Genomic DNA, 144179 nt, shown 5'->3' with positions numbered 1-144179 from the left:
ATGTTGCATGTAGTATGTATGTAGTATGCATGTTGCATGTAGTATATATGTATGTTGCATGCATGTAGTGTATATGTAGTATGCATGTTGCATGCATGTGGTATATATGTTGTATATATATATATAGTATGTATGTTGCATGCATGTAGTATATATGTAGTATGCATGTTGCATGTAGTATATATGTAGTATATATGTATGTTGCATGCATGTAGTATATACTGTATGTGCTATATATGTAGTATGCATGTTGCATGCATGTGGTATATATGTTGTATATATATAGTATGTATGTTGCATGCATGTAGTATATATGTAGTATGCATGTTGCATGTAGTATATATGTAGTATATATGTATGTTGCATGCATGTAGTATATATGTGCTATATATGTAGTATGCATGTTGCATGCATGTGGTATATATGTAGTATGTATGTATGTTGCATGTAGTATATATGTAATATGCATGTTGCATGTAGTATATATGTATGTTGCATGCATGTGGTATATATGTAGTATGCATGTTGCATGCATGTGCTATATATGTAGTATGTATGTTGCATGCATGTAGTATATATGTAGTATGCATGTAGTATATATGTAGTATATATGTATGTTGCATGCATGTAGTATATATGTAGTATGTATGTAGCATGCATGTGGTATATATGTAGTATGTATGTTACATGTAGTATATATGTAGTATGCATGTTGCATGTAGTATACTGTATATGTATGTTGCATGCATGTAGTATATATGTGGTATATATGTAGTATGTATGTAGCATGTATGTAGTATGTATGTAGTATGTATTTTTTTTTTTTTACATTCAACACATTAGCCGGATGATGGGACTACTACTGTCCCATCATTGGCTAATGTGTCAATCAACGTCGTGGTAGCAGGCATCGCCCGATGGGACTTGTAGTCCCATGGGACGATGCCTGCACAGACCCCCGCAGCCTGCACAGACCCCCGGACAGTCGGCACAGACCACCAGCAGGCCGGTACAGACCCCCACAGCCTGCACAGACCCCCGGACAGTCGGCACAGCACCCCGGCAGTCCGCACAGACCCCCGGACAGTCGGCACAGACCACCGGCAGGCCGGCACAGCCCCCCGGCAGGCCAGTACAGACCCCCGGTAGTCCGCACAGACCCCCGGGCAGTCGGTACAGACCCCCTGGAAGGCCCGAACTGACGGCGCATCATGATGCGCACAGACCGCGCATCATGATGACGTCATTTCGGTAGCCAATCAGAGCCACATCAGTGGCTCATTGCATTATGGGAACTTCTGATTCCGATATCCGATATTGAAAAAATATCGATACTCGGTATGGGAATTCCGATACAGCGAATATCGGCCGATACCCGATATTTGCAGTATCGGAGTGCTCAACACTAGTTATAAGCCAGACACTGTTAGCAACATGTATCTGCATGACTGTCGCCTTATACAAACTTTATCTGTGCATTTACAGCGGCATGTAAAAGTTTGGGCACCCCTAAAGAAAATTACTGCTATTGTGGACAGTTATGCAAGTTGAAGATAAAATGATCTCTTAGGCTAAGTGCCCACGGTGCAGATATGCTGCGGAATAGTTCACAGCATTTCCGCAACTCCCTGCCACGGGTAAAATGCATGCGGAATTCGCATGCGTTTTCCTGCAAAACACAAGTATTCTGCAAGCGTTTTTAGCTTACAGAACGCTAGAGCTTTTCCAAGCGATTTGAAGCATCGCTTGGAAAAGTGATTGACAGGTTGGTCACACTTGTCAAGCATAGTGTTTGACAAGTGTGATCAACTTTTTTTCTACTGATGCTGCCTATGCAGCCTCAATAGTAAAAGATAGAATGTTAAAAATAATAATAAAAAAAAAACCATGGATATACTTACCCTCTGTCGGCCCCCAGAGTCCTCAGCGACGCTCCCAGTACGTTCCATTCCCAGGGATGCATTGCGCGAAGGACCTTTGATGACGCAGCGGTCATCTGGGGTGATTCTCACAAAGCACGCCTGGGAATGGAACTTGCCGGCAGTGCCACTGAGGACTCTGGGGGCCGACAGAGGGTAAGTATATCCCTATTTTTTATTATAATTCTATTTTTTACAGGGATGTGGAACCCAGGGCATGGAGGATAATCTTCTCTCCTCCAGACCCTGGGCACCATCCACACATGAAGCGCTCATTGTGTGCATGGTGTGCATAGCCACATGCGTAAAGTGAATGCTTCAATGCAATCCTACAAAATTATTGAACATGCTGCGGATTTTACGGCGATGCAATTCCGCAGTGGAAAAATCCGTAGCATGGGCACAGCAATTGCAGAATCCCATAGGATTGCATGGGGATGTGTTTAAGCATTTTTTAAGCATTTCTGCTGCAGCAAAAATGCGGCGGCAGCTATTAAAAATCGCAACGTGGGCACTCAACCGTAAAGGCCTAAAGTTAAAGATGTCGCATTTCCTTTGTATTTTGGCAAAATAAATATAGCATATGTATTTTTGCATCTCTACATTTTAAATATTACAAAACGGAGAATAGGTCTGTGCAAAAGTTTGTGCACCCTTGGAGATTTGTGTGCTTTGACCAAGATTTCAGACCTTAATTAGCCTGTTAGGATTATGGTTTGCTCACAGTCATCGTTAGGAAAGGCTAGATGATGAAAATTTTCCAGCTTTTTAAAAATATAGCCTCCCCTAATCTTGTGCCCAAAAATTGCAGCCATGGGTTCTTTTAAGCAGCTGCCTAGCACTATGAAAATGAAAATGGTGGAGGTCCACAAAACAGGAGAAAGCGATAAGAAGATAGCAAAGCGTTTTCAAGTTGTTCTTTCTTCAGTTTGAAATGTAAATAAGAAATGGCAGTTACCAGGAACAGTTGAGGTCAAGATAAGGACTGAAAGACCAAGCAAAATGTCAGTGAGAGCTGCTCATAGGGTTGTTAGAGAGGCAAAATTGAACCCCTGCTTGACTGCAAAAGATCTTCAGAAAGATTTAGCAGACTCTGAAGTTGTGGTGCATTGTTATACTGTTTAATGACTCCTGCACAAATATGGCCTCCATGGAAGAGTCATCAGAAGAAAACCTCTCCTGTGTCCTCACCAATGGCACGGGGAACACTTAATGGGTAAAGGGAATAATGGTTTCAATGAAATTTCAACAAATTCTTGATGCAAACATAACACCATCTGTAAAAAAATCTGAAAGTGAAAAGAGAGTGGCTTCTATAAATGGACAATGATCCTAAACATACTACAAAAGCCACAAAAAACAACCTCAAAAGGTGCAAGCATAAGGTTTTTCAATGGCTCTCACAGTTCACTGACCTGAACACCAGTGAAAATCTGTGGCAATGTAGGTAGGGTAACCGACAGGGGGGGGGGTGACCCGCTTCTTGCCGCAGACAGACACTGGATGGAGACAGACTTTGTGTTCAACAGGTCCGCTTTTATTGGCCGTTCTCCTGATGACCACAGCCATACACCACAGCAGCTTCACACTTCTTCGAACACAGGCACGGGTACCTTCACTCTCTTTTCCTGTAGTTGCGGTTTCCCCTGTGGTTCTTTTTCGCCGTGGCTGCCCAAGGCCTATCTACCACAGCGCTTCACCAATCTGAGTATGTCGTCCGTTTGGTACCCCAGGCCATCTCTGTCTATGGCTTCCTTCGTTTGGGCCACCCCCCGTGACCGTCTCAACTGTCAGTCCTCTACGGAGCCTCTTCTCCATCCTCTCTCCTCAGCAGAACCTCCTATCTCTTGCGCTCCCCTCACTGACTGACTTTTCCAGAACCTTCCCTCAGCCTTTTATCCGTCCCGTTCTGGTAACCCCGCCCACCATGACTTGACAGTTTCTTCAACCAATGGCAGTTAATTATTCCCATCCCTACACTCTCCACTGCCCTCTAATGGTCAAACTACAATACTACACCCTTTCTCTTTATCTCCAGCTGTTTCCCATGTTTCACTCTAACAGTCCACCCACAATACACTACACCTCTGCCTCTCCACTGCAAAAAGGTCTGTCCGTCAATCCACCATCCCTACAGCTAGACCTCAAAAGACCAGTGCATGCCCAAGAATCTCACAGAACTGGAAGAATTTTTCGAAGAAGAATGGATGAAAATCCTGCAAACAATAATTGAGAGATGCTTGGTGGGCTAAAAAAGTCTTTGCCAGCTGTGATACTTGCAAAAGGTGGCGCTACTAGGTACGAATATTGCAGGGTAACCAAACTTTTGCATTGACCCATATTCCTTTTTGTAATTTTTTAAATGTAAAATATGAATATATATATTTTTTCCTAAAATACAAAGGAAATGTGTCATCTTTAACTTTACCCCTTTGAGAGATCATTTCATCTTCAACTTGCTTAATTGTTCACAATAACAGTCATTTTGATCAGGGGTGCCCAAACTTTTACATGCCACTGTAAATGCACACAGATAAGGTTTATATAAGGCGAACAGTCATGCAGATGCGTGTAGTTAACAGTGTCTGGGCTTATAATTTATAAATATATACAATAGTGGAATATACCATTGTGGGGAGGTTGAGCTGACGGACAGGTCTGTCTGTAGTAAGAGACAGGGAGATAGCGCAGTGTAGGCTGAGATAAAGAGAAAAGGGTGTCATGTGGTAGTTTGACCATTAGAGGGCAGTGGGGAGTGTAGGAGAGAGTGGTTATGTAAATGACATGGGTCAAGGTAAGTGCCATTGGTCAAAGGTTACTGTCAGGTGATGGTGGGTGGAGCTACCAGGGCTGGTAGTATGAAGGCCGAGGGAAGGTTCTAGAAGTTCCAGTCAGCCTGGGGAGCTCACTAGATAGGAGGATCTGCTGTAGAGAGAAAGACGGCATAAGGCCCTCAGAGAGTAACTGACAGTTGAGACGGTCACAGAGGGGTGGCCCAAAGGACAGTAGCGGCAGACGGAGACGGTCTGAGAGTACCAAGTGACGGTGTACTTTGAATGTGAAGCACTGTGGTGGATGTGCCTAGGGCAGCCATAGTGGACAGAGTCACAAAGGATGCCACAACGTACAAAATAAGAAGTGAAGGTACCCGGGTCTGTGTATAAAGGAAATGCGAGATTCCTGTGGCGAAGTGCAGAAGTCGTCAGAAAGGCGGTGAATAAAAACGTACCTGTTGATCTCAATTTCTGTCTCAGTCTCAATTCTGTCGGCGTCGAGAAGTGGGTCACCTCCCATTCCTGTAGGATCACCTTCCCCGCACCTATCCTGCACCATCACTTTCATATTGATGGAAGCACAACTGCCTCTATGGTTGGGTTCACTGTCCTACTTCTGCTTATCTATGTTTTCCTGCATGTCATGTTATTATGGTAACCTGGTGTCCCTTTCTGAGGTTACGATCTAAGTCAGTTTTTGACGACTCATGTAGCAGTACTCCTCGTGAGTATTCAGGTAGATGGCATCCATGCCACTAATATCTCCTGCTTTTCTTTTCAGGCATGGTTCCACTTGATATATCCAGCTCTGCTATTTAATTCCACTTGGCAATACCAAGTTTTCTCCAGACATGTCCAGCTCACCTGCTCTGCTTCTGTGGTATTATGGTTTTTGTTGACACATGTAGCTTTGTTGCTCTTTACCATTCTGCTATAATAAAGTGCCTTCTGACATATCCAGTTCTGCTGCTATCTTCCACTCTGCTGTATCAAGGTGACTTCTGACATACTACTTTGCTATGCTGGGATTAAAAAACGGTCACAGGAGCGCTAGAAAAGACCAGGACAAGGATGTTTTTCTTTAACCACCGCAATTCAACCGTCCCCACGTCTTCATCAGGTGAAGACTTCCACCTGATGAAGACGTGGGGACCGTCGAAACGCGGTGGTTAAAGAAAAACATCCTTGTCCTGGTCTTTTCTATCGCTCCTGTGAACGCTTTTTTATCCCAGCATTGCAATTATCCTCTTTTGGAGGTGCGCTGGACCCGACCTTCCCCATTTAACTCTCAGGCTTCCTTCCTAGCGCTCCCGTGTGACCGCTATTTTTTTGGCTCTTATACTGCTTTGCTAGGCTTTACTAAACCAAGATTGAGTCATGTGTAGTGTTGAGCGATACCATCCGATACCCTAAAATATCGGATCGGATGGTATCAGCCCGATACGAAAAAAGTATCGGGTATCGCCGATACCGATACCGGAAGTCCCATTCAAGTCTATGGGACTTCCGGTATCGGAATAAGAAGAACCCTTTTCTGTCCTTGTACAGCCTCTCGGGGGGGTGTACGGACCTTCCGGGGGTCTGTGCCGACTGCCCGGGGGTCTGTGCGGACTGCGGGGGATCTGTTCCGGCCTGCCGGTGGTCTGTACTGACTGCCCGGGGGTCTGTGCCGACTGCCCGGGGGTCTGTGCGGACTGCCGGGGGTCTGTACCGGCCTGCCGGGGGACTGTGCCGGCCTGCCGGGGGGCTGTGCCGACTGTCCGGGGGTCTGTGCAGGCTGCGGGGGTCTGTGCAGGCATCGTCCGATGGGACTACAAGTCCCATCGGGCGATGCCTGCTACCATGATGGTGATTGACACATTAGCCAATGATGGGACAGTAGTAGACCCATCATCCGGCCTATGTGTTGAATGTAAAAAAAAAAAAATACATACTACATACATACTACATGCTACATGCATACTACATATATGCTGCATACATACTACATGCATGCAAGTGTAGGGAAGGTGACCTGATGGACGGACGGACTAGTCAGAGTGAAGAAAGATAGGTTTGCACAGTGTAGGTAGGAGTCAGTGATTACAGTGGGGAAACAACTAGGAAAGTGTAGTGGACGTGCAGTACCTTGGGATGACCATTAGATGGCAGGGTGGAGTGTGAGCAAAGGACTTTACAGCAGCTTAGGGCTTTAGAAACCGTTGGTCATGGGGGGCGTGGTGACAGTTAGAGTGACTGTTTCGAGGAACCGGGAGAGTTATAAAGACTGAGGGAGGGTTCCAGAAGGTTCCAGTCCCCAGGGGGAGCCCAGGTGACAGGAGGACCACGCCAGTCTGTGTTCCCTGAGGAGAATCCGACCAAGGGGACTGAGGAGAGGAAACGTCAGGGGGGTGGTCCTGACAGGAAAGGACCGCAGCAGAGACAAGGCTCTGGGTGGAAGACACCGTATGTGTAACGACGAAACTGACCAGTAAAGTGCTGATGGTGTACGGGCCTAAGGCGGCCACAGTAACCGAGCTGTCAGGATTGTCACAATGTGAGACGGGACGTACGTATAAATACGTCCCTAGTGTAACGTACGGTGTTGAAGCGGCCCTGGACACGGAGGGCAGAGAGAGAGATATCGCGGTGTACCGCGAAGACCGTCAGTCGGACGGTGAGCAATAAACTTGGACCTGTTGCACCCAGAATCTGCCTCATCGTGTCTCTGTTATCATCTCTGCACGGTAAGAAGTGGGACCACCCCCTATCATCCCCCAGCTCGGCACCCCACCACCGACACTACATTTGGCGTAGTCGGCAGGATCGCCGCCGCTAATACCCCATCTTCTGCGGCAGACCTGCCTCAAAGAATGGAAAAGGACTCAGTCTACTCAGTTTGGATTACAATTACCGGTGGACTGCAATTGGCTTACCAGTGGATTACAAATGAGGAGCGCAGTGATGAATCTGTGTGGCCAGTAGAGGATCCGGGGCGGTACCAGAGACAGTGCAGTATGGCAGCGCTCCTTCAACGCAGAGGCGAGGTCCGGGTGTTCGCAGTAGTTCAGAATGGACTGGGACCCCCTCCAACGTTCCCCCGTGGACAGCAGTATGTGCCCGGAGGCCGACGTTTCCAAAAATTGGACCCTGACAGGTGGGTGGAGAGGCCTGCCAACGCCCCACCCCACAGAGGGAGTGACACCGAAGAAAAGCCTGGGAGCGACTGTTTGGCGCCATTCGATTGCTGCCCACCGGACGGTATGAGACGCTGCGGAAGTCGGGGTATTGGCCGCCTAGAATGGCAGTGGCGGCAGGAGAACGAACTGAGACAGAAGACGTCATCTTCGGGTCCATGGGCAAGAAGAGAAATCTGTGCGGAGCCCCTGCGGAACCAGAAGGAGCGGCCGCCATTGATACCGGCGGAGAGTCTCCCCGCGGAGCCCCTGAGCCTGGAAGCTGGGCCCGCTGTGCAACGAGTTGGAGAGCGGAGGCTGCGGGATGAGCCGTGCGGTGGTGTGACGGAGGCCGTGGCGCCGGGGAAGGTGAGAGTTCCCCCGGCCCTGCCGGCGGCTTCACAAGCGGCCCCTATCATTTTGCCACAACACGCAGTCTCCAGTGTACCGGAAGGCCCGGCTGCGGAGGGCCCTATGCTATACGTAGAATTGAGCAAGGCCCTAGCTTCCGTTCCCGAATCTCCCCGCCCGGAGTCACCAGGGCAGAGCTTATTTACAGAAGGCGCGGTTGCGCTCCCTCGGCCGGTGTCAGCCTCATCACCCGAACCGGCCGTTACTCCGGCTTTGCTGGGAGTTGTGGATGCGGCCTACCCTGTGGCCGCGGTGAAGCCAGTAGTGGAACCGGCTGGGGTCTGTTTATCGGGCCCTGTGGACCAGCCCTCCGGAGTCACGGCTGCTCCCATCCGCTACCCGGCCCCAGTGACTGCTGGGCCACAGATATCATCGGCCGCCTCTACCCCACGCCCTTTCTCGGCAAGGTCCCGCCCACCGGACTCTGGGACTGGCGCGGTACCCTCCGTTTGGGTTGCGGAGGTGGTAAAACAAAAGAAGGTTCGAGAGCAGGAGGTATGGAGCCTGCTTCATTCAAAAGGGGAGGCTGGCATGGCGGTGGAAAGATCCCGGGGGCGGCTGGTGTACACCAATGTGGCCCGGGGGTATGGCTTCATACGTGATCAGACTGGTCAGAAGGTATACGTGAACGTAGCCTCCATACGCCACGGCCGTGCCCTGGAAATAGGGGACTTTGTCTCTTATTATAAAGAATACTGCCCCCGCGGGTATTATGCGGTGGCGGTACTGGCGGTACCTGAGGAACGCGAACCCCCGTAAAGAGGACTGTATTGGACACTCCCTTCACCCCAGGAGTTCCACGGCTGTGGGCCCCTTGCTACGGCCATTAGGAGATGGCCTGGACTGTCAGAGTTTGAAAGAACAGTTCTAGTTTTTTTTTTTTTTTTAAATGTTTTATGTGATTAAGCTGTTTTTTTTTAGAATGTTCCTCTTACAGGATGTTATTTTACTGATTTGGAAACTTGACAGAACGGGGATACGAAGACAAGAGGGAGTGTTCATGTCCAAGGAAGGGGGAGGGAAAAGGAGTACTGGCGATGTTTATTGTTGAATGTTGAGTTTTAAAGCAAAAGAAAATGAAAAAAAAAATTATAAAAATGGGGTACTTGTGCTATTATAAAGTTGTATGATGTATAATATGCAAAGTAAAATGCAACAGGTCCGGGTTAAGGGAAGGTCTGCGGGACCAAAGGAAAGTGTGAGATCCGGTAGGGATCTAAGAGCTGAGGTCTGGGAGACCGGGACGCCGACCATGACATGTAATTGAAAGAAGGAAAATGAGTGGGAAGACGTGAGAAAGACAGCCGTCCTAGGTCAGGTCCCCAACACCACGGACACCCCTGAAGAAGGAAAGGCGGGCGCCGGCAATGATCTGGTAGGTGAGTGGCCTCGATCATGGCGTACCGGATAGTGAAAGGTAACAGTAGGGGAGAGTAGGGGAAAGATACACGCCGTAGAGAGAATACGGGTGTACCTTGCCCAATTTGAAAGACGTTGTCATGTGGTGTGCGCGCTGGTGAGTAGCAGTAGGCTGCTCAGAGCATAGTGCTCCCAGTATGGTTCGGCCCCCGCAGATAGTGGGTTTGGCTCAACTTCTGGTCCGACAACAGAATGTAGGTGTAGATTCAGAATGACTAAGGCAGGGATGACAATTGTCGAGGACGACAATGGACAAAGGAAGGGGGAGTGTAGGGAAGGTGACCTGATGGACGGGCGGACTAGTCAGAGTGAAGAAAGATAGGTTTGCACAGTGTAGGTAGGAGTCAGTGATTACAGTGGGGAAACAACTAGGAAAGTGTAGTGGACGTGCAGTACCTTGGGATGACCATTAGATGGCAGGGTGGAGTGTGAGCAAAGGACTTTACAGCAGCTTAGGGCTTTAGAAACCGTTGGTCATGGGGGGCGTGGTGACAGTTAGAGTGACTGTTTCGAGGAACCGGGAGAGTTATAAAGACTGAGGGAGGGTTCCAGAAGGTTCCAGTCCCCAGGGGGAGCCCAGGTGACAGGAGGACCACGCCAGTCTGTGTTCCCTGAGGAGAATCCGACCAAGGGGACTGAGGAGAGGAAACGTCAGGGGGGTGGTCCTGACAGGAAAGGACCGCAGCAGAGACAAGGCTCTGGGTGGAAGACACCGTATGTGTAACGACGAAACTGACCAGTAAAGTGCTGATGGTGTACGGGCCTAAGGCGGCCACAGTAACCGAGCTGTCAGGATTGTCACAATGTGAGACGGGACGTACGTATAAATACGTCCCTAGTGTAACGTACGGTGTTGAAGCGGCCCTGGACACGGAGGGCAGAGAGAGAGATATCGCGGTGTACCGCGAGGACCGTCAGTCGGACGGTGAGCAATAAACTTGGACCTGTTGCACCCAGAATCTGCCTCATCGTGTCTCTGTTATCATCTCTGCGCGGTAAGAAGTGGGACCACCCCCTATCATCCCCCAGCTCGGCACCCCACCACCGACACTACACAACATACATACATACTACATATATACTACATGCATGCAACATGCATACTACATATATACCACATATATACTACATGCATGCAACATACATGCATACTACATATATACTACATGCATGCAACATACATACTACTAGTGTTGAGCATTTCTATACTGCAAATATCGGGTATCAGCCGATATTCGCTGTATCGGAATTCCGATACCAAGTACCGATATTTTTTCAATATCGGATATCGGAATCGGAAGTTCCCATAATGCAAAGAGCCACTGCTGTGGCTCTGATTGGCTGCCGAAATGACGTCATCATGATGTGCAGTCTGTGTGCATCATGATACGCCATCAGTTCGGGCCTTCCGGGGGGTCTATGCCGACTGCCCGGGGGTCTGTACCGGCCTGCCGGGGGTCTGTGCCGACTGCCCGGGGCTCTGCACCGGCCTGCCGGGGGTCTGTGCCGACTGCTCGGGGGTCTGTGCTGACTGCCCGGGGGTCTGTACCGGCCTGCAGGGGGGCTGTGCCGGCCTGCCGGTGGTCTGTACCGACTGTCCGGGGGTCTGTGCAGGCTGCCGGGGGCTGTGCCGGCCTGCCGGTGGTCTGTACCGACTGTCCGGGGGTCTGAGCGGACTGCCGGGGGTCTGTACCGGCCTGCTGGGGGCTGTGCCGGCCTGCCTGGGGGGGGCTGTGCCGACTGTCTGGGGGTCTGTGCAGGCTGCGGGGGTCTGTGCAGGCATCGTCTGAATGTAAAAAGAAAAAATACATACTACATACATACTACATACATACTACATACATGCTACATACATACTACATGCATGCAACATACATACATAAAACATATATACCACATGCATGCAACATGCAAACTACATATATACCACATATTTACTACATGCATTCTACATATGTACCACATGCATGCAACATACATATATACAACATATATACTACATGCAACATACATACTATATATATATATATATATATATATATATATATATACTACATGCATGCAACATACATACATACAACATATATACTACATGCATGCAACATATATACATACAACATATATACTACATGCATGCAACATGCATGCTACATATATACTACATGCATGCAACATACATATATACTACATGCAACATGCATACTACATACATACTACATGCATGCAACATGCATACTACATATATACCACATATACTACATGCATGCAAAATACATACAGTACATACAACATATATACTACATGCATACTACATATATACTACATGCATGTAACATACATACTACATATATACCACATGCATGCAACATGCAAACTACATATATACCACATATATACTACATATATACCACATGCATGCAACATACATATATACAACATATATAATACATGCAACATACATACTACATATATACTACATGCATGCAACATACATATATACAACATATATACTACATGCAACATACATACTACATATATACTACATGAAATTTCTCACACAGCAATGCCATAAAATGAGACTAGGGACTTTTTTTTTACAGTGGCGGAGGAATACAGGGCGGAAGGATACCTACCTCCCGACACTGGTTTCCTGCGGCCCGTAGAGAACGGTAGCATCAGCTGATGCTGCTGTTCTCCATGCAAGATCGTTGTGGGACACTCGTGGACTTCTGCGGATTAGGGGTAAGTATATTGGTGCTTTGTTATTTTAATATTTATTCCATAGATGACAATGGCTTCGGGGATCAAAGTGACAAGTGATGGTGAGTATGTACTCTATGTTATATGTACTGTATGTCTATATGTATGTATTGAATGAATGTATTGTATGTAGTATATATGTATGTTGCATGCATGTAGAATATATGTAGTATGCATGTTGCATGCATGTGGTATATATGTAGTATGTATGTAGTATGCATGTTGCATGTAGTATATATGTATTATATATGTATGTTGCATGCATGTAGTATATAGGTGGTATATATGTAGTATATATGTATGTTGCATGCATGTAGTATATATGTGGTATATATGTAGTATGCATGTTGCATGCATGTGGTATATATGTAGTATGTATGTTGCATGCATGTAGTATGCATGTTGAATGTAGTATATATTTATGTTACATGCATGTGGTATATACAGTATGTAGTATGCATGTTGCATGTAGTATATATGTTGTATGTATGTATGTTGCATGAATGTAGTATATATGTGGTATATATGTATTATGCATGTTGCATGCATGTAGTATATTTGTTGTATATATGTATGTTGCATGCATGTGGTATATATGTAGTATGCATGTAGTATATATGTAGTATGTGTGTTGCATGCATGTAGTATATATGCAGTATGTATGTTGCATGTAGTATATATGTTGTATATATGTATGTTGCATGCATGCGGTATATATGTAGTATGCATGTAGTATATACAGTGGGGAAAAAAAGTATTTAGTCAGTCAGCAATAGTGCAAGTTCCACCACTTAAAAAGATGAGAGGCGTCTGTAATTTACATCATAGGTAGACCTCAACTATGGGAGACAAACAGAAAAAAAAATCCAGAAAATCACATTGTCTGGTTTTTTTTCATTTTATTTTCATATTATGGTGGAAAATAAGTATTTGGTCAGAAACAAAATTTCATCTCAATACTTTGTGATATATCCTTTGTTGGCAATGACAGAGGTCAAACGTTTTCTGTAAGTCTTCACAAGGTTGCCACACACTGTTGTTGGTATGTTGGCCCATTCCTCCATGCAGATCTCCTCTAGAGCAGTGATGTTTTTGGCTTTTCGCTTGGCAACACGGACTTTCAACTCCCTCCAAAGGTTTTCTATAGGGTTGAGATCTGGAGACTGGCTAGGCCACTCCAGGACCTTGAAATGCTTCTTACGAAGCCACTCCTTCGTTGCCCTGGCGGTGTGCTTTGGATCATTTTCATGTTGAAAGACCCAGCCACGTTTCATCTTCAATGCCCTTGCTGATGGAAGGAGGTTTTCACTCAAAATCTCACGATACATGGCCCCATTCATTCTTTCATGTACCCGGATCAGTCGTCCTGGCCCCTTTGCAGAGAAACAGCCCCAAAGCATGATGTTTCCACCACCATGCTTTACAGTAGGTATGGTGTTTGATGGATGCAACTGAGTATTCTTTTTCCTCCAAACACGACAAGTTGTGTTTCTACCAAACAGTTCCTGTTTGGTTTCATCAGACCATAGGACATTCTCCCAAAACTCCTCTGGATCATCCAAATGCTCTCTAGCAAACTTCAGATGGGCCCGGACATGTACAGGCTTAAGCAATGGGACACGTCTGGCACTGCAGGATCTGAGTCCATGGTGGCGTAGTGTGTTACTTATGGTAGGCCTTGTTACATTGGTCCCAGCTCTCTGCAGTTCATTCACTAGGTCCCCCCGCGTGGTTCTGGGATTTTTGCTCACCGTTCTTGTGATCATTCTGACCCCACGGGGTGGGATTTTGCCTGGAGCACCAGATCGAGGGAGATTATCAGTGGTCTTGTATGTCTTCCATTTTCTAATTATTGCTCCCACAGTTGATTTCTTCACTCCAAGCTGGTTGGCTATTGCAGATTCAGTCTTCCCAGCCTGGTGCAGGGCTACAATTTTGTTTCTGGTGTCCTTTGACAGCTCTTTGGTCTTCACCATAGTGGAGTTTGGAGTCAGACTGTTTGAGGGTGTGCACAGGTGTCTTTTTATACTCATAACAAGTTTAAACAGGTGCCATTACTACAGGTAATGAGTGGAGGAAAGAGGAGACTCTTAAAGAAGAAGTTACAGGTCTGTGAGAGCCAGAAATCTTGATTGCTTGTTTCTGACCAAATACTTATTTTCCACCATAATATGCAAATAAAATGAAAAAAAAACAGACAATGTGATTTTCTGGATTTTTTTTCTCAGTTTGTCTCCCATAGTTGAGGTCTACCTATGATGTAAATTACAGACGCCTCTCATCTTTTTAAGTGGTGGAACTTGCACTATTGCTGACTGACTAAATACTTTTTTTCCCCACTGTATGTGGTATATATGTAGTTTGCATGTTGCATGCATGTAGTATATATGTAGTATGTATGTATGTTGCATGCATGTTGCATGTAGTATATATTTATGTTGCATGCATGTAGTATATATGTAGTATGCATGTTGCATGCATGTAGTATATATGTTGTATGTATGTTGCATGCATGTAGTATATATGTGGTATATATGTAGTATGCATGTTGCATGCATGTAGTATATATGTAGTATGTATGTATGTTGCATGCATGTAGTATATATGTAGTATGTATGTTGCATGTAGGATATATGTAGTATATATTTATGTTGCATGCATGTAGTATATATGTGGTATATATGTAGTATGCATGTTGCATGCATGTGGCATATATGTAGTATGTATGTATGTATGTTGCATGCATGTAGTATATATGTAGCATGCATGTTGCATGTAGTATATATGTTGTATGTATGTTGCATGCATGTAGTATATATGTGGTATATATGTAGTATGCATGTTGTATGCATGTAGTATATATGTAGTATGTATGTTGCATGTAGGATATATGTAGTATATATTTATGTTGCATGCATGTAGTATATATGTGGTATATATGTAGTATGCATGTTGCATGCATGTGGCATATATGTAGTATGTATGTATGTATGTTGCATGCATGTAGTATATATGTAGCATGCATGTTGCATGTAGTATATATGTTGTATGTATGTTGCATGCATGTAGTATATATGCAGTATATATGTAGTATGCATGTTGCATGCATGTAGTATATATGTTGTATGTATGTTGCATGCATGTAGTATATATGTAGTATGCATGTTGCATGCATGTGGTATATATGTAGTATGTATGTATGTTGCATGCATGTAGTATGTATGTAGCATGTATGTAGTATGTATGTAGCATGTAGTATGTATGTAGTATGTATTTTTTTTTTTTTTACATTCAACACATAGGCCGGATGATGGGACTACTACTGTCCCATCATTGGCTAATGTGTCAATCACCATCATGGTAGCAGGCATCGCCCGATGGGACTTGTAGTCCCATCGGACGATGCCTGCACAGACCCCCGCAGCCTGCACAAACCCCCGGACAGTCGGCACAGCCCCCGGCAGGCCGGTACAGCCCCCCGGCAGGCCGGTACAGCCCTCCGGCAGTCTGCTCAGACCCCCAGACAGTCGGTACAGACCACTGGCAGGCCGGCACAGCCCCCCGGCAGGCCGGTACAGACCCCCGCAGCCTGGACAGACCCCCGGACAGTCGGTACAGACCACCGGCAGACCGGCACAGCCCCCCGGCAGGCCGGTACAGACCCCCGCAGCCTGCACAGACCCCCATACAGTCGGCACAGCCCCCCGGCAGGCCGGCACAGCCCCCTGGCAGGCCGGTACAGACCCCCAGCAGTCCGCTCAGACCCCCGGACAGTCGGTACAGACAACCGGCAGGCCGGCACAGCCCCCCAGGAGGCCGGTACAGACCCCCGCAGCCTGCACAGACCCCCGGACAGTCGGTACAGACCACCGGCAGGCCGGCACAGCCCCCCGGTAGGCCGATACAGACCACCGGCAGGCCGGCACAGCCCCCCGGCAGGCCGGTACAGACCCCCGCAGCCTGCACAAACCCCCGGACAGTCGGTACAGACCACCGGCAGGCCGGCACAGTCCCCCGGCAGGCCGGTACAGACCCCCGGCAGTCCGCACAGACCCCCAGGCTGTCGGCACAGACCCCCGGCAGGCCGGTACAGAACCCCGGGCAGTCGGCATAGACCCCCCGGAAGGCCCGAACTGACGGCGCATCATGATGCGCACAGACCGTGCATCATGATGACGTCATTTCGGCAGCCAATCAGAGCCACAGCAGTGGCTCTTTGGATTATGGGAACTTCCGATTCCGATATCCGATATTGAAAAAATATCGGTACTCGGTATCGGAATTCCGATACAGCGAATATCGGCCGATACCCGATATTTGAAGTATCGGAATGCTCAACACTAGTCAAGTGACATATTGCACTCTTTTGCATCCTTGGGCTCTGCAACATTGCTACAGAGACTTTACCGATTCACTGGGCTATGTCATATCTGCAGGTTATCCCTCCTGTACCTTTTATTCAGACTCTGCTTCATTGGTCTCCCATTGCTGAGTCTTCAGATTTCCTGTGGTCTTTTACTCTACTCCTCCCATTGTCACCCAACCACCACAGCTTCCATTGCTCCTGCCCGTACATCTTGCTGCTCCAACATCACCCGATAAAGACGGTCAATAACTGCTCATTTGGTCCAAGGGCTCTTCCGGGATTCACTTCACCAGGTGAGACATCACACCTACTGTATTATATTTGCAATGCACCAAGGTATAACCCTAGTCTGATTGGAGATACACTGTATCTAGGGAACATGACACTAAATAAAATGTTGTAGGCTACATGTTTTCATAATATAGCCTAAATAGTAAGGTCTACCCAAAAATGGCACTTCAAAATAACCAACATATCATAACAGACAAGGAAGTAATGCCATAAAATATAATATTTTATTAAGGCACAAAGGCCAAACATTAAACACTATAAAAGGAGATTCCGGTTCAAATAAGCCAGACAAGGTAAGTATACAAATATATATGGAAGTATACAACAAAAAATAATAATAACAAAGGTGTTCTACCAGTAGGACAGATCAAGTAATATCTCATATAGCATCATAGTGACTGGTAAGAATATCTCCCTACGGCATACACTGTATTCTATTCCGCACAAAGTGATAATGTACTAGAGATAGGTAGAACATACCTAGCAACCACCTAAAATGTAGACCATCCTGTAATATAACCCAAGTGGTATGTAAGTACCGATGAAGGTCATGTGATAGTAAAAATACAGTGGGATGCCAGGCATGATTCCACCCCGTCTCCCCTACAAAGCAGTGAAAAATCAAGCACTAATGCACACATGGATTTCATCTACCATACCTAAATGGTGTCTGCATGATGTAAGCTATCATTTGTATACACCCAAAGTGTCCCTATATTAGTATACTAGCTAGTCTATAGCAAATGTGCCACATGCAGTCACATAAGTAGGTGTACACATGGCGCCTTGTTGTCTCACTATATACTCTCTAGAGACCTGGACACACATCTATAGCAGCAAAGGTGCACAATGTATGGTGTGAACTGTCACATAAAATGTCCACACCCAAAGTGTCCCTATAAATATGAAAGCTAGTCTAATGCACAAGTGCCAAACACGATTACATAAGTAAATGGACAGATAGCACCATGTTGCCCCAATATATGCTCTAAATAGAGGCCTAGACACACATCTATATCAGCAAAAGCGCACAGTGCATAAAAAAGTATACAACCTTATCAGGCCCTGTCCCCGACGCGCGTTTCGCTACAGCTTCATCCAAGGGGGTAAAGTATCTCCTTTTATAGTGGTTTTTAATGTTTGGCCTTTGTGCCTTAATAAAATATTATATTTTATGGCATTACTTCCTTGTCTGTTATGATATGTTACATATTTTCATATGTTTGTGGGGCCTGAGAAATCAGCAAAACTTTGTTTTGTAACCAAGCAAAATTAACATTATTCATAACTCAAGGTTCAATTTAAAAACTTTTTTTCAATGGGTCAATTTTCATTTTTACAGTATATATTCTTCCAGAAGAAATTGTCCTAGCCTTTCATGACCAGATAATTTTTACTCTCTACATTTCTTCCATATTATTTTCATTTATAAGCCTCCAATTAGTAATTCAGTGCTTAATAACATGACATCCTCATTAGTTCATGGAGTTATCGCGCCACTTTTCTCTTCTAATTTCCGAGAATATTTTCACAAGTTCCCATTTTATATTTAAACAACTGCTAATATTAGCAATCAGGAAGGCTCCTTACATCCTTTGTTGATGAATTGCACAGACAGAACTTCACGTTCATTTGCATGCCACTTACCGATGACACATGATACTTTAGTAGCCGGAAAACATAGTAAGATTTCGTGCTGCAGATGCTAAAATTGTCTCATTCTTCACGTTCATGAAGATTCTGTAGTTGGGATTAACTTGAAACTGTTACTGAGTTATAAAAGAAAAATAAGACCTTACATGTCCCCTCTGGTTTCTCGGCCAGTTATTTTATAACATACCGTAGGTACTAGAGATGAGTGAATAAATTCAATTAAAATTGAGTTGTATGCGAATTTTGCAAAAATTTGAATTGGCCAAAACCCAGATATTTTTTTTGTAATTCCCTTCTGTGTGAACTCAGTAAATGGCGGTAAGCCATTTTTTTCTGAACCATTAAAAGACGTCAAAATGTTAAAAAATATAAACAAAACCTTTTAGTCATCTCTCCAGTCCCTTCGCCATTCACTGCCACCAGTTTGGTCCTTCAGATTAACGTCAGCAGCTCTAAAATCCCAGGTGCCATGGTCACTTGGTCAAGACCAAGCCTTCCAGGTTTTCTAGGCATGGAAGGGTTGTACACATATGCCCGCGAAGGTCGATGCTCATGATGTCACTGTGTGACTGCGAATTTATGGGTGCATGTGAGGGAACCTCCAGGGTGTAACAAACCTGGGGGCCTTGAGCTAGCAATCAGGGCCCCATGGATTTCAGCACAGCCAATGCCAATTTGAAGATGCAACAAGGACTAAACGGGCGACAGTGAGGAGTGCAGTGTACGGAGAGGTGAGCGGTGATATGAGTTTAAGTATTTTTCTCATCTTTACATGGTAACATAGTTATTAAGGTTGAAGGGAGACTATAAGTCCATCTAGTTCAACCCATATCCTATCCTAACTTGCCCTAACATGTTGATCCAGAGGAAGGCAAAAAAAACCCCATGTGGCAAACAGTAAGCTTCACATTGGGGAAAAAAATTCCTTCCCGACTCCACATACGGCAATCAGACTAGCTCCCTGGATCAACGCAATATTAAGGAAACTAGTGTATATTACATTTATTATGCTCTGGAGAGACTCAGAATATGATATACTTTCACTATATGACTAGAATAACTGAGTTTGAGGTGACATAGTTTTCTATGCCTCCCCAGGATAAAAACATCAGCTCTCAGCCGCCTCAAAAAGCGCACATCTCCAAGATGTGCCAGTTCTGGCACTTAGCCTCTCTCTTCCCACTTGCCTTGTAGTGGTGGCAAGTGGGGTGATAGTTGGGGGGGTTGATGTTAGCTTTGTATTGTCAGGTGATTTCAAGCCCCAAGATTAGTAATGGAGAGACGTTAATATGATGCCCCCAATTCTAACCGCACAGTCACATTGTATGAAAAGACACACAGAGAAAAAAAGTCCTTTAATTGAAAGACTGACACAGACTCCTTTAATAATCTTAATTAAACCTTACTTACGACCTCGCCCATTCCCCCCAATGCCCTCGTCAACTGCAAAAGAGGTAAAAAATACAACAATATAACTCACCTTTCTGCAGAGATGCTTTTATTCCATTTGTACCATGACAGGTCTAGCTCTGTTACATCTAGATGGCAGGCTCCATGGTTGCTCAGTGTCTCTCTGTGAACTCCTATTACCTATCTGATGGCACAGTGAGCGTGAGAAAGTTCTCCTGCACGCGGTGCCATCAGACAGGTTCTTGTTCACAGCCAGTGAACACAATTCATCTTTCTGACGTCAGCGTGAACGCCGTGGGAGATTATCCCACAGCGATCACGCCGACGTCACAATTTTCTTTGGAGCGAGAAAAGCAGCGCTGAGGGGGATGCATCGGTATCATCGAAACAGGCGGGAAGAGGCAGTGGGGTGACCAGAATGAGAAAGCGGGCTACTGTTCCGCAGACCACTGACATGCCTGAATTTCTCTGTCAAAGAGTTAGGTATTTCCCAGTCTGGAACTGTTCTAAAGAGAGTTCTAAGACAAAAAAATGGTCATTTGCAACCTGTGCCAGGCCAAGATCAGTAGGGGCCTGACCACTAAGAGCCTAACCACCTCCAGAATGATCAAGCACATGTCATCTAAGCACCTGACTCGGAGAGCTGAAAACCGGGGTCCATTTTTGGTGCCAGCGGGTGGCACCACACCCTCTTTCCCTGTACAAGGTGCTTTTCAATCCCCTGTCCATACAATGGTCATGAAACACAAATCAGCTAAGGCAATAATTCGAAAGCGGCAAACAAAAACATCTTCACCTATGAATCCAATCCAAAGGTCCTTGTTGCTCAGTTTAGAAAATGATCTGCTATTAAGCTTCAATAGAGCATGCATTTCACTATGGGAAAGCAACAAAGCGACAAAGAAAAGGACCCAAGTAAACACTGGCAGGTGCCATTAAGTTCAGTTCCTTTTTCTCAGAAACATTAAATGATAATTTACATTTTGCATCCAATTTATAGAATTGTGAAGAAAATGTACAGCATCTCCTGAAGGAAAGCTTTCTTCGCAATGTGCAATGTACGATGACTTCTCCAACTACAAAGACTTCCATAGTCATTCAGAAGTCATGACACCTGCGCAGAAGGCGGAAGATACAGCTAGTTAGTCTAATGTAAATTCAATCTTTAATTAAGTCTTCCAGTTATAAAGTAATGTAGATCAATACTCCCATGCTTCAAGGCATTTTCCTCTCATGTCTTTGAGTTTTGTTGCCTTTTAATGTAGATGTATGTGTCACGAGATACCGCACACCATAATGGCCGATTCCTCCTGTTGTCAAGAAGATCTAGATTTTATTCTCTGATGACCGATCTGAAGACAGCATAAGAAAACATGATAAAATGATTACGGTGTTAGATCGCTTCAGAATGACACAAGGTCATGAATGTCCTATCAATAAGCGCATGAAAAAATAAAGAGGAAATTGAAATTTTCACAATGTGCATGGATCACAGCCGACACAGAGCACAATGTGACTATGTAGAGCTGCGCCTTATTTACTTAATTTTGTATGAATACCTATGAAAGATATAAAAAAGTATGAAAAAAACATAGATATCTAATATTTTTATCGTGAAATGAACCAATTTAGCTGAGTGACATTTACATCTATCTACAGTACCTATGTCCTCTATCTATTGTAATTGATATTGATATACAGGATTTAAACACCAATAAAATGTCATATTCACCTCTCATCTATGCCTGACGGTCCCGGCACCACGCTAGTCCCCACTCGCTTCCTACAGCCCCTGCTTCCCTCCTCTACCTTCCTTACCAGTGTCTTCAATCCATGAAGCATGTTCTGGTGTCATGACGTGTTCTGCCTCATGCAGGTGTGAGAATGTGCACAGAGACCCAGCCTGAGCCAGAAGAACCGGAGCAGAAGGAAGAGGATAATCAGGTGCCTGAACCATGTGAGTAAAGTAAAATGGTGGTCAGCTGGCTACCATTTTTCTTGGTGTGTGTGAAAATAGAACTCAAAAAATTGGATTCTGTGGTTATTTCTTAATTACAAAACAAAAAAAATTTGTTAAAATATACAGTATATATATATATAGTAATACTTCCTTAGGTGGCTGTTATAGCTGATAAAAGTGCACAACCACCAATGTTAGAGACTGGGATGCAAATCCCAGCTTTGCCTTGTTGGAAATAATATACCAGTAGTGGTCCTTGGGCAAGACTACTAACACTATAGTGCTTACCTCAATAAAAAACATGAGCGTGTCATGAACAAAGAGAGTCATGCCACTCGGATGTCGCCCGGATTAACAAGGTCCACATCAGATGTCGAGGAACTGGGACAATCTGATGAAAAAATGGGCTACTGGAGCAAACCATACATGGTCAAGGCAAGAGAACCTGGAACTGATGAAATGCAACTAAATTGACACGCCCCCAGTGGCCGTGGGGTACTCGGTGCCGGGCCCGTTGATTTCAATGGGAGATGTCACAGTGGCAGTTGCCCGGTCCCTGGCCTCAGGCAGTCAATGTAAAAGGGGTAGAGTGATGGGGATGAAGTTATTGAGAGGATTCGTGACGCCATCTGTGGTTTCTGGTCAGTTTGACCAGCGCCGCAGGGTTGCTTCTCTGGGACAGATGGTGTGGTGCAGCAATGATGTTGAAACTCCCCACAGGTGGAGCTGTAGTCCCAGGGCAGTAGTAATAGGTGTTGAGGAAGAGGGTGCAGTGTTAGGCACAGAGAAGTAGCAGTGCTGAGTGGGTAGGCGCAGGAAGAAAGCAATGAGACAGCTGAGTGCAGTTCCAGTTCTTTTACTCACGTTCTTGGCACAGACAGGTGCCCACTTCAATGCTGCGGTCTCTGAATCAGGGGCTCAGCCAACTCCCAAGCAGATGGAATTAACCTTTCCAGCACTCTCTTTCGTGTGCCTGTTCTGAACGTCTCCTTTCTAGCGCTTATCTGAGGTACTTGCAGTACTGAGTTCCTCCCGCTTGTTGTTACTCAAACTCCACTCGTATGACAAGTGACTGTAGCCTGCTTCAGGGACTCCATCCATCATGCCCCGGCTCACACTTAGGTTGCCAACGTGCCTTCGAGTCTATAGTGGAAATAGAGTTGTCACAACTCCTATTCCTCCGGTTTCTGCTGAGGAACATTAGTTTCACAAACAGCCTCGAATACTGGACTCCGGCCATGCGCTTCAAACTTGAGGAAGGGCTCTGCTCTGACCCTAGTCATTAGTTCTCTTCTCCTTACGTTCCATACTAATCTCTGTTCCTTCTGAAGAACTGACTTCTTTCTTCCCCTCTATGATTCTCTTTCTTGCCTTTCTGAATCTCCTTCTCCAACTGACTCTTACTTCCTGTCAGCTATCCCCTCTTAGTGTCTCTAAGCTCCACCCACCACCCAGCACCCTTCATGAACCAGAGGAACTGCCATAAATGGTGCCCTGCAGTTCTAAGGTGTCTGTGCTGGATGTGAGTGTTGGAGGCTGGTCAGGTGTTCCATCTTACCTGGGAAGTGGGATACTACACCTCGGGAGGAGGTGCAGTACCTCTATGGCGACTGAACCCTCAGGGGCGCCACATTCCACCTCAGTTAACCGCAGCATGTCCGCGGGCGGTAAGCAAATGAGCAGTAAGATGTTACCGGAACATACAAAAATGTTCTTTTTAAATTAACAATGTAAAACAGCTTCCCTTAAGGAGAGGACTAAAGCTTGAACATTGCATAACAAGTTTACGAATACCTATAATTTAACATTTCACCTATTTTGAAGTGCTATTGGCAGTAACCATTACCGAGAAGTTCACTGCCAATGGAGCGCCTGGGGGTACTCGGTACCGGGCCTGTCGACTTCAACGGGGAATGGGGGACGGTGTCACGGCAGCGGGGACCAAGTCCATGGTCCAGAGGCATCCAGTAATAAATTAGGGGAAAGTTGTGTGGTATTTATGTGGTAAAAATGAAAAAAAAGTTTATAGATGGTTAAATACATGACGCCACCTGTGGTATTCTGGTCACCTCAGTGCTGCGGTGTTGTTTCATTCTTATTACTTTATTTACATTATGTAATCTCTGTAATGGGCAGGGATCTGACCTCTAGTACTACGAGTGGATCTATGCAGTATAGGTATTTCTGATGACCTGACCTGTTCTCTGATGTCTACTGTTGGTGCATTAGTCACTACGCTATAAGTAGACTTGTGTAAGATAGGTATTATAGACTACCTTCTCTCTACTCTTAGACTCACCATGAGATTGACAGATTCGCTGTTAGCAGGGGACAGATTTCCGCATTCCTCTGCAGATGTGGTATCTTGGTATCTGTTACTGGAGCCATTTCATTTAGAGTCTCTTCATCTGGTGCAGTAGGCTGATGAAAGGTTAGTACTGGTACTACTATTGCCTCATTTACTTGTGTCCACGTCTGAGGGAATTCTCCAAGTATAGTTTGAATCTTTTCTTCCACCTCTACTATGGGTTGTGGAGCATCTTGGACTTCTTTCTTGTCCTTCAATTGATCAGGGCACATCTTTAGATGATCTCTCGAGACTGCTTCAAAGGTTTCTCCTCCATCTTTGCTGATGATACATAATTTGGTGTTATTAAAGTCTGAAGGTATCACGGTGTATGGCTCTGCTTCCCCCTGGTCATCTAGTTTGTGAACACGTCTTTCTTTTTAGTACTTGTTCTACTGGTGTCAAGGAAACTGCAGAGGCATGTTGGTTGTAATTTCTTTCCTGTCTCTGTCTTGCTTGGGACAAACTTTTCTCTACACATTCTTGCACTTTGCGGTATTGTTGCTGCTGCTCTGTATTCCAGTCTGCATCTGGTAATGTTGTCTCTGGTGTTAAGACTCCCATGTCTAAATCAATAGGTAACTTGCCAGGTCTTGCTCTCATCAGGTAGGCAGGAGTGAAATTCGTGGAGTTAAACGGTATATGATTATATAGATCTACCAGATCTGGCAACTTCTCTGGCCACTGGTTTCGTTCTTTATGGGGAACTAATGAAAATATCAGAAATTATCTTCAAAAACAAAGTATCATCTTGATGCAGGAGGCCAGGTCCAATTGGAAGAGGAAGAGGAAATGGAGATGGATATGGCAAAGGCGGAGGAGGAGGTAATTAACACCTTTTTTATTTATTTTTTGCTGATGGGGAATACCCCAAAATTAAACAAATGGCAGGAAGAGTCTAACCATGGCTGGCTGCCACAGGCATAGTTGTCTAGTCAGCCAAAGGTGCACACAAATCCCTTGTGATCCATTCCTGGCTCATTTTAATGAATGTGAGCTTACCCACATTGGCTGTGGACAGGCAGGTGTGCCTGACTGTGATGACACCCCTTGCCATGCTATCCATACGTTCCAACAGTACACTTGCCACAAGGCAGGCCAGCACCTCCATGTCCTAAAGGGCAAGCTCAGGCCATGTGTCCAATTTGGAGACCCAAAAGTTAAATGGGGCAGACCCCTCACTTATATATAATGTTGAGACATGTGGATACATACTCTTCAACCATGTTTTGGAAATGTTGCCTCATGAGGAACAGTTTCCACATTGCAGGCATGCTAACCCTGCCTTCTGAGGTGGTGGTTGTGTCCCAGCTGTGTTGGCAACTTCCTCCTCAGCCTCTTTTTGACTTCCTCCTTGTTCTTCCACTGAGCCTCCCCTGTCAATTGGGAAAGCTATCAGTATTGTCTCTACCAGCATGTGTTTGTATTCACTCATTTTGCAATCTCAGTCCAAGGACAGAAGTTAGCATGGTACATTGTCCTTGTAGTGGGGATCCAGCAGAGTGGCAACCCAATTTTATGAACTTGTAATAATACAGGCAACTCTATTGTCATTGTATAGGCACAGAAGCATGTATTGAATTATGTGTGCCAGGCTGCCCAGAGTCAATGACAAGCTGTCCTTGGTGAGAGGTTTATAGTCTGGGTGTTCTGCATTCCCCAAGCCACAATTGAATGGTGCACGGGCCAAGATTGGAATGCCACCCTACTGGAAACATGGTTCCTAAATGTATTCCTCCTCCTCATCCTCATTATTCAAAACTGTCTCTTGGCTAAACCATTGAGTACCAGGCTGCTGTGGGTACAGGAACTCACCCTCAAAGCCATGTGTGATTGACAGGCCTGAAAAAGGTGTGAATGCTGCCTGGTCCTGCTGTTCCTTTTCCTCCTGAGCCACAACCTCATCTATCATCACCTCAAGGGTTTTTTCAAGCAGACAAAGAAGTGGGATAATAACACTGATGGGTGGCTTCATCAGTGCTGGCCATGTTTGTGGAACATTCAAAGCAGCGCAGCACAGCACACATGTCCCTTATGGAGGCCCACTCATTCGTGGTGAAGTGGTGTTTGGACAAGCGTGCTGCAGCTGAAACTCCACTATATGCCTTCTGCTGCTTGCACAGTCTCTTCAGCATATGCAAGGTGGAGTTCCACCTTGTTGCTATGTCACATATGAGGCATGGGGAGGCTGTAGGGGCAACTTGCAGCACATGGGGAGGCTGTGTGGGTCTCATGCTGTTTATGGGGGAAGCTGTGTGGGGCTCATGCTGTTCATGGGGGAGGCTGTGTGGGGCTCTTGCAGTATAAGGAGAGGCTGTGTGGGGCTAACGGAGTTTATGGGGAGGCTGTGTGAGGCTCATGCAGTGTATGTAGTTAATTCTGCTCAATATTAAGTGATACAATCAATATTAATATAATTGTTAATAATAATAATAATAATAATAATAATAATAATAATAATATATTATAATAATAATATAATATTGAGCAGAATTAATTATTGGTTTGGCCCTCCACAACAGTCAGGGTCTCTCATGTGGCTCCTCAGGAAAATTAATTTCCCACTCCTGCCATAGAGCAATACAATTTTTTGCCACAGAGTAGAAGGTTAATATGGTGTAGAGCACAAGAATTTTTTTTTTACCACAGAGAACAAAATTTATATGGCATAGAGCAATAGGATTTCTTGCCTCAGAGTACAAGGTTTATATGGCACAGACCAACAAACTGTTCGGGCAGTCTACACAGCTCTGGTATGGCACACATGTACAGGCTTTTAGGGCAGCCTGCACAACACAGCTATGGAACACAGGAACAGTCTTTTCAGGCACAGAGCACGAGGCTTATATGGCACACAATGCAAGGCTGATATGTCACAGAGAACCACACTGAAAGCTTGCGAGGAACAGAAAGTTTGTGCAATCCATGACCAGGCCTTTATACAGGCAGGTTCATGTGATGGGCTGGCCAATTACAGCCATGCCAGTACTTGACATGGCTGTGATGGCTCCAAAAGTGCCCACAACCGAAAAGCTTGCTGATTGGCTGCACAGCAGACTTTCAACAAGCTTTATTCGGCTGGTGAACCTGAATACTGTGACGGACGTCAGTGAAAAACTGTGACTGCGGTCCCTGCGTGGACGCCAGGTGTGTATGACCACTCAGCATGACAGTGGGAACACACTGACTGTAGCGTGTGAATCTGGCTGCTGCAAAGAGAGCTGACATCAGTAAGCTTATTATAGTTCACAGCCGAAGAACTGCAGTAACCTTACTGACGTCACTGCTCACAGCGTGACAAATTTCCCAAGCTGCGAGTGCTTACATCAATAAGTTTACCACAGTTAATCGGTTGTGGACTGCGATGACCTTAATGACATCAGCACTGGTCGCAACAGTCAGATTTACACGCTACTGATGTCACCACTCAGCACTGCATCTGAGTGTAGCAGAGTTGGAGATTATTGTGGAATGGATTTATGGAGGACCCCTTTGGATTATCTATTTTTTTAAAGGTGATAATTAGGTAAAAGAGGGTCGGAGATTCCTGTATACAATGAAAGGACTTTTCTCTGTGTGTGTTTATTACTTTTGACTACGGGGTTAGAAATGGGAGTGTGTTATGATTGAGTCACCGTAGGAGGCAAAAACAGAAATGCTAGCTAAGTCCTGAAAACCAGAGAAGTTGGCAACTATCAGATTGCAGACCCCTGAACCTATCAACACAACTAGCAGTAGCCGTGGGGGGTTCCTACGATGACCTGGACCCTCGATCACAGCCGGAGAGATACATAGGCCTAAAGAAGGAAAGGGGAAATCTAACTGCCCCAGAGCAGACCCCAAAGCAATAGGCAGCCCCCCACATATAATGACGGTGAAGCAAGATGAAAACACTTACACAGACTGAAAGACAGGCTGAGCAAAGACGGGGCCCAAAAACTACCTAGATAGGAACGGATAGGAAGGCTGCTGTCTGCAATCTGCCAAAACCCTATCAGAGACAAAAGCCAACAAGCTGATATAAAAATGGCCCTGAAGCAACTAAGCTTCAAAAACTAAATCAGCACTCAGGTACTTTCAGAAGACAGAGCTCACAGAACACTGCACACTCCAGCAGGGAGTGGCAGAATCCAAAAAGCAAGAAAAACAAAAACAAATCTTAGATGCAAAAGGCAAAACAGAAAACTTAGCTTTAGGAGAGCAGGAATCAGACTGGTGTCCAAGAGTCCACAGAGAAATCACCCGCAGGGCAGAAAGGGCGTAGGCTGCCTTAAATCCAGTCAGTGACTCCACTCAGCCAATCGTCTTCATTAGTCCCAGGTGCCTGATAATCAGGCTCACTACCTTCCTTCACTAGAATAGGGAGTTCACCAGGCCTCAGTGACGGAGGGGAAAATGAACTCACAACAGGAGTGTCTGATAGACTCCTCTTCATTACTAACCCCTGGGCTTGATGTCAGTGGACGCACCAAGGCAAGTGGGAAAAGGCAAGGCTAAGAGTCAGAATTAGTGTATATAATGAATGCGACATTTATGGGGCGGGTGGGGGGCTGGTGTTAATAATCTGGGAGGTGGCCAATACCATCTCCCATCCCAGCCTAATAATATCAGCACACAGCTGTCTTCTTAGCTTTTGCAGGTTATTAAAATTAGTGGAGACCCCACATCGTGTTTTGGGGGGTCCCCCATTTTAGTAACCAGTAAAGGCTACATAGACAGCTGTGAAATGACATTAATTGCATGGGGAAACTCCATTTTAATTGCCCCCTTTCCAGAATAATAACACCAGCCCCCAACTGTCTGCTTTCCCTCAGCTAGTTATTAAAAATAAGATGGACCCAACCCCATTTTTTCCTTTTATTTCTTCATTTATTACATTAATACATGTACAGTAAGCTACACACACTGAACTAAATATTAATCTCACTGAAATCTTTCTTAGTATGCACAGGCGCCTGCTGGTGAATACTCTCATCAGTGTCACTTGCTCCCGCTGCTATCAGCAAGACCAGGTACACATTGGCAAGAGTAACCTTTTCACCACCGGTCATAGCTGCTGGCTCACATGCTGTCCTCTGTGTGACAATGTGGGAACCGCGATACCCAGCCTCTGAGAAAAAAGATGACCTCTGTAAGGTTACCGCTGGTCAAAGCAGGTGTTTCCCACGCTATCACACAGATGACAGAATGGGAATCACCAGATGTTCGGGCCCTCCATTCACTTGAATGGGGTCCAGGTTCGGGATCAAGAGTTCAAGTACTGTTCTGGTACCCGAACCAAACTTTTTTATACAGTTAGTCTGATACCGAAGGACTTGAACATCCATGTGTCTGCCCATTCCTACTCGAGTCCATGTCTTAGTTGAATGTGCAGGAAATAAGAGTGATTGTTAAAGCTAAACGATGCATCACAATTGTAAAAAATGATTTTTAGGCAAAAATATAGAAATGTATTTAAAAAAATATATATCAAAAGTTGGTCAAAACCTTTAATTTCCATTTGCAAGTTAATGTTTTCTTGCACTTTTTCTTCGTCTCTGACTTGTAGTAAATGCACGCCACCGATATTTTGTTTTAGAGCTGAATTTTCTTCAGGGCGCCTGCAATTTTTCTCATCCTGGTATAATAATGTTGTTCCCTTATTATGTGCACTAGTGCTGTCCCCTGGCTATTTTAAGATTCTTTTAGGGACCTGCTAATTGAAACATACAGCTGTTGTTGTGACCACAGATCAGGTGATGCGCCTGTCAGCATCTAAGTCATTTGCATAAAATGAAGGAATAATTGGCCCTTATTAAAAAACAGATAGGATTAAAAAAAAGTCTAAATTTCTTATTTTTATGCTGAATTGTTATTTTATTTTAAAGTAGTATTTTTTTTTTTTTTTTAAGTCCGGATATTTTAACCTTTAATTTTATATAATATGCCAGTGTAGAAATGCATATTTTTTATACTTTGTCATCTTTGTAATTTTTCTGTAGGTCTCGACTCCAATCTTTAAGGGCCCGTCACACTAAGTGAGATAGCTAGCGATATCGCTAAAGCGTCACCGATTTTGTGACGCAGCAGCGATATTGCTAGCGATATCGCTATGTCTGATACTTGCCTCCGACCGGCTCCCCCGCTGGTTATCGCTGATCGTGCGAGAACGTCCTGGGCCGTTTCTCGTCGATTGCTTCCTGTTGGGCTTCCTGCTTGCACCGACGAGCGACGCGCGGACGCGGGCTGGAGGACGTCATCATTGCCGCGTCTGACAGGTAAGTAACGACCGCCGACCGCTGCTATGTCGCTGGTGAGATCTGCCTGTGTGGCAGCTCACTAGCAACCATTTAGCGATGCACCAGCGATCTTGACCGGGTCGTATCATTGTCGGGATCGCTGGTGGATCTCTAAATGTGACGGTACCCTTACAGTCAGGTATTTATACTTTTAGGAATTAACTTTCACTAGTGCAGATATGCAATTTGTCTCCTCAGAGAGGAAGAGGACTTGAATTCTAGCACCACCTACTGGAAACAGCAATTCTAAAAGTCACTATCGTCCCTTTAACGAGCCTTTCAATATGACTTAGGATAAAAGACAAATGAGAATGTCAATTTTGTAGACACAGTGTTTCGGGGTTATTGCCCCTCATCTTTGGTGTGCTTATAGCAGTAGCCCCAAGGGCAGTAGCAGCTAATGTACTGACTAATGGCTGCTTGCTGTGTATTTGCACCCTGCTTCCTCTTTTGCTGCGCTGTTGTGGCAGAGGGCTGTCAGAAGATGAGCAAAGGCAGAGTCAACGGTGTCCGGTGCCCTTTAATGCCGGAACTATCGGGACTGTCACCACTGCTAGCGGGGGAGATTTCCTCTAGGAGGGAGAGCCCTTTCTGTTGGACAGCAAGGGGTGCGGGGTATCGTGAATGCGGGAACGGGTCAGACTTGGCGGGAATGCGCCAAGAGATGGTTGACTCTTTCTCCACGGCTCACATTGACAACTCCACATCACTCAATCCTCAGCATGGTGACCTTAAGACTTCCTCTGATGCTATTAATTTACTGTGTGAACCGGTACTTTCAGATACCCCTGTTTTGCCTGTGATAGTGGATAAACTGCCTAGAGACTACTCCGTAAGGCCACCAGCTGCCGCGGTCTGTAAGCGTGCCCCTGTCCCGTGTCCGATGCCATTTTTGAGTAATCCACATAAAGGACTGTTTCCACGTCCCAGCGCACTCAAGTCAAGCAGGACTGAATCCTTCAGCTCCATCGGGAGACAGTACTTCTCGTATATCCGCAGCAGAGCCAGAGACTTTGTCCACGATTTGCCACGCTGTTGGGAGATTTTCCAGCCCTTTCCCTGCAAGAACTGCAAGCGATAAGTACTCATGTTTAATCATTTCTCTTGTTCTGTGTTGTTCTTAATCTTTTAGTCCTTATATTAAATCTCAATAAAATTTAATTATTTGAATATTAGTTTTTGCCTGCTTCTTGAATAGAGATTTTTAGGTGATATGCTTTCAGTGTAAGGCTGAGATCACATTCTTGGGTTCTATGCTGAGCACTTATGCTGCAATTTCCGTGTAAATCCCACAAAAATGTGATTCAGACGACTCCCCCGATGGAATCACTCACTATAACGAGGCAGATGGAGACTTTTGGACTTTGTTTGGCACTTGTTCTGGTTGTTTCCATATTTTTAAATTTACTTTGTAAATTGTAAACTAATGGGTCTTGAAGAGAGTTAGAAAGCAACAAGAAATTATACTTATTTCACCCTTCACCTGTCCACGTGCAACAGCTTCCTGACGGTCTTCCTCTGGCTTCCAAAGGCACCTGCTCTACTCCAACATCGGTGTCTTCCTCACTTTTTACCAGGCCTCAATGCACTTCATGATGTCAAAACACGTGTTGCCCAACAAGTCCACTGGTGGCGGTGTACGTCATGAATTTGCATCTAGGCATATCTTAGCAGGATTTTAGTGTTCGTAAAGAGTGAAGAGGAGGCTGACATGCAAGAAGACACACTTTGTAAAATATACGTAGGGCGGACTAATAAAAATTTACAAATGTGCTAATCTCTAGTGGTTATGTAAGAGGAACTTCTCCAATTTGTGAAACAATTGGTGTTTACAGAGTTATTTCTTCTCTTGTTGGCTCTGATTGATAACAGAATTAGCTATAACTCCAGACATAAGTCCATTACTTCCAGACGTTGACACATACCAATGTCATGAGCACATACAATAAGTCTAGAGTTACTCAATGACGATTATTCACATGTTGTTATTTCTGCCTCCATTGTGGGAATGACATCTCGGCATCAGGAAATTCAGCCATCCGTTGTTAAGAGTATGAGTCAACTCAAAATGGGCATTCATGCACAGACGAAGTGCCAGGTACGGTGTTTAACAGGTCTCTAGAGCTGCCAAGCGTTAACCCTTTCACCCTTGTACAGAGAAATTGACCTATCCATATTTTGAGGTTGAAAAGTTGCTTGTCTCCTTTGTATTGGTAATGGAAGAATGAAGGAATTTTGGTACCGTGAATGCTGTTGCAATCTTTTACCTATAGTTCTGTAAAAAAAAGTATCTGCTTGCAAATAATGGTGTGAGTGGAGGGAAGTATGAGTATAAGGCTGGTTTCACACTTGCGTTTTTTGCGCTGTATTTTAGCGCTAAAAAACGCATGCGCTTTTTCCCCCTATATTTTGCATGGGATGCGCTTATGTGCGCATACACATGCGTTTGTATGCGTTTTTACGCGCATGCGTTTTTTTGTGGTGTGCGCTCGGGCGCACAAAATGCATCCTGTTGCATTTTTTGGGCGTCCGACTGGCCTCAAAAACGCATGCGAGCGCAATGCGTTTTTTTTTACAGCAAGACACCCATTATAAGTCTATGGGTGCGCATTGGCATGCTCATGTATGCTTTTTTTGCGCATGCGTTTTTTTGTTGACCATTGGTTAGACAATGGAAATTAGGGGTTTGGGTTAGAGTTAGGGTTAGTTAAGGGGGTTTAGGGGTAGGGTTTGGGTTAGGGTTAGCATGGTTTGTTTAAGGGTTAGTTAGGGTTTAGGGTTAGGGTTACGGTTTGGGTTAGGGTTAGTAGGGTTTGGTTAAGGGTTAGGGTTAGTATGGTTTGGTTAAGGGTTAGGGTTAGGGTCAGGTTTATGGTTAGGGTTAGGGTATGGTTTGGTTAAGGGTTAGGGTTAGGGTATGGTTTGGTTAAGGGTTAGGGTTAGGGTTAGTAAAGTCATGGTTTGGATTAGTGTGAGGGGCCAACTAATGTTGGAAAAAACCGCAAATGCGGTAAAAACGCACTAAAAACGCATACAAACGCATAAAAACGCTGCGGTTTTTTCATGCATGCTCATAAAAATGCTTGAAAAAAACGCAGCATTTGTATGCGTTTGTATGCGCTTTTTCCAATGCGTTTTTTTTGCGGGAAAAACGCGCTGCAAAGCAAAGCAAGTGTGAAAGTAGCCTGAGCCTGGCTAAAGACAGGGTGGACGGATTGACAAAATCAGAATGAAATATATTCAGGGAATAGAAAGGATCAAGAACCATTGTAATGCAGAGAAGATTGTCAGACAATCAAATGATCAATTCCAGACAGAATAATCAGAAGTGAGCCTAGTCGAATATCAGAAGCCTATCACCAAGAATGCACCAGTAGTATAGAAAATACAATAAGTGGCCATAACAGGAAAAAAAGATGACGGAAATATAGTGCCATTTACTATTCAACTCATTCTACTATTCTTCTGATGGTTGTCCAGCAAGACCATGGTTGACAAGTCAAGGATTGTTAACCGTATTGATGGGGCAGTGCACAAAATGTCCAATAAGAACAACGTACATAATTGTCAGCATGAGATGGAGGGCAACACCTAAGAGCAGTCGATACTGAAAAGAAATGAGAAAAAGTGAATTTACTACAAAACAAAACATTTTTTGCAAATATTTGCTCCCCATTAGGAGCCCTTATTGCTTTTGTTACAGACATGTGGTAGTCTTTAAAGGGAATCTGTTGTCAGAGTCATGCGGAAACCTGTCAATCAAACAATGGCTCTCAGTTACGCAACTTAGAATCTTTTGAGAGCCTATGTAAAATTTGGACCTCGGTCGACACCAGCATGTTGGTCAGATGGATGAGCACCTGTAATAATGTCCCGCATCCTGTAAAAATGTTCCCTTATTCTGTAATAATGTTCCTATCCTGTAATAATGTTGCCCTTCCTGGACCCTTCCAGAAATAATGTCCCCCATCATGGCGCCCTTCATGTCATAATATCCCTATCCTGGAATCCATCCTGTAATGTTCCCTGTCTTATAGTAATGTCTCATTCTTGTGTTAATGTCCCCCATCCTGTAATAATGTCCCCCTCTCATGATAATATCCTCTTTCTTTTAATAATGCCACCTATCCAGTTATAATGTCAACCATCCTGACCCCTTCCTAAAATAATAATGTCCCCTTTTGTGACTCCATCCTGTGGTACTGTCCCCAGGCCTGTAATAATGTTCCAATCCTGTAATAATGTCCCTCATCCTGGCCCCTTCCTGTAATAATGTCCTCCATCCTTTGATAATTTGCCTCTTCCTGGACGTTTTCTGAAATAATGTCCCCCGTCGTGGCCCCCATACTGTTTTAATATTTCTCTCCTTGAAACCATCCTGTAATAATGTTCCCCATCCTGTAATAATGTCCCCTTACGATAACAATGTTCCCTTTCTGTAATAATGTCCTCTTTATTTTAATAATGTCACCTGTCTAGTAATAATGTCCCCCCATCCTGGCCCCTTTCCAAAATACAGTCTCTTGTTCGAGCCTAGTCCTATAATAATGTTCCCCAATCTGTAATAACTGCTCCATCTTTTAATAATGTCATCCATCCCGGCCCTTTCCTTAAATAATGTCCCCCATCTTGGCCGCTTACTGTAAAAATCTCCTTTGTCCCGCTGCTCTTCTTCAAGATATTTAAAAAAAACAAATAAACAATTCTTTTATCCGTCCAATCCCAATATGGGTAGTGTCCTCTACCTGTATCAAAGCTGGCACAGGCTACTCATAGCAGTGATTGTCACTCTGCGGTGAGAGAGGATGCCCAGCGTATGGCGCAACACCCGGGAAAATGTACAAGGAGACCCTGGCATTAAGGAAAAGGGAGAGGGGTCATCCTCTAACATAAACCTTAGTATGATCCAAGCCCTCCCTATCGTCCCTAGACGGGTCTTGCCCCCGGTGTGTGATCATGTGCCTAAGCCTTCGCTAGCCCTTAACTTACTCTGTCTAGTGCGCTAGTCCCACTACGAAAATAAGACACTACAGAAAGGTACATGAAACAGTGGAAAAAGACACAACAAATAGCTCTCCTCCTTCAGCAACAGGAATCTTCACTGCTGCAACTGTAATGTACTCATCAGCCTATCCAGACACAGGCTCCATCAAAGAGATCAGTATAGATGAGCTATAACCGACAAGGGTTCTCCCCATCATGATCACTTTGACTGACAGATCTCTCCCTATGTACACATCCAAGGAGAGGTCTGTCAGTCAACTGACTGCAAAAACTCAGCCAGTTTTAAATGTAACCATCAATCGATTCATGCTGCCTAAACCAAAGGCAGCATGAAATAATGTAGCTTGACGATTCGAGTAATTACTATAGGCGGAGGTGAGACTATTCCAAGGCAGCCCTCGATCAGCTTTTCCGATGCTACACTAATTAATTGACAGGTCTTTCCCATGTGTACATGAGCAGAAACATTTCCATCACATGGAGTGATGCAGAAAGAAGACGGCATTGGGCGGCACCGGACTAGTCGTCTCTCACTATTGTCTCCGTCTGAATCTGCAAACTAACTTTTCTCTAAAAACACATGGCCAGGCATTAGTGACTTTCTTATTAATCCAGATTAAGTAAAAAAAAAAAATTGTAGAAAAAAGTTTATTTTACCATTTACAGTATTTATTTTCCGATTGGACTGCACATATGAACATGCAAAAGCCTTATCAAGATTGACAGTGATTGTGGATTTACCAACACACAATTTGGGACATTTAAAGCAACACTCCACTCTGATAGCTAAGATTGAAATTTTCAACCCTCTCCGGTGCCCTCTGTTTCCCTACGCTGCCGTCGCCACTTTGAACCCGCGTTGTAGTACTCGTGCATGAAAAATGGGGGCCACAATGGCATGGGGAGCACATTAGTAAGCTTTAACCACAACTCTCTTGGTCTTTATGTGCTCTGGAAGTTAGATTCAGACATTCCACTACTCTCTATGACACTGTAGTGGCTATCTTGTATGAAGGAGGACCAGAACGTTGGTCTTGGTGAGAAATCCATTAGAACAGTAACTATACATAACCACATTTTTCGGTGCCAGGGTGGAAAGTTGTTTTAAGCCATGCCCCCAAAATTCTCAAGACTACCAACAAAACATCTAATGTTAGGCTTTTGTTCGGTTAAGCCTTACGGAGATGACATGGGGAATGTTTGGAAATTTTGCATTGTAGATGGCCACTTAATCCACTGGTAAAGACAATTTCCCATTTTGACCTTCCTCTACGTTGACCCTTTAAGACCCTAGTATTTTGCATGTCAATATATAACTAATACTCTATATCTATGTTGCATATTTCATGTGGTGGATCAAGAAGGCTTACCATTTACTTTCCTATCATGTAGCTCTTCATTTGGTCTAGCTCTCAGTGTCACAGGGGGATTAAGCTTGTTAAACCTCTCACATGTCTATAATCCTTTTATGTATGAGCATTACATAAACAATAATGCACCTTGAGGCGGTGTAGTTGCTCCATCTTATCCTCTCCGTAGAGTTACCGGAGGATGCACTGAAACATGATGTAATGAAATGATTTCTATACACAGACTCTCATTGTCTACAAAGCCTCTCAGTGAGGATTAGGATGGTATTTATAGAATATGAAGCTCAGAAGGCATATCTGCTGGTTTCACATGCTCCATACCAATTAACAAAGGAAAAGTGAATGACCTGCTGAAACAATATGGCACTTATAGGTGTTTTGTCATAATATAACAAATGGGTAAAATTGCAAAGTGCTTGTAGAAAAAAAAATACTTTGCAATTAACCTCTTCTTAAAAAAAGAAACCTCTACATTCTCAAGTACGGAGATATTTGTATCGAAATTTGCAATTCATTTTAAAGTTGGTACCAACTACCTCTACAAGATAACGTTGTTGGCCAGTCCCTTGGTCTAGGAGGACAGTGCTTACAAGGTCTATGCTGTACAGCTTGCAAATGTAGCTCTGTATTGGCAGCGGATTATTCAGGATGCTCCCCCAGCGTGTGACAGCAGAGTTTCTTTATTCAGGAACAATATATGATAATCTTAATAGATCAGGAATAAATCATTTGTGTGTCTATATCTGTGCAGCATCAGCAGCAGGCTGCTTCTCTCATACGCAGACACAGGAAAACAGGAAATGCAGTCACATGCTCTCCCTGTGTGAGCCTCTGGGAGTTTTTTTTTTCGTTCTAACTTTATAAACAGCATACAAATCTAGCAACTAAACACTCATAGACAGGAATGGAGATGTTTCACCAAACATATTCCAACACTCTGAAACTGGCTTAATTGCTGTATGGCCACATTCATACCATCAGTATTTGGTCAGTATTTTACATCAGTGTTTGTAAGCCAAAATTAGGAGTGGAATAGTAAGAGGAAAAGTATAATAGAATCACATCATCGCTTCTGTATTTATCACCCACTCCTGGTTTTGGTTTAAAAATACTAATGTAAAATACTGATCAAATAATCAATATGTGAACCATCTGCGCACCTCTGATGCTGTAGACGAAAAGTTGCCTCTGGAAGCAGCATTCAAGAGCAGGCATTTCAGTAGTGCTGCCTTGCTGCCAGCCATAATTAATCTTCATAAGTGCACTGCTGCCAGAAAGCAAGGGATGATGAAGATACATAAAAAGTACTTGACACATTCCATAATTATAGAATTTAAATGAATAGATAACCAACTATTATTATTATTATTCATAATAATTTATTTTCTTCTTCCATGACTCATCAGTTCCTGCTGCCATGTTAAAATGTTTCCTCGCTGGTTGGAGTTTAATGATTTCACCTTTCAAAAAAGCACTCAAAGGTAATTGACATAATGGAAGATACCACCCGTCAGCTGGTACAATATTAATACTATATTGTTAAAAGGTTTTCCTGGACTTTGTTTTTTTTCCTACCTACTGGCATGTAGTTGCCTATTCTGACTCACAAAGATCTGATCAGGTTCAGGTGGTGACTCTCCTTACTTTGACCTTATCAGGATCCTGACAGCGCTGGCGTACAGCCTCCGCTGAGCAGGGACTCACCCGCACTGTAGGGACCCCTGGGGACAGGAACAGCCAGAAAGATGCACAGGACCTGAATGCTGAAGGTTAGCAAGCCGGCACAGGACCTACAGTCATTTGGCTTAGCGTCCTGCTTTCAGAGAAGATAGAAAACTCAGTTTCAGGCAAAACGGAGGTTATACACGGTACGGGCAAATGAGGTACAGGAGGGATAAACAGACGGGAGGTCAGAAAAAGTCAAAGGTCATACACAAGAGGGTGGTGCTGTACCAAAGGGACGAGCAGAGAGCAGTCGAGTCACAAGCAGAGAGTCATACACGAGAGAGCAGTGCGATACAAGAGGGACAGGCAGAACTCGTAACAGGGACAGAACCGGATCACAACCAAACAAGCAACAAGTTATCAGGCACAAGGCACACGTATACAAGAGGTCAACTAACTCAGCCGAGGGCAGGAGTATAACTGACACCGGACCTAGGTCCAGTGAGCATTAAATAGCCGCCCTCTGCCAGAGAGAGGCAGAACAATTAACCCCCAATCTGACCAGGACGGGCCAAAGCTAAACCCCGTCCTGGATCATGACAGACCTCATGTTGAAAAGGCAAGTATTCTCCTCTCGGTCAGCTCCTTATCTTATCAACTATAACATAATCTATGATTGAAGTTCTAAACTAAATTGAACATTACCTAGAATTCTTTATAACAAGATGGTAATGATTTTTTTAGGGTTTTTGTGGGACATTCGGCTTATTATGTGTTAACAGGTTAGTCCATTGGTTTTACTCCTTCATGACATCCGCCATACGTACAGTATACAGGGCAGGTCGGAAGCTTGTGTATGAAGTGGGATCACGGGGTGAGCCCGGTCCATACTCAGCAAGTAATGGTTGTATGTTAGAGCAAGGACCTGCCTCTAACAATCAGGGGTGATGTGGAGCTCAGTCTGAAATTTTTAGACTGTTAAATGCCACTGTAAAACTCTGACAGCAGCATTTAGCACACGCATTGGGGCATGGGGTCTTTGGGGAGCATCATTACGTGCGCTTATCAGTAACCCATCGCAATTCGCCGATGGGTTGCTATGACACCCGGGGTCAGTTAAAGACCTCTGTGCATGTCATTATGGAGCTCACTTGAAAACCTGCCAGTGACTGGGCTTCAAAGGAGACCATCATTTTTGCCATATGCAGCTTTGCTATGGCATTGCTATATATTCCACAAGTGATCAGATGATCACAGCTTCAAGTACAGTGAAAAGTTTAAAAAAATGTTCAAATCACTTCCCTTTTACCCCATTAAAAATAAAGTTAATAAAAAATAAATATACAGTTGGGAAGTTGCCCCTTCCTAATTTCCCATTCTTTTGCTTGTTTTTCACATATGAATGTTTCAGATAACCAAACAAATTTACCGTAAATATTAGGCAAAAATGACACAAGCGAACAAGAAATCCACGCCTACAGGCCCTGTGTGAAAAAGTGATTCCCACCTACTGCTTAAAACATAAATTAACTGTGGGAAGCAAAGTTCAAATTCCCTAGCCACACTCAGGCCTGATTACTGGCACACCTGTTCTCAATCAAGAAATCACTTAAATAGTACCTACCTGACAAAGTGAATAAGACCAAAATATCCTCAAAAGCTAGATATCATGCCATGATTCAAAGAAATTCTGGAACAAATGACAAAGTAATTGTGATCTATCAGCCTGGAACAGGTTATAAAACCATTTCTAAAGCTTTGGTACTCCAGTGAACCACATTGAGAGCCGTGTTCACAAATGTTGAAAACATGGAGCCGTGGGGAACCTTCCCAGGAGTGGCTAGCTGACCAAAAATACCACAAGAATGCAGCAATGACTCATTCAAATGCTCAAAAAAGACCCACAACAACATGCAAAGAACTGCAGGCTATACTTGCCTCAGTTAAGGTCAGTGTTCATAACTCCACCAAAAGAAAGATACAGGGCAACAATGGCCTGCATAACAAAGTTCTAAGGTGAAAATCACTGCTGAGCTATAAGAATATAAAGGCTCATTTCAGTTTTGGTAGAAAACACCTTGATGATCCCCAAAATTTGGGGAGATTACTCTGTGAACTGACAAGACCAAAAAGTTGAACTTTTAGGAAGGTAGATGCCCTATTACATCGGGTGTAGAAGTAGCACAGCATTTCAGTAAAGGAACATCATACCAGCAGTAAAATATGGTGGAGTGTGATGGTATGGGGCTGTTTTGCTACTTCAGGACATGGAAGACTTGCAGTGGTAAATGGAGAAATGAATTCTGCTGTCTACCAAAACATCCTGAAGAGAATATCGGGCCATCTGTTTGTGATCTCAAGCTGAATCGCACTTGGGTCATGCGGAAGGAAAATGATCCAAAACACACCAGCAAGTCCACCTCTGAATGGCTTAAGAAAAGCAAAATTTAGACATTTGAAAGACCTAGTAAAAGTGCTAACCTTAATCTGATTGAGATGCTGTGGCATGACCTTAAAAAAGCGATTCATGCTCAGAAATGCTCCAATTTGGCTGAATTACAGCAATTCTGCAAAGATGAGTGGGACAGAATTCCTCCAGAGCGTTGTAAAAGACTCATTGCCAGTTATGGAAGACCCTTGACTGCAGTTGTTTCTGCTAAGTGTGGCCCAACCAGTTATTAGGTTTAGAAAGAAATCACTTTTTCTCACAGGACACTGTGAGTTTGGATTTCTTTTTCCTTTAATAATAAAGACCGTCTTTCAAAGTATACAAATAATTACCCTGTTCGCAAGCAACGTAAAATTCAAGCCAAAAGTAGGTATTTTGGTTGTTGCAATACCACACAAATGCTGTAGCAAGTGATATAAATCTCACATATACCCCAAAATGGTATCAATAAAAACGATATCTCATCATGCAAAAAGTAAGCCGTCACACAGCTCGATAGAACAAAAAAAATTAAAATGTTTCGGGTCTCAGGATATCCCCACACAGCGCAAACAATTTTTTTTTTAAACTTCTGATTGTTTTTTCATCAGTAAAATAATAATAAAAAGAACTGGGCATGTTTGGTATCATCATAATCGTACCGACGAGGAGAATCATACTGCCCGGTCATTGCTTCCACGCAATATATACCGTAAAAACAATTCCCCAAAAACAATGTCAGAATTGTGTTTTTTTTCACAGATTATCCCCACTTGGAATTTTTTTCCTCTTTTCCAGTACATTACGTAGTAAAATGAGTAAAGACATTCCAAAGCACAACACACGCTCTCATATGTCTATGTGAACAGAAAAATAAAAAAATTATGTCTCTGAGATGAAGGTGAGGAAAAAACGGAAACCCAAAAACGGAAATTGGCCGTGTCTTAAATGAGTTAATAAGAAAAAAAAACTCAGCAGAGAATGTCTAATATATGTCAAATGTCAGGCAAAGCTCCGTGTACACAAATACATTTATTATTGTGTAGCACAAGGGACATTATAAACTAAACGTTGAGCTGAGTGATGTGTTGTTTTTTTGGGGGGAAATTCGACACATGAAGGTTTAATAACTTAATAACTTTTCTCGGTGTCTTTTAGCTGTTGTTCGCGCATTTAGGAGTTTTTGATGAATGGAGCCTTATGTGTCTTGAGCTAAGTAGATGTATTTCATTCAAATTAAATCCCCCCCCCGTGATTTGTTTTCTGTGTTAGATGTCTAATGATTTATGAAAAGCTTTAAAAATCCCTACAGTAGCTTTCACTTACTGCTCCTTTACCCCGGGAGATTTATAGCACTCGAGAGGAAGATTGCACAAGAGGCAGATGTAAAGTTCACATTGACTGTGACATCCATATCAATGAGCCAATGACAGCTGTCATCTCTATATAGAGAACATACCTGTTAAACTGCCAAGAGTGATGGGTTGATGAGATAACCAGCTATGAAAAAAAAAATCATTATTTTGTGATACTCTTTTGGGACATATTGGTGATATATGTGTTGAAACTTGTGCACCCATTTGTTGTGATATGAATTGCAGTACGTCGATAGATTTGCAAGTACGCCACGAAAATGTATTGAATTTGCATCAACAGTCCTTTAAGGGGTCATCTGGGACATTAACATTGATGGAGTATCCTTAGCATAGGTCATCAATATTTGACCGGTGGCGGTGTGACATTCAGTACTCCCGCTGATCAGCTGTTCCCGATGTCTGCAGAGGCCAGAATTGCTCAGTTTCGGATCTGCACAGTCCAGGTCATTCGACTGTGTAGTGACACGGTATATCCGCCCCTTTTGATCTTAAATTTGATTAAAGCGAACTGAATTAATTTTGAACTTTGAAAAAAAAATTTGCTTTCTTCGAGTAAATTCAGCAAAATGGTGACCAACTGTGAATAGCGTTAAGCAGAAATAACCACTTACCCAGCCTTCACCATGGCATGCCATCAGGCATTTTCTTTTTCTCCTTACACCATCACACAGCATCCTCTCTGGCTTCTTCTTTAAGTGCTGAACAAGCCTCAGACCTCATTGAGCTTGTTGTGAGATCAGTGGCACACGCCATGACATGTGTGTCACATGAGGTGCTAAATAGTCTTCAACAAACAGATATTGTAGCTTTGTGATGTACCGAGGTACGCCATGACCTCAGAGTTGCTCTATGTACTGGAAACGCAAAGTCGTATGGAGATGGTGGAAAGAATGGATTGGATGATGAGATGAGGCGGTGACAGCACACAGGTGAGCAAATTTTTTTTATAGTCTACATTTATTATTCTCTGATGACTCTAGGGTCCCCAGATCATGAAAAGGAACATTCGTTTGCATCGATTTGCCAAATTCGAATCTCATCAACTTCATCATCTCTAACACAGTAAGATTAAAATTGACAAATCACCAGGCCCTGATGGCATTCACCCTCGGGTATTTAAGGGAGTTAAGTCATGTGATAGACAGGCCTCTATTCCTTATATTTAAAGACTCTATAGAAACAGGGTCTGTTTCTTTTGATTGGCGGCAAGCAAATGTGGTACGAATATTCAAAAAGGGGTGTAAAAGGGAACCTGGAAACTATAAGCCGGTAAGCTTAACATCTGTTTTGGGTAAAATTTTTGAAGGGTTTCTAAGGGATACCATTATGGAATATCTCAATGTTAATAAAGGTTTAACTCCATATCAACATGGATTTATGAAGGATCGCTCCTGTCAGACTAACCTGATCAGCTTCTATGAGGATGTAAGCTCTCAAATGGACCCAGGAGAATCATTGGATGTCATTTATCTCGACTTCTCTAAAGCATTTGACACTGTCTCACATAAAAGATTGGTAAGTAAGATGAGAAGGCTTGGGCTAGGGGAAAATGTGTGTAGATGGGTAGGTAGCTGGCTTAGTGATAGAAAACAAAGAGTGGTTATTAATGGTGCACACTCAGATTGGGCCAGGGTTACTAGTGGGGGACCACAGGGGTCTGTATTGAGCCCCCTACTATTTAATATATTTATTAATGATCTAGTGGATGGCTTACACAGTAAAATATCAGTATTTGCAGATGATACAAAACTATGTAAGGTAGTTAACACAAAGGAGGACAGTTTGCAACTACAGACAGATTTGAGTAAATTGGAGAATTGGGCTGAAAAATGGCAAATGAGGTTTAACACAGATAAGTGTAAGGTTATGCACATGGGTAGGAGAAACAGACGCTACAATTACTTACTAAATGGGAAACTGCTGGGGAAATCAGACATGGAAGAAGACTTAGTCATCTTAGTCAATAAGAAGCTCAATTGGAGTGCCCAGTGTCAGGCAGCTGCCACCAAAGCAAATAGGGTCATGGGATGCATTAGAAGAGGTCTGGGGACACGAGATGAAAACATAATTCAAAACTATGTAACATTTAGCTTTGTCCCATACAGTAAAGTTTTCTCAAAGGACCATTGAGCACCACTGATTCTTCATTTTCGATAGATTCAAGAAGCTTTTTTCTATATATTGTTAAAGAAATAGTTAAATCCTGTTCTCTGAATTCAGAAAATCTAAGAAATAGTGTTCTGCAAGAATGGCCTATGGCCGAGTTATCATCTGTCTACCAGCGGATACTAATTATGGCCTGGTGGTTTTACTTCTATTCCCAGAAATTGTCAAGGACATGATGTTGTTCTCATTTTTAATATGTGAAATTATCTGTAAACACCCAAAATTTTATCTGGTCAGCCAAGAATCTCCTGAGAACATCAACTATTGAACAGGACCATATTGACATATGGGAAGTACCCCCGCATTTTCTCATGTAATCTATCTTGTATCCCTGGATGCTTTTGACAACCCATTGTAAAACCTATACTTTTCTTTGCTAAATCTATATTTTTCTGCCAATTTATTGTGGAATGCTGTATTTCCCTTTGATCTTGGGGTATAAAAGCACCACCCATCATCCATTAAAGCAGAGACTCTACTGGAAAGACAGCCACTCCGTGTCTCTGATTTATTTCTCCGTCTATATGATCCTGAGTAAATCCTATACCTGAGGTTGGATGGAGAGAAAAAAATCCCGGCTCTAACAATATATAAATACAGTTGTAGCAGACCTAAATCAATCATTCAATTATTTTATTATACAGATGTGTCCAGCTTTAGTATTCTCATATTATGGAAAAGACCTGTCAATTACCTCTAGCAGCAGTGAGATAAGGCAGATGTGGCAGCACCAGGCTATTCTCATCTATGGCTATGGTCCCTGGATCTGTAAAAGCCATGCCACGGCAACAAGGTGAACCCAAAAAAGATCAAACTTGGGTATCACGAGTGTGTCACATCCTCCTGGGAGATACGGTGTTACAAGATCATAACGTAGTGTGAATAGCAGATCTTCCATTTAACCTGTGTGTTTGTATCCCAGATTAAATGCATTTGGCTTCCTTTGGTGCTGAAGAGGTTAACAACCCTTTCTATGCTCCATTGCAGCTCCATTTCAGTTGCTTCTGATCTGGTAATTACCTCTCCCTAAAAAATCTGGCCAGACTTTCTCTGCCTTGACAGTGAAAGCTTTGCTTCCTAACTCCTTGGAGACACTGTGCTGAATTGGATAATGTTGTAGCTACAGGAGATTGTTGAGTGTTGTTTTTGGGTGTATACTTTCCTCATTGTCCTATTCCCAATTGGTTGCTACATTCCTATCCTTCCCTATACACCTCTTTACCTTTGGTGAGTGTTTGTATGTTTGTTGCTTTCGGTTATCCCTGTTTTGTTTTTGTGTCTTGTTTACCTTTTATTTTCATTCCATGCCTCATGGGTTGCAGAAGAGGATGGACCAAGGTTTAACAGGAGCATAGTAAGGTCGGAGACTCGGGCCTCTCTACCTTTAGGATGAATTTCCATGTGGTGTATTACACCCGGATTTGCTGCTGATTGAACGCTGTGTACAGCTGCAGCATTTAATCCGCAGAATCCAGATGTTACAGCATAGTGGAAGGGATTTTATGAAATCCCGTTTCCGCTATGCGTCCCAATACGCAGGTAACACACCGGCGAAACCACACATGCAGTGCGTCTTCTTAGAACGCAGCATGTCTGTTTACCTTGTGGAGACTTGTCCCATCTGAACATGTTCCTATTTGAGTACCCAGTGTCTCTGGATTGCTAAACTTGTCTCTAAACACTGAAGCCGCATCGGCGACACCAGTATCCCGCTGTACCTGAATCAGTACTGTCTCTCAGTGTCACTTACCATTCTAGAGAGGATCCCTAACTTAGTAGTCTGAATGGAGCCTGAATCCATATCCATGTCTGCATACCTGACCCTTGGGGTCAGTGTGGCACCCCAGGGTCCAGTTGCCATGGTGATGTTGCCTCCGTCACAGGGGGGTGATGTCATGCCTGGAAGCAGGAGGAGGTTCCCACGTCAGGTAATACACAGCATGCAACACAATTCCTACTCCAGACCAGAAGAGGGAGCTCTACAACTCGATTGTAGGGAGCTACTCTCTCTGGTCTGGAGGAGGTGGCAGTTAGGTTGGTTAGAGGAGTTGTTTGAAAGTGAGAGAGGAGAGAGGAGATGAGACAAGGGCTCTGGGGAATTTGAGGGGTGTCTGAACCGACCCCAGAGCGAAGCGCTGACCAAGAAGGACCCCAGAGTCTTGGGCTGTGCGAGTGCTGTACGCCCTGTCAGCCAAATCTGGAGGGCAGGGGGATGCAAACCCTCTGGCCACACCATACACCCTGAGGCATCACAGCAGATGAAGAGTCCGGGGCTGCCAGTGGTAAAGCAGTGCCCATGAGGGGTTCATGCTGTCTGCCATACAGGTCAGAATCAACATGCAGGAGAGGGCCACAGTGTAGCTACAGGCAGCAGGGTCTTGAAGAAAGAGCGCATCAGGAAGGCCTCCAATCCCACCCGACGAGGTGGACCCCTGAATGCTTCCAGTTTAGCCAGACTCCTTTTATCATCTGTAACTAGTGTCCTGAATCGCACTAGTTGCCACAAAGTAAAAAAAACTGCACTATTTTGTATCCCTTATTCACTGCACCCTCGGTCCTGCACCTCAATAGCCACCACCTGAAAAAGACTGTGCTGTTTGCCCTGGAGCACCCGCTCCACCTGTGGGGAGCCAAAATATTCTTGCTGTGTCACCAACTGCTCCAGCGGTCTTAGCCTGCAGCATCGGCCATTTATTTAATTTTTTTTTTTTGGCCGAACACCACATGTGGCGTCACACTATTCCTTGTAAATAATCCCCCTTAATTAATGGCACAACCAGGATCACAGAGTCCGGTCACAGCCACTGTAACGTAGCTGCAGAAACGACCGGCCCGATTCCGAGTACCCCACGGTCCTGGTGGGTGTGTCATCAGCAGCTGCAGTATAGGTGACTGTCTTGGTGTGGTATCTGGCAGCTACATGCAGCTGAGCCTGACTTCACCATCAGGAGCTCCAGTGAACACCTGGTAGCGCTTAGCTACACTGGACAGGATAAGATCATCCTGATTGGGTTCACCCAAATAAATTAGCATAAATGACTGCAATACACCTCAAAACCACTGCCAGCCATTAAAACACACAGCAGAAAAAGGTTAAATATACATTTAGCAGGTAATAAAATGAAAAAAAAAATGGATTTAGTCCCATTTGCCATAGCAGAAATGAAAGCTGCTGATCCTTTTATCTCTTCGAATATGTACATGCATTATTTAAATGATACATTGGAAGTAAAGGAAAAGTTGAAATATTAGAAGCTAATGTCTCCGTATTATATATTAATAATGAACCGGCTGAATACCGATGTCTGGAAATCGTAGTCTTGATTCTGATGTAAAACTGTAATGATATTCCTACTGCCAATGAAACTGAAACTCTGGGCAGAAATGAGATGAATGTCAGGGGCAATTCTCTCCATTCCTTACAGATGAGACACTATGAGCGTTAATGCTTTGGTTTAATAACAAGTTTCCTGAGAACTTCTGCAGCCTACGATGTAAATGCTGCTGATATTCAGAAATTCTGCATCGTGTGATCACGTTATTGGGCTGATGATTCATGTATTAGTCTACTGCATGGATCAAAAAAAGTTGGAAGTCATTTCTTATTTGTGGACAAGAAGAACATTTTTAAAGTTCTATAAATTATACTGCCAAACAGTGTCCACTGTGCAGGACTCCATACACTGGAACAGACAAAACCAGTATAGACTATTATCGAATATGAACACCTTTTAGAAGCATTTTTTTCTTAATTCCATCTATTTTGGGTGAAAAATAAGGTTTACACTTCTGTTTCATCAAGAATATTGCACCTTGCTGGCTGCAGAATAAGTTAACTCAGCATTGATTAGGTTACCTTCCTATGATGAAATGTTGGTGAGTTTTTGACGTAGTAAATTAGGTTACTCTGCATTTTTCCTGGTGCAGAGGAAATGCTCTAAAACACATATGCATCTTCATCTGGATTTTCTGCATCTACTGTAGTTGTGTAGGGCAAATCTGCACTTAAAACTTGGCATATCCACGAGAAAAATGTTGCGCTAATAAAACTAAGTGGGCATGAGTTTTCATTAATGCCAAGTACACGTTCATAGATGCATAATTTCAGGGACAGTTTGGGCCTGATGTTGGTTGCTTGGGGGGATAGCAATATCTCTGACTCCTTCCAAGGCTATTAATTTCAACCCACTGCTGTCTGCTTAGCCTTTGCTGGTTTGAATTTATAGGGGGTCTACATCATTTTTTTTCTGGAGTCCCTCATAAATTCACCAGGAAAGGCTAAGCAAACAGCTGTGAGCCATTATTCATAGCCTGTGAGCATTATAGAATATTGTCTTTTGTCGCAGATTATTAACATCAGCTTCCAGCTGTGGGCTTTCCCTCTGCTGGCTATGAAAATTGTTCTGGAGCTCATGCCGTTTTTATTATTTAATTCTTTATTTTACACAGGAAATACACAGCTTCTCCTGAGTACAACTCCGATCAGTGTCTCCTGGTCATTCTGATCTCAGCGCAACCAGGAGGCAATGATGAGAGCTACCTTCAGCAGCTGACCAGCACCAGGGAACAGCACAAATTTTACTGCTTGTTCTCAGGCACTGATATGTTACACACTGATGACATACATACTGTTTTATGAGTCCAATTTCACAATTGCACACAAGACACCGACACTGTGCATTGTTGCCACATTTTGCTTTCTATAGGTGAACCTACCTACCTAACATTTCTTGTTAAAAAGTAATTATTGTGTTAATTGTGTTATAGAAAATGTACTGTGAAGCAAAAAGTTAAAATGCGCAAAAGAGTGTAAAATAAAAAACTTCATACTACCCTTAACAATGGGAGAGCCACTAGAAGCAGAAGCCTCCACCACTGATACCAGCCATACATATTGCCAAACGTTGGACACAACTGCCCTCCTTTACCTATGGCAAGCATATTTGGAGGGAGCAGAGGACATTATGGAATATACTTCAAATCCTTCATCTCTGTCACTGCAGGACACTGCTACCTCTGACAGTGACACTGTCAGTTTGAGTCAGTGTTATGCAAAGAATGTGTTAGGCATCAGATTCCTACAGCTGCATAGCAGGAATGCAGAGCCTTACATCCGGCAGTCTCCCATTCCTCTGTGACCGCTCAGGGACCCGCACAGCAATCTCAGCAATCCAGGGGCCCTGCTCAGACCAGCTCTCTGGGTCTGGATGTTGCTGCCACCTCTGGACCAGCAATGGTAGTGCAGCCTGCTTTGCAGGAAACCACTCCAGAGGCTATGTCCTCTCGCCGTGCTAGTGAGCATGCCCACGAGAAGATCTCCAAGTGGAGATCAGGAGTCACGTGCTCAGGTCCTTGTCCAGATCTGATTGGCCCATCTCAGAGGTCTGGAAGGTCCCAGAAGCACATGGCTATAAAAGGCCTGCATGGCCACTTGGCCATGCGCTAGTATAGGCTATATGCGCTAGTATAGGCTATATTTGATAGATGTGTGAATGGTGACGGATGTATAATTCTGGTGACTGACTCATTTGAAACCCCTTCCCTCTGATATTACGCATGTGGATAGGGAATTAGAGTTATAGTCAGCACCAGTCAGTGGCAAGCCATACGCCACAGTGCATACCGCACCTCTACACTAGCGTCCGATAGTGTGATGCCTCTCGGCACTTTAGTACAGCAGCAGTAGTTACTGCCTCACTGCAGTTAGCAGCACTTACTGGCGTCCGCAGTAGCGATGCCGCACGCATGGTAGGTCAGGAAGGACACCGAACTTGGCCTTAGGCTGTGTCCTGTGACCGTATACCGTGTGTGCACGCCAGCTGTGACCTTTGAAGCTAACAGGCTTGGCATTTATGCTTTATTTGTACTAAAGTGCCTCTGTGAGTTTAAAAGAGTCCGCTCTGCGCACCTCGGGTGACGTTTAACCCGAGCGCAGTATACCGCCATATAGCTAGTCTGCCATTACTTAGTAGCGGTTGTTACACCTACTGCACAGTGGAAACCGGGCGGCAAACGCACTTCCTATTATTTATATTTAGTGCGTTCCGCCCGCTCCCCGACAAGTTTTCGGGTGACAGCGCCACCTGTAGGGGATTCGTGAGTCGGTGCTCTATCCAGCTTGAGTTACTGGCTGCACGGTTCCGTACAGAGTGGGCTAAGGTGGAGTTTATTGTTTCTCTTTTATCTGGCAGGACATTAGAGTGGGCTACGCCATTGTGGGAGCGTGATGATCCCGTGGTTCAGGGGGCTGCTCAGTTCCTCACGGCTCTGAAGCAGGTATTTTTGGGACCACGGATCACGCAAGACACCTCTCTCCAATTATTGGCTCTAACACGAGGTCCTCTCGGTCAGCCATTATGCCGTCCGATTCCGGACATTGACTTCCGAACTAGAGTGGCCCGATAAAGCACTTATCCCTGTGTTTTGGAGAGGGTTAGCAGATCATGTCAAAGATGCTCTAGCAATCAGAGAGGTCCCCACAAGTCTGGAGGAAGTGATTGCCATCTCCACCCACATTGATCTCCAGTTTACAGAGCATGGGCTGGAACGTGTGCAATCCAGACGAAGGGTTAACTTGGCTCCCACCTTCACCGAGCCGCTAAGATCTCCCACTCAGGATCTTACATCCTCCGAACCTATGGAGGTGTCTCGCGCCGGCCCCAAGCCACGACCGGTGTGAAGCTCCGCACGTTGTTACCAGCGCCGGCAGTTTGGTCACTCGGCTAGCATGTATCCTCTGCAATCGGAAAAACGATCACGTCCAGTGGTCATAGGTGGTGGTCAAACACATATGAAACTCCTTTTCTCCCAAACCAGTATTCCGAGGGACCTTAGATAGCGGGGCCTCCACCGGGGAGGAAGAGGTTACCGTGGATTCCGGGGCTGAGGGGAACTTTATGTCCTCGACCTTCACCCAGAAACACGCTATTCCACTGGCGTTACTGCCCCAACCTCTGACCATCAGGGTGGTTAATGGTGCACTTTTACCATCTCAGGTGACCCACCAGACAGCCCCACTCAGGCTCTCAATCTCACCCTCTCATCGTGAGATTCTGTCCTTGTTCATTTTGCCAGATGGCATCGACGAGGTGCTTCTCTGAGTTCCCTGGCTCTGTTGTCACTCCCCTCATATTGATTGGGCTTCGGGGTATATACTGGGTTGGAGCAAGGACTGTGATGGAAGGTGCCTGAGGGGCAGTGTTAAGGTAGCTTCCACTGAAGTGCCCGCGGATCTCTCCGCGCTTCCTAAACCATACCATCAGTAGGTGGACGTCTTCTCTAAAAAATCTGCGGAGATGCTCCCGCCGCACCGTCCTTACGATTGCCCGATAGATCTTCTGACAGGCACAGAACCTCCTAGAGGCTGTGTGTATCCGCTGTCACTCCCTGAGACAGAGGCTATGTCTCAATATATCCAGGAGAACATGGCTAGAGGTTTTATCAGAAAGTCGGTGTCGCTGGCTGGTGCAGGGTTCTTCTTCATGCAGAAGAAGAGCGGAGAGTTATGTCCCTGCATTGACTACAGAGGTCTCAATGCCATAACAGTTAAAAACAAATACCTTCTCCTGTTGATCTCTGAGCTATTTGACAGGTTGCAAGGGGCAAGGATCTTTACGAAATTAGATCTACGGGGGGCGTACAACCTGTTCCGCATTCGCAAAGGAGACGAGTGGCAGACAGCCTTTAATACCAGGGATGGCCACTACGAATATCTGGCCATGCCCTTCAGCCTTTGTAATGCGCCTGCTGTCTTCCAGGATTTCGTCAACGACGTCTTCCGCGATATGCTCTCCACCATGGTGGTGGTCTATCTGGATGACATCCTCATCTTCTTGCCAGATTTGACCTCCCACCGGAGAGACATCTGCAGGGTCTTCGAACGTCTGAGGGCGAACTCTCTTTTCGCCAAGCTGGAGAAGTGCCAGTTTGAGCAGGAGTCCTTGCCGTTCCTGGGCTACATCATCTCGGCCCAGGGGTTGGCTATGGATCCGGCCAGACTGCAAGCGATAATGGACTGGCAGGAGCCACACTCACTCAAAGCGGTGCAGCACTTCCTAAGGTTCGTTAACTATTACCGCCAGTTCATACCTCACTTCTCCACACTGGTAGCTCCTTTGGTTGCTCTCACAAAGAAAGGAGCTAATCCTAATGCTTGGTCTGAACAGGTCTCCAAGGCCATCTCGTCTCTAAAATCCCATTTTGCTGGTGCTCCCATCTTACAACGTCCCAATGTGGATAAACCGTTTATCCTGGAGGTGGATGCCTCTTTCGTCAGAGCAGGAGCAGTCCTTTTCCAGAAGGATGCTCAAGGTTGGAAGCACCCTGCATCTTCTTCTCTAAGACCTTCTCACTGGTGGAGAAGAATTACTCCATTGGGGACAGGGAGCTGCTAGCAATGAAGTTGGCCTTTTCCGAGTGGAGACATCTCCTGGAGGGAGCCCAGTTTCCCTTCCAGGTGTATACGGACCATAAAAATCTGGTCTATTTACAAGCGGGCCAACGCTTGAACTCTGGTCAAGCTAGGTGGTCGCTCTTCTTCTCCCGCTTCCGCTTCACCTTGCACTATCTCTCTGGAGAGAAGAATGTCCGTGCGGATGCTCTCTCGCGCTCGGTGGTCTCAGCAGAGGAAGGGGAGGCTGAGCCACGGATAATTCTCCCTTCGGAAAGCTTTACGACCATGGCTCCAGTTGCTCTCGAGTCAGTGCCACCGGGCAAGACCTTTCTGCCTCCTCAGCTACGGCCGGAGGTTCTCGCCTGGGCACATGCGTCCAGGGTGGGTGGTCACTTTGGCAATAAGTGGACCACAGAACTCCTGGCAAGGTCATATTGGTGGCTATACATGGCCCGAGACACTAAGAAATACATGCAAGCATGCGCCTCGTGTGCACGGAACAGGTCCTCTAGACAGAGGCCGGCTGGGTTATTGTATCATCTGTCGGTGGTGGATAGACCTTAGGAGATGGTTGGCATGGATTTTGTGGTTGGCCTGCCCAAGTCTGGTGGCAGTACGGTCCTCTGGGTGGTCACCGACCATTTTTCTAAAATGTTGCATCTGGTGCCACTCGCACGGTTGCCTTCCGCTCGTGGTCTTGCCACACTGTTCATAAACATGTATTCTGTCTGCATGGCATGCCGGACAAAATTGTTAGTGATCGAGGTTCGCATCCCGGTTTTGGAGGGAGCACTGCAGCCTAATCAGCATTGAGCTAAACCTGTCCTCCGCTTACCATCCCGAGACGAACGGCTTGGTTGAGAGAGCCAATCAAACCTTGGTCACATACCTGCGGCATTTCGTCTCTGCCAGGCAGGATGACTGGTAATCCTTGCTACCATGGGCTGAATTTGCCCTGAATAATGCAGTGGCTGATTCCACTGGTCAGACGCCGTTCCTTCTAAATTACGGCCAACATCCGCACGTCCCTGTCCCAATGCCAGTGTCCTCCTCTGACTCTAGCGTGGCAGACTGGGCAGTGGAGGCTCGCGACATTTGGGATTGCACTCAGGATGCTATTCGTGCCTCTAAAGAAAGAATGAGGGCATCCGTTGACACACATCGGCGACCCGCTCCAACCTTTTCCCCCGGCAACTTGGTATGGCTTTCTGCTCGAAACATCAAGCTGTGGGCCGAGTCCACCAAGTTCGCGCCGCGATACATCGGACCTATTAAGGTTCTCGAGCGAATCAGCTCGGTGGTCTACCGCCTGGTTCTTCCTCCACATTTAGCCATTTCTGACATTTTCCACATGTCCCTTCTCAAACCTGTTCACATGGCCCGGTTCTCTGAGTCATCTGCCGGGTCATCGGACTTGTCTTCGGACGAGTTTGAGGTTAACGCCATTGTGGGATGCAGGATTGTGTGTGGCAAAAAGTTTTATTTGGTGGACTGGAAGGGTCATAGAATCATAGAATCATAGAATCATAGAATCGTAGAGTTGGAAGGGACCTCCTGGGCCATCTGGTCCAACCCCCTGCTCAAAGCAGGATTCGCTAAATCATCCCAGTCAGATGTCTGTCCAGCCTCTGTTTGAAGACTTCCATTGAAGGAGAACTCACCACTTCTCGTGGCAGCCTGTTCCACTCATTGATCACTCTAACTGTCAAAAAGTTTTTTCTAATATCTAATCTGTGTCTCCTCCCATTCAGTTTCATCCCATTGCTTCTAGTCTTTCCTTGTGCAAATGAGAATAAAGTTGATCCTTCTACAATGTGACAGCCCTTTAGATATTTGTAGACAGCTATTAAGTCTCCTCTCAGTCTTCTCTTTTGCAAACTAAACATTCCCAAATCCTGCAACCTTTCCTCATAAGACAGGGTTTGCAGACCGGTCACCATTCTGGTCGCTCTTTTCTGAACTTGCTCCAGTTTGTTGATGTCTTTTTTAAAATGTGGTGCCCAAAACTGGACACAATATTCCAGATGAGGTCTGACCAAAGAGGAGTAGAGGGAAATAATGACTTCACGTGATCTAGACTGTATGCTTCTGTTAATACATCCTAGAATTGCATTTGCCTTTTTTGCTGCTGCATCACACTGTTGACTCATATTCAGTCTGTGATCTATTAGTATACCCAAGTCTTTTTCACATGTGCTGTCACTTAGCCCTATTCCTCCCATTCTATATATGCTTTTTCCATTTTTATTGCCCAGATGTAGTACTTTGCATTTCTCCCTGTTAAAAACCATTCTGTTAGTTGCTGCCCACTATTCCAGTTTATTTAAATCTTTTTGAATCCTCTCTCTCTCTTCTCTAGTATTAGCTATCCCTCCTAGCTTTGTGTCATCAGCAAATTTAATCAGTTTACCCTCAATTCCTTCATCTAAATCGTTGATAAAGATGTTGAACAATACAGGGCCCAGGACAGAGCCCTGTGGTACCCCACTTGAGACATTCTTCCAACTGGATGTGCAGCCATTTATGACCACTCTTTGGGTCCGATCACTAAGCCAGTTATGAATCCACCTAACAGTTGCCTTGTCCATTCCATACTTAATCATTTTTTCAATAAGGATTGTATGAGAGACTTTGTCAAATGCTTTGCTGAAGTCAAGATATACTATATCTACAGCATTTCCTTGATCCACCCAATCAGTGATACCGTCATAGAAGGAAATTAAGTTAGTCTGACATGACTTATTAGTTACAAACCCATGCTGACTCTGTTTAATCACTTCATTCTTATCCAGGTATTGACATACATGTTGTTTAATAATTTGTTCAAAGATCTTTCCTGGTATAGAAGTCAGACTCACCGGCCTATAGTTGCCTGGGTCCACCTTCTTCCCCTTTTTGAAGATAGGAACAACATTTGCTCTTCTCCAGTCTTCTGGCACTTCTCCTGTTCTCCAAGAATTTTCAAAGATTATAGAGAGGGGTTCAAAAATTTCTTCTGCTATCTCCTTCAGTACTCTGGGGTGTAATTCATCTGGACCTGGAGACTTGAATTCATTTAGGCTAGCTAAGTGTTTCCTCACTATCTTTCTGTTTATAGATATCCTGGATTCTTCTATTCCCTTAATAGGACAGTGAATAACAGTTGATGTTACATTTCGTTTCTGAGAGAAAACAGATGCAAAATAGGAATTTAAAAGTTCAGCCTTCTCAACATCCTGTCTTACCATTTCATCATTTTCATCCTGTAAAAATCCTATAGCATCTTTGACTTTTCTTTTACTTTTGACATATCCCCAAAATCCTTTATTATTGCTTTTGACATCTCTTGCAAGCCTCAATTCATTTTCAGCTTTAGCTAATCTGATTTGTGCCCTGCAGGTTCTGCAGACAGCATTATATTCTTCTTTAGATATGCCTCCCTCTTTCCATTTTATAAATATTTTTTTCTTCCTTTTTAGCATGTGCTTAAGTTCTGTGTTCATCCATCCTGGTTTCCTTAACTGCTTCCTATTCTTCCCTCTTTTCGGAATTGTTAACAACTGTGCTTTGAGAATTTCATTTTTCAAGATTTCCCATCCTTCCTGGACATTTTTGTCTTTAAGGATATCCAGCCATTGGATCCCTCCAATTCTCTTTCTGAATCCCTTAAAATCTGCCTTTCTGAAATCTAACCTTGACGTCTGAGTCTTCACAGGTCTTCCGCCTCTAGTTATCCAAAATTCTAAAATAGCATGGTCGCTACCTCCTAGGGTCCCAGCCACTTTTACCTCCTCAACCATTTCCTCCCTGTTTATAAGGATTAGATCCAAGGTAGCAGTTCCCCTTGTTTTCTCCCTTACCTTTTGGAAGATAAAGTTGTCAGCAAGAGAGGATAAGAATTTCCTTGACCTGTTAGTTTTGCCTGAGAGAGATTCCCAACAAATGTCTGGATAGTTGAAATCTCCCATGACAACTATGTCATATTTTTTGGAGAACTTGGCCATTTGATGCATAAAGAGTTCATCCATAGCTTCAGCTTGCACAGGCGGCCTGTAGTAAATGCCTACAATGGTGTCCTTTCCATTGTTCTGTCCTTGTATTCTTACCCAAACAGTTTCCACAGAACTCCCAGTCTCTGAAGCTTCAATCTCTGTGCAGATATACGCGTTTCTAACATACAATGCGACACCCCCTCCTCGTTTATCAAGTCTGTTTCTTGCAAATAAGTTGTATCCTTCTAGTCTTGTATTCCAAACATGTGTATTGTCCCACCAAGTTTCAGTGATTCCAATGACATCATATTTCTTTTCCTGTGTTAGTAGTTCCAATTCTCCTTGTTTGTTGCCCATGCTTTGTGCATTAGTATAGAAACATTTTAGTTTGTGATTGGTTTCTCTTTCTCCAATATTTTTATTAATTAGATTCTTTCGTCTTTGTTCTTCCTTTCCACTTCTAATAGCAGAGTTCTCAATAGCATTTGTCAGGTGTATGGCTTTTTCTGGTCTTTTGCTTCCCTTCCCATGTTGTTCTAGTTTAAAGCTCTCCTTACAAGTGTAGCAAGGCGACTTCCAAATACATGCTTACCAGTCTTCGTAAGGTGCACCCCATCTCTAGCAAGTAGTCCATCGTATAAGTAGTTCACTCCGTGATCCAGAAATCCAAATCGTTGCTGACGGCACCATCGACGTAGCCAGTTGTTCACCTGCAGAATCTTATTCCACCTCCTTGTTCCATGGCCATCCACTGGGAGGATGGAAGAGAAGACCACCTGCGCTCCCAGTTCTTTCACTTTCTTGCCTAAGTCTTCAAAGTCTCTGCAGATGGTTTCCAGGTCGTTTCTTGCAGTGTCATTTGTCCCCACATGTAGTAGCAGGAATGGGTAGTCATCTGTAGGTCTGAAGAGTCCTGATATCCTGTCAGACACATCTTTAATTTTTGCACCTGGAAGACAACACATTTCTCTTGAAGTTATATCCGGTCTGCAGATAGCGGCCTCAGTTCCTCTCAACAGGGAATCCCCCATGACCACCACTCTCCGTTTCTTCTTCACAACATTTTTCTTTCTCCATCCAGGAGGACTCTGAAGGCGTACAAGGTTGCTGCTTGTTGGCAAAGTCTTATCCTGATGTATTTCTTCATTGTTTTCCTGCGTGAGAGCCTGGTACTGGTTTCTGAGCAGTATGGGTGCTGACTGCCTCCTGATCCTCCTGCTTCTCTGGGTCACATGTCTCCATTCCTCTGTTTCTTCAGGTGCACTTCGAATTTCTTCTCTTTCTGTAACATGAAGAGATAATTCTGCTCTGTCCAAGAACTCTTCACCTTCCTTAATGATCTTCAACGTAGCTAACCTCTCTTCGAAATTTTGCAACTTTTCCTCCAACAGGGACACAAGCTTGCATTTGTGGCATGTGAAGTTTGGCTTCATGGTCCAGAGGCCCGGACCTGGGAGCCAGTGGAGAACATCCACGCTCCACATCACGGCCTTTGAGCGTAGCAAGGCTCAGAGGGGGGGCAATGTTAGGCGTTGGATTCCTGCAGCTGCACAGCAGGAATCCAGAACCATACATCCAGTGGTCTCCCATTCCTCTCCAGCCGCTCAGGGACCTGCACAGCAATCTTGGCGATCCAGGCGCCCTGCTCAGACCAGCTCTCTGGGTCTGGAAATTGCTGCCACCTCTGGACCAGCAATGGTAGCGCAGCCTGCTTTGCAGGAAACCACTCCAGAGGCTAAGTCCTCTCACCGTGCTACTGAGCATACAACCAAAGCAAAATTCCACATGGTCAAGTGGAAAAAAGCCTCTAGACCAATAACCATAAAACCCAAAACAGAGCTTCTAAGGAGCTCCTAAGCAAAATCAAGGAAAACTGATTTATTAGAATGAATGAAAAAGAGTTATCTTAATAATGACTGGTCACTTAGATGTCTATATCATTCATTGTGATATTACCAGAATTATGTACATATTCCAATTGGATTCTTTGATGTATAATAGAGGCTCAAAACACAAAAATTGAAAATATTCAATAGAAATTGTATTAAATAACAATAATTATAGTGACGGCATGCATAGCACTACAAAGAAAGCATGAAGTTGTTAAAAAAAGGTGAATATTACATGTCGTATTATGTCAGAAAGGATGAGTCTATGAAGTTATTCAGAGATAATATATACATGCTCAGTTATCCCTAGAATATAATATAGTAATAATCTTTTAAAACATGCAAGTGATAACTGGGTATGAAATTCAATTGTGAACCAATATATATACTCCGAAATAGCACATACGGACATTTGACAGGGAGATGGTAATCTCACAGTGCCTTAAATTCTACAGCTGCTCATAAGGGTGAAGGTTCCATATTAATCTCTAGCTAGTCTCAAATAGCATACAATGGCCAGAGTGAGAGTTTCCATAGTAAATTGTAGTGGCCGCTGAACCGCTGAGCCATCATAGAAAGACGGTGGACATATTAGCAAAGTAATTACCTTCAGTCATGATTCAGCGGGATCTGACAAGGAGGGCACATGTGAGACAAAGAGCCTCGACGCGCGTTTCGCCTATGGCTTCGTCGGTGCAATAGCCTGATGTCGGTTCTCGGGCAGGGCGCACAGCGCATGCCTGAGAACTGTTGTCACAGCGCAGGCGCTGGCATTCAAATCAGGAGGATGCAGCGACGCACAGGGCCATCATGATGGACAGATGGTGGGCGGCGCTGAGACACCGGACAGGCATGATGGATAGATGGTAGGCGGCTGATACAGGGGGACACACCATACCTATGGGACACATTACAGCTATGAGGACCTATTTATAAAGTTAATACTTCAGCGTTACTGGGGGTCAGAAAAAGAAGAGCCACCTTCACAGAATGCAGCCTTAGTGCTGCTGAAGGTGGCTCTTTTATTGAAAAATGCCCTGAGGGGGGGGGAACAGGTTTCCTTTAAACAATGCACCAGTACTAGAAATGGAAAATTTTAGGCAGGAAGCCCCGGTAATTTCTGGTTCCACCTCTTACGTTACTGTCCCCTTAAATTGTTGATGTGAATTAATAAATATACATTTACAGGCTTATAAAATCTGTAACTAAGTAACACATCTATACTATATATTCAACCCTATAAAATTGGGTTTCAAAGTGCTTACTGAAAATAGACTGTACATCACGAATGTCTCCGTTCCACTTTCTTTACGGTGTGACCCTGAGGGAATTTACATATCAGACATTCCTATAAAATATACATGCGATGCAAATTTATCGATGTCTCCTGTGGTCTTCTTCTCTAACGATCTCATCACATAGCAAATGAAAGAAAAGAAGAATGAGAGAAAGGTCAAGCTCTAAGGCTGTGATGTGGGCAGTTTAACACAGAGGACATGTTTTCATTGAAAGGGTTGCCAATTCATTAGATAATGTCAGGACTGAGCTGCCAAACATGATAAAATGTGCTGGGGATTTAAATGCATCTCATAAGACAAAAGCACAAGGAAATTCAGCCGCATCATTGTGTCACCAGCCGGACCTCAATAATCTTCATCAGCCCTGAGGCCTTTTTGTTGCCTCTTTCTTAACCTTTCCTACATTATCATTAAAACATGCTCTATAATTATTGAATATGGAAATACTATATTGTAGGTCACTAAATCATTAAAGAGACATCATGTACAAGAAGAAAGAAGTCACGGCATCCAATATTTCGCTTATTCAAAAACGAACATAAGATTCTTACAACAAAGCATCATTAAGGGTTATGGGTACAATTGTCATGCCCCCACTATCTCTTTAAAGCGAACCTGTGATCACAATTTTGCTAAATAAACTATAGGCATTGTCAGGTTGGCGTTGTTACACTGATTGAAATGATACCTTGGTTGATAAAATCTGTCTTGTGGTTCTGGTTTAATCTCATACTCTGGGGCACGACTGTGGGCCAGTATATTTTTTTTTTGGTGCTTTTCAACCTCTAATGCAGAGGAAATTGTGCATTTTGATGAGTTATTGGATAGCAGAGGACCTGTATTCTGTTCTTGCACAGGAGCCTCTTTCTGTTTGTTTCCACCATTAAAAATGGAAGTTCAAAGGTTGATCTTGTTGTCTTGTACCCTGCAGAGACAAATTGATACAGCCAATCTCTATCTCCATTTGTGGGTTCTTATTTTGTGTTTATTAAAATATTCACTTCTTAAATACATGGTAAAAATGTGAACTTGTTTTATGATAAAAAATAGTAAATACATCTGAATCTGTGAATCTAGATAGGTTCCAGTCGCTGGTTAATTTCTATGTTGCTTCTTTTGTTTTTAAAAACTTATTTTTCTGAGACTCCTGCTGGTGCAGCTGCAAGTACAGAGCTCAGTGGGCATTTCCTCTGAAGCTGCTCTCATACAGTCCTGCTCACCATTATTGGCACCAGTTCATTTTTTTCATAGACTGTACAATATCTTCAGAAATAATTGAAAATTTACCAAAGTTATATCCTCAGGATTTTGTAATTAGTGGTCCAAAGTAATACAACAATAAAACTTTGCTTTTCAACTTACATGTTGCAATTTCAAAGAAGAAACATAATAAACAGCACGTGCAGCAATAAAGGCACCCCTAAATAATACTTGGTTGCCCACCCTTTGGTATAGAGGACAACCTCCAAATATTTCTTGTAGCCATCAATAAGCTTTTTCCACTTTGCAACTGATATTTTCTCCCACTCTTCCTTTGCAGTTTGTTCAAGTTCTTGAACGTTTGCAGGGTTCTTTTCCCCAATGGCAGATTTCAGCATTTCGGCTCACCCCAAAGATATTCAATGGGATTGAGTTCAGGTCTCATTACTAGCCATTTTAAAACAGTCCATCTTTTCTTTTTCAACCATTCCTGTGTACTTTTGGATTTGTGCTTTAGGTCATTGTCTTGCTGGAAGACCCATGATCTTTAAGTTTTCTTACACTAGGTAGAACATTTTGCTCTAAAATCTCTTGATAATTCTCTGATTTCATGATTCCTATGATACGGTCAAGGCCTCAGGTCTTTGGATGTTTGAAGTGGTGTTTTTTCCGCCATTCACACCAAGCCTCGAAATCGTCTCTTGTAAATTTTGCTCCTTCCCCTGCATCCATGGAGGCTTTTGACTTTTATATGCTTGGAAAACTTCTTAATAACATTGGGCTCTGTTGAAACTAACTGGAGGATACCAAGGTCTTTGGAGATGGCCTTATGGAAGCCTTGTGTTTCCTAATAGTAGCAGTTCTTATGTCCTCAGACAGCTTCTTTGACTTCACCATTGTGACAAAGGAACAGGTCCGACAATGTGGCTTTTTTAAAACGCTAAAGTCATCATTCATTGGCTAATTCATGTCACATGAGCACCGACTATTAATCACAGGTGATTCTCATTTATGATTTACCGCAGACAAGTCAGATCAGAACTTTAGTACCTCTTCTTTCAATGATCTAGTTTATATCCTCGGCTCTCTCCCACACTGACATGACCATGTAAGATGGGATTTCCTTCAGAAAATGTAATTCTGAAGGCTCATAATGCATAAAAAAACTTGTGCTTATAAATAATACTAAACTGTTCTGACTACAAAGTATCCATAGTAGGAGGTTAGTAAGGAACACATGACTACAGTCCATACATGGAGTTTTCTTGTGGTTCACTCTATACAGTTTTGCATTGGAGCTGTACATGCAAAATGGTGATCGATCATACAGTTAGGTCATATATATTCGGACAGAGACAACATTTTTCTAATTTTGGTTCTAGACATTATCACAATGAATTTAAAACAAAACAGTTCAGACTTCAAAGCAGTTGAAGTTCAGACTTTCAGCTTTCATTTGAGAGTATCCACATTAAACTTGGATGAAGGGTTTAGGAGTTTCAGCTCCTTAACATGTGCCACCCTGTTTTTAAAGGGACCAAAAGTAATTGGACAGATTAAATAATTGTAAATAAAATGTTCATTTCTAGTACTTGGTTGAAAACCCTTTGTTGGCAATGACTGCCTGAAGTCTTGAACTCATAGACATCACCAGACACTGTGTTTCCTCCTTTTTGATGCTCTGTCAGGCCTTCACTGCGGTGGTTTTCAGTTGCTGTTTGTTTGTTAGCCTTTCTGTCTGAAGTTTAGTCTTTAACAAGTGAAATGCATGCTGAATTGGGTTGAGATCAGGTGACTGACTTGGCCATTCAAGAATAGTCCACTTCTTTGCTTTAATAAACTCCTGGTTTGCTTTGGCGTTATGTTTTGGGTCATTGTCCATCTGTAGTATGAAACGACGACCAATCAGTTTGGCTGCATTTGGCTGGATCTGAGCACACAGTATGGCTCTGAATACCTCAGAATTCATTTGGCTGCTTCTGTCCTGTGTCACATCATCAATAAACACTAGTGACCCAGTGCCACCGGCGGCCATGCATGCCCAAGCCATCACACTGCCTCCGCCGTGTTTTACAGATGATGTGGTATGCTTTGGATCATGAGCTGTACCACACCTTCGCCATACTTTTCTCTTTCCATTATTCTGGTAGAGGTTGATCTTGGTTTCATCTGTCCAAATAATGTTCTTCCAGAACTGTGCTGGCTTTTTTAGATGTTTTTTAGTAAAGTCCAGTCTAGCCTTTTTATTCTTGATGCTTATGAGTGGCTTGCACCGTGCAGTGACGCCTCTGGATTTATTTTCATGCAGTCTTCTCTTTATGGTAGATTTGGATATTGATACGCCTACCTCCTGGAGAGTGTTGGTCACTTGGTTGGCTGTTGTGAAGGGGTTTCTCTTCACCATGGAGCCTATTCTGCGATCATCCACCACTGTTGTCTTCCGTGGGCGCCCAGGTCTTTTTGCATTGATGAGTTCACCAGTGCTTTCTTTCTTTCTCAGAATGTACCAAACTGTAGATTTTGCCACTCCAAATGTTGTAGCAATTTCTCGGATGGGTTTTCTCTGTTTTTGCAGCTTAAGGATGGCTTGTTTCACCTGCATGGAGAGCTCCTTTGACCGCATGTTTCCTTCTCAGCAAAACCTTCCAAATGCAAGCACCACACCTCAAATCAACTCCAGGCCTTTTATCTGCTTAACTGAGAATGACATAACGAAGGGATTGCCCACACCTGTCCATGAAATAGCCTTGGAGTCAATTGTCCAAATACTTTTGGTCCCTTTAAAAACAGGGTGGCACATGTTAAGGAGCTGAAACTCCTAAACCCTTCATCCAATGTTAATGTGGATACCCTCAAATGAAAGCTGAAAGTCTGAACTTCAACTGCATCTGAATTGTTTTGTTTAAAATTAATTGTGGTAATGTCTAGAACCAAAATTAAAAAAATGATGTCTCTGTCCAAATATATATGGACCTAACTGTATTTGATTTATTGAAGGAAACAATGTAGTAAATATTCACATACTGTTTAGGCTAAATGGGATAACACCAACCTGGAACCTACCTATTGGACGTGCCAATTCCCACCTTAGCTGCTGTTACTAATCGGACTAAAAAAAATTAAGATTTAGGTGGAGAAAAGCTTTGATTGAATTTAACACCACCCGGTATCCTATGAACATACACCAACCCAATGGTGGCGCGACTAATGACGCCACATAGAGGAAGCGTTACAATCATGCATTACCATAGATTAATTCATTTAGACTGGTGGAAAGGATTTACAGCCCCATGCTTCACTGCATGCATCAATGCTAGGATTTTAACAGCTTTAAAGTGTTTGACTTTTATGATAGCTGTGATATAAAGCTAAAATCCCAATTTACTGACATGGCTTGAAAAATATCAATTAACGACTTACTCTGCATGATCAGTCAATCGTGCCAGTCCTGCTCCTTCATATGTGCTAATTGCAAGGTTATTAATATACTAAAAGAAGATGAAAGAGAATAAACAGCTCGTGAACATTCTTCTAAAGGAAATCAATTATTTTTCCTGAAGAGAAGGCATGTCACCTAGACTTATTCAGAAAATTGTTGTTTACATGGCAAACAGCTCATCGCTTATGTATCTGAAAACCTTTTCTGAAGATTTCAGTGGAATCGCGATCTTTACTCTTCAAGATCAGCAAAGTAATAGCAGTCAAAAGTAAATCACCATCCATGTACCAACAAATAAGTATATGAATAACAGGACTGGAAATTGGTCCTAAGGTGGAGTAATGTTCATAGTTGGTGGAACGTTGGCTTCGTTCTGTTCAGTCTCCATCACATCAGTTTCTGTTTCAGTTAATTGCTTTGTTTCAACCTACATATGAAAATAATGATCATTATCACCTGTTGGCCATAAATGGTTACTCATCCAAATGACTTTAATCCTATAGAATCCCAAACTTTGTGCAAGTCTACCAAGAAAATCTGATAGTTTTGTGCTGTTTTGAAGATAAAAGGAGGCCACCAAATACTGTTCTTAATTAGGGCTCATTTAGATGTCCAAATTTTCTTGCTTACAATAATAATAATAATTATATTAATAATCGTTATATAGCTGAACATATTCCGCAGCGCTGTACAATACAACCCTTCATATACAAGTCATAAGTAACAACGTTCAAAGTAATACAACAATTAAAGCAAAATAATGATGACCCTGCCCGTAAGCGCTTACAATCTACAATGAGATGGGGGAGACACAAGATACAGGGGCTCATTTACAATGATGGTCCAGCCATCTTGAGGGAATGGGGATGGATAAAGGCTGCATGAGGTAGTCACCAGCTTGTTTTTGTGGTGCTGTGGTGTAATGACCAGGCTGAATGACTGAGTCACTACAGTAGGGTGCGCTGGAGTTTGATGGAGGGTTATTCTCAGATAAAATATGGAAAAAGAAACATTTAGTCAGTCACCAATTGTGCACGTACTCCCACTTAAGAAGATGAGCGAAGCATGTAATTACCTCATAGGTAGACAACAACTATGAGAGGCAAAATGAGAAAACAAATCCAGAAAATCACCTTGTGTGATTTGGTAAGATTTATTTTGCAAATTATGGTGGAAAATAAGTATTTGGTCTTTAACAAAAGTTCATCTCAATATTTTGTTACATATCCTTTGTTGGCAATGACAGAGGTCAAACGTTTTCTGTAAGTCTTCACAAGGTTGGAACACACCGTTGGTGGTATGTTGGCCCATTCCTTCATGCAGATCTCCTCTAGAGCAGTGATATTTTGGGCCTGTCGCTGGGCAACACGGATTTTCAAATTCCTCCAAAGGTTTTCTATGGGGTTGAGATCTGGAGACTGGCTAGGCCACTCCAGGACCTTCATATGCTTCTTATAAAGCCACTCCTTTGTTGCCCTGGTGGTGTGCTTCGTATCATTATCATGCTGAAAGACCCATCCATGTTTCATCTTCAATGCCCTTGCTGATGGAAGGAGGTTTGCACTCAAAATCTCACGATACATGGCCCCATTCATTATTTCATGTACACGGATCAGTCGTCCTCGTTCCTTTGCAGAGAAACATCCCCAAAGCATGATGTTGTAACCCCCATACTTCACAGTAGGTATGGTGTTCTTTGGATGCAACTCAGCATTCTGTCTCCTCCAAACACAATGAGTTTTGTTTCTACCAAACAGTTCTGCTTTGGTTTCATCAGACCATATGACATTCTCCCAATACTCTTCTGGATAATCCATATGCCCCCTAGTAAACTTCAGATGGGCCCGGACATGTACTGGCTTAAGCAGGGGGATGTGTCTGGCACTGCAGGATCTGAGTCCCTGGCGGCGTAGTGTGTTACTGATGGTAGCATTTGCTACAGTGGTCCCATCTCTATGCAGGTTATTCACTAGGTCACCCCGTGTGGTTCTGGGATTTTTGCTCACCGTTCTTGTGACCATTTTGACCCCACGAAGTGAGATCTTGCATGGAGCCCCAGGTCAAGGGAGATTATCAGTGGTCTTGTATTATGAAAGGGTCGCCGAGGAGAAAATAAAAAACAACACAAGCTAAGTCTCAGAAAACCAAAGAGGTTGGTAACTATGCAGACTGCAGACCCCTGATCCTAATCGTGGAGCGTTCCTACGGTGGTCTTAGATGCCTCATCACAACCGGAGAACTAAATAAGCCTAAAGCAGGAAAAGAGGAAAACTAACTGCCCCAGAGCAGACCCCAAAGGAAAGACAGCCTTCCACATGTATTGACGGTAAAACAAGATGAAAACACAAACAAAGGCAGGAAAATAGGCTGAGCAAACGATGGGGCCAAACTAACTAGAAAGGACAGGAAAGGAAAGACACTGTCTGCAATCTGCCAAAAACCCTACAAAAATGTCCAACACAACTGATAGCAAAATTAACCCTGAAGTCACTAGACTTCTCCCACTATATCAGCACCCTGAAATCTTCTGAGACAGAGCAAAAAGAGGCCAATCTAATAGGGGACAAAAAAAAGGCAATTTGGCAAATAAGAGTGGAAATTCAGCACAACCCAGCCGGGCTGGTTGACCACACAAAAAACTAAAATGACCAACAAGAGCAAGTGTGAACATTAGCAAAAACAAACTTAACTTGAGAAGACTGGAACAGAGCTGAGTCCAAGACCTGAGAAGCGGACTGAATCACCAGCACCAGGATAGGGTGTCGGCTGTCTTATATCCAGTCTGATACTCCAGAGATCCAAACGTTATCCTCCTCACCAGGTGGCAGATCACTACCAATTAAACCAACCTCACTACCTCCTGTCACCACCAGAGGGAGAACAGAAGGGGAACTCTCAACTGGTGGAGCAGAAAATGAGCTCATAACAGTCTTGTATGTCTTCCATTTTCTTATTATTGCTCCCACTGTCGATTTCTTCACACCAATTTGCTTGCCTATTCCAGATTCAGTTTTCCCAGCCTGGTGCATGGCTACACTTTGGTTTCTGGTGTCCTTCGACAGCTCTTTGGTCTTCACCATAGTGGAGTACGGAGTATGACTGTTTGAGGTTGTGGACAGGTGACTTTTATACTGATAAAAAGTTCAAACAGGTGCCATTACTACAGGTAATGAGTGGAGGACAGAGGAGCCTCTTAAAGAAGAAGTTACAGGTCTGTGAGAGCCAGAAATCTTGCATGTTATTTGGTGACCAAATGCTTATCTTCCACCATAATTTAAAAAATAAATCTTGTCAAATCAGGCAAGGTGATTTTCTGGATTTGTTTTCTCATTTTGTCTCTTGTAGTTGTGGTCTACCCTTGATGTCAATTACAGGCCTCTCTCATCTTTATAAGTGGGAGAACTGGCATAATTGGTGGCTGACTAAATACTTTTATCCCTGCTGTAAATGGTGAATGGGCTACACACACATAAAAGGACCTTGATTAGGGAACAAGATAGGCCGTCCTGAACAGATGTGTTTTGAGGGAGTGCCTAAAGCTGTGTAAGTTGTGGATGGGGCTCTGCTGCATCTTGCCAGTGCATCAGTCAGGGCTTTGGTGAGTTACCTTTCAAGTGTGAGTTTTTTTGAATTTTGGAATTTTTTCCATATGTGCGCTGTTCAGATTTCGTGTTAGGGACTCACAATATCTGGGGACCCTTGACGTTGGGTTGTGAGCTTATCTACTTTGTCCAAAATAGTAACTAATACCCCATATCTATCTATTTACCTTTTTGCACTTTTTATCATTTTTTGCAGGATGCAGCTAGAGCCTTTCATGTTGGCTTGTTTTTTCTGTGTGATGCATGTGCACGGTGCTGAGCGGCCCGCCTGCTAATACTATAGGCGTCATTAATAGGCTGCTCGGACACTTTGCATCACACTTATCTGTGTGACTTAGGTCTTATGCAAGCCTTATTTGTGTGCATTTTTTCCACTAGGCAGCCGGACCATGATGGGTTACTGGCTGTTCTCATCAGTGGAGTGCACCTGTGCTGCCCCAGCCTTTATCAATGGGGCTCTGCTGCATCTTGCCAGTGCATCAGTCAGGGTTTTGGTGAGTTACCTTTCAAGTGTGAGTTAAGTTGTGAATGGTCCTAATTTCTTGGGGTAGAGCATTCCAGAGGATTGGTGCAATGAGGGAGTAGTCTTGGAGTCGGGAGTCGGAGGTATGGATTAGAGCAGAGTTTAGTCAAAAGTCATTTGCAGAGCATAACGAGCGGTTAGGCCGATAAGCAGAAATGAGGGAGGAGATTTGGGGGGTGCTGCACTGTGGAGAGCTTTGTGGGTGAGGAGAAGCAGTGTGAATTGGATCCTGTAGTGAATAGGCAACCAGTGCAATGACTGGCACAGTGCAGACGAGTCCGAGTAACGTTTATCCAGATAGACGACCCCAGCTGCTGCATTAAGGATGGTCTGGAGAGAGGAAAGTCAAATGAGGGGAAGGCCAATTAATAGCGCGTTACAGTAGTCCAGGTGAGAGCGGACAAGAAAATTCTACTGATTATTCTGATCAGAGTTTGACCAGAGTGTGGTACGTATCTGTTTTTATCGTACCCACTATCTCCATTCTGACAGTATGCGAAACTCGGAACACTCTCAGAAGTCATCTGAGTGCTGTCCAATTTTTTTCATGAACCTATTGACTTGCATTGCAGATTTTCATCCAACGCAAGTATCAAAATCAGACACACCTACATGATTTTTTTGCACAGACTGAGAGGACTACATTTTGGACTGAGCAAAATGGAATGTTATTACAATGACTTCTTGCCCACTCTGACATGTATTTGTGTCATGTTGATGTAGGGAAGGTGACCTGACGGACGGACGGACTAGTCAGAGTGAAGAAAGATAGGTTTGCACAGTGTAGGTAGGAGTCAGTGATTACAGTGGGGAAACAACTAGGAAAGTGTAGTGGACGTGCAGTACCTTGGGATGACCATTAGATGGCAGGGTGGAGTGTGAGCAAAGGACTTTACAGCAGCTTAGGGCTTTAGAAACCGTTGGTCATGGGGGGCGTGGTGACAGTTAGAGTGACAGTTTCAAGGAACCGGGGGAGTTATAAATACTGAGGGAGGGTTCCAGAAAGTTCCAGTCCCCAGGGGGAGCCCAGGTGACAGGAGGACTTCGCCAGTCTGTGTGCCCTGAGGAGAATCCGACCAGGGGGACTGAGGAGAGGAAACGTCAGGGGGGTGGTCCTGACAGGGAAGGACCGCAGCAGAGACAAGGCTCTGGGTGGAAGACACCGTATGTGTAACGACGAGACTGATTAGTAAAGTGCTGTTGGTGTACGGGCCTAAGGCGGCCACAGTAACCGAGCTGTCAGGATTGTCACAGTGTGAGACGGGACGTGACGTGTAAGTACGTCCCTTGTGTAACATACGGTGTTGAAGCGGCCCTGAACACGGAGGGCAGAGAGAGATATCGCGGTGTACCGCGAGGACCGTCAGTCGGACGGTGTGAAATAAACTTGGACCTGTTGCACCCAGAATCTGCCTCATCGTGTCTCTGTATCATCTCTGCGCGGTAAGAAGTGGGATCACCCCCTATCACCCCCCAGCTCGGCACCCCACCACCGACACTACATTTGGCGTAGTCGGCAGGATCACCGCCGCTAATACCTCATCCTCTGCGGCAGACCTGCCTCAAGAAATGGAAAAGGACTTAGTCTACTCAGTCTGGAATACAATTATCGGTGGATTACAATTTGTTTACCAGTGGATTATAAATGAGGAGCGCAGTGACGAATCTGTGTGGCCAGTAGAGGATCCGGGGCGGTACCAGAGACAGTGCAGTATGGCAGCGCTCCTTCAACGCAGAGGCGAGGTCCGGGTGTTCGCAGTAGTTCCGAATGGATTGGGACCCCCTCCAACGTACCCCCTTGGACAGCAGTATGTGTCCGGAGGCCGACGTTTCCAAGCATTGGACCCTGACAGGTGGGTGGAGAGGCCTGCCAACGCTCCACCCCGCAGAGGGAGTGACACCGAAGAAAAGCCTGGGAGCGACTGTTTGGCGCCACTCGATTGCTGCCCACCGGACGGTATGAGACGCTGCGGAAGTCGGGGTATTGGCCGCCTAGAATGGCAGTGGCGGCAGGAGAACGAGCTGAGACAGAAGACGTCATCTTCGGGTCCATGGGCAAGAAGAGGAATCTGTGCGGAGCCCGTGCGGAACCAGAAGGAGCGGCCGCCATTGATACCAGCGGAGAGTCTTCCCGCGGAGCCCCTGAGCCTGGAAGCTGGGCCCGCTGTGCAACGAGTTGGAGAGCGGAGGCTGCGGGATGAGCCATGCGGTGGTGTGACGGAGGCCGCGGCGCCGGGGAAGGTGAGAGTTCCCCCGGCCCTGCCGGCAGCTGCACAAGCGGCCCCTATCATCTCGCCACAACACGCAGCCTCCAGTGTATCGGAAGGCCCGGCTGCGGAGGGCCCTAAGCTATACTCGGAATTGAGCAAGGCCCTCGCTCCCGTCCCCGAGCCTTCCCGCCCAGAGTCCCCAGGGCGGAGCTTATTTACAGAAAGCGCGGTTGCGCTCCCTCGACCGGTGTCAGCCTCATCGCCCGAACCGGCCGTTACCCCGGCTTTGCTGGGAGTTGTGGCTGCGGCCTACCGGGTGGCCGCGGTGAAGCCAGTATTGGAACCGGCTGGGGTCTGTTTATCGGGCCCTGTGGACCAGCCCTCCGGAGTCCCGGCTGCTCCCATCCGCTACCTGGCCCCAGTGGCTGCTGGGCCACAGATACCATCGGCCGCCTCTACCCCACACCCTTTCTCGGCAAGGTCCCACCCATCGGACTCTGGGACTGGTGCGGTACCCTCCGTTTGGGTTGCGGAGGTTATTAAGGGAAAGAAGACACGGGAGAAAGCGATTTGGAAACAGCTGCATGACAAGGGGGAGGCTGGCATGGCGGAGAAGAGATCGCAGGGGCGGCTGGTATACACCGACCTCGAGAAGGGGTACGGTTTCATCCGTGATAAGACTGGCCAGAAAGTGTATGTAAACGTGGCCTCTATACGGCATGGCCGGGCTCTGGAAGTAGGGGACTTGGTCTCTTATTATAAGGAATACTGCCCCCGCGGTTATTATGCGGTGGCAGTACTGGCGGAGCCTGAGCAAAGCGGACCCCCGTGAAAAAGGACTGATATGGACACTCTCGGTTCCCCCAGGAGTTCCACGGCTGTGGAGCCCTCACCTCTGTCCATTGAGAGTGGTATAAACTGTCAGGAGTTCGATGCACCGTTGTGCAGATTATAAGGACAGTTGCATTTAAAAAAAAAAAAGTTTTGTTGTTGTTTAACGGATGCAACTATGTTTACCTGACAGAACGGGGATATGGAAAGCGGAGGAGTGTCCAGGTCCAAGGAAGGGGGGAGGAGGAAAGGAGTACTGGCGATGTTTATTGTTGAACGTTGAGTTTTAAAGCAAAAGAAAATGAAAAAAAAAAAAAAAATATCATATAAAAATGGGTACTTGTGCTATTATAAAGTTGTTTATTGTATGATATGCCAAAGTAAAATGCAACAGGTTCGGGTTAAGGGAAGGTCTGCGGGACCAAAGGAAAGTGTGAGATCCGGTAGGGATCTAAGAGTTGAGGTCTGGGAGACCGGGACGCCGACCATGACATGTAATTGAAAGAAGGAAAATGAGTTGGAAGACGTGAGAAAGACAGCCGTCCTAGGTCAGGTCCCCAACACCACGGACACCCCTGAAGAAGGAAAGGCGGGCGCCGGCAATGATCTGGTAGGTGAGTGGCCTCGATCATGGCGTACCGGATAGTGAAAGGTAACAGTAGGGGAGAGTAGGGGAAAGATACACGCCGTAGAGAGAATGCGGGTGTACCTTGCCCAATTTGAAAGACGTTGTCATGTGGCGTGCGCGCTGGTGAGTAGCAGTAGGCTGCTCAGAGCATAGTGCTCCCAGTATGGTTCGGCCCCCGCAGATAGTGGGTTTGGCTCAACTTCTGGTCCGACAACAGAATGTAGGTGTAGATTCAGAACGACGAAGGCAGGGATGACGATTGTCGAGGACGACAATGGACAAAGGAAGGGGGAGTGTAGGGAAGGTGACCTGACGGACGGACGGACTAGTCAGAGTGAAGAAAGATAGGTTTGCACAGTGTAGGTAGGAGTCAGTGATTACAGTGGGGAAACAACTAGGAAAGTGTAGTGGACGTGCAGTACCTTGGGATGACCATTAGATGGCAGGGTGGAGTGTGAGCAAAGGACTTTACAGCAGCTTAGGGCTTTAGAAACCGTTGGTCATGGGGGGCGTGGTGACAGTTAGAGTGACAGTTTCAAGGAACCGGGGGAGTTATAAATACTGAGGGAGGGTTCCAGAAAGTTCCAGTCCCCAGGGGGAGCCCAGGTGACAGGAGGACTTCGCCAGTCTGTGTGCCCTGAGGAGAATCCGACCAGGGGGACTGAGGAGAGGAAACGTCAGGGGGGTGGTCCTGACAGGGAAGGACCGCAGCAGAGACAAGGCTCTGGGTGGAAGACACCGTATGTGTAACGACGAGACTGATTAGTAAAGTGCTGTTGGTGTACGGGCCTAAGGCGGCCACAGTAACCGAGCTGTCAGGATTGTCACAGTGTGAGACGGGACGTGACGTGTAAGTACGTCCCTTGTGTAACATACGGTGTTGAAGCGGCCCTGAACACGGAGGGCAGAGAGAGATATCGCGGTGTACCGCGAGGACCGTCAGTCGGACGGTGTGAAATAAACTTTGACCTGTTGCACCCAGAATCTGCCTCATCGTGTCTCTGTATCATCTCTGCGCGGTAAGAAGTGGGATCACCCCCTATCACCCCCCAGCTCGGCACCCCACCACCGACACTACATTGATACATTTGGATCTCTTGGTAGAGCGCTACCCTTCACCATCTTAGCGGCTACATACTGCCTTTCATCTATGGTCTAGAACAGTGTTCTCCAACTCCAGTCCTCATGAGCCACCAACAGGTCAGGTTTTAAGGATTTCCAGGTGGTGGAATTATTTAGAATTATTGCCTGTACAGGTGAGCAGATCACACCTGTGCAGTTTTAAGGGAAATCCTGCAAACATGACCTGTTGGTGGCTCTTGAGGACTGGAGTTGTGAAACACTGGTCTAGAAGATGTTGACGTTGCAGTGCAGGTGGTGCAATCACATCAATGAGCGAGTATAGGTGTTTTTATTTTAATGGAGGTAAACGTTCAGAGTGAGAAAGGATTGTCCTAATAGTAGACAGCCCCTTTAATGTCTAATTAAACTTTTTATTTACAAATATTGATCATATAATGATTATTGATCAGTCTCTGCAGTTATGAATTTTTTGTAATTTGTTCTATTTTATTATATTGTTTCACTTTCTCATGAATTCTTTACTGAAGTGCTGTTTCATCTGCCTAGTTTATGCACTTAGAGAAGATGGATTGAACTCCAGGGTCTAGAAAATAATCATTTTCTGTGTGAGCTTCTCTGCTCCTCTTCCCTGTGCTCAGACACAATTTACTAACTCTCTCCCTTTTTGAGCACAGAGGAGGCGAAAAGAGAACTCACAGAGGAGTACACAGATATTTGCTGAACATGCAGTGAACAAGGCAGTTGAAACAGTGTTTAAGGGACAAAAAGCAAGATAAGGTAATGGAATATATTTCAAAGGTTTATAGCTTTGCATAAACTGAACATTAAAATAAAGTTTAGCTACTCTTTTAAAATTGTAACATTAAAAAATTATATTGTTTGGTCTGTGAATAAAAAAAGATTCTGTATAAAGCTATGATTATAGAAATACTAAGGCTACTTTCACACTTGCGTTAGGAGGCGCAGCGCACGGCCGCCATGCAGCTCCGCCCCCTCCGGTCAGCTCCTCCTATGGGCGCATGATGCTGCATGCGACCTGCGTATCCTATCTTTAGCATTGGGTACACAGGCCGTGCGCTGGTATGCTTTTTCCGGTGCATGCTCCCTTTTGACAGTGCGCCGAGCGCACCAAAATGCAACACGGTGCATTTGGCGCACGTCGGCGCACCGTCAAAAGGGTGCATGCACCGGCAAAAGCATGCCAGCGCATGGCCTACGTACCAATGCTAAAGATAGAGTACGCAGGTCGCATGCAGAGTCATGCGCCCATAGGAGGAGCTGACCGGAGGGGGCGCGGCACGGGGCTGATCTGCACAGCGGACGTGCGCTGCGCCTCCTAATGCAAGTGTGAAAGTAGCCTTAGATGACATCCCACCCAATACAGCTTTATATAGTGATGGGCGAGTAGCATCGTTGCTCTGGTCTCCCCGAGCATGCTTGGTTGATCTTTGATTATTTTGGCGTGCTCGGAGAATTAGTTTTTGTCGTCTCAGCTGCATGACTTGCGACTTGTAGACAGGCTGAATACATGTGGGAATTCCCTAACAAACAGGCAATCCACACATGTATTCAAGCTAGCAGTCACAAATCATGCAGCTGAGATGACAAAAACTAAATCTCCGAGCATACCAAAATACTCAGAGACCCCCCGAGCCTGCTCGGAAAACCCGAGCAATGAGTAAACTTGCTCATCACTAGCTTTATACAGTCAAGAAACAATATTCTAAGCTGTGTGCTTGGGGCTAACAGCAAGGAAACAGTGACTGATCCACACTGCCCACTTGACTAGTAGGAGCAGTATCTGTTTTAAAAGTCATTTTTCATCACTATGCCTATGCTTTTTATTTAATGAGAGGAGGAGCAATTTGACCAGAGTACTGTGTATTCATGTCAAATAGCGATGAGCGAGTATACTTGTTACTCGGGTTTCCCCAAGCATGCTCGGGTGGCCTCTGAGTAATTTGGCATGCTCGGAGATTTAGTTTCTGTCGATGCACCTGCATGATTTGCGGCTGCTGGACAGGCAAAGTACATGTGAGGAATGTCTGCTTGTTAGGGAATTCCCACATCTATTCAGGCTGTCTAGCACGCCAAAATACTCGGAGATCACCCGAGCATGGTGGGGGAAAACCGAGCAACAAGTATACTCGCTCATCACTAATGTCAAACTTAAGCTTTGGTGTTGGTGGTAACATTGATGATGTACACAATAACAATAACACTGATCATCATGGTAAAAGTAAGTACGATGACGAAGAAGTTGGTGGTCATGATAAAAAAAGGGATGATGGTCGTGTCATGGTGATGAATGTATCCAGTCCACAGAAAAAAGTGACAAAACAGAAAAATTAGTATATACAGCCTAGATACCCATACCCAACGTTTCGATTCTCCTGGATCTTAGTCATGGGGTACTACAAAATAGAATGAGTACAGTGTAAGAAAACATATAAGACGATATATACATATACATATGACTAATACATAAAAACCGTATATACAGAATGATTATGTACATAAGAGGGACTGTTTATATACGATGAAGGGAAACAAAGTTTTAAATGAGGATTCTTAGTAACAGAAATCCAGGATTTGTAAATATGCAAATAAATTCAGAAAAATACAGCAACATACAGTAAATTATGAAACATACCTAGAATGTAATGTACTGATAAACAAACGCTGTAAGCTAAAACACATGGAAGAAGAAAAAACAAGCGGCCAGATTATGTTACCTTGCTAACTGTAGTATCAGAGATGTGTTCGCCACATGTAGTACCCCATGACTAAGATCTGGGAGAATCGAAATGTTGGGTATGGGTATCTAGGCTCTATATACTAATTTTTCTGTATTGACACTTTTTTCTGTGGACTGGATGTTTTTGAATAAAATTCACTAATTTTGCATAATATCCAAGAAAAGTGTGCCGTGAATTATATTTCTTGTGCTTATCTGGGTCCCATGTGGTCCATTTCACCAGCACCTTGCCCTTTTAATGACCTGAGTGCACGCCATCCTACCATTAGTCATGGTGATGAATGTGGCAATAGTTATGATGATGATGTTGAGGACAGTGGTGATAGGGAGGATCTTGTTGACGGAAAGTGTAATGATTGTTTTAAGGGTGGTGGTGATGAAGATGATGAAGGTAATAATAGTCATGATAATCATGGTCATGATGAGCATGATGGTTATAATGAGCATGATGGTGGTGTAGAAGATGATGGACGTAGGAATAATTAAGGTCATGCCATGATGACTTTGGTGGTGGAAATGAGGATTTTGTTGAAGGACGTCATGATGATTATGATGAGGGCTGCAGAGTAGATGATGAAAATAAGAATAGTCATGAGAATCATGCTCATAATGATGATGATGGTTGTGATGAATGTGATCGTGCTGGAGAAGATGATGTTATTAAAGCCTATTAATTACCATTTCATAGTGATGACTGGGGGTGATGGTAATGAGAACTGTGTTGAAGGAAAGCATGATCATAATGATGAGTGCGCTGAAGATGATGAAGCTAAGAATAATAGGCATGATAATCATGGTGTTGATGGTATTGAAGTATTCCGACGATGATGAAGAAGAAAGGAAATAATTATAACATTGATCATGCTGAAGGTTAGTGTGTTGGTGATAATAGTTGTAAATGAAAATGGTGGTGGTGATGATCAAATTGAAGATAATCAGTATTGCAATTAAGATAAGAAAATCTGCTTATGATAAGTGTGGTAGTGATGGTGGAGGTGATATTGATCATGTTGAAGGTAAGCATGATAGTGTTAACTGTGGGGATGAAGGAGATGAAGCATGAAGGGGATAATTATGTTGATGAAAGTAATGATAGTAATAATCATGCTGAAGTTAAGCATGATGGTTACAATAATGGTGAGGATGAAGATAGTGGTGATGATAAATTTGAAGGTAATCAAGATGGCCATTCTGATATGTTCGGCTATGAAAATCATGCTGACGATAAGTATGGTGGTGATGGTGGAGGTGATGTTCATCATGTTGAAGGTAAGGATAATGGTCATAATGGTGGTGATAATGAAGATCTTGTTGCAGGAAAGTATCATGAATATTTATGAGGAAGGTGATGGTGAAGATGTTGAAGATAAAAATAGTCATGATTATTATGCTGATGACGAGCATGATGGTTTTGATGAATGTGATAGTGGTCGAGAAGATGATGAACATAAGAATAAAGTTGATCATGTCATGGTGATGATGGTGATGGTGGTGGCGGTGGAAATGAGGATTGTGTTGAAGAAAAGCATTATGATTATGATGATGGCATTAACGGAAATGATAAAGATAGGAATTGTCATGATAATCGTGCTGATGATGAACAAGATAATTGTGATGATGTAAATAAGACTAATGATGACCATGTCATGATGATGACTTCTGGTGGTGATAATGGTAATTAGGATTGTGTTGAATAAAAGCATGATGATTATGGTGAGTGCACCGAAGATGATGAAACTAAGAGTAATAGTCATGATAATCATGCTAATGGAGTATTGTGGTGATGATCACGAAGAAAGGAATAATTTTAATGTTGCTCATGTTAAATGTAAACATGATGGTGACGATAAGGGTGAGGATAAAGCTAATGGTGGTAAAGTTGAAGATAATCAAGATGGCAATTAAGATAAGAATACTTATAAGAATACTAGTGAAGATGGAGGTGTTATTAATCATGTTTAAAGTAAGCCTGATAGTGCTGATGATGATGATGATGATGATGATGATGAAGAAGATAAACAAGAGAATGATATTTGAACTAAGCATGAAGATGTTAAATATGGTGCTAACGAAGGTAATAGTGGTGATGATCATGTTGAAGGTAAGCATGATAGTGATGATGGTGTTGGTTTTCTTAAAGACAATAGTGAATACGATCATGTTGAAGGCAAGTATAATGGTGATAATTAGAGTTGAGCGACTTTTGGTTTTTTAGGGTCGCGTTTCGTTTCGTGAAACCCGACTTTTCCAAAAGTCGGGTCGAGCAAGATCGTCCGATTATAGGGAAAAGTCGGGGTCGTACCGAAACACGAAACCCAATGTAAGTCAATGGGGAATAAAAGTCGGCAGTGAGAGGAGGACAGGAAACACACCAACAGTGCCCATTTGAATGCCAAAAGCATCAATTCTTCTTACTTAAGCTTGTCAACCTTAATTAACTTCATAATACAAGTTACGCACTGAAAAATGGGGGTTATTTGGCTACAGTTGTGGGGGGGAGGGCTGGCTCCAGGTTTTCATGTGCCCTGGGCGAAAGAGCGCCCCTTTAACACATACCACAACTCATCATGCTCCGATACGGCAGAGAAATAGCGGTATAGTACAATGAAAAATACTTCACTTTTTACATCTCATGACGAGGCCCATCTATTTCTCCATACAGAATCATTGGTCCCATATAATGTTTGAAACAGTATATGATGAGCTCCACATAATGCTACAGTATATGTTGGTCCCCATGGATGAAGCTCCACTGTCTTATGGGCCCAAATAATGCTCCAAACATAATGGGCCCCATTTCTAATGCTCTAGTGTATAATGGGCCCTGTAAATGCTGCTCCAGTGTCTGATGTCCACCTTTGGAATGTTCCAGTGTATGGTGGGCCCCATCTATCATTCTCCAGAGTATAGTGCTCCCCAAAAATTGCTGTCCCAACATTGAAAACAATCAAATAAGTCTCCTCGCTAGGGAATCCCTGTACTTGTCTGGACTCCTCGTCGTCCCCATCTTCCATCTCACTGCACAGTATTTCAACTTTGCAAGTGCAGTGATCCTGAGCAAGCAGGGGGGGCCCACTCGTTGGCGACGGCACTGGCACAGGGCCCCTGATAGTACGGTGGTGTGTCTGATGGCGGGTGGGCCGAACCTGCACTTTCATCTGCAGCTTCCTCTTTGTCACCGTGTAAGATGGAACTGTATATGGGAAGGGTAACCTGAGTTTCATCAGGGTCAGATTCAGGCCGTGTAGCATACGAGGGGAATGTAGTGGTCTGGGTCAATGTACCAGCAGATTCATCGAGCAGTGGCTGGGCATCAGTGCACTTGTGTCGCCCCCAGGAGTACGGTCGCCACAGTGGCATTACCTTCTTCCTAGGGAGTGTGATGTCATGCTTGGGAGCAATGAAGGATCTCTCTAGCAGGTTAACTGATTGGGCGGCGTTATTCCCATGAGTCATGACCCTCCAAACAGCGTTCATGAAGGCAAAGTGTTTGTTTTACGTGCGTAGTATGGTTGCAAAGCTGAACCTTAAAGGAATGTCCAGAAGGGCACCACCAGGAGTGGAGCCTACGGTTAAATTCGACTCCACCTGGGAAACCTCAACCATGCCAGCTACAGAACAGATGCACACATTGCAAGCTTAATTCCGTTAACGAACGAGACTCCGTCATGCCCCGCGGTCCGAGTATGGCTTACTAGAGGGACACGTGAGGCTCTAGCACATGAGATTGGCCAATAACTGGTGTGTCATGCCCTTACATGTCCGTGGCTGCATGTGCGCTACACTGAAAAGGCCAGCGTTTCTCGCTTACAGGTGCAGATAACCCGCTGAACAACGTTAGTGATGGGGATCACTGATTACAATTATTACCCGCGAACAATGATTTCCCAGTAAGTGCAGGTCAACCGCAGTTCCGGAATTAGGCCTAACCGTCATTCCTGAAAAAATGAAAAACTTACGTATGCAAACCACAGGTGCTGTAGCTTGCTTAACAGCTCACCAGCCGTTCTCACGCCCAGTATGGATTACACGTGATTGCACAAAGGTGAGAAAGGGTACTGTATCCCCAGATAACATGTATGGATAGCGTACACATTCAAAATATATGTCTATACATCAGGAGGCAGGCTCAGACGGTGTTAGGCCCAGTATGGATTGCACGTGATTGCACAAAGGTTAGAAAGGGTACCGTATCCCCAGATAACATGTATGGATAGCGTACACATTCAAAATATATGTCTATACATCAGGAGGCAGGCTCAGATGGTGTTAGGCCCAGTATGGATTGCACGTGATTGCACAAAGGTTAGAAAGGGTACCATATCCCCAGATAACATGTATGGATAGCGTACACATTCAAAATATATGTCTATACATCAGGAGGCAGGCTCAGACGGTGTTAGGCCCAGTATGGATTGCATGTGATTGCACAAAGGTTAGAAAGGGTACCGTATCCCCAGATAACATGTATGGATAGCGTACACATTCAAAATATATGTCTATACATCAGGAGGCAGGCTCAGACGGTGTTAGGCCCAGTATGGATTGCACGTGATTGCACAAAGGTTAGAAAGGGTACCGTATCCCCAGATAACATGTATGGATAGCGTACACATTCAAAATATATGTCTATACATCAGGAGGCAGGCTCAGACGGTGTTAGGCCCAGTATGGATTGCACGTGATTGCACAAAGGTTAGAAAGGGTACCGTATCCCCAGATAACATGTATGGATAGCGTACACATTCAAAATATATGTCTATACATCAGGAGGCAGGCTCAGACGGTGTTAGGCCCAGTATGGATTGCACGTGATTGCACAAAGGTTAGAAAGGGTACCGTATCCCCAGATAACATGTATGGATAGCGTACACATTCAAAATATATGTCTATACATCAGGAGGCAGGCTCAAACGGTCTCAAGCACAGTATGAATTTGACGGCCCAGACTACACAGCGGAGGAGCAGGGAGAGGTAAAGATTGCAAATGCTGGGGCCCTGCCCAAGCAAGGGGGGCCCACTCGTGGGTGTCGGTACTGGCACTGGGCCCCTCATAGTACGGCGGTATATCTGACGGCGGGTGTGCACCACCACCATCAGAGACACTTGATTGCACTATGAGGGACCCTGTGGCAGTGCTCGCGCCCAAGAGTCGGCCTACCCACCTGTCCAGGGCAACAGCACTCGCACGGTGTCGTGCGCTAGGTGGTGACCCCGGCCATGGGGGGGGGCAGCACAGTTAGGGAGTTTTAGAAAGTGGCATATGTTGATGTTGGACATTCAGCTGATGCAAAAGGTGAAATAGGTCAAGTCCCAGGAAGAGGTGGACCAAAGCAAGCCATTTTTCTGTCACCCTATGTGTCATCAGGGGAAGGTGGGACAAAATCCTTGGAAACCCATGCGTGGTTCATTTTAATGAAGGTTAGATCATCCACATTTTGGGTTGACAGACGGGTCCTTTTTTCTGTCAGGATTGATCCAGCTGCACTGAAGACTCTTTCCGATAGCACACTTGCAGCTGGGCAAGCGAGCTCCTGTAAGGCATATTGTGCCAATTCAGGCCAGGTGTCCAGTTTAGCGGCCCAATAGTCAAAGGGGAATGACCTGTGTGGGAGAACATCGATATGGGAGGAAAAGTAGTTTGTAACCATAGTAGACAACTGCTGTCTCCTGTCACTTTCCATTGAAGCATTATTACCAGTTATGTGAGCGGTACTTGAAAAATCAGTCCACAACATTGTCATGAAACCCCTGTCTCCAACGCCACTTCTGCTGTGTGCACCACGAACACCTCTGCTAAGCTGACCCCGGCCCGTACGGCTCGTGTGAGAACCATCACCGCTGCTGTGTGCTGGGAATGCCTCAAGCAACCGATTTACCAGAGTTGCTTGTTTATTAGCCAATATTAGGTCAAGGTTCTCCTGTGGCATGATGTTTTGTAATTTGCCTTTATAGCATGGATCCAGGATGCTGGCCAACCAGTAGTAGTCATCATTCATCATTTTGGCAATGCGGGGGTCCCTTTTTAGGATCTGCAAGGCATAATCTGACATGTGGGCTAATGTTCCCGGTGTCAATTATGCACTGCGAGTGCTGGTTGGAGGAGCACTTTCTGGCAAATCCACATCCCTCCAGTCACGCACAAACCCTGTACCAGACCTTGCCACGCCAACATTTTCACTTGCCCCACGAGATGCATCCTCCTCCCCTAAGTAATCATCCCCATCATCCTCCTCCTCCTCCTCTTCTTCCTCCACCTCGTCCAGGAGAGGTCCCTGAGCAGACAATGGCTGAATGTCATCAAGGATTCCCTCCTCCTCTTCCTCCTCATCAACTTTGGCTGCAGAAGCCTGCTCCTTAAGGTGCGTCAAAGTTTGCATGAGCAGACGCATAAGTGGGATGCTCATGCTTAGGATGGCGTCGTCTGTGCTTACCATCCGTGTGCATTCCTCAAAACACTGAAGGACTTTACAGAGGTCTTTCAGCTTCGACCACTGCACACCTGTCAACTCCATGTCTGCTCTCAAAGTGCCTGGCTGTATATCCTCCCACAAATGCATTATGGCCTGCCTCTGCTCGCACAGCCGCTCCACCATGTGCAGGGTGGAGTTCCACCTTGTTGCAATGTCGATAATGAGGCGGTGGTTGGGAAGGTGGAGCAATCGCTGCAGCTTCTGCATACGAACGGAGTGTACAGGCGACCGGCGGATGTGCGCGCACAGTCTTCGCACCTTCTGGAGCAGGGCTGTTAACTCCGGATAATTTTTGAGGAAGCACTGCACCACCAGGTTCAAGGTGTGAGCCAAGCAAGGTATGTGGCTGAGTTTTGAAAGGGCTATGGCTGCCACAAAATTACGGCCGTTATCACTAACTACCTTGCCTGCCTCAAGATGTACACTGCCCAGCCATCACTCAGTTTGTCGCTTCAAGTAGTCGGCCAGCACCTTGGCGGTGTGTCTGTCGCCCAAACACATCATCTGCAACACAGCCTGCTGACGCTTTCCACTAGCTGCTCGATAGGGGGACACCTCGTGTGCAACAGTGGCAGCTGCAGATGGAGTGCTCGTACGACTGCGCTCTGTGGACGAGCTTTCGCTTCTGGAGGAGGAGGAGGAGGAGGAGGGTCGAACGCCTACAGCCAACTGTTTCCTATACCGTGGTCTAGGCAGCACTGTCCCACCACCGCTGTCCCCTGTGGACCCTGCATCCACCACATTAACCCAGTGCGCAGTGATGGACACGTAACGGCCCTGGCCATGCCGACTGGACCATGCATCAGTTGTGAGGTGCACCTTTCCGCTCACTGACTGCTTGAGTGCATGGACAATGCGGTCTTTCACATGATGGTGGAGGGCTGGGATGGCTTTGCGAGAGAAGAAGTGGCGACTGGGTAGGTCATAGCGTGGTACTGCATAGGCCATGAGTTCGTGGAAAGCTGCGCTTTCCACCAACCGAAAGGGCATCATCTCAAACGAGATTAGTTTGGCAATGTGGGCGTTCAAACCCAGTGTACGCGGATGAGAGACTGAGTACTTTCTTGACCTACTCATAGTGTCTGGGAGGGTGAACTGGACTTGAGAGCTGCATATGGTGGAAGTAGCGGTGGACAGGGCGGACTGAGAGAGGGTTGATGATGGTGATGGAGTTGGTGTTCTTTCTGATGGCCTAGAATCAGTCTTTCGTTGATATAACAGTGGGATTCCCTGACTGCTGTGGCCTTGCAACGACACCTCAACATTTGCTGCTGTGCTAACCGGTGGGCTTACAGTGGGGGAAACAATGTAGCGTTGCTGACTACCTTTGTTGTGATCAGTTGCACATGTGGCACTTGAGGTTTGGTGTTGTGTCCACGCTTGCAAGTGCATGGTGTTTAAATGTCTAAGCATGCAACTGGTATTCAAATTTTTCAGATTTTTCCCTCGGCTAAAGTTCTTTGCGCACTTCTTACAGATAACCTTGGCCTGATCATGAGGATTTTGTTCAAAAAAGTGCCACACTGCACTCTTCCTACTTTGGCAGACATTTTGCGGCCTAGCACGCTGTGATCTTTTGACCCTCTGGACAAGCTGTCCAGCAAATCTTTTGATTTTTGGAACCTGTCTTTGGGGGGCTCCGGGCCTGCCAGATAACAGCTGTTATGATGTCGATGTCTCCTGTGGATGCTCCTCATCTGAGCTATTGGAAGCAGCACCCTCTTCCCCCAATGGATGCCAATCTGGGTCAACAACTGGGTCATCCATCACCTTCTCTTCAATGTCATGTGCACCTTCCTCTGTGTCACCGTGTATGGTGGTATAGCGTGCGGGAAGGGGCACCTGAGTCTCATCAGGGTCAGAATCTGGCTCTGTACACTGCGAGGACAATGTAGTGCTCTGAGTGAATGTACCAGCAGAATCATCCATCAGCGGCTGTGCATCAGTGCACTCCATTTCAGATTCATCTTGGCCTGGGTAATTCACCATTTGACTTGATAATCCAGGCATGGTATGTGAAAACAGCTCCATGGAGTAATCAGTAGTATGGCCTGCGTCATCCTTCAATCTTGGTTGGGGTGAAGGACACAAGGAAAGGTGTAGTTCATGAACATGAGCCTCCAATGACGACTCAGTGCTTTTATTTTTTACAACTGAAGAAGAGGAGGCGATAGAGCTGGAGGCTGAGTCAGCAATGTAAGACAAAACTTTATCCTGATGCTCTGGCTTTAAAAGCGGTTTGCCAAATCCTAGAAAACTAAGCCTTCGAAGCCTTATGGAGCCAGACGATGACGCAGGCTCAACACCTCCTGCATTTGGTCCTATTTTGCTCTTGCCACTACCATCAGATCCACCACCAACACCATCATTACCAGCTGCCAACCCCCGCCCAATTCCATGGCCTCTTCCACCAGCCTTCCTCATTTTTGGTAGAAATGTAGACAAAATCCAACAAACTATATAGTAATGTAAAACAAGGTACAAGGTGTCTATAGGACAGGGGAGATTTTGAATTTCTGCTCACACTTGTGGACACTGGACACTTTTGGATTGTGTGAGGCACACTGAATATCTGAGCGCTATGTCACAGGCTTGATGGCACAGCTGTGATCAAAGTGACTAGAGGATAAGTGAGATTTTGAATTTCTGCTCACACTAGTGGACACTGGACACTTTTGGATTGTGTGAGGCCCACTGAATATCTGAGCGCTATGTCACAGGCTCAATGGCACAGCTGTGACCAAAGTGACTTGAGGATAAGTGAGATTTTGAATTTCTGCAGACACTTGTGGACACTGGACACTTTTGGATTGTGTGAGGCACACTGAATATCTGAGCGCTATGTCACAGGCTCGATGGCACAGCTGTGACCAAAGTGACTAGAGGATAAGTGAGATTTTGAATTTCTGCAGACACTTGTGGACACTGGACACTTTTGGATTGTGTGAGGCCCACTGAATATCTGAGCGCTATGTCACAGGCTCGATGGCACAGCTGTGACCAAAGTGACTAGAGGATAAGTGAGATTTTGAATTTCTGCAGACACTTGTGGACACTGGACACTTTTGGATTGTGTGAGGCCCACTGAATATCTGAGCGCTATGTCACAGGCTCGATGGCACATCTGTGACCAAAGTGACTAAAGGATAAGTGAGATTTTGAATTTCTGCAGACACTTGTGGACACTGGACACTTTTGGATTGTGTGAGGCCCACTGAATATCTGAGCGCTATGTCACAGTCTCGATGGCACAGCTGTGACCAAAGTGACTAGAGGATAAGTGAGATTTTGAATTTCTGCAGACACTTGTGGACACTGGACACTTTTGGATTGTGTGAGGCCCACTGAATATCTGAGCGCTATGTCACAGGCTCGATGGCACAGCTGTGACTAAAGTGACTAGAGGATAAGTGAGATTTTGAATTTCTGCAGATGCTTGTGGACACTGGACACTTTTGGATTGTGTGAGGCCCACTGAATATCTGAGCGCTATGTCACAGGCTCGATGGCACAGCTGTGACCAAAGTGACTAGAAGATAAGTGAGGTTTTGAATTTCTGCAGACACTTGTGGACACTTTTGGATTGTGTGAGGCCCACTGAATATCTGAGCGCTATGTCACAGGCTCGATGGCACAGTTGTGACCAAAGTGACTAGAGGATAAGTGAGATTTTGAATTTCTGCAGACACTTGTGGACACTGGACACTTTTGGATTGTGTGAGGCCCACTGAATATCTGAGCGCTATGTCACAGGCTGGATGGCACAGCTGTGACCAAAGTGACTAGAGGATAAGTGAGATTTTGAATTTCTGAAGACACTTGTGGACACTGGACACTTTTGGATTGTGTGAGGCCCACTGTATATCTGAGCGCTATGTCACAGGCTCGATGGCACAGCTGTGACCAAAGTGACTAGAGAATAAGTGAGATTTTGAATTTCTGCAGACACTTGTGGACACTGGACACTTTTGGATTGTGTGAGGCCCACTGAATATCTGAGCGCTATGTCACAGGCTCGATGGCACAGCTGTGACCAAAGTGACTAGAGGATAAGTGAGGTTTTGAATTTCTGCAGACACTTGTGGACACTGGACACTTTTGGATTGTGTGAGGCCCACTGAATATTTGAGCGCTATGTCACAGGCTCGATGGCACAGCTGTGACCAAAGTGACTAGAGGATAAGTGAGATTTTGAATTTTTGCAGACACTTGTGGACACTGGACACTTTTGGATTGTGTGAGGCCCACTGAATATCTGAGCGCTATGTCACAGGCTCGATGGCACAGCTGTGACCAAAGTGACTAGAGGATAAGTGAGATTTTGAATTTCTGCAGACACTTGTGGACACTGGACACTTTTGGATTGTGTGAGGCACACTGAATATCTGAGCGCTATGTCACAGGCTTGATGGCACAGCTGTGATCAAAGTGACTAGAGGATAAGTGAGATTTTGAATTTCTGCTCACACTAGTGGACACTGGACACTTTTGGATTGTGTGAGGCCCACTGAATATCTGAGCGCTATGTCACAGGCTCAATGGCACAGCTGTGACCAAAGTGACTAGAGGATAAGTGAGATTTTGAATTTCTGCAGACACTTGTGGACACTGGACACTTTTGGATTGTGTGAGGCACACTGAATATCTGAGCGCTATGTCACAGGCTCGATGGCACAGCTGTGACCAAAGTGACTAGAGGATAAGTGAGATTTTGAATTTCTGCAGACACTTGTGGACACTGGACACTTTTGGATTGTGTGAGGCCCACTGAATATCTGAGCGCTATGTCACAGGCTCGATGGCACAGCTGTGACCAAAGTGACTAGAGGATAAGTGAGATTTTGAATTTCTGCAGACACTTGTGGACACTGGACACTTTTGGATTGTGTGAGGCCCACTGAATATCTGAGCGCTATGTCACAGGCTCGATGGCACATCTGTGACCAAAGTGACTAAAGGATAAGTGAGATTTTGAATTTCTGCAGACACTTGTGGACACTGGACACTTTTGGATTGTGTGAGGCCCACTGAATATCTGAGCGTTATGTCACAGTCTCGATGGCACAGCTGTGACCAAAGTGACTAGAGGATAAGTGAGATTTTGAATTTCTGCAGACACTTGTGGACACTGGACACTTTTGGATTGTGTGAGGCCCACTGAATATCTGAGCGCTATGTCACAGGCTCGATGGCACAGCTGTGACCAAAGTGACTAGAGGATAAGTGAGATTTTGAATTTCTGCAGATGCTTGTGGACACTGGACACTTTTGGATTGTGTGAGGCCCACTGAATATCTGAGCGCTATGTCACAGGCTCGATGGCACAGCTGTGACCAAAGTGACTAGAAGATAAGTGAGGTTTTGAATTTCTGCAGACACTTGTGGACACTTTTGGATTGTGTGAGGCCCACTGAATATCTGAGCGCTATGTCACAGGCTCGATGGCACAGTTGTGACCAAAGTGACTAGAGGATAAGTGAGATTTTGAATTTCTGCAGACACTTGTGGACACTGGACACTTTTGGATTGTGTGAGGCCCACTGAATATCTGAGCGCTATGTCACAGGCTGGATGGCACAGCTGTGACCAAAGTGACTAGAGGATAAGTGAGATTTTGAATTTCTGAAGACACTTGTGGACACTGGACACTTTTGGATTGTGTGAGGCCCACTGTATATCTGAGCGCTATGTCACAGGCTCGATGGCACAGCTGTGACCAAAGTGACTAGAGAATAAGTGAGATTTTGAATTTCTGCAGACACTTGTGGACACTGGACACTTTTGGATTGTGTGAGGCCCACTGAATATCTGAGCGCTATGTCACAGGCTCGATGGCACAGCTGTGACCAAAGTGACTAGAGGATAAGTGAGGTTTTGAATTTCTGCAGACACTTGTGGACACTGGACACTTTTGGATTGTGTGAGGCCCACTGAATATTTGAGCGCTATGTCACAGGCTCGATGGCACAGCTGTGACCAAAGTGACTAGAGGATAAGTGAGATTTTGAATTTTTGCAGACAATAGTGGACACTGGAAACTTTTGGATTGTGTGAGGCCCACTGAATATCTGAGCGCTATGTCACAGGCTCGATGGCACAGCTGTGACCAAAGTGACTAGAGGATAAGTGAGATTTTGAATTTCTGCAGACACTTGTGGACACTGGACACTTTTGGATTGTGTGAGGAACACTGAATATCTGAGCGCTATGTCACAGGCTCGATGGCACAGCTGTGACCAAAGTGACTAGAGGATAAGTGAGATTTTGAATTTCTGCTCACAATAGTGGACACTGGACACTTTTGGATTGTGTGAGGCCCACTGAATATCTGAGCGCTATGTCACAGGCTTGATGGCACAGCTGTGACCAAAGTGACTAGAGGATAAGTGAGATTTTGAATTTCTGCAGACACTTGTGGACACTGGACACTTTTGGATTGTGTGAGGCCCACTGAATATCTGAGCGCTATGTCACGGGCTGGATGGCACAGCTGTGACCAAAGTGACTAGAGGATAAGTGAGATTTTGAATTTCTGCTCACACTAGTGGACACTGGACACTTTTGGATTGTGTGAGGCCCACTGAATACCTGAGCGCTATGTCACAGGTTCGATGGCACAGCTTTGACCAAAGTGACTAGAGGATAAGTGAGATTTTGAATTTCTGCAGACACTTGTGGACACTGGACACTTTTGGATAGTGTGAGGCCCACTGAATATCTGAGCGCTATGACACAGGCTCGATGGCACAGCTGTGACCAAAGTGACTAGAGGATAAGTGAGGTTTTGAATTTCTGCAGACACTTGTGGACACTGGACACTTTTGGATTGTGTGAGGCCCACTGAATATCTGAGCGCTATGTCACAGGCTCGATTGCACAGCTGTTAACAAAGTGACTAGAGGATAAGTGAGATTTTGAATTTTTGCAGACAATTGTGGACACTGGACACTTTTGGATTGTGTGAGGCCCACTGAATATCTGAGCACTATGTCACAGGCTCGATGGCACAGCTGTGACCAAAGTGACTAGAGGATAAGTGAGATTTTGAATTTCTGCAGACACTTGTGGACACTGGACAATTTTGGATTGTGTGAGGCCCACTGAATATCTGAGCGCTATGTCACAGGCTCGATGGCACAGCTGTGACCAAAGTGACTAGAGGATAAGTGAGATTTTGAATTTCTGCTCACACTAGTGGACACTGGACAGTTTTGGATTGTGTGAGGCCCACTGAATCTCTGAGCGCTATGTCACAGACTTGATGGCACAGCTGTGACCAAAGTGACTAGAGGATAAGTGAGATTTTGAATTTCTGCAGTCACTTGTGGACACTGGACACTTTTGGATTGTGTGAGGCCCACTGAATATCTGAGCGCTATGTCACAGGCTGGATGGCACAGCTGTGACCAAAGTGACTAGAGGATAAGTGAGATTTTGAATTTCTGCAGACACTTGTGAACACTGGACACTTTTGGATTGTGTGAGGCCCACTGAATATCTGAGCGCTATGTCACAGGCTCGATGGCACAGCTGTGACCAAAGTGACTAGAGGATAAGTGAGGTTTTGAATTTCTGCAGACACTTGTGGACACTGGACACTTTTGGATTGTGTGAGGCCCACTGAATATCTGAGCACTATGTCACAGGCTCGATGGCACAGCTGTGACCAAAGTGACTAGAGGATAAGTGAGATTTTGAATTTCTGCACTTGTGGACACTGGACACTTTTGCATTGTGTGAGGCCCACTGAATATCCGCGCGCTATGTTAAAGGCTCGATGGCACAGCTGTGACCAAAGTGACTAGAGGATAAGTGAGATTTTGAATTTCTGCAGACACTTGTGGACACTGGACACTTTTGGATTGTGTGAGGCCCACTGAATATCTGAGCGCTATGTCACAGGCTCGATGGCACAGCTGTGACCAAAGTGACTAGAGGATAAGTGAGATTTTGAATTTCTGCAGACACTTGTGGACACTGGACACTTTTGGATTGTGTGAGGCCCACTGAATATCTGAGCGCTATGTCACAGGCTCGATGGCACATCTGTGACCAAAGTGACTAAAGGATAAGTGAGATTTTGAATTTCTGCAGACACTTGTGGACACTGGACACTTTTGGATTGTGTGAGGCCCACTGAATATCTGAGCGCTATGTCACAGTCTCGATGGCACAGCTGTGACCAAAGTAACTAGAGGATAAGGGAGATTTTGAATTTCTGCAGACACTTGTGGACACTGGACACTTTTGGATTGTGTGAGGCCCACTGAATATCTGAGCGCTATGTCACAGGCTCGATGGCACAGCTGTGACCAAAGTGACTAGAGGATAAGTGAGATTTTGAATTTCTGCAGACACTTGTGGACACTGGACACTTTTGGATTGTGTGAGGCCCACTGAATATCTGAGCGCTATGTCACAGGCTGGATGGCACAGCTGTGACCAAAGTGACTAGAGGATAAGTGAGATTTTGAATTTCTGAAGACACTTGTGGACACTGGACACTTTTGGATTGTGTGAGGCCCACTGAATATCTGAGCGCTATGTCACAGGCTCGATGGCACAGCTGTGACCAAAGTGACTAGAGGATAAGTGAGATTTTGAATTTCTGCAGACACTTGTGGACACTGGATACTTTTGGATTGTGTGAGGCCCACTGAATATCTGAGCGCTATGTAACAGGCTTGATGGCACAGCTGTGACCAAAGTGACTAGAGGATAAGTGAGGTTTTGAATTTCTGCAGACACTTGTGGACACTGGACACTTTTGGATTGTGTGAGGCCCACTGAATATCTGAGCGCTATGTCACATGCTCGATGGCACAGCTGTGACCAAAGTGACTAGAGGATAAGTGAGATTTTGAATTTTTGCAGACACTTGTGGACACTGGACACTTTTGGATTGTGTGAGGCCCACTGAATATCTGAGCGCTATGTCACAGGTTCGATGGCACAGCTGTGACCAAAGTGACTAGAGGATAAGTGAGATTTTGAATTTCTGCAGACACTTGTGGACACTGGACACTTTTGGATTGTGTGAGGCACACTGAATATCTGAGCGCTATGTCACAGGCTCGATGGCACAGCTGTGACCAAAGTGACTAGAGGATAAGTGAGATTTTGAATTTCTGCTCACAATAGTGGACACTGGACACTTTTGGATTGTGTGAGGCCCACTGAATATCTGAGCGCTATGTCACAGGCTTGATGGCACAGCTGTGACCAAAGTGACTAGAGGATAAGTGAGATTTTGAATTTCTGCAGACACTTGTGGACACTGGACAATTTTGGATTGTGTGAGGCCCACTGAATATCTGAGCGCTATGTCACAGGCTGGATGGCACAGCTGTGACCAAAGTGACTAGAGGATAAGTGAGATTTTGAATTTCTGCTCACACTAGTGGACACTTGACACTTTTGGATTGTGTGAGGCCCACTGAATATCTGAGCGCTATGTCACAGGTTCGATGGCACAGCTTTGACCAAAGTGACTAGAGGATAAGTGAGATTTTGAATTTCTGCAGACACTTGTGGACACTGGACACTTTTGGATAGTGCGAGGCCCACTGAATATCTGAGCGCTATGACACAGGCTCGATGGCACAGCTGTGACCAAAGTGACTAGAGGATAAGTGAGGTTTTGAATTTCTGCAGACACTTGTGGACAATGGACACTTTTGGATTGTGTGAGGCCCACTGAATATCTCAGCGCTATGTCACAGGCTCGATGGCACAGCTGTTAACAAAGTGACTAGAGGATAAGTGAGATTTTGAATTTTTGCAGACAATTGTGGACACTGGACACTTTTGGATTGTGTGAGGCCCACTGAATATCTGAGCGCTATGTCACAGGCTCGATGGCACAGCTGTGACCAAAGTGACTAGAGGATAAGTGAGATTTTGAATTTCTGCAGACACTTGTGGACACTGGACAATTTTGGATTGTGTGAGGCCCACTGAATATCTGAGCGCTATGTCACAGGCTCGATGGCACAGCTGTGACCAAAGTGACTAGAGGATAAGTGAGATTTTGAAATTCTGCAGACACTTGTGAACACTGGACACTTTTGGATTGTGTGAGGCCCACTGAATATCTGAGCGCTATGTCACAGGCTCGATGGCACAGCTGTGACCAAATTGACTAGAGGATAAGTGAGATTTTGAATTTCTGCAGACACTTGTGGACACTGGACACTTTTGGATTGTGTGAGGCCCACTGAATATCTGAGCGCTATGTCACAGGCTCGATGGCACAGCTGTGATCAAAGTGACTAGAGGATAAGTGAGATTTTGAATTTCTGCAGACACTTGTGGACACTGGACACTTTTGGATTGTGTGAGGCCCACTGAATATCTGAGCTCTATGTCACAGGCTCGATGGCACAGCTGTGACCAAAGTGACTAGAGGATAAGTGAGGTTTTGAATTTCTGCAGACACTTGTGGACACTGTACACTTTTGGATTGTGTGAGGCCCACTGAATATCTGAGCGCTATGTCACAGGCTCGATGGCACAGCTGTGACCAAAGTGACTAGAGGATAAGTGAGATTTTGAATTTCTGCACTTGTGGACACTGGACACTTTTGGATTGTGTGAGGCCCACTGAATATCCGAGCGCTATGTTAAAGGCTCGATGGCACAGCTGTGACCAAAGTGACTAGAGGATAAGTGAGATTTTGAATTTCTGCAGACACTTGTGGACACTGGACACTTTTGGATTGTGTGCGGCCCACTGAATATCTGAGCGCTATGTCACAGGCTCGATGGCACAGCTGTGACCAAAGTGACTAGAGGATAAGTGAGATTTTGAATTTCTGCAGACACTTGTGGACACTGGACACTTTTGGATTGTGTGAGGCCCACTGAATATCTGAACGCTATGTCACAGGCTCGATGGCACATCTGTGACCAAAGTGACTAAAGGATAAGTGAGATTTTGAATTTCTGCAGACACTTGTGGACACTGGACACTTTTGGATTGTGTGAGGCCCACTGAATATCTGAGCGCTATGTCACAGTCTCGATGGCACAGCTGTGACCAAAGTGACTAGAGGATAAGTGAGATTTTGAATTTCTGCAGACACTTGTGGACACTGGACACTTTTGGATTGTGTGAGGCCCACTGAATATCTGAGCGCTATGTCACAGGCTCGATGGCACAGCTGTGACCAAAGTGACTAGAGGATAAGTGAGATTTTGAATTTCTGCAGATGCTTGTGGACACTGGACACTTTTGGATTGTGTGAGGCCCACTGAATATCTGAGCGCTATGTCACAGGCTCGATGGCACAGCTGTGACCAAAGTGACTAGAAGATAAGTGAGGTTTTGAATTTCTGCAGACACTTGTGGACACTTTTGGATTGTGTGAGGCCCACTGAATATCTGAGCGCTATGTCACAGGCTCGATGTCACAGCTGTGACCAAAGTGACTAGAGGATAAGTGAGATTTTGAATTTCTGCAGACACTTGTGGACACTGGACACTTTTGGATTGTGTGAGGCCCACTGAATATCTGAGCGCTATGTCACAGGCTGGATGGCACAGCTGTGACCAAAGTGACTAGAGGATAAGTGAGATTTTGAATTTCTGAAGACACTTGTGGACACTGGACACTTTTGGATTGTGTGAGGCCCACTGAATATCTGAGCGCTATGTCACAGGCTCGATGGCACAGCTGTGACCAAAGTGACTAGAGGATAAGTGAGATTTTGAATTTCTGCAGACACTTGTGGACACTGGACACTTTTGGATTGTGTGAGGCCCACTGAATATCTGAGCGCTATGTCACAGGCTCGATGGCACAGCTGTGACCAAAGTGACTAGAGGATAAGTGAGGTTTTGAATTTCTGCAGACACTTGTGGACACTGGACACTTTTGGATTGTGTTAGGCCCACTGAATATCTGAGCGCTATGTCACAGGCTCGATGGCACAGCTGTGACCAAAGTGACTAGAGGATAAGTGAGATTTTGAATTTTTGCAGACACTTGTGGACACTGGACACTTTTGGATTGTGTGAGGCCCACTGAATATCTGAGCGCTATGTCACAGGTTCGATGGCACAGCTGTGACCAAAGTGACTAGAGGATAAGTGAGATTTTGAATTTCTGCAGACACTTGTGGACACTGGACACTTTTGGATTGTGTGAGGCACACTGAATATCTGAGCGCTATGTCACAGGCTCGATGGCACAGCTGTGACCAAAGTGACTAGAGGATAAGTGAGATTTTGAATTTCTGCTCACAATAGTGGACACTGGACACTTTTGGATTGTGTGAGGCCCACTGAATATCTGAGCGCTATGTCACAGGCTTGATGGCACAGCTGTGACCAAAGTGACTAGAGGATAAGTGAGATTTTGAATTTCTGCAGACACTTGTGGACACTGGACACTTTTGGATTGTGTGAGGCCCACTGAATATCTGAGCGCTATGTCACAGGCTGGATGGCACAGCTGTGACCAAAGTGACTAGAGGATAAGTGAGATTTTGAATTTCTGCTCACACTAGTGGACACTGGACACTTTTGGATTGTGTGAGGCCCACTGAATATCTGAGCGCTATGTCACAGGTTCGATGGCACAGCTTTGACCAAAGTGACTAGAGGATAAGTGAGATTTTGAATTTCTGCAGACACTTGTGGACACTGGACACTTTTGGATAGTGTGAGGCCCACTGAATATCTGAGCGCTATGACACAGGCTCGATGGCACAGCTGTGACCAAAGTGACTAGAGGGTAAGTGAGGTTTTGAATTTCTGCAGACACTTGTGGACACTGGACACTTTTGGATTGTGTGAGGCCCACTGAATATCTGAGCGCTATGTCACAGGCTCGATGGCACAGCTGTTAACAAAGTGACTAGAGGATAAGTGAGATTTTGAATTTTTGCAGACAATTGTGGACACTGGACACTTTTGGATTGTGTGAGGCCCACTGAATATCTGAGCGCTATGTCACAGGCTCGATGGCACAGCTGTGACCAAAGTGACTAGAGGATAAGTGCGATTTTGAATTTCTGCAGACACTTGTGGACACTGGACAATTTTGGATTGTGTGAGGCCCACTGAATATCTGAGCGCTATGTCACAGGCTCGATGGCACAGCTGTGACCAAAGTGACTAGAGGATAAGTGAGATTTTGAATTTCTGCTCACACTAGTGGACACTGGACAGTTTTGGATTGTGTGAGGCCCACTGAATCTCTGAGCGCTATGTCACAGACTTGATGGCACAGCTGTGACCAAAGTGACTAGAGGATGAGTGAGATTTTGAATTTCTGCAGTCACTTGTGGACACTGGACACTTTTGGATTGTGTGAGGCCCACTGAATATCTGAGCGCTATGTCACAGGCTCGATGGCACAGCTGTGACCAAAGTGACTAGAGGATAAGTGAGATTTTGAATTTCTGCAGACACTTGTGAACACTGGACACTTTTGGATTGTGTGAGGCCCACTGAATATCTGAGCGCTATGTCACAGGCTCAATGGCACAGCTGTGACCAAAGTGACTAGAGGATAAGTGAGATTTTGAATTTCTGCAGACACTTGTGGACACTGGACACTTTTGGATTGTGTGAGGCCCACTGAATATCTGAGCGCTATGTCACAGGCTCGATGGCACAGCTGTGATCAAAGTGACTAGAGGATAAGTGAGATTTTGAATTTCTGCAGACACTTGTGGACACTGGACACTTTTGGATTGTGTGAGGCCCACTGAATATCTGAGCTCTATGTCACAGGCTCGATGGCACAGCTGTGACCAAAGTGACTAGAGGATAAGTGAGGTTTTGAATTTCTGCAGACACTTGTGGACACTGGACACTTTTGGATTGTGTGAGGCCCACTGAATATCTGAGCGCTATGTCACAGGCTCGATGGCACAGCTGTGACCAAAGTGACTAGAGGATAAGTGAGATTTTGAATTTCTGCACTTGTGGACACTGGACACTTTTGGATTGTGTGAGGCCCACTGAATATCCGAGCGCTATGTTAAAGGCTCGATGGCACAGCTGTGACCAAAGTGACTAGAGGATAAGTGAGATTTTGAATTTCTGCAGACACTTGTGGACACTGGACACTTTTGGATTGTGTGAGGCCCACTGAATATCTGAGCGCTATGTCACAGGCTCGATGGCACAGCTGTGACCAAAGTGACTAGAGGATAAGTGAGATTTTGAATTTCTGCAGACACTTGTGGACACTGGACACTTTTGGATTGTGTGAGGCCCACTGAATATCTGAGCTCTATGTCACAGGCTCGATGGCACAGCTGTGACCAAAGTGACTAGAGGATAAGTGAGATTTTGAATTTCTGCACTTGTGGACACTGGACACTTTTGGATTGTGTGAGGCCCACTGATTATCCGAGCGCTATGTTAAAGGTTCGATGGCACAGCTGTGACCAAAGTGACTAGAGGATAAGTGAGATTTTGAATTTCTGCAGACACTTGTGGACAGTGGACACTTTTGGATTGTGTGAGGCCCACTGAATATCTGAGCGCTATGTCACAGGCTCGATGGCACAGCTGTGACCAAATTGACTAGAGGATAAGTGAGATTTTGAATTTCTGCAGACACTTGTGGACACTGGACACTTTTGGATTGTGTGAGGCCCACTGAATATCTGAGCTCTATGTCACAGGCTCGATGGCACAGCTGTTACCAAAGTGACTAGAGGATAAGTGAGATTTTGAATTTCTGCACTTGTGGACACTGGACACTTTTGGATTGTGTGAGGCCCACTGAATATCTGAGCGCTATGTCACAGGCTCGATGGCACAGCTGTGACCAAAGTGACTAGAGGATAAGTGAGATTTTGAATTTCTGCAGACACTTGTGGACACTGGACACTTTTGGATTGTGTGAGGCCCACTGAATATCTGAGCGCTATGTAACAGGCTCGATGGCACAGCTGTGACCAAAGTGACTAGAGGATAAGTGAGATTTTGAATTTCTGCAGACACTTGTGGACACTGGACACTTTTGGATTGTGTGAGGCCCACTGAATATCTGAGCGCTATGTCAAAGGCTCGATGGCACAGCTGTGACCAAAGTGACTAGAGGATAAGTGAGATTTTGAATTTCTGCTCAAACTAGTGGACACTGGACACTTTTGGATTGTGTGAGGCCCACTGAATATCTGAGCGCTATGTCACTGGCTCGATGGCACAGCTGTGACAAAAGTGACTAGAGGATAAGTGAGATTTTGAATTTCTGCAGACACTTGTGGACACTGGACACTTTTGGATTGTGTGAGGCCCACTGAATAGTTGAGCGCTATGTCACAGGCTCGATGGCACAGCTGTGACCAAAGTGACTAGAGGATAAGTGAGATTTTGAATTTCTGCTCACACTAGTGGACACTTGACACTTTTAGATTGTGTGAGGCCCACTGAATATCTCAGCGCTATGTCACAGGCTCGATGGCACAGCTGTGACCAAAGTGACTAGAGGATAAGTGAGATTTTGAATTTCTGCAGACACTTGTGGACAATGGACACTTTTGGATTGTGTGATGCCCACTGAATATCTGAGCGCTATGTCACAGGCTGGATGGCACAGCTGTGAGCAAAGTGACTAGAGCATAAGTGAGATTTTGAATTTCTGCTCACACTAGTGGACACTGGACACTTTTGGATTGTGTAAGGCCCACTGAATATCTGAGCGCTATGTCACAGGTTCGATGGCACAGCTTTGACCAAAGTGACTAGAGGATAAGTGAGATTTTGAATTTCTGCAGACACTTGTGGACAGTGGACACTTTTGGATTGTGTGAGGCCCACTGAATATCTGAGCGCTATGTCACAGGCTCGATGGCACAGCTGTGACCAAATTGACTAGAGGATAAGTGAGATTTTGAATTTCTGCAGACACTTGTGGACACTGGACACTTTTGGATTGTGTGAGGCCCACTGAATATCTGAGCTCTATGTCACAGGCTCGATGGCACAGCTGTTACCAAAGTGACTAGAGGATAAGTGAGATTTTGAATTTCTGCACTTGTGGACACTGGACACTTTTGGATTGTGTGAGGCCCACTGAATATCTGAGCGCTATGTCACAGGCTCGATGGCACAGCTGTGACCAAAGTGACTAGAGGATAAGTGAGATTTTGAATTTCTGCAGACACTTGTGGACACTGGACACTTTTGGATTGTGTGAGGCCCACTGAATATCTGAGCGCTATGTCACAGGCTCGATGGCACAGCTGTGACCAAAGTGACTAGAGGATAAGTGAGATTTTGAATTTCTGCAGACACTTGTGGACACTGGACACTTTTGGATTGCGTGAGGCCCACTGAATATCTGAGCGCTATGTCAAAGGCTCGATGGCACAGCTGTGACCAAAGTGACTAGAGGATAAGTGAGATTTTGAATTTCTGCTCAAACTAGTGGACACTGGACACTTTTGGATTGTGTGAGGCCCACTGAATATCTGAGCGCTATGTCACTGGCTCGATGGCACAGCTGTGACAAAAGTGACTAGAGGATAAGTGAGATTTTGAATTTCTGCAGACACTTGTGGACACTGGACACTTTTGGATTGTGTGAGGCCCACTGAATATTTGAGCGCTATGTCACAGGCTCGATGGCACAGCTGTGACCAAAGTGACTAGAGGATAAGTGAGATTTTGAATTTCTGCTCACACTAGTGGACACTTGACACTTTTGGATTGTGTGAGGCCCACTGAATATCTCAGCGCTATGTCACAGGCTCGATGGCACAGCTGTGACCAAAGTGACTAGAGGATAAGTGAGATTTTGAATTTCTGCAGACACTTGTGGACAATGGACACTTTTGGATTGTGTGAGGCCCACTGAATATCTGAGCGCTATGTCACAGGCTGGATGGCACAGCTGTGAGCAAAGTGACTAGAGGATAAGTGAGATTTTGAATTTCTGCTCACACTAGTGGACACTGGACACTTTTGGATTGTGTAAGGCCCACTGAATATCTGAGCGCTATGTCACAGGTTCGATGGCACAGCTTTGACCAAAGTGACTAGAGGATAAGTGAGATTTTGAATTTCTGCAGACACTTGTGGACACTGGACACTTTTGGAAAGTGTGAGGCCCACTGAATATCTGAGCGCTATGTCACAGGCTCGATGGCACAGCTGTGACCAAATTGACTAGAGGATAAGTGAGATTTTGAATTTCTGCAGACACTTGTGGACACTGGACACTTTTGGATTGTGTGAGGCCCACTGAATATCTGAGCTCTATGTCACAGGCTCGATGGCACAGCTGTTACCAAAGTGACTAGAGGATAAGTGAGATTTTGAATTTCTGCACTTGTGGACACTGGACACTTTTGGATTGTGTGAGGCCCACTGAATATCTGAGCGCTATGTCACAGGCTCGATGGCACAGCTGTGACCAAAGTGACTAGAGGATAAGTGAAATTTTGAATTTCTGCAGACACTTGTGGACACTGGACACTTTTGGATTGTGTGAGGCCCACTGAATATCTGAGCGCTATGTCACAGGCTCGATGGCACAGCTGTGACCAAAGTGACTAGAGGATAAGTGAGATTTTGAATTTCTGCAGACACTTGTGGACACTGGACACTTTTGGATTGCGTGAGGCCCACTGAATATCTGAGCGCTATGTCAAAGGCTCGATGGCACAGCTGTGACCAAAGTGACTAGAGGATAAGTGAGATTTTGAATTTCTGCTCAAACTAGTGGACACTGGACACTTTTGGATTGTGTGAGGCCCACTGAATATCTGAGCGCTATGTCACTGGCTCGATGGCACAGCTGTGACAAAAGTGACTAGAGGATAAGTGAGATTTTGAATTTCTGCAGACACTTGTGGACACTGGACACTTTTGGATTGTGTGAGGCCCACTGAATATTTGAGCGCTATGTCACAGGCTCGATGGCACAGCTGTGACCAAAGTGACTAGAGGATAAGTGAGATTTTGAATTTCTGCTCACACTAGTGGACACTTGACACTTTTGGATTGTGTGAGGCCCACTGAATATCTCAGCGCTATGTCACAGGCTCGATGGCACAGCTGTGACCAAAGTGACTAGAGGATAAGTGAGATTTTGAATTTCTGCAGACACTTGTGGACAATGGACACTTTTGGATTGTGTGAGGCCCACTGAATATCTGAGCGCTATGTCACAGGCTGGATGGCACAGCTGTGAGCAAAGTGACTAGAGGATAAGTGAGATTTTGAATTTCTGCTCACACTAGTGGACACTGGACACTTTTGGATTGTGTAAGGCCCACTGAATATCTGAGCGCTATGTCACAGGTTCGATGGCACAGCTTTGACCAAAGTGACTAGAGGATAAGTGAGATTTTGAATTTCTGCAGACACTTGTGGACACTGGACACTTTTGGAAAGTGTGAGGCCCACTGAATATCTGAGCGCTATGTCACAGGCTCGATGGCACAGCTGTGACCAAAGTGACTAGAGGATAAGTGAGGTTTGGAATTTCTGCAGACACTTGTGGACACTGGACACTTTTGGATTGTGTGAGGCCCACTGAATATCTGAGCGCTATGTCACAGGCTCGATGGCACAGCTGTTAACAAAGTGACTAGAGGATAAGTGAGATTTTGAATTTTTGCAGACACTTGTGGACACTGGACACTTTTGGATTGTGTGAGGCCCACTGAATATCTGAGCGCTATGTCACAGGCTCGATGGCACAGCTGTGACCAAAGTGACTAGAGGATAAGTGAGATTTTGAATTTCTGCAGACACTTGTGGACACTGGACACTTTTGGATTGTGTGAGGCCCACTGAATATCTGAGCGCTATGTCACAGGCTCGATGGCACAGCTGTGATCAAAGTGACTAGAGGATAAGTGAGATTTTGAATTTCTGCAGACACTTGTGGACACTGGACACTTTTGGATTGTGTGAGGCCCACTGAATATCTGAGCTCTATGTCACAGGCTCGATGGCACAGCTGTGACCAAAGTGACTAGAGGATAAGTGAGGTTTTGAATTTCTGCAGACACTTGTGGACACTGGACACTTTTGGATTGTGTGAGGCCCACTGAATATCTGAGCGCTATGTCACAGGCTCGATGGCACAGCTGTGACCAAAGTGACTAGAGGATAAGTGAGATTTTGAATTTCTGCACTTGTGGACACTGGACACTTTTGGATTGTGTGAGGCCCACTGAATATCCGAGCGCTATGTTAAAGGCTCGATGGCACAGCTGTGACCAAAGTGACTAGAGGATAAGTGAGATTTTGAATTTCTGCAGACACTTGTGGACACTGGACACTTTTGGATTGTGTGAGGCCCACTGAATATCTGAGCGCTATGTCACAGGCTCGATGGCACAGCTGTGACCAAAGTGACTAGAGGATAAGTGAGATTTTGAATTTCTGCAGACACTTGTGGACACTGGACACTTTTGGATTGTGTGAGGCCCACTGAATATCTGAGCTCTATGTCACAGGCTCGATGGCACAGCTGTGACCAAAGTGACTAGAGGATAAGTGAGATTTTGAATTTCTGCACTTGTGGACACTGGACACTTTTGGATTGTGTGAGGCCCACTGATTATCCGAGCGCTATGTTAAAGGTTCGATGGCACAGCTGTGACCAAAGTGACTAGAGGATAAGTGAGATTTTGAATTTCTGCAGACACTTGTGGACAGTGGACACTTTTGGATTGTGTGAGGCCCACTGAATATCTGAGCGCTATGTCACAGGCTCGATGGCACAGCTGTGACCAAATTGACTAGAGGATAAGTGAGATTTTGAATTTCTGCAGACACTTGTGGACACTGGACACTTTTGGATTGTGTGAGGCCCACTGAATATCTGAGCTCTATGTCACAGGCTCGATGGCACAGCTGTTACCAAAGTGACTAGAGGATAAGTGAGATTTTGAATTTCTGCACTTGTGGACACTGGACACTTTTGGATTGTGTGAGGCCCACTGAATATCTGAGCGCTATGTCACAGGCTCGATGGCACAGCTGTGACCAAAGTGACTAGAGGATAAGTGAGATTTTGAATTTCTGCAGACACTTGTGGACACTGGACACTTTTGGATTGTGTGAGGCCCACTGAATATCTGAGCGCTATGTCACAGGCTCGATGGCACAGCTGTGACCAAAGTGACTAGAGGATAAGTGAGATTTTGAATTTCTGCAGACACTTGTGGACACTGGACACTTTTGGATTGTGTGAGGCCCACTGAATATCTGAGCGCTATGTCAAAGGCTCGATGGCACAGCTGTGACCAAAGTGACTAGAGGATAAGTGAGATTTTGAATTTCTGCTCAAACTAGTGGACACTGGACACTTTTGGATTGTGTGAGGCCCACTGAATATCTGAGCGCTATGTCACTGGCTCGATGGCACAGCTGTGACAAAAGTGACTAGAGGATAAGTGAGATTTTGAATTTCTGCAGACACTTGTGGACACTGGACACTTTTGGATTGTGTGAGGCCCACTGAATAGTTGAGCGCTATGTCACAGGCTCGATGGCACAGCTGTGACCAAAGTGACTAGAGGATAAGTGAGATTTTGAATTTCTGCTCACACTAGTGGACACTTGACACTTTTAGATTGTGTGAGGCCCACTGAATATCTCAGCGCTATGTCACAGGCTCGATGGCACAGCTGTGACCAAAGTGACTAGAGGATAAGTGAGATTTTGAATTTCTGCAGACACTTGTGGACAATGGACACTTTTGGATTGTGTGATGCCCACTGAATATCTGAGCGCTATGTCACAGGCTGGATGGCACAGCTGTGAGCAAAGTGACTAGAGCATAAGTGAGATTTTGAATTTCTGCTCACACTAGTGGACACTGGACACTTTTGGATTGTGTAAGGCCCACTGAATATCTGAGCGCTGTGTCACAGGTTCGATGGCACAGCTTTGACCAAAGTGACTAGAGGATAAGTGAGATTTTGAATTTCTGCAGACACTTGTGGACAGTGGACACTTTTGGATTGTGTGAGGCCCACTGAATATCTGAGCGCTATGTCACAGGCTCGATGGCACAGCTGTGACCAAATTGACTAGAGGATAAGTGAGATTTTGAATTTCTGCAGACACTTGTGGACACTGGACACTTTTGGATTGTGTGAGGCCCACTGAATATCTGAGCTCTATGTCACAGGCTCGATGGCACAGCTGTTACCAAAGTGACTAGAGGATAAGTGAGATTTTGAATTTCTGCACTTGTGGACACTGGACACTTTTGGATTGTGTGAGGCCCACTGAATATCTGAGCGCTATGTCACAGGCTCGATGGCACAGCTGTGACCAAAGTGACTAGAGGATAAGTGAGATTTTGAATTTCTGCAGACACTTGTGGACACTGGACACTTTTGGATTGTGTGAGGCCCACTGAATATCTGAGCGCTATGTCACAGGCTCGATGGCACAGCTGTGACCAAAGTGACTAGAGGATAAGTGAGATTTTGAATTTCTGCAGACACTTGTGGACACTGGACACTTTTGGATTGCGTGAGGCCCACTGAATATCTGAGCGCTATGTCAAAGGCTCGATGGCACAGCTGTGACCAAAGTGACTAGAGGATAAGTGAGATTTTGAATTTCTGCTCAAACTAGTGGACACTGGACACTTTTGGATTGTGTGAGGCCCACTGAATATCTGAGCGCTATGTCACTGGCTCGATGGCACAGCTGTGACAAAAGTGACTAGAGGATAAGTGAGATTTTGAATTTCTGCAGACACTTGTGGACACTGGACACTTTTGGATTGTGTGAGGCCCACTGAATATTTGAGCGCTATGTCACAGGCTCGATGGCACAGCTGTGACCAAAGTGACTAGAGGATAAGTGAGATTTTGAATTTCTGCTCACACTAGTGGACACTTGACACTTTTGGATTGTGTGAGGCCCACTGAATATCTCAGCGCTATGTCACAGGCTCGATGGCACAGCTGTGACCAAAGTGACTAGAGGATAAGTGAGATTTTGAATTTCTGCAGACACTTGTGGACAATGGACACTTTTGGATTGTGTGAGGCCCACTGAATATCTGAGCGCTATGTCACAGGCTGGATGGCACAGCTGTGAGCAAAGTGACTAGAGGATAAGTGAGATTTTGAATTTCTGCTCACACTAGTGGACACTGGACACTTTTGGATTGTGTAAGGCCCACTGAATATCTGAGCGCTATGTCACAGGTTCGATGGCACAGCTTTGACCAAAGTGACTAGAGGATAAGTGAGATTTTGAATTTCTGCAGACACTTGTGGACACTGGACACTTTTGGAAAGTGTGAGGCCCACTGAATATCTGAGCGCTATGTCACAGGCTCGATGGCACAGCTGTGACCAAATTGACTAGAGGATAAGTGAGATTTTGAATTTCTGCAGACACTTGTGGACACTGGACACTTTTGGATTGTGTGAGGCCCACTGAATATCTGAGCTCTATGTCACAGGCTCGATGGCACAGCTGTTACCAAAGTGACTAGAGGATAAGTGAGATTTTGAATTTCTGCACTTGTGGACACTGGACACTTTTGGATTGTGTGAGGCCCACTGAATATCTGAGCGCTATGTCACAGGCTCGATGGCACAGCTGTGACCAAAGTGACTAGAGGATAAGTGAGATTTTGAATTTCTGCAGACACTTGTGGACACTGGACACTTTTGGATTGTGTGAGGCCCACTGAATATCTGAGCGCTATGTCACAGGCTCGATGGCACAGCTGTGACCAAAGTGACTAGAGGATAAGTGAGATTTTGAATTTCTGCAGACACTTGTGGACACTGGACACTTTTGGATTGCGTGAGGCCCACTGAATATCTGAGCGCTATGTCAAAGGCTCGATGGCACAGCTGTGACCAAAGTGACTAGAGGATAAGTGAGATTTTGAATTTCTGCTCAAACTAGTGGACACTGGACACTTTTGGATTGTGTGAGGCCCACTGAATATCTGAGCGCTATGTCACTGGCTCGATGGCACAGCTGTGACAAAAGTGACTAGAGGATAAGTGAGATTTTGAATTTCTGCAGACACTTGTGGACACTGGACACTTTTGGATTGTGTGAGGCCCACTGAATATTTGAGCGCTATGTCACAGGCTCGATGGCACAGCTGTGACCAAAGTGACTAGAGGATAAGTGAGATTTTGAATTTCTGCTCACACTAGTGGACACTTGACACTTTTGGATTGTGTGAGGCCCACTGAATATCTCAGCGCTATGTCACAGGCTCGATGGCACAGCTGTGACCAAAGTGACTAGAGGATAAGTGAGATTTTGAATTTCTGCAGACACTTGTGGACAATGGACACTTTTGGATTGTGTGAGGCCCACTGAATATCTGAGCGCTATGTCACAGGCTGGATGGCACAGCTGTGAGCAAAGTGACTAGAGGATAAGTGAGATTTTGAATTTCTGCTCACACTAGTGGACACTGGACACTTTTGGATTGTGTAAGGCCCACTGAATATCTGAGCGCTATGTCACAGGTTCGATGGCACAGCTTTGACCAAAGTGACTAGAGGATAAGTGAGATTTTGAATTTCTGCAGACACTTGTGGACACTGGACACTTTTGGAAAGTGTGAGGCCCACTGAATATCTGAGCGCTATGTCACAGGCTCGATGGCACAGCTGTGACCAAAGTGACTAGAGGATAAGTGAGGTTTGGAATTTCTGCAGACACTTGTGGACACTGGACACTTTTGGATTGTGTGAGGCCCACTGAATATCTGAGCGCTATGTCACAGGCTCGATGGCACAGCTGTTAACAAAGTGACTAGAGGATAAGTGAGATTTTGAATTTTTGCAGACACTTGTGGACACTGGACACTTTTGGATTGTGTGAGGCCCACTGAATATCTGAGCGCTATGTCACAGGCTCGATGGCACAGCTGTGACCAAAGTGACTAGAGGATAAGTGAGATTTTGAATTTCTGCAGACACTTGTGGACACTGGACACTTTTGGATTGTGTGAGGCCCACTGAATATCTGAGCGCTATGTCACAGACTCGATGGCACAGCTGTGACCAAAGTGACTAGAGGATAAGTGAGATTTTGAATTTCTGCAGACACTTGTGGACACTGGACACTTTTGGATTGTGTGAGGCCCACTGAATATCTGAGCGCTATGTCACAGGCTCGATGGCACAGCTGTGACCAAAGTGACTAGAGGATAAGTGTGATTTTGAATTTCTGCAGACACTTGTGGACACTGGACACTTTTGGATTGTGTGAGGCCCACTGAATATCTGAGCGCTATGTCACAGGCTGGATGGCACAGCTGTGACCAAAGTGACTAGAGGACAAGTGAGATTTTGAATTTCTGCAGACACTTGGGGACACTGGACACTTTTGGATTGTGTGAGGCCCACTGAATATTTGAGCGCTATGTCACAGGCTCGATGGCACAGCTGTGACCAAAGTGACTAGAGGATAAGTGAGATTTTGAATTTCTGCTCACACTAGTGGACACTGGACACTTTTGGATTGTGTGAGGCCCACTGAATATCTGAGCGCTATATCACAGGCTCGATGGCACAGCTGTGACCAAAGTGACTAGAGGATAAGTGAGATTTTGAATTTCTGCAGACACTTGTGGACACTGGACACTTTTGGATTGTGTGAGGCCCACTGAATATCTGAGCGCTATGTCACAGGCTGGATGGCACAGCTGTGACCAAAGTTACTAGAGGATAAGTGAGATTTTGAATTTCTGCTCACACTAGTGGACACTGGACACTTTTGGATTGTGTGAGGCCCACTGAATATCTGAGCGCTATGTCACAGGTTTGATGGCACAGCTTTGACCAAAGTGACTAGAGGATAAGTGAGATTTTGAATTTCTGCAGACACTTGTGGACACTGGACACTTTTGGATAGTGTGAGGCCCACTGAATATCTGAGCGCTATGTCACAGGCTCGATGGCACAGCTGTGACCAAAGTGACAAGAGGATAAGTGAGGTTTTGAATTTCTGCAGACACTTGTGGACACTGGACACTTTTGGATTGTGTGAGGCCCACTGAATATCTGAGCGCTATGTCACAGGCTCGATGGCACAGCTGTTAACAAAGTGACTAGAGGATAAGTGAGATTTTGAATTTTTGCATACACTTGTGGACACTGGACACTTTTGGATTGTGTGAGGCCCACTGAATATCTGAGCGCTATGTCACAGGCTCGATGGCACAGCTGTGACCAAAGTGACTAGAGGATAAGTGAGATTTTGAATTTCTGCAGACACTTGTGGACAATGGACACTTTTGGATTGTGTGAGGCCCACTGGATATCTGAGAGCTATGTCACAGGCTCGATGGCACAGCTGTGACCAAAGTGACTGGAGGATAAGTGAGATTTTGAATTTCTGCTCACACTAGTGGACACTGGACACTTTTGGATTGTGTGAGGCCCACTGAATATCTGAGCGCTATGTCACAGACTTGATGGCACAGCTGTGACCAAAGTGACTAGAGGATAAGTGAGATTTTGAATTTCTGCAGTCACTTGTGGACACTGGACCCTTTTGGATTGTGTGAGGCCCACTGAATATCTGAGCGCTATGTCACAGGCTGGATGGCACAGCTGTGACCAAAGTGACTAGAGGATAAGTGAGATTTTGAATTTCTGCAGACACTTGTGGACACTGGACACTTTTGGATTGTGTGAGGCCCACTGAATATCTGAGCGCTATGTCGCAGGCTCGATGGCACAGCTGTGACCAAAGTGACTAGAGGATAAGTGAGATTTTGAATTTCTGCAGACACTTGTGGACACTGGACACTTTTGGATTGTGTGAGGCCCACTGAATATTTGAGCGCTACGTCACAGGCTCGATGGCACAGCTGTGACCAAAGTGACTAGAGGATAAGTGAGATTTTGAATTTCTGCTCACACTAGTGGACACTGGACACTTTTGGATTGTGTGGGGCCCACTGAATATCTGAGCTCTATGTCACAGGCTCGATGGCACAGCTGTGACCAAAGTGACAAGAGGATAAGTGAGATTTTGAATTTCTGTAGACACTTGTGGACACTGGACACTTTTGGATTGTGTGAGGCCCAATGAATATCTGAGCGCTATGTCACAGGCTGGATGGCACAGCTGTGACCAAAGTGACTAGAGGATAAGTGAGATTTTGAATTTCTGCTCACACTAGTGGACACTGGACACTTTTGGATTGTGTGAGGCCCACTGAATATCTGAGCGCTATGTCACAGGTTTGATGGCACAGCTTTGACCAAAGTGACTAGAGGATAAGTGAGATTTTGAATTTCTGCAGACACTTGTGGACACTGGACACTTTTGAATAGTGTGAGGCCCACTGAATATCTGAGCGCTATGTCACAGGCTCGATGGCACAGCTGTGACCAAAGTGACTAGAGGATAAGTGAGGTTTTGAATTTCTGCAGACACTTGTGGACACTGGACACTTTTGGATTGTGTGAGGCCCACTGAATATCTGAGCGCTATGTCACAGGCTCAATGGCACAGCTGTTAACAAAGTGACTAGAGGATAAGTGAGATTTTGAATTTTTGCAGACACTTGTGGACACTGGACACTTTTGGATTGTGTGAGGCCCACTGAATATCTGAGCGCTATGTCACAGGCTCGATGGCACAGCTGTGACCAAAGTGACTAGAGGATAAGTGAGATTTTGAATTTCTGAAGACACTTGTGGACACTGTACACTTTTGGATTGTGTGAGGCCCACTGGATATCTGAGAGCTATGTCACAGGCTCGATGGCACAGCTGTAACCAAAGTGACTAGAGGATAAGTGAGATTTTGAATTTCTGCTCACACTAGTGGACACTGGACACTTTTGGATTGTGTGAGGCCCACTGAATATCTGAGCGCTATGTCACAGACTTGATGGCACAGCTGTGACCAAAGAGACTAGAGGATAAGTGTGATTTTGAATTTCTGCAGACACTTGTGAACACAGGACACTTTTGGATTGTGTGAGGCCCACTGAATATCTGAGCGCTATGTCACAGGCTGGATGGCACAGGTGTGACCAAAGTGACTAGAGGATAAGTGAGATTTTGAATTTCTGCACATACTTGTGGACACTGGACACTTTTGGATTGTGTGAGGCCCACTGAATATCTGAGCGCTATGTCGCAGGCTCGATGGCACAGCTGTAACCAAAGTGACTAGAGGATAAGTGAGATTTTGAATTTCTGCAGACACTTGTGGACACTGGACACTTTTGGATTGTGTGAGGCCCACTGAATATCTGAGCGCTATGTCACAGGCTCGATGGCACAGCTGTGACCAAAGTGACTAGAGGATAAGTGAGATTTTGAATTTCTGCAGACACTTGTGGACACTGGACACTTTTGGATTGTGTGAGGCCCACTGAATATCTGAGCGCTATCGCACAGGCTCGACGGCACAGCTGTGACCAAAGTGACTAGAGGATAAGTGAGATTTTGAATTTCTGCTCACACTAGTGGACACTGGACACTTTTGGATTGTGTGAGGCCCACTGAATATCTGAGCACTATGTCACAGGCTCGATGGCACAGCTGTGACCAAAGTGACTAGAGGATAAGTGAGATTTTGAATTTCTGCTCACACTAGTGGACACTGGACACTTTTGGATTGTGTGAGGCCCACTGAATATCTGAGTGCTATGTCACAGGCTCGATGGCACAGCTGTGACCAAAGTGACTAGAGGATAAGTGAGATTTTGAATTTCTGCAGACATTTGTGGACACTGGACACTTTTGGATTGTGTGAGGCCCACTGTATATCTGAGCGCTGTGTCACAGGCTCGATGGCACAGCTGTGACCAAAGTGACTAGAGGATAAGGGAGATTTTGAATTTCTGCTCACACTAGTGGACACTGGACACTTTTGGATTGTGTGAGGCCCACAGAATATCTGAGCGCTATGTCACAGGCTCGATGGCACAGCTGTGACCAAAGTGACTAGAGGATAAGTGAGATTTTGAATTTCTGCAGACACTTGTGGACACTGGACACTTTTGGATTGTGTGAGGCCCACTGAATATCTGAGCGCTATGTCACAGGCTAGATGGCACAGCTGTGACCAAAGTGACTAGAGGATAAGTGAGATTTTGAATTTCTGCTCACACTAGTGATCACTGGACACTTTGGATTGTGTGAGGCCCACTGAATATCTGAGCGCTATGTCACAGGCTTGATGGCACAGCTGTGACCAACGTGACTAGAGGATAAGTGAGATTTTGAATTTCTGCAGACATTTGTGGACACTGGACACTTTTGGATTGTGTGAGGCCCACTGAATATCTGAGCGCTATGTCACATGCTCGATGGCACAGCTGTGACCAAAGTGACTAGAGGATAAGTGAGATTTTGAATTTCTGCTCACACTAATGGACACTGGACACTTTTGGATTGTGTGAGGCCCACTGAATATCTGAGCGCTATGTCACAGGCTCGATGGCACAGCTGTGACCAAAGTGACTAGAGAATAAGTGAGATTTTGAATTTCTGCAGACACTTGTGGACACTGGACACTTTTGGATTGTGTGAGGCCCACTGAATATCTGAGCGCTATGTCACAGGCTCGATGGCACAGCTGTGACCAAAGTGACTAGAGGATAAGTGAGATTTTGAATTTCTGCAGACACTTGTGGACACTGGACACTTTTGGATTGTGTGAGGCCCACTGAATATCTGAGCGCTATGTCACAGGCATGATGGCACAGCTGTGACCAAAGTGACTAGAGGATAAGTGATATTTTGAATTTCTGCTCACACTAGTGGACACTGGACACTTTTGGATTGTGTGAGGCCCACTGAATATCTGAGCGCTATGTCACAGGCTTGATGGCACAGCTGTGACCAAAGTGACTAGAGGATAAGTGAGATTTTGAATTTCTGCAGACACTTGTGGACACTGGACACTTTTGGATTGTGTGAGGCCCACTGAATATCTGAGCGCTATGTCACAGGCTCGATGGCACAGCTGTGACCAAAGTGACTAGAGGATAAGTGAGATTTTGAATTTCTGCTCACACTAGTAGACACTGGACACTATTGGATTGTGTGAGGCCCACTGAATATCTGAGCGCTATGTCACAGGCTCGATGGCACAGCTGTGACCAAAGTGACTAGAGGATAAGTGAGATTTTGAATTTCTGCAGACACTTGTGGACACTGGACACTTTTGGATTGTGTGAGGCCCACTGAATATCTGAGCGCTATGTCACAGGCTCGATGGCACAGCTGTGACCAAAGTGACTAGAGGATAAGTGAGATTTTGAATTTCTGCAGACACTTGTGGACACTGGACACTTTTGGATTGTGTGAGGCCCACTGAATATCTGAGCTCTATGTCACAGGCTCGATGGCACAGCTGTGACAAAAGTGACTAGAGGATAAGGGAGATTTTGAATTTCTGCTCACACTAGTGGACACTGGACACTTTCAGATTGTGTGAGGCCCACTGAATATCTGAGCGCTATGTCACATTCTCGATGGCACAGCTGTGACCAAAGTGACTAGAAGTGACTAGAGGATAAGTGAGATTTTGAATTTCTGCAGACACTTGTGGACACTGGACACTTTTGGATTGTGTGAGGCCCACTGAATATCTGAGCGCTATGTCACAGGCTCGATGGCACAGCTGTGACCAAAGTGACTAGAGGATAAGTGAGATTTTGAATTTCTGCTCACACTAATGGACACTGGACACTTTTGGATTGTGTGAGGCCCACTGAATATCTGAGCGCTATGTCACAGGCTCGATGGCACAGCTGTGACCAAAGTGACTAGAGGATAAGTGAGATTTTGAATTTCTGCAGACACTTGTGGACACTGGACACTTTTGGATTGTGTGAGGCCCACTGAATATATGAGCGCTATGTCACAGGCTTGATGGCACAGCTGTGACCAAAGTGACTAGAGGATAAGTGAGATTTTGAATTTCTGCAGACACTTGTGGACACTGGACACTTTTGGATTGTGTGAGGCCCAATGAATATCTGAGCGCTTTGTCACATGCTCGATGGCACAGCTGTGACCAAAGTGACTAGAGGATAAGTGAGATTTTGAATTTCTGCTCACACTAATGGACACTGGACACTTTTGGATTGTGTGAGGCCCACTGAATATCTGAGTGCTATGTCACAGGCTCGATGGCACAGCTGTGACCAAAGTGACTAGAGGATAAGTGAGATTTTGAATTTCTGCAGACACTTGTGGACACTGGACACTTTTGGATTGTGTGAGGCCCACTGAATATGTGAGCGCTATGTCACAGGCTCGATGGCACAGCTGTGACCAAAGTGACTAGAGGATAAGTGAGATTTTGAATTGCTGCTCACACTAGTGGACACTGGACACTTTTGGATTGTGTGAGGCCCACTGAATATCTGAGCGCTATGTCACAGGCTCGATGGCACAGCTGTGACCAAAGTGAATAGAGGATAAGTGAGATTTTGAATTTCTGCTCACACTAGTGGACACTAGACACTTTTGGATTGTGTGAGGCCCAATGAATATCTGAGCGCTATGTCACTGGCTCGATGGCACAGCTGTGACCAAAGTGAATAGAGGATAAGTGAGATTTTGAATTTCTGCCGACACTTGTGGACACTGGACACTTTTGGATTGTGTGAGGCCCACTGAATATTTGAGCGCAATGTCACAGGCTCGATGGCACAGCTGTGACCAAAGTGACTAGAGGATAAGTGAGATTTTGAATTTCTGCAGACACTTGTGGACACTGGACATTTTTGGATTTTATGAGGCCCACTGAATAGCTGAGCGCTATGTCACAGGCTCGATGGCACAGCTGTGACCAAAGTGACTAGAGAATAAGTAAGATTTTGAATTTCTGCTCACACTAGTGGACATTGTACACTTTTGCATTGTGTGAGGCCCACTGAATATCTGAGCGCTATGTCACAGGCTCGATGGCACAGCTGTGACCAAAGTGACTAGAGAATAAGTGAGATTTTGAATTTCTGCTCACACTAGTGGACACTGGACACCTTTGGATTGTGTGAGGCCCACTGAATATCTGAGCGCTATGTCACAGGCTTGATGGCACAGCTGTGACCAAAGTGACTAGAGGATAAGTGAGATTTTGAATTTCTGCAGACACTTGTGGAGACTGGACACTTTTGGATTGTGTGAGGCCCACTGAATATCTGAGCACTATGTCACAGGCTCGATGGCACAGCTGTGACCAAAGTGACTAGAGGATAAGTGAGATTTTGAATTTCTGCTCAGAATAGTGGACACTGGACACTTTTGGATTGTGTGAGGCCCACTGAATATCTGAGCGCTATGTCACAGGCTCGATGGCACAGCTGTGACCAAAGTGACTAGAGGATAAGTGAGATTTTGAATTTCTGCAGACACTTGTGGACACTGGACACTTTTGGATTGTGTGAGGCCCACTGAATATCTGAGCGCTATGTCACAGGCTCGATGGCACAGCTGTGACCAAAGTGACTAGAGGATAAGTGAGATTTTGAATTTCTGCAGACACTTGTGGACACTGGACACTTTTGGATTGTGTGAGGCCCACTGAATATCTGAGCGCTATGTCACAGGCTCGATGGCACAGCTGTGACCAGTGACTAGAGGATAAGGGAGATTTTGAATTTCTGCTCACACTAGTGGACACTGGACACTTTTGGATTGTGTGAGGCCCACAGAATATCTGAGCGCTATGTCACAGGCTCATTGGCACAGCTGTGACCAAAGTGACTAGAGGATAAGTGAGATTTTGAATTTCTGCAGACACTTGTGGACACTGGACACTTTTGGATTGTGTGAGGCCCACTGAATATCTGAGCGCTATGTCACAGGCTAGATGGCACAGCTGTGACCAAAGTGACTAGAGGATAAGTGAGATTTTGAATTTCTGCTCACACTAGTGATCACTGGACAGTTTTGGATTGTGTGAGGCCCACTGAATATCTGAGCGCTATGTCACAGGCTTGATGGCACAGCTGTGACCAAAGTGAATAGAGGATAAGTGAGATTTTGAATTTCTGCAGACACTTGTGGACACTGGACACTTTTGGATTGTGTTAGGCCCACTGAATATTTGAGCGCTATGTCACATGCTCGATGGCACAGCTGTGACCAAAGTGACTAGATTATAAGTGAGATTTTGAATTTCTGCTCACACTAATGGACACTGGACACTTTTGGATTGTGTGAGGCCCACTGAATATCTGAGCGCTATGTCACAGGCTCGATGGCACAGCTGTGACCAAAGTGACTAGAGGATAAGTGAGATTTTGAATTTCTGCAGACACTTGTGGACACTGGACACTTTTGGATTGTGTGAGGCCCACTGAATATCTGGGCGCTATGTCACAGGCTCGATGGCACAGCTGTGACCAAAGTGACTAGAGGATAAGTGAGATTTTGAATTTCTGCAGACACTTGTGGACACTGGACACTTTTGGATTGTGTGAGGCCCACTGAATATCTGAGCGCTATGTCACAGGCTCGATGGCACAGGTGTGACCAAAGTGACTAGAGGATAAGTGAGATTTTGAATTTCTGCTCACACTAGTGGACACTGGACACTTTTGGATTGTGTGAGGCCCACTGAACATCTGAGCGCTATGTCACAGGCATGATGGCACAGCTGTGACCAAAGTGACTAGAGGAAAAGTGAGATTTTGAATTTCTGCAGACACTTGTGGACACTGGACACTTTTGGATTGTGTGAGGCCCACTGAATATCTGAGCGCTATGTCACAGGCTCGATGGCACAGCTGTGACCAAAGTGACTAGAGGATAAGTGAGATTTTGAATTTCTGCAGACACTTGTGGACACTGGACACTTTTGGATTTTGTGAGGTCCACTGAATATCTGAGCTCTATGTCACAGGCTTGATGGCACAGCTGTGACAAAAGTGACTAGAGGATAAGGGAGATTTTGAATTTCTGCTCACACTAGTGGACACTGGACACTTTTGGATTGTGTGAGGCCCACTGAATATCTGAGCGCTATGTGACAGGCTCGATGGCACAGCTGTGACCAAAGTGACTAGAGGATAAGTGAGATTTTGAATTTCTGCAGACACTTGTGGACACTGGACACTTTTGGATTGTGTGAGGCCCACTGAATATCTGAGCGCTATGTCACATGCTCGATGGCACAGCTGTGACCAAAGTGACTAGAGGATAAGTGAGATTTTGAATTTCTGCTCACACTAGTGATCACTGGACACTTTTGGATTGTGTGAGGCCCACTGAATATCTGAGCGCTATGTCACAGGCTTGATGGCACAGCTGTGACCAAAGTGACTAGAGGATAAGTGAGATTTTGAATTTCTGCAGACACTTGTGGACACTGGACACTTTTGGATTGTGTGAGGCCCACTGAATATCTGAGCGCTATGTCATATGCTCGATGGCACAGCTGTGACCAAAGTGACTAGAGGATAAGTGAGATTTTGAATTTCTGCTCACACTAATGGACACTGGACACTTTTGGATTGTGTGAGGCCCACTGAATATCTGAGCGCTATGTCACAGGCTCGATGGCACAGCTGTGACCAAAGTGACTAGAGGATAAGTGAGATTTTGAATTTCTGCAGACACTTGTGGACACTGGACACTTTTGGATTGTGTGAGGCCCACTGAATATCTGAGCGCTATGTCACAGGCTCGATGGCACAGCTGTGACCAAAGTGACTAGAGGATAAGTGAGATTTTGAATTTCTGCAGACACTTGTGGACACTGGACACTTTTGGATTGTGTGAGGCCCACTGAATATCTGAGCGCTATGTCACAGGCTCGATGGCACAGCTGTGACCAAAGTGACTAGAGGATAAGTGAGATTTTGAATTGCTGCTCACACTAGTGGACACTGGACACTTTTGGATTGTGTGAGGCCCACTGAATATCTGAGCGCTATGTCACTGGCTCGATGGCACAGCTGTGACCAAAGTGAATAGAGGATAAGTGAGATTTTGAATTTCTGCAGACACTTGTGGACACTGGACACTTTTGGATTGTGTGAGGCCCACTGAATATTTGAGCGCTATGTCACAGGCTCGATGGCACAGCTGTGACCAAAGTGACTAGAGGATAAGTGAGATTTTGAATTTCTGCATACACTTGTGGACACTGTACACTTTTGAATTGTGTGAGGCCCACTGAATAGCTGAGCGCTATGTCACAGGCTCGATGGCACAGCTGTGACCAAAGTGACTAGAGGATAAGTGAGATTTTGAATTTATGCAGACACTTGTGGACACTGGACACTTTTGGATTGTGTGAGGCCCACTGAATATCTGAGCGCTATGTCACAGGCTCGACGGCACAGCTGTGACCAAAGTTACTAGAGGATAAGTGATATTTTGAATTTCTGCAGACACTTGTGGACACTGGACACTTTTGGATTGTGTGAGGCACACTGAATATCTGAGCGCTATGTCACAGGCTTGATGGCACAGCTGTGACCAAAGTGACTAGAGGATAAGTGAGATTTTGAATTTCTGCAGACACTTGTGGACACTGGACACTTTTGGATTGTGTGAGGCCCACTGAATATCTGAGCGCTATGTCACAGGCTCGATGGCACAGCTGTGACCAAAGTGACTAGAGGATAAGTGAGATTTTGAATTTCTGCTCACACTAGTGGACACTGGACACTTTTGGATTGTGTGAGGCCCACTGAATATCTGAGCGCTATGTCACAGGCTCGATGGCACAGCTGTGACCAAAGTGACTAGAGGATAAGTGAGATTTTGAATTTCTGCAGACACTTGTGGACACTGGACACTTTTGGATTGTGTGAGGCCCACTGAATATCTGAGCGCTATGTCACAGGCTCGATGGCACAGCTGTGACAAAAGTGACTAGAGGATAAGGGAGATTTTGAATTCCTGCTCACACTAGTGGACACTGGACACTTTTGGATTGTGTGAGGCCCACTGAATATCTGAGCGCTATGTCACAGGCTTGATGGCACAGCTGTGACCAAAGTGACTAGAGGATAAGTGAGATTTTGAATTTCTGCAGACACTTGTGGACACTGGACACTTTTGGATTGTGTGAGGCCCACTGAATATCTGAGCGCTATGTCACAGGCTCGATGGCACAGCTGTGACCAAAGTGACTAGAGGATAAGTGAGATTTTGAATTTCTGCTCACACTAGTGGACACTGGACACTTTTGGATTGTGTGAGGCCCACTGAATATTTGAGCGCAATGTCACAGGCTCGATGGCACAGCTGTGACCAAAGTGACTAGAGGATAAGTGAGATTTTGAATTTCTGCTCACACTAGTGGACACTGGACACTTTTGGATTGTGTGAGGCCCACTGAATAGCTGAGCGCTATGTCACAGGCTCGATGGCACAGCTGTGACCAAAGTGACTAGAGGATAAGTGAGATTTTGAATTTCTGCTCACACTAGTGGACACTGGACACTTTTGCATTGTGTGAGGCCCACTGAATATCTGAGCGCTATGTCACAGGCTCGATGGCACAGCTGTGACCAAAGTGACTAGAGGATAAGTGAGATTTTGAATTTCTGCAGACACTTGTGGACACTGGACACTTTTGGATTGTGGTAGGCCCACTGAATATCTGAGCGCTATGTCACAGGCTCGATGGCACAGCTGTGACCAAAGTGACTAGAGAATAAGTGAGATTTTGAATTTCTGCTCACACTAGTGGACACTGGACACCTTTGGATTGTGTGAGGCCCACTGAATATCTGAGCGCTATGTCACAGGCTCGATGGCACAGCTCTGACCACAGTGACTAGAGGATAAGGGAGATTTTGAATTTCTGCAGACACTTGTGGACACTGGACACTTTTGGAATGTGTGAGGCCCACTGAAGATCTGAGCGCTATGTCACAGGCTCGATGGCACAGCTGTGACCAAAGTGACTAGAGGATAAGTGAGATTTTGAATTTCTGCAGACACTTGTGGACACTGGACACTTTTGGATTGTGTGAGGCCCACTGAATATCTGAGCGCTATGTCACAGGCTCGATGGCACAGCTGTGACCAAAGTGACTAGAGGATAAGTGAGATTTTGAATTTCTGCAGACACTTGTGGACACTGGACACTTTTGGATTGTGTGAGGCCCACTGAATATCCGAGCGCTATGTCACAGGCTCGATGGCACAGCTTTGACAAAAGTGACTAGAGGATAAGGAAGATTTTGAATTCCTGCTCACACTAGTGGACACTGGACACTTTTGGATTGTGTGAGGCCCACTAAATATCTGAGAGCTATGTCACAGGCTCGATGGCACAGCTGTGACCAAAGTGACTAGAGGATAAGTGAGATTTTGAATTTCTGCTCACACTAGTGGACATTGGACACTTTTGCATTGTGTGAGGCCCACTGAATATCTGAGCGCTATGTCACAGGCTCGATGGCACAGCTGTGACCAAAGTGACTAGAGGATAAGTGAGATTTTGAATTTCTGCAGACACTTGTGGACACTGGACACTTTTGGATTGTGGTAGGCCCACTGAATATCTGAGCGCTATGTCACAGGCTCGATGGCACAGCTGTGATCAAAGTGACTAGAGAATAAGTGAGATTTTGAATTTCTGCTCACTAGTGGACACTGGACACCTTTGGATTGTGTGAGGCCCACTGAATATCTGAGCGCTATGTCACAGGCTTGATGGCACAGCTGTGACCAAAGTGACTAGAGGATAAGTGAGATTTTGAATTTCTGCAGACACTTGTGGACACTGGACACTTTTGGATTGTGTGAGGCCCACTGAATATCTGAGCACTATGTCACAGGCTCGATGGCACAGCTGTGACCAAAGTGACTAGAGGATAAGTGAGATTTTGAATTTCTGCTCACAATAGTGGACACTGGACACTTTTGGAATGTGTGAGGCCCACTGAATATCTGAGCGCTATGTCACAGGCTCGATGGCACAGCTGTGACCAAAGTGACTAGAGGATAAGTGAGATTTTGAATTTCTGCAGACACTTGTGGACACTGGACACTTTTGGATTGTGTGAGGCCCACTGAATATCTGAGCGCTATGTCACAGGCTCGATGGCACAGCTGTGACCAAAGTGACTAGAGGATAAGTGAGATTTTGAATTTCTGCAGACACTTGTGGATCCTGGACACTTTTGGATTGTGTGAGGCCCACAGAATATCTGAGCGCTATGTCACAGGCTTGATGGCACAGCTGTTACCAAAGTGAATAGAGGATAAGTGAGATTTTGAATTTCTGCAGACACTTGTGGACACTGGACACTTTTGGATTGTGTGAGGCCCACTGAATATTTGAGCGCTATGTCACATGCTCGGTGGCACAGCTGTGACCAAAGTGACTAGAGGATAAGTGAGATTTTGAATTTCTGCTCACACTAATGGACACTGGACACTTTTGGATTGTGTGAGGCCCACTGAATATTTGAGCGCTATGTCACAGGCTCGATGTCACAGCTGTGACCAAAGTGACTAGAGGATAATTGAGATTTTGAATTTCTGCAGACACTTGTGGACACTGGACACTTTTGGATTGTGTGAGGCCCACTGAATATCTGGGCGCTATGTCACAGGCTCGATGGCACAGCTGTGACCAAAGTGACTAGAGGATAAGTGAGATTTTGAATTTCTGCAGACACTTGTGGACACTGGACACTTTTGGATTGTGTGAGGCCCACTGAATATCTGAGCGCTATGTCACAGGCTCGATGGCACAGCTGTGACCAAAGTGACTAGAGGATAAGTGAGATTTTGAATTTCTGCTCACACTAGTGGACACTGGACACTTTTGGATTGTGTGAGGCCCACTGAATATCTGAGCGCTATGTAACAGGCTTGATGGCACAGCTGTGACCAAAGTGACTAGAGGATAAGTGAGATTTTGAATTTCTGCAGACACTTGTGGACACTGGACACTTTTGGATTGTGTGAGGCCCACTGAATATCTGAGCGCTATGTCACAGGCTCGATGGCACAGCTGTGACCAAAGTGACTAGAGGATAAGTGAGATTTTGAATTTCTGCTCACACTAGTAGACACTGGACACTTTTGGATTGTGTGAGGCCCACTGAATATCTGAGCGCTATGTCACAGGCTCGATGGCACAGCTGTGACCAAAGTCACTAGAGGATAAGTGAGATTTTGAATTTCTGCAGACACTTGTGGACACTGGACACTTTTGGATTGTGTGAGGCCCACTGAATATCTGAGCGCTATGTCACAGGCTCGATGGCACAGCTGTGACCAAAGTGACTAGAGGATAAGTGAGATTTTGAATTTCTGCAGACACTTGTGGACACTGGACACTTTTGGATTGTGTGAGGCCCACTGAATATCTGAGCTCTATGTCACAGGCTCGATGGCACAGCTGTGACCAAAGTGACTAGAGGATAAGGGAGATTTTGAATTTCTGCTCACACTAGTGGACACTGGACACTTTCGGATTGTGTGAGGCCCACTGAATATCTGAGCGCTATGTCACAGGCTCGATGGCACAGCTGTGACCAAAGTGACTAGAGGATAAGTGAGATTTTGAATTTCTGCAGACACTTGTGGACACTGGACACTTTTGGATTGTGTGAGGCCCACTGATTATCTGAGCGCTATGTCACAGGCTAGATGGCACAGCTGTGACCAAAGTGACTAGAGGATAAGTGAGATTTTGAATTTTTGCTAACACTAGTGATCACTGGACACTTTTGGATTGTGTGAGGCCCACTGAATATCTGAGCGCTATGTCACAGGCTTGATGGCACAGCTGTGACCAAAGTGACTAGAGGATAAGTGAGATTTTGAATTTCTGCAGACACTTGTGGACACTGGACACTTTTGGATTGTGTGAGGCCCACTGAATATCTGAGCACTATGTCACATGCTCGATGGCACAGCTGTGACCAAAGTGACTAGAGGATAAGTGAGATTTTGAATTTCTGCTCACACTAATGGACACTGGACACTTTTGGATTGTGTGAGGCACACTGAATATCTGAGCGCTATGTCACAGGCTCGATGGCACAGCTGTGACCAAAGTGACTAGAGGATAAGTGAGATTTTGAATTTCTGCAGACACTTGTGGACACTGGACACTTTTGGATTGTGTGAGGCCCACTGAATATCTGAGCGCTATGTCACAGGCTCGATGGCACAGCTGTGACCAAAGTGACTAGAGAATAAGTGAGATTTTGAATTTCTGCAGACACTTGTGGACACTGGACACTTTTGGATTGTGTGAGGCCCACTGAATATCTGAGCGCTATGTCACAGGCTTGATGGCACAGCTGTGACCAAAGTGACAAGAGGATAAGTGAGATTTTGAATTTCTGCTCACACTAGTGGACACTGGACACTTTTGGATTGTGTGAGGCCCACTGGATATCTGAGCGCTATGTCACAGGCTTGATGGCACAGCTGTGACCAAAGTGACTAGAGGATAAGTGAAATTTTGAATTTCTGCAGACACTTGTAGACACTGGACACTTTTGGATTGTGTGAGGCCCACTGAATAGCTGAGCGCTATGTCACAGGCTCGATGGCACAGCTGTGACCAAAGTGACTAGAGGATAAGTGAGATTTTGAATTTCTGCTCACACTAGTGGACACTGGACACTTTTGCATTGTGTGAGGCCCACTGAATATCTGAGCGCTATGTCACAGGCTCGATGGCACAGCTGTGACCAAAGTGACTAGACGATAAGTGAGATTTTGAATTTCTGCAGACACTTGTGGACACTGGACACTTTTGGATTGTGGTAGGCCCACTGAATATCTGAGCGCTATGTCACAGGCTCGATGGCACAGCTGTGAAAAAAGTGACTAGAGAATAAGTGAGATTTTGAATTTCTGCTCACACTAGTGGACACTGGACACCTTTGGATTGTGTGAGGCGCACTGAATATCTGAGCGCTATGTCACAGGCTTGATGGCACAGCTGTGACCAAAGTGACTAGAGGATAAGTGAGATTTTGAATTTCTGCAGACACTTGTGGACACTGGACACTTTTGGATTGTGTGAGGCCCACTGAATATCTGAGCACTATGTCACAGTCTCGATGGCACAGCTGTGACCAAAGTGACTAGAGGATAAGTGAGATTTTGAATTTCTGCAGACACTTGTGGACACTGGATACTTTTGGATTGTGTGAGGCCCACTGAATATCTGAGCGCTATGTCACAGGCTCAATGGCACAGCTGTGACCAAAGTGACTAGAGGATAAGTGAGATTTTGAATTTCTGCAGACACTTGTGGACACTGGACACTTTTGGATTGTGTGAGGCCCACTGAATATCTGAGCGCTATGTCACAGGCTCGATGGCACAGCTGTGACCAAAGTGACAAGAGGATAAGTGAGATTTTGAATTTCTGCAGACACTTGTGGACACTGGACACTTTTGGATTGTGTGAGGCCCACTGAATATCTGAGCGCTATGTCACAGGCTCGATGGCACAGCTGTGACCAAAGTGACTAGAGGATAAGTGAGATTTTGAATTTCTGCAGACATTTGTGGACACTGGACACTTTTGGATTGTGTGAGGCCCACTGAATATCTGAGCTCTATGTCACAGGCTTGATGGCACAGCTGTGACAAAAGTGACTAGAGGATAAGTGAGATTTTGAATTTCTGCTCACACTAGTGGACACTGGACACTTTCGGATTGTGTGAGGCCCACTGAATATCTGAGCGCTATGTCAGAGGCTCGATGGCACAGCTGTGAACAAAGTGACTAGAAGTGACTAGAGGATAAGTGAGATTTTGAATTTCTGCAGACACTTGTGGACACTGGACACTTTTGGATTGTGTGAGGCCCACTGAATATCTGAGCGCTATGTCACAGGCTCGATGGCACAGCTGTGACCAAAGTTACTAGAGGATAAGTGAGATTTTGAATTTCTGCTCACACTACTGATCACTGGACACTTTTGGATTGTGTGATTCCCACTGAATATCTGAGCGCTATGTCACAGGCTTGATGGCACAGCTGGGACCAAAGTGACTAGAGGATAAGTGAGATTTTGAATTTCTGCAGACACTTGTGGACACTGGACACTTTTGGATTGTGTGAGGCCCACTGAATATCTTAGCGCTATGTCACATGCTCGATGGTACAGCTGTGACCAAAGTGACTAGAGGATAAGTGAGATTTTGAATTTCTGCTTCCACTAATGGACACTGGACACTTTTGGATTGTGTGAGGCCCACTGAATATCTGAGCGCTATGTCACAGGCTCGATGGCACAGCTGTGACCAAAGTGACTAGAGGATAAGTGAGATTTTGAATTTCTGCAGACACTTGTGGACACTGGAAACTTTTGGATTGTTTGAGGCCCACTGAATATGTGAGCGCTATGTCACAGGCTCGATGGCACAGCTGTGACCAAAGTGACTAGAGGATAAGTGAGATTTTGAATTGCTGCTCACACTAGTGGACACTGGACACTTTTGGATTGTGTGAGGCCCACTGAATATCTGAGCGCTATGTCACTGGCTCGATGGCACAGCTGTGACCAAAGTGAATAGAGGATAAGTGAGATTTTGAATTTCTGCAGACACTTGTGGACACTGGACACTTTTGGATTGTGTGAGGCCCACTGAATATTTGAGCGCTATGTCACAGGCTCGATGGCACAGCTGTGACCAAAGTGACTAGAGGATAAGTGAGATTTTGAATTTCTGCATACACTTGTGGACACTGTACACTTTTGAATTGTGTGAGGCCCACTGAATAGCTGAGCGCTATGTCACAGGCTCGATGGCACAGCTGTGACCAAAGTGACTAGAGGATAAGTGAGATTTTGAATTTATGCAGACACTTGTGGACACTGGACACTTTTGGATTGTGTGAGGCCCACTGAATATCTGAGCGCTATGTCACAGGCTCGACGGCACAGCTGTGACCAAAGTTACTAGAGGATAAGTGATATTTTGAATTTCTGCAGACACTTGTGGACACTGGACACTTTTGGATTGTGTGAGGCACACTGAATATCTGAGCGCTATGTCACAGGCTTGATGGCACAGCTGTGACCAAAGTGACTAGAGGATAAGTGAGATTTTGAATTTCTGCAGACACTTGTGGACACTGGACACTTTTGGATTGTGTGAGGCCCACTGAATATCTGAGCGCTATGTCACAGGCTCGATGGCACAGCTGTGACCAAAGTGACTAGAGGATAAGTGAGATTTTGAATTTCTGCTCACACTAGTAGACACTGGACACTTTTGGATTGTGTGAGGCCCACTGAATATCTGAGCGCTATGTCACAGGCTCGATGGCACAGCTGTGACCAAAGTGACTAGAGGATAAGTGAGATTTTGAATTTCTGCAGACACTTGTGGACACTGGACACTTTTGGATTGTGTGAGGCCCACTGAATATCTGAGCGCTATGTCACAGGCTCGATGGCACAGCTTTGACAAAAGTGACTAGAGGATAAGGGAGATTTTGAATTCCTGCTCACAATAGTGGACACTGGACACTTTTGGATTGTGTGAGGCCCACTGAATATCTGAGCGCTATGTCACAGGCTTGATGGCACAGCTGTGACCAAAGTGACTAGAGGATAAGTGAGATTTTGAATTTCTGCAGACACTGTGGACACTGGACACTTTTGGATTGTGTGAGGCCCACTGAATAGCTGAGCACTATGTCACAGGCTCGATGGCACAACTGTGACCAAAGTGACTAGAGGATAAGTGAGATTTTGAATTTCTGCTCACACTAGTGGACACTGGACACTTTTGGATTGTGTGAGGCCCACTGAATATTTGAGCGCAATGTCACAGGCTCGATGGCACAGCTGTGACCAAAGTGACTAGAGGATAAGTGAGATTTTGAATTTCTGCTCACACTAGTGGACACTGGACACTTTTGGATTGTGTGAGGCCCACTGAATAGCTGAGCGCTATGTCACAGGCTCGATGGCACAGCTGTGACCAAAGTGACTAGAGGATAAGTGAGATTTTGAATTTCTGCTCACACTAGTGGACACTGGACACTTTTGCATTGTGTGAGGCCCACTGAATATCTGAGCGCTATGTCACAGGCTCGATGGCACAGCTGTGACCAAAGTGACTAGAGGATAAGTGAGATTTTGAATTTCTGCAGACACTTGTGGACACTGGACACTTTTGGATTGTGGTAGGCCCACTGAATATCTGAGCGCTATGTCACAGGCTCGATGGCACAGCTGTGACCAAAGTGACTAGAGAATAAGTGAGATTTTGAATTTCTGCTCACACTAGTGGACACTGGACACCTTTGGATTGTGTGAGGCCCACTGAATATCTGAGCGCTATGTCACAGGCTCGATGGCACAGCTCTGACCACAGTGACTAGAGGATAAGGGAGATTTTGAATTTCTGCAGACACTTGTGGACACTGGACACTTTTGGATTGTGTGAGGCCCACTGAAGATCTGAGCGCTATGTCACAGGCTCGATGGCACAGCTGTGACCAAAGTGACTAGAGGATAAGTGAGATTTTGAATTTCTGCAGACACTTGTGGACACTGGACACTTTTGGATTGTGTGAGGCCCACTGAATATCCGAGCGCTATGTCACAGGCTCTATGGCACAGCTTTGACAAAAGTGACTAGAGGATAAGGAAGATTTTGAATTCCTGCTCACACTAGTGGACACTGGACACTTTTGGATTGTGTGAGGCCCACTGAATATCTGAGCGCTATGTCACAGGCTCGATGGCACAGCTGTGACCAAAGTGACTAGAGGATAAGTGAGATTTTGAATTTCTGCTCACACTAGTGGACATTGGACACTTTTGCATTGTGTGAGGCCCACTGAATATCTGAGCGCTATGTCACAGGCTCGATGGCACAGCTGTGACCAAAGTGACTAGAGGATAAGTGAGATTTTGAATTTCTGCAGACACTTGTGGACACTGGACACTTTTGGATTGTGGTAGGCCCACTGAATATCTGAGCGCTATGTCACAGGCTCGATGGCACAGCTGTGACCAAAGTGACTAGAGAATAAGTGAGATTTTGAATTTCTGCTCACTAGTGGACACTGGACACCTTTGGATTGTGTGAGGCCCACTGAATATCTGAGCGCTATGTCACAGGCTCGATGGCACAGCTGTGACCAAAGTGACTAGAGGATAAGTGAGATTTTGAATTTCTGCTCACAATAGTGGACACTGGACACTTTTGGAATGTGTGAGGCCCACTGAATATCTGAGCGCTATGTCACAGGCTCGATGGCACAGCTGTGACCAAAGTGACTAGAGGATAAGTGAGATTTTGAATTTCTGCAGACACTTGTGGACACTGGACACTTTTGGATTGTGTGAGGCCCACTGAATATCTGAGCGCTATGTCACAGGCTCGATGGCACAGCTGTGACCAAAGTGACTAGAGGATAAGTGAGATTTTGAATTTCTGCAGACACTTGTGGATCCTGGACACTTTTGGATTGTGTGAGGCCCACAGAATATCTGAGCGCTATGTCACAGGCTCGATGGCACAGCTGTGACCAAAGTGACTAGAGGATAAGTGAGATTTTGAATTTCTGCAGACACTTGTGGACACTGGACACTTTTGGATTGTGTGAGGCCCACTGAATATCTGAGCGCTATGTCACAGGCTAGATGGCACAGCTGTGACCAAAGTGACTAGAGGATAAGTGAGATTTTGAATTTCTGCTCACACTAGTGATCACTGGACACTTTTGGATTGTGTGAGGCCCACTGAATATCTGAGCGCTATGTCACAGGCTTGATGGCACAGCTGTTACCAAAGTGAATAGAGGATAAGTGAGATTTTGAATTTCTGCAGACACTTGTGGACACTGGACACTTTTGGATTGTGTGAGGCCCACTGAATATTTGAGCGCTATGTCACATGCTCGATGGCACAGCTGTGACCAAAGTGACTAGAGGATAAGTGAGATTTTGAATTTCTGCTCACACTAATGGTCACTGGACACTTTTGGATTGTGTGAGGCCCACTGAATATCTGAGCGCTATGTCACAGGCTCGATGGCACAGCTGTGACCAAAGTGACTAGAGGATAATTGAGATTTTGAATTTCTGCAGACACTTGTGGACACTGGACACTTTTGGATTGTGTGAGGCCCACTGAATATCTGGGCGCTATGTCACAGGCTCGATGGCACAGCTGTGACCAAAGTGACTAGAGGATAAGTGAGATTTTGAATTTCTGCAGACACTTGTGGACACTGGACACTTTTGGATTGTGTGAGGCCCACTGAATATCTGAGCGCTATGTCACAGGCTCGATGGCACAGCTGTGACCAAAGTGACTAGAGGATAAGTGAGATTTTGAATTTCTGCTCACACTAGTGGACACTGGACACTTTTGGATTGTGTGAGGCCCACTGAATATCTGAGCGCTATGTAACAGGCTTGATGGCACAGCTGTGACCAAAGTGACTAGAGGATAAGTGAGATTTTGAATTTCTGCAGACACTTGTGGACACTGGACACTTTTGGATTGTGTGAGGCCCACTGAATATCTGAGCGCTATGTCACAGGCTCGATGGCACAGCTGTGACCAAAGTGACTAGAGGATAAGTGAGATTTTGAATTTCTGCTCACACTAGTAGACACTGGACACTTTTGGATTGTGTGAGGCCCACTGAATATCTGAGCGCTATGTCACAGGCTCGATGGCACAGCTGTGACCAAAGTGACTAGAGGATAAGTGAGATTTTGAATTTCTGCAGACACTTGTGGACACTGGACACTTTTGGATTGTGTGAGGCCCACTGAATATCTGAGCGCTATGTCACAGGCTCGATGGCACAGCTGTGACCAAAGTGACTAGAGGATAAGTGAGATTTTGAATTTCTGCAGACACTTGTGGACACTGGACACTTTTGGATTGTGTGAGGCCCACTGAATATCTGAGCTCTATGTCACAGGCTCGATGGCACAGCTGTGACCAAAGTGACTAGAGGATAAGGGAGATTTTGAATTTCTGCTCACACTAGTGGACACTGGACACTTTCGGATTGTGTGAGGCCCACTGAATATCTGAGCGCTATGTCACAGGCTCGATGGCACAGCTGTGACCAAAGTGACTAGAGGATAAGTGAGATTTTGAATTTCTGCAGACACTTGTGGACACTGGACACTTTTGGATTGTGTGAGGCCCACTGAATATCTGAGCGCTATGTCACAGGCTAGATGGCACAGCTGTGACCAAAGTGACTAGAGGATAAGTGAGATTTTGAATTTTTGCTAACACTAGTGATCACTGGACACTTTTGGATTGTGTGAGGCCCACTGAATATCTGAGCGCTATGTCACAGGCTTGATGGCACAGCTGTGACCAAAGTGACTAGAGGATAAGTGAGATTTTGAATTTCTGCAGACACTTGTGGACACTGGACACTTTTGGATTGTGTGAGGCCCACTGAATATCTGAGCGCTATGTCACATGCTCGATGGCACAGCTCTGACCAAAGTGACTAGAGGATAAGTGAGATTTTGAATTTCTGCTCACACTAATGGACACTGGACACTTTTGGATTGTGTGAGGCACACTGAATATCTGAGCGCTATGTCACAGGCTCGATGGCACAGCTGTGACCAAAGTGACTAGAGGATAAGTGAGATTTTGAATTTCTGCAGACACTTGTGGACACTGGACACTTTTGGATTGTGTGAGGCCCACTGAATATCTGAGCGCTATGTCACAGGCTCGATGGCACAGCTGTGACCAAAGTGACTAGAGGATAAGTGAGATTTTGAATTTCTGCAGACACTTGTGGACACTGGACACTTTTGGATTGTGTGAGGCCCACTGAATATCTGAGCGCTATGTCACAGGCTTGATGGCACAGCTGTGACCAAAGTGACAAGAGGATAAGTGAGATTTTGAATTTCTGCTCACACTGGTGGACACTGGACACTTTTGGATTGTGTGAGGCCCACTGAATATCTGAGCGCTATGTCACAGGCTTGATGGCACAGCTGTGACCAAAGTGACTAGAGGATAAGTGAAATTTTGAATTTCTGCAGACACTTGTAGACACTGGACACTTTTGGATTGTGTGAGGCCCACTGAATATCTGAGCGCTATGTCACAGGCTCGATGGCACAGCTGTGACCAAAGTGAATAGAGGATAAGTGAGATTTTGAATTTCTGCAGACACTTGTGGACACTGGACACTTTTGGATTGTGTGAGGCCCACTGAATATCTGAGCTCTATTTCACAGGCTCGATGGCACAGCTGTGACAAAAGTGACTAGAGGATAAGGGAGATTTTGAATTTCTGCTCACATTAGTGGACACTGGACACTTTCGGATTGTGTGAGGCCCACTGAATATCTGAGCGCTATGTCAGAGGCTCGATGGCACAGCTGTGACCAAAGTGACTAGTAGTGACTAGAGGATAAGTGAGATTTTGAATTTCTGCAGACACTTGTGGACACTGGACACTTTTGGATTGTGTGAGGCCCACTGAATATCTGATCGCTATGTCACAGGCTCGATGGCACAGCTGTGACCAAAGTGACTAGAGGATAAGTGAGATTTTGAATTTCTGCTCACACTAGTGATCACTGGACACTTTTGGATTGTGTGAGGCCCACTGAATATCTGAGCGCTATGTCACAGGCTTGATGGCACAGCTGTGACCAAAGTGACTAGAGGATAAGTGAGATTTTGAATTTCTGCAGACACTTGTGGACACTGGACACTTTTGGATTGTGTGAGGCCCACTGAATATCTGAGCGCTGTCACATGCTCGATGGCACAGCTGTGACCAAAGTGACTAGAGGATAAGTGAGATTTTGAATTTCTGCTCACACTAATGGACACTGGACACTTTTGGATTGTGTGAGGCCCACTGAATATCTGAGCGCTATGTCACAGGCTCGATGGCACAGCTGTGACCAAAGTGACTAGAGGATAAGTGAGATTTTGAATTTCTGCAGACACTTGTGGACACTGGACACTTTTGGATTGTGTGAGGCCCACTGAATATGTGAGCACTATGTCACAGGCTCGATGGCACAGCTGTGACCAAAGTGACTAGAGGATAAGTGAGATTTTGAATTGCTGCTCACACTAGTGGACACTGGACACTTTTGGATTGTGTGAGGCCCACTGAATATCTGAGCGCTATGTCACAGGCTCGATGGCACAGCTGTGACCAAAGTGACTAGAGGATAAGTGAGATTTTGAATTTCTGCTCACACTAGTGGACACTAGACACTTTTGGATTGTGTGAGGCCCAATGAATATGTGAGCGCTATGTCACTGGCTCGATGGCACAGCTGTGACCAAAGTGAATAGAGGATAAGTGAGATTTTGAATTTCTGCCGACACTTGTGGACACTGGACACTTTTGGATTGTGTGAGGCCCACTGAATATTTGAGCGCAATGTCACAGGCTCGATGGCACAGCTGTGACCAAAGTGACTAGAGGATAAGTGAGATTTTGAATTTCTGCAGACACTTGTGGACACTGGACACTTTTGGATTGTGTGAGGCCCACTGAATAGCTGAGCGCTATGTCACAGGCTCGATGGCACAGCTGTGACCAAAGTGACTAGAGGATAATTGAGATTTTGAATTTCTGCTCACACTAGTGGACACTGGACACTTTTGCATTGTGTGAGGCCCACTGAATATCTGAGCGCTATGTCACAGGCTCGATGGCACAGCTGTGACGAAAGTGACTAGACGATAAGTGAGATTTTGAATTTCTGCAGACACTTGTGGACACTGGACACTTTTGGATTGTGGTAGGCCCACTGAATATCTGAGCGCTATGTCACAGGCTCGATGGCACAGCTGTGACCAAAGTGACTAGAGAATAAGTGAGATTTTGAATTTCTGCTCACACTAGTGGACACTGGACACCTTTGGATTGTGTGAGGCGCACTGAATATCTGAGCGCTATGTCACAGGCTTGATGGCACAGCTGTGACCAAAGTGACTAGAGGATAAGTGAGATTTTGAATTTCTGCAGACACTTGTGGACACTGGACACTTTTGGATTGTGTGAGGCCCACTGAATATCTGAGCACTATGTCACAGGCTCGATGGCACAGCTGTGACCAAAGTGACTAGAGGATAAGTGAGATTTTGAATTTCTGCAGACACTTGTGGACACTGGATACTTTTGGATTGTGTGAGGCCCACTGAATATCTGAGCGCTATGTCACAGGCTCGATGGCACAGCTGTGACCAAAGTGACTAGAGGATAAGTGAGATTTTGAATTTCTGCAGACACTTGTGGACACTGGACACTTTTGGATTGTGTGAGGCCCACTGAATATCTGAGCGCTATGTCACAGGCTCGATGGCACAGCTGTGACCAAAGTGACAAGAGGATAAGTGAGATTTTGAATTTCTGCAGACACTTGTGGACACTGGACACTTTTGGATTGTGTGAGGCCCACTGAATATCTGAGCGCTATGTCACAGGCTCGATGGCACAGCTGTGACCAAAGTGACTAGAGGATAAGTGAGATTTTGAATTTCTGCAGACACTTGTGGACACTGGACACTTTTGGATTGTGTGAGGCCCACTGAATATCTGAGCTCTATGTCACAGGCTCGATGGCACAGCTGTGACAAAAGTGACTAGAGGATAAGGGAGATTTTGAATTTCTGCTCACACTAGTGGACACTGGACACTTTCGGATTGTGTGAGGCCCACTGAATATCTGAGCGCTATGTCAGAGGCTCGATGGCACAGCTGTGACCAAAGTGACTAGAAGTGACTAGAGGATAAGTGAGATTTTGAATTTCTGCAGACACTTGTGGACACTGGACACTTTTGGATTGTGTGAGGCCCACTGAATATCTGAGCGCTATGTCACAGGCTCGATGGCACAGCTGTGACCAAAGTTACTAGAGGATAAGTGAGATTTTGAATTTCTGCTCACACTACTGATCACTGGACACTTTTGGATTGTGTGAGGCCCACTGAATATCTGAGCGCTATGTCACATGCTCGATGGCACAGCTGTGACCAAAGTGAATAGAGGATAAGTGAGATTTTGAATTTCTGCAGACACTTGTGGACACTGGACACTTTTGGATTGTGTGAGGCCCACTGAATATTTGAGCGCTATGTCACAGGCTCGATGGCACAGCTGTGACCAAAGTGACTAGAGGATAAGTGAGATTTTGAATTTCTGCATACACTTGTGGACACTGTACACTTTTGAATTGTGTGAGGCCCACTGAATAGCTGAGCGCTATGTCACAGGCTCGATGGCACAGCTGTGACCAAAGTGACTTGAGGATAAGTGAGATTTTGAATTTATGCAGACACTTGTGGACACTGGACACTTTTGGATTGTGTGAGGCCCACTGAATATCTGAGCGCTATGTCACAGGCTCGACGGCACAGCTGTGACCAAAGTTACTAGAGGATAAGTGATATTTTGAATTTCTGCAGACACTTGTGGACACTGGACACTTTTGGATTGTGTGAGGCCCACTGAATATCTGAGCGCTATGTCACAGGCTTGATGGCACAGCTGTGACCAAAGTGACTAGAGGATAAGTGAGATTTTGAATTTCTGCAAACACTTGTGGACACTGGACACTTTTGGATTGTGTGAGGCCCACTGAATATCTGAGCGCTATGTCACAGGCTCGATGGCACAGCTGTGACCAAAGTGACTAGAGGATAAGTGAGATTTTGAATTTCTGCTCACACTAGTAGACACTGGACACTTTTGGATTGTGTGAGGCCCACTGAATATCTGAGTTCTATGTCACAGGCTCGATGGCACAGCTGTGACCAAAGTGACTAGAGGATAAGTGAGATTTTGAATTTCTGCAGACACTTGTGGACACTGGACACTTTTGGATTGTGTGAGGCCCACTGAATATCTGAGCGCTATGTCACAGGCTCGATGGCAAAGCTTTGACAAAAGTGACTAGAGGATAAGGGAGATTTTGAATTCCTGCTCACAATAGTGGACACTGGACACTTTTGGATTGTGTGAGGCCCACTGAATATCTGAGCGCTATGTCACAGGCTTGATGGCACAGCTGTGACCAAAGTGACTAGAGGATAAGTGAGATTTTGAATTTCTGCAGACACTTGTGGACACTGGACACTTTTGGATTGTGTGAGGCCCACTGAATAGCTGAGCGCTATGTCACAGGCTCGATGGCACAACTGTGACCAAAGTGACTAGAGGATAAGTGAGATTTTGAATTTCTGCTCACACTAGTGGACACTGGACACTTTTGGATTGTGTGAGGCCCACTGAATATTTGAGCGCAATGTCACAGGCTCGATGGCACAGCTGTGACCAAAGTGACTAGAGGATAAGTGAGATTTTGAATTTCTGCTCACACTAGTGGACACTGGACACTTTTGGATTGTGTGAGGCCCACTGAATAGCTGAGCGCTATGTCACAGGCTCGATGGCACAGCTGTGACCAAAGTGACTAGAGGATAAGTGAGATTTTGAATTTCTGCTCACACTAGTGGACACTGGACACTTTTGCATTGTGTGAGGCCCACTGAATATCTGAGCGCTATGTCACAGGCTCGATGGCACAGCTGTGACCAAAGTGACTAGAGGATAAGTGAGATTTTGAATTTCTGCAGACACTTGTGGACACTGGACACTTTTGGATTGTGGTAGGCCCACTGAATATCTGAGCGCTATGTCACAGGCTCGATGGCACAGCTGTGACCAAAGTGACTAGAGAATAAGTGAGATTTTGAATTTCTGCTCACACTAGTGGACACTGGACACCTTTGGATTGTGTGAGGCCCACTGAATATCTGAGCGCTATGTCACAGGCTCGATGGCACAGCTCTGACCACAGTGACTAGAGGATAAGGGAGATTTTGAATTTCTGCAGACACTTGTGGACACTGGACACTTTTGGATTGTGTGAGGCCCACTGAATATCCGAGCGCTATGTCACAGGCTCGATGGCACAGCTTTGACAAAAGTGACTAGAGGATAAGGAAGATTTTGAATTCCTGCTCACACTAGTGGACACTGGACACTTTTGCATTGTGTGAGGCCCACTGAATATCTGAGCGCTATGTCACAGGCTCGATGGCACAGCTGTGACCAAAGTGACTAGAGGATAAGTGAGATTTTGAATTTCTGCAGACACTTGTGGACACTGGAAACTTTTGGATTGTGTGAGTCCCACTGAATAGCTGAGCGCTATGTCACAGGCTCGATGGCAAAGCTGTGACCAAAGTGACTAGAGGATAAGTGAGATTTTGAATTTCTGCTCACAGTAGTGGACACTGGACACTTTTGGATTGTGTGAGGCCCACTGAATATCTGAGCGCTATGTCACAGGCTTGATGGCACAGCTGTGACCAAAGTGACTAGAGGATAAGTGAGACTTTGAATTTCTGCAGACAATTGTGGACACTGGACACTTTTGGATTGTGTGAGGCCCACTGAATATCCGAGCGCTATGTCACAGGCTCGATGGCACAGCTGTGACCAAAGTGACTAGAGGATAAGTGAGATTTTGAATTTCTGCTCACACTAGTAGACACTGGACACTTTTGGATTGTGTGAGGCCCACTGAAAATCTGAGCGCTATGTCACAGGCTCGATGGCACAGCTGTGACCAAAGTGACTAGAGGATAAGTGAGATTTTGAATTTCTGCAGACACTTGTGGACACTGGACACTTTTGGATTGTGTGAGGCCCACTGAATATCTGAGCACTATGTCACAGGCTCGATGGCACAGCTTTGACAAAAGTGACTAGAGGATAAGGGAGATTTTGAATTCCTGCTCACACTAGTGGACACTGGACACTTTTGGATTGTGTGAGGCCCACTGAATATCTGAGCGCTATGTCACAGGCTTGATGGCACAGCTGTGACCAAAGTGACTAGAGGATAAGTGAGATTTTGAATTTCTGCAGACACTTGTGGACACTGGACACTTTTGGATTGTGTGAGGCCCACTGAATATCTGAGCGCTATGTCACAGGCTCGATGGCACAACTGTGACCAAAGTGACTAGAGGATAAGTGAGATTTTGAATTTCTGCTCACACTAGTGGACACTGGACACTTTTGGATTGTGTGAGGCCCACTGAATATTTGAGCGCAATGTCACAGGCTCGATGGCACAGCTGTGACCAAAGTGACTAGAGGATAAGTGAGATTTTGAATTTCTGCAGACACTTGTGGACACTGGACACTTTTGGATTGTGTGAGGCCCACTAAATAGCTGAGCGCTATTTCACAGGCTCGATGGCACAGCTGTGACCAAAGTGACTAGAGGATAAGTGAGATTTTGAATTTCTGCTCACACTAGTGGACACTGGACACTTTTGCATTGTGTGAGGCCCACTGAATATCTGAGCGCTATGTCACAGGCTCGATGGCACAGCTGTGACCAAAGTGACTAGAGGATAAGTGAGATTTTGAATTTCTGCAGACACTTGTGGACACTGGACACTTTTGGATTGTGGTAGGCCCACTGAATATCTGAGCGCTATGTCACAGGCTCGATGGCACAGCTGTGACCAAAGTGACTAGAGAATAAGTGAGATTTTGAATTTCTGCTCACACTAGTGGACACTGGACACCTATGGATTGTGTGAGGCCCACTGAATATCTGAGCGCTATGTCACAGGCTCGATGGCACAGCTGTGACCAAAGTGACTAGAGGATAAGGGAGATTTTGAATTTCTGCAGACACTTGTGGACACTGGACACTTTTGGATTGTGTGAGGCCCACTGAAGATCTGAGCGCTATGTCACAGGCTCGATGGCACAGCTGTGACCAAAGTGACTAGAGGATAAGTGAGATTTTGAATTTCTGCAGACACTTGTGGACACTGGACACTTTTGGATTGTGTGAGGCCCACTGAATATCTGAGCGCTATGTCACAGGCTCGATGGCACAGCTGTGACCAAAGTGACTAGAGGATAAGTGAGATTTTGAATTTCTGCAGACACTTATGGACACTGGACACTTTTGGATTGTGTGAGGCCCACTGAATATCCGAGCGCTATGTCACAGGCTCGATGGCACAGCTTTGACAAAAGTGACTAGAGGATAAGGGAGATTTTGAATTCCTGCTCACACTAGTGGACACTGGACACTTTTGGATTGTGTGAGGCCCACTGAATATCTGAGCGCTATGTCACAGGCTCGATGGCACAGCTGTGACCAAAGTGACTAGAGGATAAGTGAGATTTTGAATTTCTGCAGACACTTGTGGACACTGGACACTTTTGGATTGTGTGAGGCCCACTGAATATCTGAGCGCTATGTCACAGGCTCGATGGCGCAGCTGTGACCAAAGTGACTAGAGGATAAGTGAGATTTTGAATTTCTGCTCACACTAGTGGACACTGGACACTTTTGGATTGTGTGAGGCCCACTGAATATCTGAGCGCTATGTCACAGGCTTGATGGCACAGCTGTGACCAAAGTGACTAGAGGATAAGTGAGATTTTGAATTTCTGCAGACACTTGTGGACACTGGACACTTTTGGATTGTGTGAGGCCCACTGAATATCTGAGCGCTATGTCACAGGCTCAATGGCACAGCTGTGGCCAAAGTGACTAGAGGATAAGTGAGATTTTGAATTTCTGCTCACACTAGTAGACACTGGACACTTTTGGATTGTGTGAGGCCCACTGAATATCTGAGCGCTATGTCACAGGCTCGATGGCACAGCTGTGACCAAAGTGACTAGAGGATAAGTGAGATTTTGAATTTCTGCAGACACTTGTGGACACTGGACACTTTTGGATTGTGTGAGGCCCACTGAATATCTGAGCGCTCTGTCACAGGCTCGATAGCACAGCTGTGACCAAAGTGACTAGAGGATAAGTGAGATTTTGAATTTCTGCAGACACTTGTGGACACTGGACACTTTTGGATTGTGTGAGGCCCACTGAATATCTGAGCGCTATGTCACAGGCTCGATGGCACAGCTTTGACAAAAGTGACTAGAGGATAAGTGAGATTTTGAATTTCTGCTCACACTAGTGGACACTGGACACTTTTGGATTGTGTGAGGCCCACTGAATATCTGAGCGCTATGTCACAGGCTCGATGGCACAGCTTTGACAAAAGTGACTAGAGGATAAGGGAGATTTTGAATTCCTGCTCACACTAGTGGACACTGGACACTTTTGGATTGTGTGAGGCCCACTGAATATCTGAGCGCTATGTCACAGGCTTGATGGCACAGCTGTGACCAAAGTGACTAGAGGATAAGTGAGATTTTGAATTTCTGCACACACTTGTGGACACTGGACACTTTTGGATTGTGTGAGGCCCACTGAATATCTGAGCGCTATGTCACAGGCTCGATGGCACAACTGTGCCCAAAGTGACTAGAGGATAAGTGAGATTTTGAATTTCTGCTCACACTAGTGGACACTGGACACTTTTGGATTGTGTGAGGCCCACTGAATATTTGAGCGCAATGTCACAGGCTCGATGGCACAGCTGTGACCAAAGTGACTAGAGGATAAGTGAGATTTTGAATTTCTGCAGACACTTGTGGACACTGGACACTTTTGCATTGTGTGAGGCCCACTGAATATCTGAGCGCTATGTCACAGGCTCGATGGCACAGCTGTGACCAAAGTGACTAGAGGATAAGTGAGATTTTGAATTTCTGCAGACACTTGTGGACACTGGACACTTTTGGATTGTGGTAGGCCCACTGAATATCTGAGCGCTATGTCACAGGCTCGATGGCACAGCTGTGACCAAAGTGACTAGAGAATAAGGGAGATTTTGAATTTCTGCAGACACTTGTGGACACTGGACACTTTTGGATTGTGTGAGGCCCACTGAAGATCTGAGCGCTATGTCACAGGCTCGATGGCACAGCTGTGACCAAAGTGACTAGAGGATAAGTGAGATTTTGAATTTCTGCAGACACTTGTGGACACTGGACACTTTTGGATTGTGTGAGGCCCACTGAATATCTGAGCGCTATGTCACAGGCTCGATGGCACAGCTGTGACCAAAGTGACTAGAGGATAAGTGAGATTTTGAATTTCTGCAGACACTTGTGGACACTGGACACTTTTGGATTGTGTGAGGCCCACTGAATATCCGAGCGCTATGTCACAGGCTCGATGGCACAGCTTTGACAAAAGTGACTAGAGGATAAGGGAGATTTTGAATTCCTGCTCACACTAGTGGACACTGGACACTTTTGGATTGTGTGAGGCCCACTGAATATCTGAGCGCTATGTCACAGGCTCGATGGCACAGCTGTGACCAAAGTGACTAGAGGATAAGTGAGATTTTGAATTTCTGCAGACACTTGTGGACACTGGACACTTTTGGATTGTGTGAGGCCCACTGAATATTTGAGCGCTATGTCACAGGCTCGATGGCACAGCTGTGACCAAAGTGACTAGAGGATAAGTGAGATTTTGAATTTCTGCATACACTTGTGGACACTGTACACTTTTGAATTGTGTGAGGCCCACTGAATAGCTGAGCGCTATGTCACAGGCTCGATGGCACAGCTGTGACCAAAGTGACTTGAGGATAAGTGAGATTTTGAATTTATGCAGACACTTGTGGACACTGGACACTTTTGGATTGTGTGAGGCCCACTGAATATCTGAGCGCTATGTCACAGGCTCGACGGCACAGCTGTGACCAAAGTTACTAGAGGATAAGTGATATTTTGAATTTCTGCAGACACTTGTGGACACTGGACACTTTTGGATTGTGTGAGGCACACTGAATATCTGAGCGCTATGTCACAGGCTTGATGGCACAGCTGTGACCAAAGTGACTAGAGGATAAGTGAGATTTTGAATTTCTGCAGACACTTGTGGACACTGGACACTTTTGGATTGTGTGAGGCCCACTGAATATCTGAGCGCTATGTCACAGGCTCGATGGCACAGCTGTGACCAAAGTGACTAGAGGATAAGTGAGATTTTGAATTTCTGCTCACACTAGTAGACACTGGACACTTTTGGATTGTGTGAGGCCCACTGAATATCTGAGTTCTATGTCACAGGCTCGATGGCACAGCTGTGACCAAAGTGACTAGAGGATAAGTGAGATTTTGAATTTCTGCAGACACTTGTGGACACTGGACACTTTTGGATTGTGTGAGGCCCACTGAATATCTGAGCGCTATGTCACAGGCTCGATGGCAAAGCTTTGACAAAAGTGACTAGAGGATAAGGGAGATTTTGAATTCCTGCTCACAATAGTGGACACTGGACACTTTTGGATTGTGTGAGGCCCACTGAATATCTGAGCGCTATGTCACAGGCTTGATGGCACAGCTGTGACCAAAGTGACTAGAGGATAAGTGAGATTTTGAATTTCTGCAGACACTTGTGGACACTGGACACTTTTGGATTGTGTGAGGCCCACTGAATAGCTGAGCGCTATGTCACAGGCTCGATGGCACAACTGTGACCAAAGTGACTAGAGGATAAGTGAGATTTTGAATTTCTGCTCACACTAGTGGACACTGGACACTTTTGGATTGTGTGAGGCCCACTGAATATTTGAGCGCAATGTCACAGGCTCGATGGCACAGCTGTGACCAAAGTGACTAGAGGATAAGTGAGATTTTGAATTTCTGCTCACACTAGTGGACACTGGACACTTTTGGATTGTGTGAGGCCCACTGAATAGCTGAGCGCTATGTCACAGGCTCGATGGCACAGCTGTGACCAAAGTGACTAGAGGATAAGTGAGATTTTGAATTTCTGCTCACACTAGTGGACACTGGACACTTTTGCATTGTGTGAGGCCCACTGAATATCTGAGCGCTATGTCACAGGCTCGATGGCACAGCTGTGACCAAAGTGACTAGAGGATAAGTGAGATTTTGAATTTCTGCAGACACTTGTGGACACTGGACACTTTTGGATTGTGGTAGGCCCACTGAATATCTGAGCGCTATGTCACAGGCTCGATGGCACAGCTGTGACCAAAGTGACTAGAGAATAAGTGAGATTTTGAATTTCTGCTCACACTAGTGGACACTGGACACCTTTGGATTGTGTGAGGCCCACTGAATATCTGAGCGCTATGTCACAGGCTCGATGGCACAGCTCTGACCACAGTGACTAGAGGATAAGGGAGATTTTGAATTTCTGCAGACACTTGTGGACACTGGACACTTTTGGATTGTGTGAGGCCCACTGAAGATCTGAGCGCTATGTCACAGGCTCGATGGCACAGCTGTGACCAAAGTGACTAGAGGATAAGTGAGATTTTGAATTTCTGCAGACACTTGTGGACACTGGACACTTTTGGATTGTGTGAGGCCCACTGAATATCCGAGCGCTATGTCACAGGCTCGATGGCACAGCTTTGACAAAAGTGACTAGAGGATAAGGAAGATTTTGAATTCCTGCTCACACTAGTGGACACTGGACACTTTTGCATTGTGTGAGGCCCACTGAATATCTGAGCGCTATGTCACAGGCTCGATGGCACAGCTGTGACCAAAGTGACTAGAGGATAAGTGAGATTTTGAATTTCTGCAGACACTTGTGGACACTGGAAACTTTTGGATTGTGTGAGTCCCACTGAATAGCTGAGCGCTATGTCACAGGCTCGATGGCAAAGCTGTGACCAAAGTGACTAGAGGATAAGTGAGATTTTGAATTTCTGCTCACAGTAGTGGACACTGGACACTTTTGGATTGTGTGAGGCCCACTGAATATCTGAGCGCTATGTCACAGGCTTGATGGCACAGCTGTGACCAAAGTGACTAGAGGATAAGTGAGACTTTGAATTTCTGCAGACAATTGTGGACACTGGACACTTTTGGATTGTGTGAGGCCCACTGAATATCCGAGCGCTATGTCACAGGCTCGATGGCACAGCTGTGACCAAAGTGACTAGAGGATAAGTGAGATTTTGAATTTCTGCTCACACTAGTAGACACTGGACACTTTTGGATTGTGTGAGGCCCACTGAATATCTGAGCGCTATGTCACAGGCTCGATGGCACAGCTGTGACCAAAGTGACTAGAGGATAAGTGAGATTTTGAATTTCTGCAGACACTTGTGGACACTGGACACTTTTGGATTGTGTGAGGCCCACTGAATATCTGAGCACTATGTCACAGGCTCGATGGCACAGCTTTGACAAAAGTGACTAGAGGATAAGGGAGATTTTGAATTCCTGCTCACACTAGTGGACACTGGACACTTTTGGATTGTGTGAGGCCCACTGAATATCTGAGCGCTATGTCACAGGCTTGATGGCACAGCTGTGACCAAAGTGACTAGAGGATAAGTGAGATTTTGAATTTCTGCAGACACTTGTGGACACTGGACACTTTTGGATTGTGTGAGGCCCACTGAATATCTGAGCGCTATGTCACAGGCTCGATGGCACAACTGTGACCAAAGTGACTAGAGGATAAGTGAGATTTTGAATTTCTGCTCACACTAGTGGACACTGGACACTTTTGGATTGTGTGAGGCCCACTGAATATTTGAGCGCAATGTCACAGGCTCGATGGCACAGCTGTGACCAAAGTGACTAGAGGATAAGTGAGATTTTGAATTTCTGCAGACACTTGTGGACACTGGACACTTTTGGATTGTGTGAGGCCCACTAAATAGCTGAGCGCTATTTCACAGGCTCGATGGCACAGCTGTGACCAAAGTGACTAGAGGATAAGTGAGATTTTGAATTTCTGCTCACACTAGTGGACACTGGACACTTTTGCATTGTGTGAGGCCCACTGAATATCTGAGCGCTATGTCACAGGCTCGATGGCACAGCTGTGACCAAAGTGACTAGAGGATAAGTGAGATTTTGAATTTCTGCAGACACTTGTGGACACTGGACACTTTTGGATTGTGGTAGGCCCACTGAATATCTGAGCGCTATGTCACAGGCTCGATGGCACAGCTGTGACCAAAGTGACTAGAGAATAAGTGAGATTTTGAATTTCTGCTCACACTAGTGGACACTGGACACCTATGGATTGTGTGAGGCCCACTGAATATCTGAGCGCTATGTCACAGGCTCGATGGCACAGCTGTGACCAAAGTGACTAGAGGATAAGGGAGATTTTGAATTTCTGCAGACACTTGTGGACACTGGACACTTTTGGATTGTGTGAGGCCCACTGAAGATCTGAGCGCTATGTCACAGGCTCGATGGCACAGCTGTGACCAAAGTGACTAGAGGATAAGTGAGATTTTGAATTTCTGCAGACACTTGTGGACACTGGACACTTTTGGATTGTGTGAGGCCCACTGAATATCTGAGCGCTATGTCACAGGCTCGATGGCACAGCTGTGACCAAAGTGACTAGAGGATAAGTGAGATTTTGAATTTCTGCAGACACTTATGGACACTGGACACTTTTGGATTGTGTGAGGCCCACTGAATATCCGAGCGCTATGTCACAGGCTCGATGGCACAGCTTTGACAAAAGTGACTAGAGGATAAGGGAGATTTTGAATTCCTGCTCACACTAGTGGACACTGGACACTTTTGGATTGTGTGAGGCCCACTGAATATCTGAGCGCTATGTCACAGGCTCGATGGCACAGCTGTGACCAAAGTGACTAGAGGATAAGTGAGATTTTGAATTTCTGCAGACACTTGTGGACACTGGACACTTTTGGATTGTGTGAGGCCCACTGAATATCTGAGCGCTATGTCACAGGCTCGATGGCGCAGCTGTGACCAAAGTGACTAGAGGATAAGTGAGATTTTGAATTTCTGCTCACACTAGTGGACACTGGACACTTTTGGATTGTGTGAGGCCCACTGAATATCTGAGCGCTATGTCACAGGCTTGATGGCACAGCTGTGACCAAAGTGACTAGAGGATAAGTGAGATTTTGAATTTCTGCAGACACTTGTGGACACTGGACACTTTTGGATTGTGTGAGGCCCACTGAATATCTGAGCGCTATGTCACAGGCTCAATGGCACAGCTGTGGCCAAAGTGACTAGAGGATAAGTGAGATTTTGAATTTCTGCTCACACTAGTAGACACTGGACACTTTTGGATTGTGTGAGGCCCACTGAATATCTGAGCGCTATGTCACAGGCTCGATGGCACAGCTGTGACCAAAGTGACTAGAGGATAAGTGAGATTTTGAATTTCTGCAGACACTTGTGGACACTGGACACTTTTGGATTGTGTGAGGCCCACTGAATATCTGAGCGCTCTGTCACAGGCTCGATAGCACAGCTGTGACCAAAGTGACTAGAGGATAAGTGAGATTTTGAATTTCTGCAGACACTTGTGGACACTGG

This window comes from Dendrobates tinctorius, unplaced genomic scaffold (assembly GCF_039654945.1).
Source record: "Dendrobates tinctorius isolate UK_male_01 unplaced genomic scaffold, ASM3965494v1 ptg000116l, whole genome shotgun sequence".
Lineage (NCBI taxonomy): Eukaryota > Metazoa > Chordata > Amphibia > Anura > Dendrobatidae > Dendrobates > Dendrobates tinctorius.
This window is presented reverse-complemented; position numbering follows the sequence as displayed.